The 144,179-nt window shown below is 44.8% G+C and overlaps 1 protein-coding gene across 2 annotated transcripts; it reads right to left on the reverse strand.

Annotated features, from left to right (window-relative positions):
• Positions 1 to 26,789: 26,789 nt before the first annotated feature.
• Positions 26,790 to 111,720, reverse strand: slco5a1 (solute carrier organic anion transporter family member 5A1). Of its 2 annotated transcripts, none has more exons than XM_079489194.1 (10): positions 111,625 to 111,720; positions 109,594 to 111,083; positions 71,118 to 71,250; positions 70,013 to 70,236; positions 62,318 to 62,482; positions 50,600 to 50,798; positions 39,732 to 39,891; positions 38,268 to 38,509; positions 35,957 to 36,021; positions 26,790 to 31,709 (listed from the first exon to the last, which is right to left on the reverse strand). In XM_079489194.1, the coding sequence occupies exons 2-10, from the start codon at positions 110,552 to 110,554 to the stop codon at positions 31,243 to 31,245; spliced, it is 2,616 nt and encodes an 871-aa protein (XP_079345320.1). In that variant the 5' UTR covers positions 110,555 to 111,083; positions 111,625 to 111,720; the 3' UTR covers positions 26,790 to 31,242. The 2 variants fall into 2 exon arrangements, with proteins under 2 accessions (XP_079345320.1, XP_079345321.1); XM_079489195.1 differs by lacking the exon at positions 111,625 to 111,720 and adding an exon at positions 111,543 to 111,613.
• Between the last annotated feature and the right edge of the window lie 32,459 nt (positions 111,721 to 144,179).

Consider the following 144,179-nt stretch of genomic DNA (forward strand, 5'->3'; position numbering starts at 1 on the left):
CATTTATGACCATGGGCTATAGCCCATATCGGACGGCATACTATAGCATGCCGTTTTGCATCATTTTTGAGGATTTGAAAAAAAAGACGAAAATGACTCCGAGACGATGGGCTATAGCCCATGGTCTCGTCTGAGTCCATGGGCTGAACTTGAACCCACGACCTGTGGCTCACATAGACATCAGCTTATCACAGAGTGCCACCATGCTCTCTGAGAATCTCCTCAGCTTTCCATCTCTCTTCTGGATGTTATTCTCCAAAACATGCTGCAGAGTGAAAGTAGGAGGAACTCAGCTGGATTTGAACTCACAACCTCTGGCTCACACGGACGTCATCTTAACAAGGGTGCCACTGAGCTCTCAGTGATTTTTAGGTTGTAAGTTGTTTTTCTTGGTGTCACTTTTCAAATGGGGCCTTGGGATCATGTACAGAGCATTTGAATGGTGCTGTGCATCAAAGGTGTCTTTAGTGCTTTTAAGTGTTATCGTGGATGTTCATCAGATAATACAGAGGAGAAACCATGACAGGACACAGACAGCCTCCCCATTGGTGGATGTGAACCTGGCAGCCAGCCCAGGTGTGTTCTGGTCCTGTTGATTGAGCTGAGAAGGACCTATAAAACTTCAAGGTTTATAGGTCCTTCTCAGCTCAATCAACAGGACCAGAACACACACTCGTTACTTTTCTTCCAGTTTATTATACTCGTCGTCACACTACTAGTCCTACATACTTACACCTAGAAACCCCATTCAAACCTACTCGAACAGCATACTATAGCATGCCGTTTTCCATCATTTTTGAGGATTTAAAAAAAAGACGAAAATCACTCCGAGACCATGGGCTATAGCCCATCGTCTCGGAGTCATTTTCGTCTTTTTTTCAAATCCTCGTTTTTCATCATTTATGACCATGGGCTATAGCCCATATCGGACGGCATACTATAGCATGCCGTTTTTCATCATTTTTGAGGATTTGAAAAAAAGACGAAAATCACTCCGAGACGATGGGCTATAGCCCATGGTCTCGAACGGCATTCTATAGCATGCCGTTTTCCATCATTTTTGAGGATTTGAAAAAAAGACGAAAATCCTCCGAGACCATGGGCTATAGCCCATGGTCTCGAACGGCATTCTATAGCATGCCGTTTTCCATCATTTTTGAGGATTTGAAAAAAAGACGAAAATCACTCCGAGACCATGGGCTATAGCCCATCGTCTCGGAGTCATTTTCGTCTTTTTTTCAAATCCTCGTTTTTCATCATTTATGACCATGGGCTATAGCCCATATCGGACGGCATACTATAGCATGCCGTTTTCCATCATTTTTGAAGATTTGAAAAGAAGACGAAAATCACTCCGAGACGATGGGCTATAGCCCATGGTCTCGAACGGCATTCTATAGCATGCCGTTTTCCATCATTTTTGAGGATTTGAAAAAAAGACGAAAATCACTCCGAGACCATGGGCTATAGCCCATCGTCTCGGAGTCATTTTCGTCTTTTTTTCAAATCCTCGTTTTTCATCATTTATGACCATGGGCTATAGCCCATATCAGACGGCATCCTATAGCATGCCATTTTTCATCATTTTTTTAAATTTGAAAAAAAGACGAAAATCACTCTGAGACGATGGGCTATAGCCCATGGTCTCGAACGGCATACTATAGCATGCCGTTTTCCATCATTTTTGAGGATTTGAAAAAAAGACGAAAATCACTCCGAGACCATGGGCTATAGCCCATGGTCTCGAACGGCATACTATAGCATGCCGTTTTGCATCATTTTTGAGGATTTGAAAAAAAGACGAAAATGACTCCGAGACGATGGGCTATAGCCCATGGTCTCGTCTGAGTCCATGGGCTGAACTTGAACCCACGACCTGTGGCTCACATAGACATCAGCTTATCACAGAGTGCCACCATGCTCTCTGAGAATCTCCTCAGCTTTCCATCTCTCTTCTGGATGTTATTCTCCAAAACATGCTGCAGAGTGAAAGTAGGAGGAACTCAGCTGGATTTGAACTCACAACCTCTGGCTCACATGGACGTCATCTTAACAAGGGTGCCACTGAGCTCTCAGTGATTTTTAGGTTGTAAGTTGTTCTTCTTGGTGTCACTTTTCAAATGGGGCCTTGGGATCATGTACAGAGCATTTGAATGGTGCTGTGCATCAAAGGTGTCTTTAGTGCTTTTAAGTGTTATCGTGGATGTTCATCAGATAATACAGAGGAGAAACCATGACAGGACACAGACAGCCTCCCCATTGGGGGATGTGAACCTGGCAGCCAGCCCAGGTGTGTTCTGGTCCTGTTGATTGAGCTGAGAAGGACCTATAAAACTTCAAGGTTTATAGGTCCTTCTCAGCTCAATCAACAGGACCAGAACACACACTCGTTACTTTTCTTCCAGTTTATTATACTCGTCGTCACGCTACTAGTCCTACATACTTACACCTAGAAACCCCATTCAAACCTACTCGAACAGCATACTATAGCATGCCGTTTTCCATCATTTTTGAGGATTTAAAAAAAAGACGAAAATCACTCCGAGACCATGGGCTATAGCCCATCGTCTCGGAGTCATTTTCGTCTTTTTTTCAAATCCTCGTTTTTCATCATTTATGACCATGGGCTATAGCCCATATCGGACGGCATACTATAGCATGCCGTTTTTCATCATTTTTGAGGATTTGAAAAAAAGACGAAAATCACTCCGAGACGATGGGCTATAGCCCATGGTCTCGAACGGCATTCTATAGCATGCCGTTTTCCATCATTTTTGAGGATTTGAAAAAAAGACGAAAATCACTCCGAGACCATGGGCTATAGCCCATGGTCTCGAACGGCATTCTATAGCATGCCGTTTTCCATCATTTTTGAGGATTTGAAAAAAAGACGAAAATCACTCCGAGACCATGGGCTATAGCCCATCGTCTCGGAGTCATTTTCGTCTTTTTTTCAAATCCTCGTTTTTCATCATTTATGACCATGGGCTATAGCCCATATCGGACGGCATACTATAGCATGCCGTTTTTCATCATTTTTGAGGATTTGAAAAAAAGACGAAAATCACTCCGAGACGATGGGCTATAGCCCATGGTCTCGAACGGCATTCTATAGCATGCCGTTTTCCATCATTTTTGAGGATTTGAAAAAAAGACGAAAATCACTCCGAGACCATGGGCTATAGCCCATGGTCTCGAACGGCATTCTATAGCATGCCGTTTTCCATCATTTTTGAGGATTTGAAAAAAAGACGAAAATCACTCCGAGACGATGGGCTATAGCCCATGGTCTCGAACGGCATTCTATAGCATGCCGTTTTCCATCATTTTTGAGGATTTGAAAAAAAGACGAAAATCACTCCGAGACCATGGGCTATAGCCCATCGTCTCGGAGTCATTTTCGTCTTTTTTTCAAATCCTCGTTTTTCATCATTTATGACCATGGGCTATAGCCCATATCAGACGGCATTCTATAGCATGCCGTTTTCCATCATTTTTGAGGATTTGAAAAAAAGACGAAAATCACTCCGAGACCATGGGCTATAGCCCATCGTCTCGGAGTCATTTTCGTCTTTTTTTCAAATCCTCGTTTTTCATCATTTATGACCATGGGCTATAGCCCATATCGGACGGCATACTATAGCATGCCGTTTTCCATCATTTTTGAAGATTTGAAAAAAAGACGAAAATCACTCCGAGACGATGGGCTATAGCCCATGGTCTCGAACGGCATTCTATAGCATGCCGTTTTCCATCATTTTTGAGGATTTGAAAAAAAGACGAAAATCACTCCGAGACCATGGGCTATAGCCCATCGTCTCGGAGTCATTTTCGTCTTTTTTTCAAATCCTCGTTTTTCATCATTTATGACCATGGGCTATAGCCCATATCGGACGGCATACTATAGCATGCCGTTTTGCATCATTTTTGAGGATTTGAAAAAAAAGACGAAAATGACTCCGAGACGATGGGCTATAGCCCATGGTCTCGTCTGAGTCCATGGGCTGAACTTGAACCCACGACCTGTGGCTCACATAGACATCAGCTTATCACAGAGTGCCACCATGCTCTCTGAGAATCTCCTCAGCTTTCCATCTCTCTTCTGGATGTTATTCTCCAAAACATGCTGCAGAGTGAAAGTAGGAGAAACTCAGCTGGATTTGAACTCACAACCTCTGGCTCACACGGACGTCATCTTAACAAGGGTGCCACTGAGCTCTCAGTGATTTTTAGGTTGTAAGTTGTTTTTCTTGGTGTCACTTTGTAACGATTAAATAATTAAATTAACTGTTACTCTTTTTTAAAGCACGGGATAGTGACTGATCTCCTTCGACACAATTGATTTATGCTGAATGACAGGAATGGCAATAGACATTAGACAGCAAACACACTCAGTAAGAACACAGCGAAGTTGTGATGAAGTTATGATAGTATTTATCTACTCAAAGAGAAATAATAATACAGCCAGGTATAAACAACAACCAACTCAGATGAATGAAAACAAGTTGAAACCCTTTGAACCGAATGTCCTCGATTCGCGCCCGCACGCACGCACGCACGCACGCACGTACGTCCGCTAAATAGTTTATTAGATAGGTCTGTAAGAAAAGAGTAATTAAAGTCCGCGTCTCGCGCACGCGCCCGCACGCTCCTATTGTTCCTTATCGCTCCGTGAATCCAAACGGCTCCAAACCGCGTCCCAGAACAAACGAAAAGTGTCAATCAATCAATGTCAATCCAAAAACGTTACTCCAAAAGTTATCCAAAAAGTAAAGGGATCCCCAGCAACGACGTAATCCACAAAGTAATGACTCCCAAGGGAAAAAACAACAATGGATCCTCGCGGGGTATAAAATAAAATATAAACGGTCTCACCAAGTCTTTTCTCTTGTGAAGTACAGCGCTGCAGTGTGGCCTTAGCTATTTTCCACCTATAGCGTTCCGAGTAGAGTTAATTATTAAATAAATAATGATCAAACTGGTCTAGGTCTCCTGTGGACTTCCTGGACGGTTTGCCTCTCTCGTTCGTTTCCTCCCGCGGGCCGGCCACCAACGCCTACTTTACGTGCGTCAGACAGTCTCGGACCCGTCAATCAAAACAATCCCCTCAAATCATAACATAGGCTTTCAAAACACCCCTTAAACAAAAACAAAATAAAACCTATTAGGACATTACCCTTAAAGGATGGCGTTAATTAAGGACCATTATACAATATCTCTGACATACACTTTTAAATGCCATACATAAAATAAATCCTTCTTTTAACATGTGGCAGCGCTACATAGACCCCCCCTCCAGCCATCGGCTACTAGGGTGAGGTACCATAGAACCTTTTTATATTCACCACATTGATAGTGTCCTGTTTATCAGGTGGGTTATTCCATCCGATTCGGTAATTCACCGGCCCTAATTTTCTCAGTATTTTAGCTGGCCCCTCCCACTTGGGCGCTAGCTTGGCGGAGAACTTGTCGCTGGCCTTCGAGAGAGGATGAGTCCTGACCCAGACTAGGTCACCCGCTAGAAAGTGCGCTTCTTTCCTGCGGGCATTATAATACCTAGCTTGTCTAGCCTGGTGCACACCCACTCTCCTCCTGACCTCCTCCGCCATCTTCTGTTGTCTCTCCACCAGGTTGTATGCGGCTTGGTCTGCCGGAGACGGTGGTTTATTGATCAGCCTCTCCAGTGGGCCTTGGAGCTTCCGACCCAAAGCCAGCTCAGCAGGGACTTTCCCGGTGGTTTCCTGTTGGGCTGTGTTGAGGGCGAAGCGGAACTCTGGTAGCCACTGGTCCCAGGTGTTATGGTGCTGGCCGACGAATGATGCAATCATGGTTTTCAATGTCCGGTTGATGCGTTCTGTAAGGTTGGTTTGTGGGTGGTAACTGGTGGTGAGTTTCTGGACAACACCCCAAGCCTTGCAGAGGTCCATCAACAAGTTGGCAGTGAATTGAGGTCCTCTGTCCGAAACGAGGTACGAGGGCACCCCCCAGCGGGTGAAGATTTCCTCCCTGAGGATCTTGATGAGACGAGGTGTTTTGCTGTCTCTCAAGGGGAACATCTCTACCCATTTGGAGTAATAGTCCACCACCACCAAGAGGTAAACGTTGCCGGCTTTGCTCCTGGGGAATGGACCCATCAGGTCGACGCCTAACATCACTCCGGGAGCGGTGACTTGAGTGCTCTGTAGTAGCCCTGCCGGCTTGGTGTTGTCTGCCTTGTATTGCTGGCAGGTCACACAAGTCTTGGTGTGATCCCATACGTCCTTCCGGACCGTTGGCCACCAGGCAACCTCCAGCACTCTTAAGAGGGTCTTCAGGCGACCCAGATGACCACCCAACGGATTGTCGTGGAAATACCGCAGGAATTCTGCCACCAGAGTCTGCGGAACGACCAACTGCCACTTTTCTCCCTGGTTCTTCAGCGGTACTCTTCTGTACAATAGCCCTTGGTGGTTACAGAAGCCGATGCGATCGGGTGGAGATGTTGTCCGACCGCTGTCTCTCCTCAGGTCCATCACAACCTGGTCTGTTCCTTGTGCAGTCGCCAATTCCGCCAATGTGGTCGGCAAGTCCGAGGGGCTTTTCGAGGCCATGACAAGACAGGGTGAGGAGTGAATGGAGAGTGGCTCATAAGCACGGGACAGTGCATCCGGGGCGACGTTAAGACAGCCCTTCCGATAATGAACCTTGAAGGTGAATTGTTGCAGTCGGAGTATCCAACGAGTCAGTCGAGAGGTGGTCTTCGGGCAGTTGAAAGCCCAGGACAGTGCAGCATGGTCCGTGAAGACTGTGAACTCTGGTCCCTCCAGATAGTGCCTCCACTTTTCCACAGCCCAGACCACGGCCAGGCACTCCTTCTCAGAAGTGGAATAATTCCGCTCTGGGCCTCGGAGTCCCCTCGACGCGTAAGCAATTACGTGCTCACCGTCGTCGGTGGTTTGGGAGAGGATGGCTCCGAGACCCACTTCGCTGGCATCCGTGTGTACCTGGAATGGTAGTGAGGTATTGGGTTGCGCCAACACTGGTGAGCTCTTCAACGCCTGCTTCAGGGCTTCCATGCTGTCTTGGCACTGGCTGGTCCAGTTCCATTCTACTCCCTTCCTCTTCAGGTTGTTAAGAGGGGCTGCCATGTCGGCAAAACGGGGAATGAATTTGTGGTACCATCCCGCAAGCCCCAAGAAACGCTGTACAGCCTTCAGATCCCGAGGGACAGGATAGTCAGACACAGCCTGGGTCTTAGATGGATCAACCTCCACGCCTCTGTTGGAGACAATATGCCCCAAGAACTTCAGCTCTCGTTTGAAAAAGTGGCACTTCTTCATGTTGAGGCTGAGATTGGCGGCATGCAACTTCTGGAAGACGGATTCCAAGTCTCGAAGATGTTGTTCTCTGGAGTGAGAGTATACTATGATGTCGTCGATGTAGACAAAGCATAGCTTTCCCCTCAACTCCGACAAGACCGTCTCCATCAGCCGCTGAAAGGAGGCTGCCGCATTCCGCAGACCGAATGGCATGGCCTTAAACTGGAAAAGTCCAAGAGATGTAATGAAAGCAGTCTTCGCCTTGCTCTCCGCTGCCATCGCCACCTGCCAGTATCCAGACTGCAAGTCCAAGGAACTGAACCATGAGGCCCCTTCCAAGGATTCAAGGATGTCGTGAATGATGGGCATCGGATAAGCGTCTGGCAGCGTTTTGGCATTCACCCTTCGGTAGTCCACACAGAATCTGTAGGACCCGTCTGGTTTGTTCACCAGAACTACAGGTGATGACCAAGCTGACTGTGACGGCTCAATGATCCCATCCACCAGCATCTTCTCCACATGTTCCTCTATGACTTTCTTCTTCTGTGGAGACACACGATACGCCTTGCATCGTACAGGCACTTCATCCTGCACGAAGATGGTGTGCTTCTCCACAGATGTCTTCCCCAGTTTACTGGAGGTGACTGCAGGCCAGTCACCCATGAGCTGTTGGAGCTCCTCCGGACAGTCCGTGTCATAAGGAACCCGTAACTCTGGGTTGACCGTAGAGGCCCAGCAACTTCTCCTCTCCCCTGGAGGCAAGGCATAATAGAGGAGGATGCCTGGTTGGTAGATGATGGTGGGAGACTTGTCCCACAAGCTGGAGTCGGCCTTCTGGCTTAAGAAAGGATAATAGGTGTAACCTTGTCCAGTCTTCAACCCATACCTATTCTTAGCCAGATCAAGAATGGCACCGGTCTCGGCAAGGAAATCTAGCCCAAGGATCAGTGGGAACACAAGATGGCGATCTTGCATCACATGGGTGTCGATGGTTCTTTTCACCCCATGCCAGTTGAACCCGAGGTCTTTCTTGCCCAGGGCCTGATGAGCTGAGCCATCAGCTAGGACAAAACCCTGTCTGACAACCGGTAAGGTTTCGTCTGGTAGCATGACTCGCTTCCACAGACTTTCCTTAATCAGGGTGAAAGAACTCCCAGTGTCCACCACTGCCTCTACTGGGATTCCCTTGATGGTAACTGGGACCAACAGGAGCTTATGTTCTTTCTTTTTGTAGCTCTTGTGTTGCACTAGAGAAAGCTCTGCTATGGTCTTCGCCGACTGTTTCTTCTTCTCCTTACCCTGTTTGTCAGTACTCGCCTTCACCCTCTGCCAGTAGTCCTGGGTTCCTGAGAAGTCCTTCTCCACCATGGACCCCACCTTTACTAGCTCGGTCACTGTCGTCACAGTGCCCCGCAGGCAGCCAGCCACTTTAGGGTTGATGTTACTCAAGATGCGTCTCACTATATCTTCCTCTGGCATGTCTCGCTTCCACTTGAGGCATAGTGCACGATAATCGTATGCAAAGTCCCTGAGACATTGCTCTGGTTTCTGCACCATGGACCTCAGTCTCTCCTCCACTTCTGTCATGTAGTCAGAGGAGAGGAAAGCGGACATGAAGGCATTTTTAAATGAGACCCAATTGTGGACTTGGCTTTTTGCAGCCTGCCACCAGCTGAGTGCCGGCCCCTTGAAGACGGAAGACAGGGCTCCCAAAAGTTCACGGTTGGAGAGGGGTCTTAAGGCAAGGAAGGTCTCACACTGCTCAATGAAGGCAAGGACATCGGAAGTTTCAGTCGTGGCACCAAACGTAGGAAACTCCAGCCGCACCGGAGGTTTGGAGTAAGACGGAGAGGAGAGTGAATGCGCACCAGGCTGACTATATGGTATAGGGGGCGCTATGGGGCTGACATCTGTGGAAAGTTCTAGGGGTCTGCTTGCTACAGGTGTACTAGTAGGTCTTGCCCTAGCAAGGTCTTTCTTCCACTTGTCGTCCCTGCGTAACAAACAGTTTACTGTATCCCTTTCCAGTTTCTGCATGTCTGCCCTCATATCTTCTCCTAGTCTGGTGAGAGTAGATTCAATGGACTGCCTTAGGTGGGCCTCCCTGTTCACTGAACTGGCTATGGAAGCTCTAAAATCATTTTCGAGCTTAACCATTTTTTTTCCCAGAGACTTCACCTCACCTTTAAGTTCCCCATTAACACTCTTCAGAGAAGTCACCTCACCTTTAAGTTCATCATGATCAGCCTTTAGAGAATTCACCTCCCCTTTAAGCTCATTGTAATGAGTCACATCATTCTCATCCCTCCCCTCATCATCATCATCATCATCATCTTCTTCATCATCGTCATCATTTTCATTGTCATTATTTTCATTGTCATTATTTTCATTATCAGTTTCATGTTCAACCTGGGCATCAACCTGCCCTCTTTGATTCTCATCCCCAACATACAAATCACTTAACGAGGTTTCATGAGGGGGACTTCTCCTTGTGGTGAAAGATCCCGAAGTGAAATCTGGGTCACCCTGAATTACAGGTAGGCTATCAACCATTGGAGTATAGGGAGAATCATGGACAGGAGTAGACACGACGTCACTTGTTTCTACTCCTTCTGGTGTTGCCATATTGCAAAGCTAAACCAAACCAGCTTATCACAATCAATTAATCAATCGATCAATCAATCAATCAATCAATCAATCAATCAATCAATCAATTTAAATCAGTTCCCCGTATGGGCCACCATTATGTAACGATTAAATAATTAAATTAACTGTTACTCTTTTTTAAAGCACGGGATAGTGACTGATCTCCTTCGACACAATTGATTTATGCTGAATGACAGGAATGGCAATAGACATTAGACAGCAAACACACTCAGTAAGAACACAGCGAAGTTGTGATGAAGTTATGATAGTATTTATCTACTCAAAGAGAAATAATAATACAGCCAGGTATAAACAACAACCAACTCAGATGAATGAAAACAAGTTGAAACCCTTTGAACCGAATGTCCTCGATTCGCGCCCGCACGCACGCACGCACGCACGCACGTACGTCCGCTAAATAGTTTATTAGATAGGTCTGTAAGAAAAGAGTAATTAAAGTCCGCGTCTCGCGCACGCGCCCGCACGCTCCTATTGTTCCTTATCGCTCCGTGAATCCAAACGGCTCCAAACCGCGTCCCAGAACAAACGAAAAGTGTCAATCAATCAATGTCAATCCAAAAACGTTACTCCAAAAGTTATCCAAAAAGTAAAGGGATCCCCAGCAACGACGTAATCCACAAAGTAATGACTCCCAAGGGAAAAAACAACAATGGATCCTCGCGGGGTATAAAATAAAATATAAACGGTCTCACCAAGTCTTTTCTCTTGTGAAGTACAGCGCTGCAGTGTGGCCTTAGCTATTTTCCACCTATAGCGTTCCGAGTAGAGTTAATTATTAAATAAATAATGATCAAACTGGTCTAGGTCTCCTGTGGACTTCCTGGACGGTTTGCCTCTCTCGTTCGTTTCCTCCCGCGGGCCGGCCACCAACGCCTACTTTACGTGCGTCAGACAGTCTCGGACCCGTCAATCAAAACAATCCCTTCAAATCATAACATAGGCTTTCAAAACACCCCTTAAACAAAAACAAAATAAAACCTATTAGGACATTACCCTTAAAGGATGGCGTTAATTAAGGACCATTATACAATATCTCTGACATACACTTTTAAATGCCATATACATAAAATAAATCCTTCTTTTAACATGTGGCAGCGCTACAACTTTTCAAATGGGGCCTTGGGATCATGTACAGAGCATTTGAATGGTGCTGTGCATCAAAGGTGTCTTTAGTGCTTTTAAGTGTTATCGTGGATGTTCATCAGATAATACAGAGGAGAAACCATGACAGGACACAGACAGCCTCCCCATTGGTGGATGTGAACCTGGCAGCCAGCCCAGGTGTGTTCTGGTCCTGTTGATTGAGCTGAGAAGGACCTATAAAACTTCAAGGTTTATAGGTCCTTCTCAGCTCAATCAACAGGACCAGAACACACACTCGTTACTTTTCTTCCAGTTTATTATACTCGTCGTCACACTACTAGTCCTACATACTTACACCTAGAAACCCCATTCAAACCTACTCGAACAGCATACTATAGCATGCCGTTTTCCATCATTTTTGAGGATTTAAAAAAAAGACGAAAATCACTCCGAGACCATGGGCTATAGCCCATCGTCTCGGAGTCATTTTCGTATTTTTTTCAAATCCTCGTTTTTCATCATTTATGACCATGGGCTATAGCCCATATCGGACGGCATACTATAGCATGCCGTTTTTCATAATTTTTGAGGATTTGAAAAAAGACGAAAATCACTCCGAGACGATGGGCTATAGCCCATGGTCTCGAACGGCATTCTATAGCATGCCGTTTTCCATCATTTTTGAGGATTTGAAAAAAAGACGAAAATCACTCCGAGACCATGGGCTATAGCCCATGGTCTCGAACGGCATTCTATAGCATGCCGTTTTCCATCATTTTTGAGGATTTGAAAAAAAGACGAAAATCACTCCGAGACCATGGGCTATAGCCCATCGTCTCGGAGTCATTTTCGTCTTTTTTTCAAATCCTCGTTTTTCATCATTTATGACCATGGGCTATAGCCCATATCGGACGGCATACTATAGCATGCCGTTTTCCATCATTTTTGAAGATTTGAAAAAAAGACGAAAATCACTCCGAGACGATGGGCTATAGCCCATGGTCTCGAACGGCATTCTATAGCATGCCGTTTTCCATCATTTTTGAGGATTTAAAAAAAAGACGAAAATCACTCCGAGACCATGGGCTATAGCCCATCGTCTCGGAGTCATTTTCGTATTTTTTTCAAATCCTCGTTTTTCATCATTTATGACCATGGGCTATAGCCCATATCGGACGGCATACTATAGCATGCCGTTTTTCATCATTTTTGAGGATTTGAAAAAAGACGAAAATCACTCCGAGACGATGGGCTATAGCCCATGGTCTCGAACGGCATTCTATAGCATGCCGTTTTCCATCATTTTTGAGGATTTGAAAAAAAGACGAAAATCACTCCGAGACCATGGGCTATAGCCCATGGTCTCGAACGGCATTCTATAGCATGCCGTTTTCCATCATTTTTGAGGATTTGAAAAAAAGACGAAAATCACTCCGAGACCATGGGCTATAGCCCATCGTCTCGGAGTCATTTTCGTCTTTTTTTCAAATCCTCGTTTTTCATCATTTATGACCATGGGCTATAGCCCATATCGGACGGCATACTATAGCATGCCGTTTTCCATCATTTTTGAAGATTTGAAAAAAAGACGAAAATCACTCCGAGACGATGGGCTATAGCCCATGGTCTCGAACGGCATTCTATAGCATGCCGTTTTCCATCATTTTTGAGGATTTGAAAAAAAGACGAAAATCACTCCGAGACCATGGGCTATAGCCCATCGTCTCGGAGTCATTTTCGTCTTTTTTTCAAATCCTCGTTTTTCATCATTTATGACCATGGGCTATAGCCCATATCGGACGGCATACTATAGCATGCCGTTTTCCATCATTTTTGAAGATTTGAAAAAAAGACGAAAATCACTCCGAGACGATGGGCTATAGCCCATGGTCTCGAACGGCATTCTATAGCATGCCGTTTTCCATCATTTTTGAGGATTTGAAAAAAAGACGAAAATCACTCCGAGACCATGGGCTATAGCCCATCGTCTCGGAGTCATTTTCGTCTTTTTTTCAAATCCTCGTTTTTCATCATTTATGACCATGGGCTATAGCCCATATCAGACGGCATCCTATAGCATGCCGTTTTTCATCATTTTTTAAAATTTGAAAAAAAGACGAAAATCACTCTGAGACCATGGGCTATAGCCCATGGTCTCGAACGGCATACTATAGCATGCCGTTTTCCATCATTTTTGAGGATTTGAAAAAAAGACGAAAATCACTCCGAGACCATGGGCTATAGCCCATGGTCTCGAACGGCATACTATAGCATGCCGTTTTGCATCATTTTTGAGGATTTGAAAAAAAGACGAAAATGACTCCGAGACGATGGGCTATAGCCCATGGTCTCGTCTGAGTCCATGGGCTGAACTTGAACCCACGACCTGTGGCTCACATAGACATCAGCTTATCACAGAGTGCCACCATGCTCTCTGAGAATCTCCTCAGCTTTCCATCTCTCTTCTGGATGTTATTCTCCAAAACATGCTGCAGAGTGAAAGTAGGAGGAACTCAGCTGGATTTGAACTCACAACCTCTGGCTCACATGGACGTCATCTTAACAAGGGTGCCACTGAGCTCTCAGTGATTTTTATATCGGACGGCATCCTATAGCATGCCGTTTTTCATCATTTTTGAAGATTTGAAAAAAAGACGAAAATCACTCCGTGCCGATGGGCTATAGCCCATGGTCTCGAACGGCATACTATAGCATGCCGTTTTCCATCATTTTTGAGGATTTGAAAAAAAGACGAAAATCACTCCGAGACCAGAGCTTATCACAGAGTGCCACCATGCTCTCTGAGAATCTCCTCAGCTTTCCATCTCTCTTCTGGATGTTATTCTCCAAAACATGCTGCAGAGTGAAAGTAGGAGGAACTCAGCTGGATTTGAACTCACAACCTCTGGCTCACATGGACGTCATCTTAACAAGGGTGCCACTGAGCTCTCAGTGATTTTTAGGTTGTAAGTTGTTTTTCTTGGTGTCACTTTTCAAATGGGGCCTTGGGATCATGTACAGAGCATTTGAATGGTGCTGTGCATCAAAGGTGTCTTTAGTGCTTTTAAGTGTTATCGTGGATGTTCATCAGATAATACAGAGGAGAAACCATGACAGGACACAGACAGCCTCCCCATTGGTGGATGTGAACCTGGCAGCCAGCCCAGGTGTGTTCTGGTCCTGTTGATTGAGCTGAGAAGGACCTATAAAACTTCAAGGTTTATAGGTCCTTCTCAGCTCAATCAACAGGACCAGAACACACACTCGTTACTTTTCTTCCAGTTTATTATACTCGTCATCACGCTACTAGTCCTACATACTTACACCTAGAAACCCCATTCAAACCTACTCGAACAGCATACTATAGCATGCCGTTTTCCATCATTTTTGAGGATTTAAAAAAAAGACGAAAATCACTCCGAGACCATGGGCTATAGCCCATCGTCTCGGAGTCATTTTTGTCTTTTTTTCAAATCCTCGTTTTTCATCATTTATGATCATGGGCTATAGCCCATATCGGACGGCATACTATAGCATGCCGTTTTCCATCATTTTTGAAGATTTGAAAAAAAGACGAAAATCACTCCGAGACGATGGGCTATAGCCCATGGTCTCGAACGGCATTCTATAGCATGCCGTTTTGCATCATTTTTGAGGATTTGAAAAAAAGACGAAAATCACTCCGAGACCATGGGCTATAGCCCATCGTCTCGGAGTCATTTTCGTCTTTTTTTCAAATCCTCGTTTTTCATCATTTATGACCATGGGCTATAGCCCATATCGGACGGCATCCTATAGCATGCCGTTTTTCATCATTTTTGAAGATTTGAAAAAAAGACGAAAATCACTCCGAGACGATGGGCTATAGCCCATGGTCTCGAACGGCATACTATAGCATGCCGTTTTGCATCATTTTTGAGGATTTGAAAAAAAGACGAAAATCACTCCGAGACGATGGGCTATAGCCCATGGTCTCGGAGTGATTTTCGTCTTTTTTTCAAATCCTCGTTTTTCATCATTTATGACCATGGGCTATAGCCCATATCGGATGGCATACTATAGCATGCCGTTTTTCATCATTTTTGAGGATTTGAAAAAAAGACGAAAATCACTCCAAGAAGATGGGCTATAGCCCATGGTCTCGAACGGCATACTATAGCATGCCGTTTTGCATCATTTTTGAGGATTTGAAAAAAAGACGAAAATCACTCCGAGACCATGGGCTATAGCCCATCATCTCAGAGTCATTTTCGTCTTTTTTTCAAATCCTCGTTTTTCATCATTTATGACCATGGGCTATAGCCCATATCGGACGGCATACTATAGCATGCCGTTTTCCATCATTTTTTAGGATTTGAAAAAAAGACGAAAATCACTCCGAGACCATGGGCTATAGCCCATCGTCTCGGAGTCATTTTCGTCTTTTTTTCAAATCCTCGTTTTTCATCATTTATGACCATGGGCTATAGCCCATATCGGACGGCATCCTATAGCATGCCGTTTTTCATCATTTTTGAAGATTTGAAAAAAAGACGAAAATCACTCCGTGCCGATGGGCTATAGCCCATGGTCTCGAACGGCATACTATAGCATGCCGTTTTCCATCATTTTTGAGGATTTGAAAAAAAGACGAAAATCACTCCGAGACCATGGGCTATAGCCCATGGTCTCGTCTGAGTCCATGGGCTGAACTTGAACCCACGACCTGTGGCTCACATAGACATCAGCTTATCACAGAGTGCCACCATGCTCTCTGAGAATCTCCTCAGCTTTCCATCTCTCTTCTGGATGTTATTCTCCAAAACATGCTGCAGAGTGAAAGTAGGAGGAACTCAGCTGGATTTGAACTCACAACCTCTGGCTCACATGGACGTCATCTTAACAAGGGTGCCACTGAGCTCTCAGTGATTTGTAGGTTGTAAGTTGTTCTTCTTGGTGTCACTTTTCAAATGGGGCCTTGGGATCCTGTACAGAGCATTTGAATGGTGCTGTGCATCAAAGGTGTCTTTAGTGCTTTTAAGTGTTATCGTGGATGTTCATCAGATAATACAGAGGAGAAACCATGACAGGACACAGACAGCCTCCCCATTGGGGGATGTGAACCTGGCAGCCAGCCCAGGTGTGTTCTGGTCCTGTTGATTGAGCTGAGAAGGACCTATAAAACGTCAAGGTTTATAGGTCCTTCTCAGCTCAATCAACAGGACCAGAACACACACTCGTTACTTTTCTTCCAGTTTATTATACTCGTCGTCACGCTACTAGTCCTACATACTTACACCTAGAAACCCCATTCAAACCTACTCGAACAGCATACTATAGCATGCCGTTTTCCATCATTTTTGAGGATTTAAAAAAAAGACGAAAATCACTCCGAGACCATGGGCTATAGCCCATCGTCTCGGAGTCATTTTCGTCTTTTTTTCAAATCCTCGTTTTTCATCATTTATGACCATGGGCTATAGCCCATATCGGACGGCATACTATAGCATGCCGTTTTTCATCATTTTTGAGGATTTGAAAAAAAGACGAAAATCACTCCGAGACGGTGGGCTATAGCCCATGGTCTCGAACGGCATTCTATAGCATGCCGTTTTCCATCATTTTTGAGGATTTGAAAAAAAGACGAAAATCACTCCGAGACCATGGGCTATAGCCCATGGTCTCGAACGGCATTCTATAGCATGCCGTTTTCCATCATTTTTGAGGATTTGAAAAAAAGACGAAAATCACTCCGAGACCATGGGCTATAGCCCATCGTCTCGGAGTCATTTTCGTCTTTTTTTCAAATCCTCGTTTTTCATCATTTATGACCATGGGCTATAGCCCATATCGGACGGCATACTATAGCATGCCGTTTTCCATCATTTTTGAAGATTTGAAAAAAAGACGAAAATCACTCCGAGACGATGGGCTATAGCCCATGGTCTCGAACGGCATTCTATAGCATGTCGTTTTCCATCATTTTTGAGGATTTGAAAAAAAGACGAAAATCACTCCGAGACCATGGGCTATAGCCCATCGTCTCGGAGTCATTTTCGTCTTTTTTTCAAATCCTCGTTTTTCATCATTTATGACCATGGGCTATAGCCCATATCAGACGGCATCCTATAGCATGCCGTTTTTCATCATTTTTTTAAATTTGAAAAAAAGACGAAAATCACTCTGAGACGATGGGCTATAGCCCATGGTCTCGAACGGCATACTATAGCATGCCGTTTTCCATCATTTTTGAGGATTTGAAAAAAAGACGAAAATCACTCCGAGACCATGGGCTATAGCCCATCGTCTCGGAGTCATTTTCGTCTTTTTTTCAAATCCTCGTTTTTCATCATTTATGACCATGGGCTATAGCCCATATCGGACGGCATACTATAGCATGCCGTTTTGCATCATTTTTGAGGATTTGAAAAAAAAGACGAAAATGACTCCGAGACGATGGGCTATAGCCCATGGTCTCGTCTGAGTCCATGGGCTGAACTTGAACCCACGACCTGTGGCTCACATAGACATCAGCTTATCACAGAGTGCCACCATGCTCTCTGAGAATCTCCTCAGCTTTCCATCTCTCTTCTGGATGTTATTCTCCAAAACATGCTGCAGAGTGAAAGTAGGAGGAACTCAGCTGGATTTGAACTCACAACCTCTGGCTCACACGGACGTCATCTTAACAAGGGTGCCACTGAGCTCTCAGTGATTTTTAGGTTGTAAGTTGTTTTTCTTGGTGTCACTTTTCAAATGGGGCCTTGGGATCATGTACAGAGCATTTGAATGGTGCTGTGCATCAAAGGTGTCTTTAGTGCTTTTAAGTGTTATCGTGGATGTTCATCAGATAATACAGAGGAGAAACCATGACAGGACACAGACAGCCTCCCCATTGGTGGATGTGAACCTGGCAGCCAGCCCATGTGTGTTCTGGTCCTGTTGATTGAGCTGAGAAGGACCTATAAAACTTCAAGGTTTATAGGTCCTTCTCAGCTCAATCAACAGGACCAGAACACACACTCGTTACTTTTCTTCCAGTTTATTATACTCGTCGTCACACTACTAGTCCTACATACTTACACCTAGAAACCCCATTCAAACCTACTCGAACAGCATACTATAGCATGCCGTTTTCCATCATTTTTGAGGATTTAAAAAAAAGACGAAAATCACTCCGAGACCATGGGCTATAGCCCATCGTCTCGGAGTCATTTTCGTCTTTTTTTCAAATCCTCGTTTTTCATCATTTATGACCATGGGCTATAGCCCATATCGGACGGCATACTATAGCATGCCGTTTTTCATCATTTTTGAGGATTTGAAAAAAAGACGAAAATCACTCCGAGACGATGGGCTATAGCCCATGGTCTCGAACGGCATTCTATAGCATGCCGTTTTCCATCATTTTTGAGGATTTGAAAAAAAGACGAAAATCACTCCGAGACCATGGGCTATAGCCCATGGTCTCGAACGGCATTCTATAGCATGCCGTTTTCCATCATTTTTGAGGATTTGAAAAAAAGACGAAAATCACTCCGAGACCATGGGCTATAGCCCATCGTCTCGGAGTCATTTTCGTCTTTTTTTCAAATCCTCGTTTTTCATCATTTATAACCATGGGCTATAGCCCATATCGGACGGCATACTATAGCATGCCGTTTTCCATCATTTTTGAAGATTTGAAAAGAAGACGAAAATCACTCCGAGACGATGGGCTATAGCCCATGGTCTCGAACGGCATTCTATAGCATGCCGTTTTCCATCATTTTTGAGGATTTGAAAAAAAGACGAAAATCACTCCGAGACCATGGGCTATAGCCCATCGTCTCGGAGTCATTTTCGTCTTTTTTTCAAATCCTCGTTTTTCATCATTTATGACCATGGGCTATAGCCCATATCGGACGGCATACTATAGCATGCCGTTTTCCATCATTTTTGAAGATTTGAAAAAAAGACGAAAATCACTCCGAGACGATGGGCTATAGCCCATGGTCTCGAACGGCATTCTATAGCATGTCGTTTTCCATCATTTTTGAGGATTTGAAAAAAAGACGAAAATCACTCCGAGACCATGGGCTATAGCCCATCGTCTCGGAGTCATTTTCGTCTTTTTTTCAAATCCTCGTTTTTCATCATTTATGACCATGGGCTATAGCCCATATCAGACGGCATCCTATAGCATGCCGTTTTTCATCATTTTTTTAAATTTGAAAAAAAGACGAAAATCACTCTGAGACGATGGGCTATAGCCCATGGTCTCGAACGGCATACTATAGCATGCCGTTTTCCATCATTTTTGAGGATTTGAAAAAAAGACGAAAATCACTCCGAGACCATGGGCTATAGCCCATCGTCTCGGAGTCATTTTCGTCTTTTTTTCAAATCCTCGTTTTTCATCATTTATGACCATGGGCTATAGCCCATATCGGACGGCATACTATAGCATGCCGTTTTGCATCATTTTTGAGGATTTGAAAAAAAAGACGAAAATTACTCCGAGACGATGGGCTATAGCCCATGGTCTCGTCTGAGTCCATGGGCTGAACTTGAACCCACGACCTGTGGCTCACATAGACATCAGCTTATCACAGAGTGCCACCATGCTCTCTGAGAATCTCCTCAGCTTTCCATCTCTCTTCTGGATGTTATTCTCCAAAACATGCTGCAGAGTGAAAGTAGGAGGAACTCAGCTGGATTTGAACTCACAACCTCTGGCTCACACGGACGTCATCTTAACAAGGGTGCCACTGAGCTCTCAGTGATTTTTAGGTTGTAAGTTGTTTTTCTTGGTGTCACTTTTCAAATGGGGCCTTGGGATCATGTACAGAGCATTTGAATGGTGCTGTGCATCAAAGGTGTCTTTAGTGCTTTTAAGTGTTATCGTGGATGTTCATCAGATAATACAGAGGAGAAACCATGACAGGACACAGACAGCCTCCCCATTGGTGGATGTGAACCTGGCAGCCAGCCCATGTGTGTTCTGGTCCTGTTGATTGAGCTGAGAAGGACCTATAAAACTTCAAGGTTTATAGGTCCTTCTCAGCTCAATCAACAGGACCAGAACACACACTCGTTACTTTTCTTCCAGTTTATTATACTCGTCGTCACACTACTAGTCCTACATACTTACACCTAGAAACCCCATTCAAACCTACTCGAACAGCATACTATAGCATGCCGTTTTCCATCATTTTTGAGGATTTAAAAAAAAGACGAAAATCACTCCGAGACCATGGGCTATAGCCCATCGTCTCGGAGTCATTTTCGTCTTTTTTTCAAATCCTCGTTTTTCATCATTTATGACCATGGGCTATAGCCCATATCGGACGGCATACTATAGCATGCCGTTTTTCATCATTTTTGAGGATTTGAAAAAAAGACGAAAATCACTCCGAGACGATGGGCTATAGCCCATGGTCTCGAACGGCATTCTATAGCATGCCGTTTTCCATCATTTTTGAGGATTTGAAAAAAAGACGAAAATCACTCCGAGACCATGGGCTATAGCCCATGGTCTCGAACGGCATTCTATAGCATGCCGTTTTCCATCATTTTTGAGGATTTGAAAAAAAGACGAAAATCACTCCGAGACCATGGGCTATAGCCCATCGTCTCGGAGTCATTTTCGTCTTTTTTTCAAATCCTCGTTTTTCATCATTTATAACCATGGGCTATAGCCCATATCGGACGGCATACTATAGCATGCCGTTTTCCATCATTTTTGAAGATTTGAAAAGAAGACGAAAATCACTCCGAGACGATGGGCTATAGCCCATGGTCTCGAACGGCATTCTATAGCATGCCGTTTTCCATCATTTTTGAGGATTTGAAAAAAAGACGAAAATCACTCCGAGACCATGGGCTATAGCCCATCGTCTCGTCATTTTCGTCTTTTTTTCAAATCCTCGTTTTTCATCATTTATGACCATGGGCTATAGCCCATATCAGACGGCATCCTATAGCATGCCGTTTTTCATCATTTTTTAAAATTTGAAAAAAAGACGAAAATCACTCTGAGACGATGGGCTATAGCCCATGGTCTCGAACGGCCTACTATAGCATGCCGTTTTCCATCATTTTTGAGGATTTGAAAAAAAGACGAAAATCACTCCGAGACGATGGGCTATAGCCCATGGTCTCGAACGGCATACTATAGCATGCCGTTTTGCATCATTTTTGAGGATTTGAAAAAAAGACGAAAATGACTCCGAGACGATGGGCTATAGCCCATGGTCTCGTCTGAGTCCATGGGCTGAACTTGAACCCACGACCTGTGGCTCACATAGACATCAGCTTATCACAGAGTGCCACCATGCTCTCTGAGAATCTCCTCAGCTTTCCATCTCTCTTCTGGATGTTATTCTCCAAAACATGCTGCAGAGTGAAAGTAGGAGGAACTCAGCTGGATTTGAACTCACAACCTCTGGCTCACATGGACGTCATCTTAACAAGGGTGCCACTGAGCTCTCAGTGATTTTTAGGTTGTAAGTTGTTTTTCTTGGTGTCACTTTTCAAATGGGGCCTTGGGATCATGTACAGAGCATTTGAATGGTGCTGTGCATCAAAGGTGTCTTTAGTGCTTTTAAGTGTTATCGTGGATGTTCATCAGATAATACAGAGGAGAAACCATGACAGGACACAGACAGCCTCCCCATTGGTGGATGTGAACCTGGCAGCCAGCCCAGGTGTGTTCTGGTCCTGTTGATTGAGCTGAGAAGGACCTATAAAACTTCAAGGTTTATAGGTCCTTCTCAGCTCAATCAACAGGACCAGAACACACACTCGTTACTTTTCTTCCAGTTTATTATACTCGTCGTCACGCTACTAGTCCTACATACTTACACCTAGAAACCCCATTCAAACCTACTCGAACAGCATACTACAGCATGCCGTTTTCCATCATTTTTGAGGATTTAAAAAAAAGACGAAAATCAGTCCGAGACGATGGGCTATAGTCCATGGTCTTGACCGGCATTCTATAGCATGCCGTTTTCCATAATGTTTGAGGATTTAAAAAAAGACGAAAATCACTCCGAGACCATGGGCTATAGCCCATCGTCTCGGAGTCATTTTCGTCTTTTTTTCAAATCCTCGTTTTTCATCATTTATGACCATGGGCTATAGCCCATATCGGACGGCATACTATAGCATGCCGTTTTCCATCATTTTTGAAGATTTGAAAAAAAGACGAAAATCACTCCGAGACGATGGGCTATAGCCCATGGTCTCGAACGGCATTCTATAGCATGCCGTTTTCCATCATTTTTGAGGATTTGAAAAAAAGACGAAAATCACTCCGAGACCATGGCTATAGCCCATCGTCTCGGAGTCATTTTCGTCTTTTTTTCAAATCCTCGTTTTTCATCATTTATGACCATGGGCTATAGCCCATATCGGACGGCATACTATAGCATGCCGTTTTCCATCATTTTTGAAGATTTGAAAAAAAGACGAAAATCACTCCGAGACGATGGGCTATAGCCCATGGTCTCGAACGGCATTCTATAGCATGCCGTTTTCCATCATTTTTGAGGATTTGAAAAAAAGACGAAAATCACTCCGAGACCATGGGCTATAGCCCATCGTCTCGGAGTCATTTTCGTCTTTTTTTCAAATCCTCGTTTTTCATCATTTATGACCATGGGCTATAGCCCATATCGGACGGCATACTATAGCATGCCGTTTTCCATCATTTTTGAAGATTTGAAAAAAAGACGAAAATCACTCCGAGACGATGGGCTATAGCCCATGGTCTCGAACGGCATTCTATAGCATGCCGTTTTCCATCATCTTTGAGGATTTGAAAAAAAGACGAAAATCACTCCGAGACCATGGGCTATAGCCCATGGTCTCGTCTGAGTCCATGGGCTGAACTTGAACCCACGACCTGTGGCTCACATAGACATCAGCTTATCACAGAGTGCCACCATGCTCTCTGAGAATCTCCTCAGCTTTCCATCTCTCTTCTGGATGTTATTCTCCAAAACATGCTGCAGAGTGAAAGTAGGAGGAACTCAGCTGGATTTGAACTCACAACCTCTGGCTCACATGGACGTCATCTTAACAAGGGTGCCACTGAGCTCTCAGTGATTTTTGAGTGGTGTAAACCACTCCTACAACTGGCTTTTGTGTGCAGAAAAAAATGAGCATGGTTGCTATGTTCAAAATAATTTCTGACGTAATTAAATCACACCCGGGTGAACTGGATGACCGTAGCAACCATGCCCTTTTTTTCTGCACAAAAAAAGCCAGTTGTGAAATCACATCCGGGTGTGATTTCATTACGTCAGACATGATTTCATTACGTCAGACAGACCTTACACCACTCAGTTCACACGGGTGTGATTTTTAGGTTGTAAGTTGTTCTTCTTGGTGTCACTTTTCAAATGGGGCCTTGGGATCATGTACAGAGCATTTGAATGGTGCTGTGCATCAAAGGTGTCTTTAGTGCTTTTAAGTGTTATCGTGGATGTTAATCAGATAATACAGAGGAGAAACCATGACAGGACACACACAGCCTCCCCATTGGTGGATGTGAACCTGGCAGCCAGACCAGGTGTGTTCTGGTCCTGTTGATTGAGCTGAGAAGGACCTATAGGTCCTTCTCAGCTCAATCAACAGGACCAGAACACACACTCGTTACTTTTCTTCCAGTTTATTATACTCGTCGTCACGCTACTAGTCCTACATACTTACACCTAGAAACCCCATTCAAACCTACTCGAACAGCATACTATAGCATGCCGTTTTTCCATCATTTTTGAGGATTTAAAAAAAAGACGAAAATCACTCCGAGACCATGGGCTATAGCCCATCGTCTCGGAGTCATTTTCGTCTTTTTTTCAAATCCTCGTTTTTCATCATTTATGACCATGGGCTATAGCCCATATCGGACGGCATACTATAGCATGCCGTTTTCCATCATTTTTGAAGATTTGAAAAAAAGACGAAAATCACCCCGAGACGATGGGCTATAGCCCATGGTCTCGAACGGCATTCTATAGCATGCCGTTTTCCATAATTTTTGAGGATTTAAAAAAAGACGAAAATCACTCCGAGACCATGGGCTATAGCCCATCGTCTCGGAGTCATTTTCGTCTTTTTTTCAAATCCTAGTTTTTCATCATTTATGACCATGGGCTATAGCCCATATCGGACGGCATACTATAGCATGCCGTTTTCCATCATTTTTTAAGATTTGAAAAAAAGACGAAAATCACTCCGAGACGATGGGCTATAGCCCATGGTCTCGAACGGCATTCTATAGCATGCCGTTTTGCATCATTTTTGAGGATTTGAAAAAAAGACGAAAATCACTCCGAGACGATGGGCTATAGCCCATGGTCTCGTCTGAGTCCATGGGCTGAACGTGAACCCACGACCTGTGGCTCACATAGACATCAGCTTATCACAGAGTGCCACCATGCTCTCTGAGAATCTCCTCAGCTTTCCATCTCTCTTCTGGATGTTATTCTCCAAAACATGCTGCAGAGTGAAAGTAGGAGGAACTCAGCTGGATTTGAACTCACAACCTCTGGCTCACATGGACGTCATCTTAACAAGGGTGCCACTGAGCTCTCAGTGATTTTTAGGTTGTAAGTTGTTTTTCTTGGTGTCACTTTTCAAATGGGGCCTTGGGATCATGTACAGAGCATTTGAATGGTGCTGTGCATCAAAGTTGTCTTTAGTGCTTTTAAGTGTTATCGTGGATGTTCATCAGATAATACAGAGGAGAAACCATGACAGGACACAGACAGCCTCCCCATTGGTGGATGTGAACCTGGCAGCCAGCCCAGGTGTGTTCTGGTCCTGTTGATTGAGCTGAGAAGGACCTATAAAACTTCAAGGTTTATAGGTCCTTCTCAGCTCAATCAACAGGACCAGAACACACACTCGTTACTTTTCTTCCAGTTTATTATACTCGTCGTCACGCTACTAGTCCTACATACTTACACCTAGAAACCCCATTCAAACCTACTTAGGTTCATCTTACGGTGGACATGTTTGCCTGAAAAGGAATCTTTGAAATGTTTCATAGTTTTAGAAATATAGTGCTTTCAAATTTGAGAAATGTACTGTATAATGGGGGTCAATGGCAGATTTTGGCACATCAAAAAATAACTTTCACCTAGAAACTCCCTTCTGGCCCCAAAACTGTGGAATGCACTTCCCGTTGCAATCAGAACTGCAGCATCACTCCCGATCTTCCGCCGTAGTCTGAAAACCCACCTTTTCAGACTCCATCATGGCCCATAGCACTTACCCTACCCCCCTTAGACAGCACTTCTTAGACTTATATAGCATTTGAAACAGACTTATAGCATGTCATGTAGACAGCACAATAAGTGCATTGTATGTAGTCATAGCACTTCATAGTATATATGTACAGCATAGTATAGCATATATGTGTAGTTTATATGTATAGTGTCATTATATAGATATGTTCTAGTTATAGTTTATATGTATAGTGTCATTATATAGATATGTTCTAGTCACGTTCTTAGCTTACGCATGTTTCGCGATAAATGCATTTTTACATATGTGATGTATTCCCATGCTTTTTGTTCTTGCCTATTGTAAGTCGCTCTGGATTAAGAGCGTCTGCTAAATGCCTAAATTGTAAAATTGTAATTGTAAATTGTAAACTCCATTCACACTTATAATTCAGCTTACTGTGGAGACACATGCTGGAACTTTTTACTTAGAAAAGTTTTGTAGTTTTCGAAATATTTAACTTTAAGCGCCAATGCATTGTCAATGGCAATAGCACAAACTTTGGCACGTTACTTATTTTGGGCGGAAACCCCTTTTGGTGTTAGCATTATGGTATGCTTTAGCTATTGAAAAATAGCAGATCTACAAGCTCATAGCGCGCCACCGAGTGGCGCGCTATGAGCTTGTAGGTCTGCTATTTTAGAAAAATCGAAGAACGACTGACATAGAAACATAGCTTTTTCAGAAAACTGTCAGGATGTAGAAGACATTTTTAGAATCTGATCTCAGGTCAAAATGGGTTAAGTCCTACATACGTACACCGTATAAGGTATGGAACCCCATTCAAACTTTTAAATGTTCATCATACTATGGAAATGTTTGCCTGAAAATGCAAGTGCAGGTTGATGCCTTGCATGGTTTCCTCCGGCATTAGTTTATGAGTGTGTTGTTATGGGTGAATGTAATGAAATCTTTGGATAAAACTGCTATATAAATGCACCATTTACCATTTATAATACCCTTTGCTGACAGTTGTTAGTGTGGTTAAAACAGTCCTTGTGTCTCGTTCCTTCTCTGCTCTTTTCATGAGTTTCTATTTCTATTTCTATTAATCATCTAATAGCCTACCATGAAAAACGACATACTATAGAATGTCATGAGAACCATGAAAAACGACTTACTATAGTATGTCGTTTTTCATAGTTTATCATTTCTCTCAATTGTTTTTTTTTGTCGAAAACCATGAAAAAGATATAGGGCTATATCTTGTGCCACCCCTTACCCCTTATCCCAAAACGTTTTTGCCATTTTTTACTATCTTATATAGTAGCTGATCTACAAGCTCACAACGTGTGGCTAGTTGACCTATTTTTAAATGTTTTTCAAAATAGTAAGAAATGGCAAATACATTTAGGGTTAAGGGGTGGCACAAGATTTCTTTTTTCATGATTTATTTTTTCCACCCCGTCAAAAACCATGATGATTTTCATCTTTTTGAATCATCGAAAATCATGAAAAAAAAGACGTAGGAGAAAAGAGACTGAATCGTTTTTCTCATTTTTAATGACAAATATCAAGTATTCAAGGCATTTGTAAACCAAGTGTTCACAAACATTGTTTTAGACTTCCGCTCCTGAGGAACACAAAGCAAAGTAGAGCTCGACCTTCAGAATACAGCTTCAGTCCATCATGAAATGAATACACTTTCAGTTCAAAAAGTTACAAGAAGAAGACGTTAAAGCAAATCTACGGTCTACCTGCAAGTTGTCTGTATCAGAGCAATAGTAGTCCAGGCATTTTGGATAGTGGGGCATTTAAGTCCCGGTTTGTATACAGTACAGGGGTAGGAAAGGAACCCTTAAACCCTAGTAGGAACACATCAACCCCCTGCCCCTCGTGTATCTGACCCGGGCACAGACACGCCAAGTCAATCACCCTCAAGCCGGATTTATACTCAAGTTATCCACCGGTATCACGCACAGAGAATATTTAAGATAGAAATTTCCGGTGTATGACACCATGCGCAACAAAGTATATCAAGCCCTTCAACTGTCACATAATGCGTGTGCTGTTAAAATGTCCATGGTTCTCTACCCTTCGCTACCGATTGTGCACTTTTTTGTCCAGTTCATTTTGAATCCCTGTTTAGCTGCTCTGTGGCGCTGCAGCAGAGGTCCCTGTCTAGCTGCTCTGTGGCGCTGCAGCAGAGGTCCCTGTCTAGCTGCTCTGTGGCGCTGCAGCAGAGGTCCCTGTCTAGCTGCTCTGTGGCGCTGCAGCAGAGGTCCCTGTCTAGCTGCTCTGTGGCGCTGCAGCAGAGGTCCCTGTCTAGCTGCTCTGTGGCGCTGCAGCAGAGGTCCCTGTCTAGCTGCTCTGTGGCGCTGCAGCAGAGGTCCCTGTCTAGCTGCTCTGTGGCGCTGCAGCAGAGGTCCCTGTCTAGCTGCTCTGTGGCGCTGCAGCAGAGGTCCCTGTTTAGCTGCTCTGTGTGGCGCTGCAGCAGAGGTCCCCGGCTAGCTGCTCTGTGGCGCAGCAGAGCAGAGGTCCCTGTCTAGCTGCTCTGTGGCGCTGCAGCAGAGGTCCCTGTCTAGCTGCTCTGTGGCGCTGCAGCAGAGGTCCCTTTCTAGCTGCTCTGTGGCGCTGCAGCAGAGGTCCCCGTCTAGCTGCTCTGTGGCGCTGCAGAAGAGGTCCCTGTCTAGCTGCTCTGTGGCGCTGCAGCAGAGGTCCCTGTCTAGCTGCTCTGTGGCGCTGCAGCAGAGGTCCCTGTCTAGCTGCTCTGTGGCGCTGCAGCAGAGGTCCCTGTCTAGCTGCTCTGTGGCGCTGCAGCAGAGGTCCCTGTTTAGCTGCTCTGTGGCGCTGCAGCAGAGGTCCCTGTCTAGCTGCTCTGTGGCGCTGCAGCAGAGGTCCCTGTCTAGCTGCTCTGTGGCGCTGAGGCAGAGGTCCGTTCCCTATAGCTGTAGTACACGAGTTTCCATGAGGTTGCAGTGAATGCTCTTTTTTTGAGTACTTTGCCTGATTTATGCTTTGTCGACAAAAATAAAGTGTCGAGTCAACTAGCCATCCTGCAGTTGAAAATACCTGACACTGTCGCTTGAAGCATAAATCAGGCATTATATTAGGCTTTCCAGTCAGGATTTTTAAGCAGTCCCTGATCAGTACTAACTTGTTTTAAATATAGGGGCAGTGAAAAGGGTAGAGAATCACGACAAATTGAGATTAAGGGCATTCTGTGTAGCATTACTAGATCAATCAACTCAAATGTAGTCCTTAGAAAAAAAACATTTCAATAAAAACAACTCTCCCGTTTCACAAGTTGAGCACAACCCTTCCAAATGCAAATACTGTTCAGGCACAGAGAAAAGAAAGATACAGTTTCCTTGATTTTTTGTAAATTTTAAATCTCGATTTCTATTTTATTTTCTTGTTGACTACATTGTTACTGGTTAAATTCATAAATAGGCTTCTAACTAAGTGTGAGCTCTAGAATATGCTTCATTTTATTTGCCATTATTTACATGATAATTTAGGCATATATAATTTGAGGTACTCATTAAAGATAATACTAAGATTGAATCCCATAATTTGGCATTATTCACCCAAAACGCCATTATGGTAATCTTTATCTGGCATGATACTGTGAAAGCTATTGCCAAAGAATTAACCGTTGAAACTTAATCACTGCATGCAAAATGTCCATTTCTTGGAACAATGGCTGTCGGAATGTCATGTGCATCATTTTCATAGCCCAGTTCTTTCCATATTCCAAGTCTGTGAATCATTACATGATCCTCGTCTCACGTCATCACAGATAATTACCATTCCACAAATTAAAGTAGTCAAGGTTAATGAAGCTATATAGGCCAGTGGGAGATGTTAATAACTGTGCTATAAGGCTTGTCATAATGTGGTACATAACATATTTCAGCTCCACTATTTTGTGTACCTAAATAGGTAAAACACATTTTAAATGAAGCTAGACCTCAAGGCATTATTCAAACAAGCTTTAATTCTGCTTAATGTCCTCCACTTTTTTTTTTACAAAACTTGCTCTCTTTGGCAACTAACTGAGAACAATTAACAAGTAAGCGATGTTTCATCACGTATTGGCCACGTCAGCAGTTGTAACATACTTCTATATGGGAAATCACAACTTTTCATTTGCCCGTTGGTCTATAATGTAATGATAACTTGTGCTTTGTTTTAATGATTTTGTAAATATGATTCCCTCGAGCAGTAGATTTAAATTCATAGCAGTGATTAAGTTTAATAATTAACCTTTAATCAACAGCTCCATAGTACTGTGGGTCTGCTTACCACAACATTCACTGGCCTTCTAACAATTACAGTTTGTGTCCACTAGAGGCCCTCAAACACCCACAAAATGAATAATCTAAATGGATTACTCTAAATGGGTTTCATCATTTACATGCTCGCTGCACTAATTCTTAAAAGCCTAAAAGCCTAATATTATAAGTACTATGTACATCTGATGACCAATAGAATGTAGTAGCCGTTACAATACGAAGCCAAAATGACGCGTGCTTTAGTTTGACCTGTTGATTATTTTAATGGATCAGATCAAATCACTTTACTTTCAAGAAATCTAAAGAAACAACAAATGTTGCCACATTTGTTAGAATACAGCAGTGTTCAAACATTACAGTAATTCTTGTGTCCAAGAGTTAAAATTGGGTTTTCTTGCGTCTCCTTGGTCGTTCCCGTTTCAGGTGTGTGCCGACAACTTTTTTTTAGGACTAAAGCCAATCTTGCAGACTCAGACAAGGCGCCTCGCTGCCAATTCTGTAGCACAGCATTACTGAGAAACAGATTTCTTATCCAATGACTAAACTGATCGAGTTTTGTACAATACATCACCAATAGGAGGCTTCAAGATCGGTGGGAGCTGTTCCCCAAAAAGAGAAGAAGAGCAGGGCAAGTAAGAAGAATTGCCCCCCTCAACTGAGCAGACAGCGATCGACTATTGGGTTTAGCTAGCTATATATACTGGACTGGCCAAGACGGCCTCAGAGGCACTGTTACGAAAAAAGGAGTAAGAGGAGGTTCTGCAGGACTGAAACAAATGTACTTTTGTCATTTTTTGAAGATATTACAAACACCACAAGATCTTAGCCAGAGACCTACACCGACAAGAACGACACAAAGAACTGGTGGAACGGCTCGTAATGTACAACTTAGAGGGCCTCCAGCACCATGTTCACACCTCTTCAACCGTATGGGAGAGTAGGCTTTGCAGCTATTATTAACATTCAATGAGGTTGGCGTGCCCAACCATGACCGTTGGTGTAACGATGAGGTTGGCGTGCCCAACCATGACCGTGGTGTAACGATGAGGTTGGCGTGCCCAACCATGACCGTGGTGTAATGAACATGGGTACAGTAAGGGTACATATATGGAATACATACAGTGAGCTGTACAGTATGGAGGAGGACAGAGGAACTGTACACTAGGATCTTGCATAGTACAGGTTGGTCAGTTGTGCTTTAGACGCAGTGTTTGATGAGGAGTCATTTTGTCTTTTTCTTTCCTCCACTGGTCAGTTCTAGATTATAATGCCCTGACCCGTTTACAGTAGCACCATGTAACGTTCACACACGTTGAACTGCAGAGCTGACCTTCTGTGATGTTGTGAGGCTGCAGCGCATGATATGCAGATCAAAACCAAACTTTAAAAAAAAAACAAGTCTGCCGGAGAATCTGATAGTCAGTCCCCCTCCTCATTGACCATGATGGCCAGCCCTTTTTTTTTAATTTTTTTTCTTCTTTTTTTTTTAAGTATGGCAGACGTGCTTGTGAGTGTGTCGGCCTAGCTCAGGTCAGAGCTTCAGACTGCAGCTCTGAAAACGTGTCGTTTTTTTGTCGTGTGATAACAAAGCACACACGGTGTGGCGGCGTGGTGCTGAAACAGGGTGCAGGAAGGCACGTGTCACTGTGGAGACCCCCGGGGGGGGGGGGATTTCGCTGGGGGGGGGGGGGGCCTTTCGCTTAGACATGGGCGGAGCCACTGTGTTGCTGCGGCAAAAGGAGGGGCGGGGTAACTGCTTTGAGGCCGTTCCCGGGGCAGCTGAGACTGCTGTGCCCGCGGTTGAGCAGCAGCGTGGCGGGGGGCGGTTCGGCGGCACGCGGCGGGATGAACACGGGGCAAGAGCGCGTGCGGGCGTGGCTCTTCTGACCGCCCACGTGACATATGAGCTCGCTGACGGTGCCCAGCGCCGGCGGCAGCCGCTGGCGATTAAAGTCGGCGCGGTCCTCCTTGTGCTTGATGGAGTACCAGGTGAGGAAGATGAAGATGAAGCCCACGAACTTGAGGCTGGCGGCCAGGCCGAAGTAGACGAAGCGGAAGGAGGTGACGTCGTACTCCCAGCAGGAGCCGTGGACGCCGCAGTCCTGCTGCCACAGCATGCACGTGGTGTCGATCACGGCGCCGAAGTAGATGGGCGTGGGGATGTAGGCTGGAGGAGGGAGAGACGTCAGGACAGATAGGACTGTTAGATCTGGGATTCTACACAAAGTGACACCCCAGTTTGACATGCATTAGGCCCAGTGCCAGTTCCCAAATCTTTTAGCCCATTTCGGCCTGACGTCGAAATTTAAAAAATGTCTTTTTTTTTTTTAAAGATATTTTTTTTGCGGCTTACGCCTTTTATTGGTTTTTGAAGGGACAGACAGTAGGCTGACAGGAAACGGGAGAGAGATGGGGGAAGACATGCAGTAAAGGCCGTGTCGGGCTCGGGAGTCGAACCCGCGGCACACTGCGACTGGATTACCAGTCGGGTGCCCAGACGGTTAAGCCACCGCCTGGGCAAATGTCTTTTTAAATGTCATTTTTTCTGAAAAACCTCATGTTTCTGTATCAGTGGTGCTCAATATTTCGTGTCAAGGACCCCCAAAAAATATCTGTAATTGGCCGCCGACCCCCATCTGAAAATATGTTGTTCCAGGGACCCCTCCAGAAGCAAAGATTTTAGTTAAAAACTAAAACTCTGAAAGAATATATTCAAAGATTGATGAGCTTGTAGATCTGCTATTTTTCAATAGAGCACCGAAGTCCTGACGTCACTTTCAGTAGAGGGCACCAACACACAGGTTTATAGGTTTTTTTATTTGTATTGAAATCTCCATAGGGCGATTTTATGTCGCTTCATATAAGAACTGTGTTTGAAAAATAAACCGATCACCCCGGCCTTTTCACTCATATGGATATGAAGCATCGACTGAAGGTGGAAATGTACAAATATACCCAAAGAGTAACAAAATAAGCGTTAGAAACGAGCCAAACAACCCAGAGACTACATTTCCGGGTAGGCTGCTTCTGCCCGCAGCCGGTCGCACAACAGAAACTGAACGTTAATTACGTTTATTTTTATTTTATTGATATATAATGTATCGTGGTTAGTACGAGTCGAGTCACCACCAGCTGAGCTTACGTCAATGAGGAATCTCAGGAACGCAATATGTTGACAGCTGGGCGTGACGTATATGCTCAGCAACATTGCATTCATATGTAGTTTCAAGGCTTTTGCGGTCACATTAATTCCATTTTCTCAAGAAACTGGCTGTATCAAATATGAATGACATCATTAACGACGCACAGCCACTCCCCTGACAGAAAGGCCGGGGTGGTCGGTTTATTTTTCAAACACAGTTCTTATATGAAGCGACATAAAATCGCCCTATGGAGATTTCAATGCAAATAAAAAAACCTATAAACCTGTGTGTTGGTGCCCTCTACTGAAAGTGACGTCAGACTTCGGTGCTCTATAGCTAAAGTATAACATAAAGGTGATGTCTCTTGCAGGACTTTAAACTTGTGAAAATAGCTGATCTACAAGCTCACAACGGTGACAACGCACCACAATTCAGCCTGTTGGGATGGTGTACAGTACATCTGCTTTTTCACTACTTCTACTTTTTTCTATTTTATGAAAGTTCTTCAACTTCCCGACTTATACCATCAGGAACATTTCAACCTTTTAGTTAAGATCTTATTTATGATAGCAGAATGAATCTCAACTATAGCACCACTGGGTGGCGCCAGACATCTAGAAATAGAAAAGGAGCCAGTACTGCCGAGGAGGCTGAGAACAAAGCTTGACATTAAGGCAGCGGTACAGCTGACTTTAACACCTGGTTACACATGTTCACAAAGAATGATTTAAAACGACCTGGAGCTAACATGCACTCCTAAGCACGCACAGACACAAGCAGAGGCATGGAGCTAACATGCACTCCTAAGCACGCACAGTCGCACAGACACAAGCAGAGGCATGCAGATCCTGAGCTTTTATGGGAAAGGCGACACCGTGGCTGACGGGCAGAAACCGTGTATCTCATCATTTCATTTGACATTAATACCCTACTTTGCTGCAAGCAAAAGTAGAGAAAATAATGACCCGCAAGCTCAGAACATGTTTCATAGCAGCGCGTTGTGTGCTTGCAGATCGTCCCGTTTTTGCCATTTTTGAAATGAAATTGGGTAAAGGAGCATTCAGTGATTTGGGTAATTTGGAAAACCACCCAGTCCGCCCCGGTAACAAAATGTGCACATGCACGCTCTACAGTGGGGGGAAGTGCAACAGGCCAACAGCATGTGCACCAAGGCCCACCCCCACTCGATCATGATTGGAGGAAGGCCCCACTCATCCTGATTGGATGAAGGTTTTGCCACCCGCCACCAAAACTGAAACTAGGGTTTTTTGACCCCAGGGGCTCACTGGGGACAGGGAGGAACTCCTTATATGGCCAGCACACTCTATAGTAGGGAGGATTATCCAGAAAAAAAGAAAAAATAAGTGATATTTGAATTAAGTCAAATCACTGAATATACCTTTAAGCGTGTCTGTGGGTTTCCAAAAACAAATGAAAAGTTCTAATAATGAAGAGCTTGTGGCAAAACAATAACTACACTGGATCCATTGAAACAGGGGTTCTATTTTCCACGCTTTTGGTTTGGGACATACAAGGTTTCCACCCGTCAGTGACGATATGATGGTTGGACTGTGTACTCCCATAAGCACACCAAGAAGGTCAGAGGCATGTCGGGGCAGAGCTGGATGGAACTACACCCATCTACACCCAGTTTAAAGCTTCATCTGATTGGAACAACTTGTCTGTTTCTTTGAGATCAATTACATCATTTAACATTTTCAAGGCCTCTTTGCTTGTAGACCTGAAACCCATTTGTACTTGTTTTTGATTTTTGGAGAGAGGTGTGTACTTTAATGCTTGATTATTCTTTTTATCTTTATCTTTATTTTTATTATTTTCATTATTAGTATCACTATTATTAGTATTTTGTTAGGTGTTTCAGTGCAGTTGCTTCTGGTCTTGATGTAGTGTTTGAGTGGTTTGAGAGCATCTATGTTTTGTTGATGTTGTAAGTGTATTGTTCTGTGTCGACATGTTTAATGTATTGTTTTGTCTATGTGTCTATATTGAGATGATACATCTCAAGGGGCTATCCTCTAAAGGAAATAAAATGTCAATATATATCTGACATAAATCCAGTAGAAATGCACTTCTCTGTAGGGTACTACAACTGGATCCATTGGAACAGAGGTTCTATTTTCCACGCTTTTGGTTTGGGACATACAAGGTTTCCAGCCGTCAGCGACGGTATGATGGTTGGACTGTGTACTCCCATAAGCAACCCAAGAAGGTCAGAGGCATGTCGGGGCAGAGCTGGATGGAACTACACCCATCTGACATAAATCCACTTAGAAATGCACTTCTCTGCTATAATGGGGTATATGACATTTACTTTTGCATAATCATCATAATGATGGGGCGGCGGTGGCTCAGGGGTAGAGTGCCTGGATGGGAACCGTAAGGTTGCCAGTTCGATCCCTGTGGGCTCCCCCAGAGTTACTGTCGAAGTGTCCTTGAGCAAGACACTGAACCCCTAATTGCTCCCGATGTGCTGGTTGGTGCCTTGCATGGTTTCCGCTGCCATCGGTGTATGAATGTGTGTGTGAATGGGTGAATGTAATGCACAATCTCTGTAAAGTGCCTTGGATAAAGGCGCTATATAAATGCACCATTTACCATTTACCATAATGATTTCCATGTTGAGAAAATTGACAGAATAGTGAAAATAGCCAATTTACAAGCTCACAAGTGTTGTGAGCTTCTAGATCTGCTATTCTCACTATTAAATAATGCTTAAAGGACCACTTCACCACTTTTCAACCTATCTTCATATAATAGGTCCTCACTAATAATCATGAAAAAATGGTGCAATTTTTTTCTACTCTGTGTCTCATAGGAGGGCTGTGGGCAGTTCAGAAACCGTCTTCCAGTGACATCATCGATGGGGAATCCAAGCTAATAGAAACTGCAGGCGTTCTAGTCCTGAAAAGTTGCAATGCGAAAATGGAAGCCATCGTTCTCACGATAATGAAAATCTAAACATTTTTGTAAAAGAATCTTGTTTAAAAAAAAGTCTGCCTAATGATGATGTCACTGGAAGAACTGCCCACAGCCCTCCTATGAGACATAGACCGAGTAGAAAAACATTGCGCCATTTTTTCATGATTATTAGTGAGGACCTATTATATGAAGATAGGTTGAAAAGTGGTGAAGTGGTCCTTTAAGTGGTGCAATTCCTAATGCATATCTGTAAGTTTGGGTCCCGGGGAGACACCAAACCCATCCTTTGGGGCTGGTGTAACCGACGGTGTAGCTCATATGGAATACTAACCTAATGTTCGGAGCAGGACAAACTGCATCCCCAGAGCGAAAGGCCTCTCCTGCTCATCGACAGACCTGTGGAAGGAAGAACACGGGAATGCGTTAGGAGACAGCGCTGCACCGCGCCCGGCGCCCATCCTGCTCTGCAATCAAATGATTTGTTTACACTCGCTGGGACGTAACAACAAGACACGCCAACAGAGAGGAAGTGCCGGCGGGTGGCACGGAGAGATAAGGCAGAGAAGACGGCAGACAGCTCTAGTGTAGTGTAGTGTAGTGTAGTGTAGTGTAGTGTAGTGTAGTGTAGTGTAGTGTAGTGTAGTGTAGTGTAGTGTAGTGTAGTGTAGTGTAAACTTCAACAATTTTAACTAGTTTCTTCTAGTGTAGTGTAGTGTAGTGTAAACTTCAACAATTTTTAACTAGTTTCTTCTAGTGTAGTGTAGTGTAAACTTCAACAATTTTAACTAGTTTCTTCTAGTGTAGTGTAGTGTAAACTTCAACAATTTTAACTAGTTTCTTCTAGTGTAGTGTAGTGTAGTGTAGTGTAAACTTCAACAATTTTAACTAGTTTCTTCTAGTGTAGTGTAGTGTAAACTTCAACATTTTTTAACTAGTTTCTTCTAGTGTAGTGTAAACTTCAACAATTTTTAACTAGTTTCTTTTCTATCATAAAGTTGTTGAAAAGCACTAATATAAATGGTATGCATTATTATCAACGGTGTGTCAGGGGACCCCCTTCTCAAAGTTACTACAGAGTGGGCCGCAAAATCTTGATATGATCATTTGTATTTTTAGATTAACCACTTGAATCCTAGCATTACCCTATTCTGGGGGCAATTATATGTGCCGAAAATATCTGACCTACAAGCTCAAAATGCTTTGCATCGGGACACGTTATGAGCTTGTAGAGCGGGTATTTGTGCTCTTTTCTAAAGAAGACCTACAGGTAGGAGGGATATGATGATTTATTGATTTACGTGTCCTGCACACAAAGTGCCCAACCCTCATGGGTTTATAAGACAACATTTTACATTTACATTTACACCATGTTTAACCCATTTTGACCTGAGATCAGATTCTAAAAATGTCTTCTACATCCTGACAGTTTTCTGAAAAAGCTATGTTTCTATGTCAGTGGTTCTTCGATTTAAAAAAAAATAGCAGACCTACAAGCTCATAGCGTGCCACTCGGTGGCGCGCTACGAGCTTGTAGATCTTCTATTTTTCAATAGCTAAAGCATAACATAATGCTAACACCAAAAGGGGTTCCCGCCCAGTATTCTGTCTTCTCTCCCAAGCTTGACAAATGAAAAGATATCTCAAATGTTTCATAATCATCTAACTCAAGGGAATCCCCACAGATAGACGATAAGACATCTTGTTAACAAATACTTACTCTTATGTCATCATACGTATTTAGGGCAATAAAACAGAAAGTGAACCTAGTTTTTAATTTCACTCTCTTCCTCTGGAGTGGAATTAAACCTGCCAGTCTCCAGTGCTAATGATACTGTTCCTGGGGGTTAGCCTGGCTAATAAGCCAGACTCAAATCACACTGTCGTGTGGTATTTGAGTCTGGAGATGCTGTGTATGGATCTTGTTTCCCGGGGGGCGGGTTCAAACCTTTTCTCTTTGACGCAATTGGTCAGAGCTACTGTCAGTCAAAGGTCTCAAGCATTGAACGTCACTGTACCAAAGCCCGCCCATATTGCATACCGTGTCCCGATTGGCCACACCAGTTCTCTGGTGTAGGAAATGGGCGTACAATTGAGCCTCTCCAGACCGTAATCCGCCGGCAGGCAATTTTATTTTGCCAACGGCGGATTCGGTCTGGCTTATTAGCCAGGTTACCTGGGGGTGGCTTACTTAGTTTAGACTATAGTCATTGGTTAGACATGGGTTAAGGTTTAGGTTTAGGTGTGCTGCCCCGTGGGAGGTTAGGGTTAGGGTGAGGGTTTGAGATAGGTTGTAGTTGTAGGACTAATGACTGGTCTAACCAATGACTAGTCTAAACAGAAAACTGTCTAAACTAAGTACTCTGACCGTATTTGTGTCTCTTGTTTAAGTTATACTTCACAATCACATATGGTTCTACAATGAATCTGTCCTTTATGAGACAGTATGTTTGCAAATTGGGGTTTATACCATAAATCACTACACCCTTTTTCTTTATACCTGGAGAACATTATGCTTGGAGGTTCCCATCCAATATCGCCGTTAATTTCCAACAGTGGAGTCAATTTATGTACTCCCAAAAAGGATCTAATAGCTCTATGATGCACATTGTTACAACTAGTGTATTCCCGGGATAAACTCTTACCTGAGCGTCACAATGATGGCGGAGGGCTGGGCGCAGGCGGTGATGAGCGTGACGATGAAGAGGAAGATGAGGAAGGGGATGAGGGTGTTGCAGGTGCGGTCGCACTTCCCCGACAAGGCGTAGCCGTTCTCGTTCAGGTAGGTCTTGACGATGACCAGCTGCAGCTGGTTGACCTGGCCGCCCGTGTTGGGAGTGATGACCTGTCTGCTCTGCACACAGCCGCAGTCTGTGTAGTTCCTGATCTGTGGGCGGGTACACAACCTTTTATAAGGGGTACGTACGGGTATGTGTGGAGTTCTAAAACGGTTAGTCCCAATACTTGATTCTGATTGGCTGGTTACCGTCACGTGACCGTTGTAAATTTCACCGATAACCCACAACTTCAATCACTTTATATCATTCCCAGCTGATTGCGCAGCTCTGTAGCTGTACTGGGGAAGGGGAGCGCTTGATTGCCTTACGAACCCATGCCGTGCCCCAAACCCATGCTCGAGGCCCCAGCTTATCGGGTATTTTACAATGGCTGGGAGGGTAGAAGACCCTCCGCTGCGCGTCAGGTCTGCCTACGCCTCCCAGCCGTTGTAAAATACCCGGTAACCTGAGACCTCTCGTGGTTTATTGCTTTATTTAATTACTAGGCCTAGTAGTTAGCCAATAATCGTGTTTGTGGGTTTCTTGTGCGGCAGTTCACTGGGAGAGAGCGCGCACACACACACACGCACACACACACACACACACACACACACACACACACACACACACACACACACACACGCACGCACACGCACACACACACGCGGTGGTTCCTTGGATGTAGTGCAATCAGTCAAGTGATCCGACCAAAGTAATCTAAACATTTACTTTTTGTCATTTTGTTTTGATTTCCTGTACAGCATTGTTTCGGATCTAAACATTTCCTGTGCAAAAAGGCCCTTGCAGGGATATGGGCGGGGCGGGGGCCGGGGGCGGGGCCATGTTGTATATTATTGTAAAGACTGTCTGTCGCCTGGAGGCCAGACAGCCAGTTCACATCCCATAATAGTTGGAGACACTCAGGCTTCAGGGCAGACCATGCAGCACAATATTAGCTCAGTTCTTTAACCCATTCTGGGCGGGAACCCCTTTTGGTGTCAGCATCATGTTATGCTTTAGCTATTGAAAAATAGCAGATCTATAAGCTCATAGCGCGCCACCGAGTGGCGCGCTACAAGCTTGTAGGTCTGCTATTTTTTTCAAACAGACATTTTTAGAATCTGATCTCAGGTCAAAATGGGTTAATGTACTGAGCTTTGAGGGTTCAAAGAAAAATAACATGTAAATGTATAAACCCAGTGAAGCCTGCGTCTGAATTATACATGGTCCTGAGTTCATGTGCGAGAGTATGTGTTTTTTTTTTTTACATACACACGGCGCAATGCAAGTGTGTGTCTGTGTGTGCAAGCATGCACGCGTGGGCACACTCACCCCTGTGCTGTCATTGCCCACGGTGCTGCAACCCGCCAGGCAAGGGTTGAAATAGGTGATGCCGTCAGAGCCACACACCGGCGCGTACTCGTGGATCTTACAGCCACAGTTGACGTTGCAACTGCCTGTCAGGTTCCTGTGAGTCATCGTCAAAGTAGGGCTGCGGACAGAGAGAGAGAGAGAGAGAGAGAGAGAGAGAGAGAGAGAGAGAGAGAGAGAGAGAGAGGATATTTCACATTACATGCTAAACAAAATACATTATGAATGTGAGATGGTATAATGCAGGCCAGAGGCGTATCTACAATAAGGCGAGGGCAGGCGTCCGCCTGTCCAAATCTATTTCTGGCCTGGCCAAAATCCATACAATGAGAAAAAAAGAGGACAAAAACAAGACCTGAGAACTATTAGTGGACAGCTGATTGGCCGTTGCGGTAGAGCGCGACCCTCAATCACCCATTGGAATGTAAATGCATGCCTTTCAGTCTTTGTATCCTACTCGTCTGACAGGTATATCTCTTTGAAAACCTTTAGTGCTACGATTGTGCGCGGGGAGACGACAATTAACACATCTTGCCTGCCCAAAACGTAATTCCTGGATACGCCACTGATGTAGGGCTACTAGACCATCAGGATGCACAACACCGTATGGCTTTGGAACTGGCAGTATCACACCACTGATGCATTGTGTTGCCAGTTGCCACGGAAACGGTCGGTGGCGTGACGTCAGGCCATGACGTCACGTCACCCTATAAAGTATGGCTCAGAAGACCGAAGAAGTGCCAAGCCAGTCAATCAGTAGAAAGAAGATCAATAATATAATATAATAATATACTTTCAAGCAATATAAAAAGAGGTACCCGAACTAAGATACCGGGCTCAAGCCATTCGACTCCCTCCCCTAAAGTATAAGGCCCCCTCAAGGAGCCTCTTTGCACCAGCCCTTTGACAGCTACCTGCTGATACAGGAAATCGTCATTACACATTGTGAGAACAGCCAGAGCCGAGCTTGTTTAAACAAAAAAAAAGGCATTTGGTTAGAGATGATTATGTTTAGTAGTTTTTTCCACATTACAACGTGTTGATATTTGACAAAGTTTAGAAAAATATATCGAAATCGTCCAGTGCCATGTTTGCTTTTAAATAACAATATTTATTCACTCATCTCCTACTGAGATCAAATTATTCTTCTCTCATGAATAAATGATTCAAACCGAAGCACATCGACAACGTCAACAATTAATGTGTGCGTCGATGCAGCCTTCCTCCAAGCTAGGGCAGAGAGAGAGAGAGAGCGAGAGAGCGAGAGAGCGAGAGAGCGAGAGAGAGAGAGAGATAGATTGAGAGAGAGAGAGAGAGAGAGAGAGAGCGCAGAGATGAGGCAGGGAGTGAAAGCGAGAGGTGCTCTGGGTCAACAGGCGGTGTGGGAACCAGCTCTCTAAGCCAACAGGTCTGCTGTTCTGTCCACATGGGGGGCAGTGAGGCACGGCCTCGTTGTCTCTGTGAGGCCCTGCAGTGAGGCCCAGCAGTACCCCCAGGGACACGCGCACGCACACACACGCTCACGCACACGCACACGCACACACACAGAAGAAGAACACTATACTGTCAACCTCTACAAGGTGGGGAAGGTAGGTTTGTAAGCGAGAAGAGACCATGCACCATGCAAAATAATTATCCCGAAAAGCAGAGATAATAAAGCAAATTTTTTACTGACTACTTTAGCCGGTGGGCCATGGTGTACCCATTTTGGGCGGGAACCCCTTTTGGTGTTAGCATTATGTTATGCTTTAGCTATTGAAAAATAGCAGATCTACAAGCTCAAGCATATTTTTGAAAAATCAAAGAACCACTGACATAGAAACAGCTTTTTCAGAAAACTGTCAAAATGGGTTAAAAGCCTGTATGGTGGTAGCGGTCGTAAATGTCATCACAGCGGTCAGCGGTCACAGGAGGAACGAGTTCAGTTATCGGGTCAATTCAGGTTAAGAGCAGCATTACTCTGCAAACAATAGCTGGGCTCCTGCTGACACAACACAGCCACATTCCGGGACAGAGAGTGTGTGTGTGTGTGTGTGTGTGTGTGTGTGTGTGTGTGTGTGTGTGTGTGTGTGTGTGTGTGTGTGTGTGTGTGTGTGTGTGTGTGTGTGCGCACACACGTGTATGTGAAATGGCATCCATCTCAACACAGACCCAGACGTGCTGCACTTTTGCAGTGCACGTGACCTTAATTTTACCCCCACCCTCCCTCACAGAGCCCTCAAGATGCTGTGGTGTGTCATGATGAAGACCGCATCGCTTCAGAATCCCAAAAGATGGGACCAAGAGAAACGGAAAGAGCTTAACCCATTCTGACCTGAGATCAGATTTTAAAAAAGACAGTTTTCTGAAAAAGCTATGTTTTTCAGTCGTTCTTCGATTTTTCAAAAATAGCAGACCTACAAGCTTGTAGCGCGCCACTCGGTGGCGCGCTATGAGCTTGTAGATCTGCTATTTTTCAATAGCTAAAGCATAACATAATGCTAACACCAAAAGTGGTTCCCCGCCCCAAAATGGGTTAATCTGCTTTAACCAATGTAGGACGGGAACCCCTCTTGGTGTTTTAACTAAGCATTATGTTATACTTTAGCTATTGAAAAACAGCAGATCTACAAGCTCATAGCGCGCCACAGAGTGCCGTGCTATGAGCTTGTTTTTAACTCAAAATATTTGCTTCTGGCAGGTCCCTGGAACAACATATTTTAAGATGGGTGCGGCTGCCAATTACATATAGTTTTGGGGGTTCTCGACATGAAAATGTTTGAGAACGACTGACATAGAAATGTAAACCAACATTTGAAGTGAACGGAGCTCCTGGCCCCTGTCTAGTTGAGTAAGTAGCATTCTTTTGTATTTTAGCAAACTGCTGTTAGTGTTACTCTAAGTACTTTTGTATTAGTATTATATTATTAGCTTGTGTGATAGTCAGTAGTTTATAGTTGTATTGTTTGTGTTGAAGCAGTAGGCTTTGGACACTTTGGACTAGTGTAACTAGTTTCACCCTGTGATAGGCCACTTGATAAGTAGTATAGGCCACTTGATTTGCTTGTGAAGTGTGAAGTGAGTGCTTTAGCCAGCACAGCTCTAGGGTTAAGTAGCCAGGTTGGGAGTATTCAATTCAGTGTGTAAACCAACATTTGAAGTGAACGGAGCTCCTGGCCCCTGTCTAGTTGAGTAAGTAGCATTCTTTTGTATTTTAGCAAACTGCTGTTAGTGTTACTCTAAGTACTTTTGTATTAGTATTATATTATTAGCTTGTGTGATAGTCAGTAGTTTATAGTTGTATTGTTTGTGTTGAAGCAGTAGGCTTTGGACACTTTGGACTAGTGTAACTAGTTTCACCCTGTGATAGGCCACTTGATAAGTAGTATAGGCCACTTGATTTGCTTGTGAAGTGTGAAGTGAGTGCTTTAGCCAGCACTCCTGGCAGACGATTAGCAATCAGTTGGAGTGGCCTTATACCACCAGGTGAAAGCGTCAGCTGTTAAGCGGCGGCCAGCAAACGAAGGCCAGGCGAACAAAGGCGACAGGCGACTTTGTCAAAGTCCGAACAAAGGCGACAGGCGACTTTGTCAAAGTCCGACTTCGTCACTGAACGATAAGCTGTAGCATTGATTAGTGACATATATAGTAGTGTGATAGATATAGTAGTGTATTGTGGTATATGTTTAGTGATCTACAATGTGTTTTCTTCCTATTCCTGTCCTCTCTTCTTCCTGGCGGTCGCACAAACACTGGGTTCCACCCAGATGTCGCGACACAACTAATCTCATCTATCCTACTCTTTCAACTCACGTCGAGCAAGTGGTAACGGGAGGGCTTTGGAATTGCCACTCAGCTGTGGTGGAAGGCAAATCTGCTTTCATCTCAGCCTACGCGTCCTTGCTCTCCCTTGACTTCCTTGCTCTGACTGAGACCTGGATCAGACCAGAAAACACAGCTACGCCCGCGGCTCTGTCAGATGTGTACTCTTTCTCTCACACTCCCAGAGCCGTGCGGACAGGTGGTGGGGTTGGTCTGCTCATTTCCAGAAAATGGAAATACTCTCCTGTTTCACTGTCACTATTCTCTCCTACCTCATTTGAATTTCATGTGGTCACTGTTTCTCATCCAGTCAAGCTCACCATTGCAGCTGTTTATCGCCCACCGGGCCCTGCTGGTGGCTTCCTGGAGGAGCTGGACCATCTAGTCTCCCACTTCCCTGTCGATGGCTCTGGATTCATCCTTCTGGGTGACTTCAACCTCCCGACTGAGAAGCAGCTAGACCCACTACTTTCGTTTCTCGCCGCCTTTGACCTAGTTCTTTCCCCATCTCCTCCTACCCATGAGGCGGGCAACCAACTGGACCTGATCTTCACCAGAGGCTGCTCTATTGCTAACCTGTCTGTCACTCCTCTTTCCAGTGAAAAGGGTAAGAAACTCTCTGATCACTACTTCATGTCCTACTCTCTCTCTCTCTCCTCTCCCCCCTCACAGCCCCTCCCTACCCACATGATTTCCTCACGTCACAATCTTCGCTCACTTTCCTCCACTGATCTTTCCTCTTCTGTTCTCTCTGCTCTCCCTGCCCCTGAATCCTTTGCTCTTCTATCCCCTGATACCGCCACAGATCTTCTTTTCTCTACTCTATCCTCTTCTCTCGACCATCTCTGTCCCCTCACCACCAGGCCTGCACGCCAAACTCCACCTGCCCCCTGGTTGTCGGACTCAGTGCGGACTGAGAGACGGAGCCTGAGAGCGGCTGAGCGCAAATGGAGAAAGGGCAACCTCCCGGAGGACCTTCTCACCTTCCAATCTCTCATTTCTACTTTTTCCTCCTCTCTATCAGCTGCTAAAGCTGCTTTTTTCTGCACTAAAATTCAGGCTTCTGCTTCCAACCCTAAAAAACTCTTTGAAACTTTCTCCTCTCTCCTACAACCACCACCCCCTCCTCCCTCCTCGTCCCTCCTCCCTGACGATTTCGCCAACTTCTTTGACAAGAAGGTGAACGATATCCGATCCTCCTTCCCTCCTCCCCCGGCTGGTGCCCTGCGCACTGCCCACACCCGTCTGCCTGCCACCCCCCCCTCTCTACCTTCATCTACTCCTCTTCCCCCCCCCATCCCCTCTCTATCCCACTTCTCCCCCCTCTCCCCTAACGAGGTCCTTCTCCTTGTTACCTCTAGTCGCCCCACCTCATGCTCTCTGGACCCGGTCCCATCCACTCTGTTGCAGTCTATTGCACCTGAACTTCTTCCCTTCTTAACCCACCTTATTAACACCTCTCTGACATCTGGCTACTTTCCCTCTACTTTCAAGACTGCCAGAGTCACCCCCCTCCTGAAGAAACCGACACTTGACCCCTCTGAGATCAAGAACTACAGACCGGTTTCCCTTCTATCCTTCCTATCTAAAACTCTCGAACGTGCTGTCTTTAAACAACTGTCCTCCTATCTCCACCAGAACAACCTCCTGGACTCCAACCAGTCTGGTTTCAAAGTGGGTCACTCGACAGAGACTGCCCTGCTGGCAGTGACGGAGTCGCTCCATGCCGCTAGAGCGAACTCTCTCTCCTCCGTCCTGATACTCCTGGACCTGTCTGCAGCGTTCGACACGGTGAACCATCAGATCCTCCTCTCCACCCTCGAGGGGATGGGTGTCTCAGGCTCTGCACTCTCCCTGTTTGCATCCTACCTGACGGGTCGCTCCTACCAGGTGATGCTGAGAGGGTCTGTGTCAGAACCACACAGGCTCACAACTGGGGTTCCCCAAGGCTCGGTTCTGGGTCCTCTTCTTTTCTCTCTCTACACTACATCTCTGGGTGCTGTCATCCACTCCCATGGCTTTTCCTACCACTGCTATGCCGATGACACCCAGCTGATCCTCTCATTCCCCCCCTCTGATACCCAAGTGGAGGCACGCATTGCTGCTTGTCTGGCTGACATCTCGGCGTGGATGTCGACAAACCACCTGAAGCTCAACCTGGACAAGACCGAGCTGATGTTCCTCCCGGGGAAGGGCTGTCCGCACCGAGACATGGCCATCACCATTGATAATGCTGTGGTGACCTCAACTCGGACTGCGAAAAATCTGGGTGTGACCCTGGACGATCAACTGACGTTCTCGGCAAACATCGCATCAGTGACAAGGTCCTGCAGATTCCTCCTCTACAACATCAGGAGGATTCGCCCCTTCCTCTCGGAGAAGGCAGCCCAGGTGCTCATCCAGGCTCTCGTCATCTCCCGCCTGGACTACTGCAACTCCCTCCTTGCTGGTGCTCCGGCATCTGCCATCAGACCTCTGGAGCTTGTTCAGAAAGCTGCGGCTCGTCTGGTGTTCAACCGCCCCAAGTTCTCCCACACAACCATCCTTCTCCGTTCTCTACACTGGCTCCCCGTAGCGGCCCGCATCCAGTTCAAAACCCTGGTGTTAGCCTATAGGGCAGTGAAAGGAACAGCTCCTTCCTATCTCCGGGCTATGGTCGATGCCTACACCCCTGCCCGACCACTTCGGTCTGCCACCTCGGGGCGACTGATTGCCTCGTCACTCAAGGGTCCTTCTGGCCGATCCACACGGTCACGACTCTTTTCTGTTCTGGCCCCACAGTGGTGGAATGAACTCCCCACTGATGTTAGGACAGCAGAGTCACTGCCCATATTTCGCCGCAGGTTGAAAACCCACCTCTTCAGGAAACACTACCCTTCCTCTCTGCCTGACCTACTTGTTGTTAACTAGTTGTACGAACGCTTGTTTTCTATTGTTGTATTGTTTATTGGATCTTGTTTAGTCGATACACTTAATTGTTTTAGCTCATGCTCATTTGATTTAGCTATTTTGTCTCATCTGGTTAAGGAAATAGGTAGCTGATATATTGCACTTTTACCTTAGCGCTAGGTATACTCTTGGTTGCTTGTTTTTGCAGAAAATGCACTAAAAACTTCTGGTGATTAGTAGTTTTTGTTCCCTACCTATGTTGAATACACTTATTGTAAGTCGCTTTGGATAAAAGCGTCTGCTAAATGACTGTAATGTAATAGAAACATGGGTTTTTCAGAAAACTCGTGATTTTAGAAGACATTTTGTAGAATCGTCCTCAGGTCTATATGGGTTAACACTGCAGGGCAGAGCAAGGTGTTCTGCACAGGACGTGATGAGAGGATCAGGCTCTGTCGGTCTGAGGCACGGGTCGCAGCAAACTAAAAATGTACATGGTTATTATCCTGAAATATCAAATCGCATGTATGTATTGTCGTTACACGTGCTGGCTTTTGGGATCATAGACTGTGTCAAGTAATTATTTTATTTTATTTATTTATATATTTAAAAAACACAAATATTCTCTTCTGGGGGCCCCCGGCATAAAATCTTTTCTGATGGGGTCCACGACCAAATATATATACATTTGGGGCTCCCTGACATGAAAGCGTTTGAGAACCACTAGGTCTCAGTGTATGAGGACAGATAAGTAGAACAAAGAGAGGACGATACAAATTCCTCATGTGGGCGACAGCAGTGACGGGTCCTGGTCATAATGACGGTTCCTTCCAGTTCACAGGATGCTGCCGAATGCTCCGACAAATACTATGGTCATTAATAAGTCACGGGGGCACAATTTGAGAGACGGACCTTAACCCATTCAGGCCCGACGTCGGAAAAATAAATAAAATCATGACAATTTTCTGAAAGATTTGAGGCACATTTTAACGATTTTTCAAAAATAGCAGACCTACAAGTTCATAGCGCGGCACTCGGTGCCGCGCTATGAGCTTGTAGATCTGCTATTTTTTCAATAGTTAAATTATAACAATGTATGTAACCACCAAAAGGGGTTTACGCTCAAAATGGCTTAACCCATTTTGACCTGGGGACGATTCTACAAATGCCTGAAAAACCCATGTTTCTACGTTAGTGGTTCTCAAATATTTTCATGTCAAGGACCCCCAAAAATATATGTAATTGGCCGCTGACCCCCATCTGAAAATATGTTGTTCCACGGACCACACAGAAGCAAGGCTTTGAGTTAAAAACGTTCGCTTTGAGAGAATATATATCCAAAGATTTGTGCCGCATTTTCATGATTTTTCAAAAATAGCAGACCTACAAGTTATTTTTCTATAGAGGGTATGCGCGTGACATCATCATCATACCAGGAAGTTATGCTGGAATGCCTACTGAGTGTCAAAAAACTACTTTCTGGCCTCGACAGCCACACAGAAAAGTCCTATTTCATTGCATGAACTGACTTTAAACAACATTAAATTCACTTTGTCACTCACTTTGCCACTCGATTTGCCACTCGATCTGCCATTCACTATATGCATGCGCATACCCTCTATAGTTAAAGTATAACATAACGCTTTAAAACACCAAAAGGGGTTCCCGCCCAAAATGGGTTAAACAAACTCTTCCTTCAGGCAGCATGGGGACAAGCTGCATGCTGGGAGAACTCTATCAGTCGCCTAGAGAAATAAACTGTAGCATAAAGTCTTGTAGAATAGACGTGCAACCTTAAAAATGGGGTTGTTTTATGTCCACTTCCAGAGAGAACAGAAGCCGTCGTATAGATCAGGCTGAAAGTCACCCTAAATCACTAGCAAACTAGAAGGATTTCTCTCCACTGAGCGGATTTAAAATTGATATACCAATGTGCAGTGCACTTTTGTATAAGTCTGGGCAAAACAGCATCTCCGTGGGTTAGTAGGCTAGTAAAATCCTATTCCCCGGTGGACCATTGAGCTGTCGGTACATCTACCCTGTAAAATAAATTAATTTGGTTCACCACATTTAAAAAGGGAGAAACATACCCAGCGCAGCTAATTACTTGTGAATATGCCTTTAACCCATTTTGGGCGGGAACCCCTTTTGGTGTTTATAGCATTATGTTATGCTTTAGCTGTTGGAAAATAGCAGATCTACAAGCTCATAGCGCGGCACCGAGTGCCGCGCTATGAACTTGTAGGTCTGACATTTTTGAAAAATCGTGAAAATGTGGCGCAAATCTTTGAATATATATTCTTTCAGAGTGAACTTTTTTTAAATCAAATCTTTGCTTCTGGGAGGGTCCCTGGTGGAACAACATATTTTCAGATGGGGTTCGGCAGCCAATTTCATAAGATTTCTGGGGTCCTTGACATGAAAATGTTTGAAAACCACTGACAGAAACATAGGTTTCAGAAAACTTTTTAGGATTTTGAAGACATTTTTGTAGAATCGTCCTCAGGTCTAAACGGGTTAAGATGAGCCAATTAAATGTTTTACTGACAAAATGGGAGTATAAAAAAAGACCATATGGAATCTAATGTGTGTAACTACAGAACGTAAATTAGTCATTTGTATGTACGGCCTCAACCACTTGTCACACCTCAGGTGTCATCAAGCATCACACATAACATTCCTCCTTAACCCATTTTGGGCGGGAACCCCTTTTGGTGTTAGCATTATGTTATGCTTTAGCTATTGAAAAATAGCAGATCTACAAGCTCATAGCGCGCCACCGAGTGGCGCGCTATGAGCTTGTAGGTCTGCTATTTTTGAAAAGTCGAAGAACGACTGACATAGAAACATAGCTTTTTTAGAAAACTGTGGGTTTACGTGTCTTGTATATTCACATGAAACGTGACTTCCGGCGCCATGTCTCAGTGCACGGCGGTGATACGGTGGATGATGGACTGGTGCCTATGTGCATGTGGCACACCTCCTCGCCATTATGATGGACTGGTGCCTATGTGCATGTGGCACGCCTCCTCTACATTATGATGCGTGGTGTTGATGGCGGGCTTCAGGAATAGAAGGTGGCAGCAGCATGATTCATGGCGTCCCACTAGAACAGATGCTACTGTGGATAATTAATGACTCACGCTCCACACGGAGACGCCACAGCGGATGATGTTTGTGTGAACGGTGACAGCATGCCTGGACTCAAACCAATACACTACAGTGAGTGAGTTTACATGTGCGTTTTTCGTTGTCCTCACAAGCGCTATCTATGCTTCTGGGGAGGTCCCTGGCACAACATATTTTCAGATGGGGGGGAGTCGGTGGCCAATTACATATAGTTTCTGGGGTCCTTGACATGAAATATTGAGCACCACCAATATAGAAACATAGGTATTTCAGAAAATTGACAGGATTTAGAAGACATTTTTTTTATTTCGAAGTCAGGTCTAAATGGGCACGGTTAAAGAAAAAAATCACACCCGTGTGAAGTGGTAAATGGTAAATGGTGCATTTATATAGCGCCTTTATCCAAGGCGCTTTACATAGATTGTGCATTACATTCACCCATTCACACATACATTCATACACCGATGGCAGCGGAAACCATGCAAGGTACCAACCAGCACATCGGGAGCAATTTGGGGTTCAGTGTCTTGCCCAAGGACACTTCGACATGTAGACAGGAGGAGCCGGGATTCGAACCGCCGACCCACGGATCATTGGACGACCTGCTCTACCCCCTGAGCCACAGTGGTGCAACTCCGTGCAACTCCGTGTGGGGGTGGGTGGTGGGGGACGGAAGCTCCAGACCCACAGGAACACACCCAGGGTGCCGGCCCGATTCCGGCGAGCCGCCCCGCATCCGAAACGGTTGAGAAATTAACGTGTGGGGGTCCCTCTACTGTACCCTCTACTGTACTGTACTGTCACTGTACTGTACTGTACTGGCACACCCGAAATCACCATATATACAGTTAATATGTGTGTGTGTTAGGTTGCGCACAGGTGGTGAAAAACAACCATGCTGTTTTCATGCTCAGACGCACCCAGCCTCCCACCCACACACCCACCCACCCAGCCACCCACACAAATAGCTCCATAAGGGAGTGGTTGCACCACTCAAAAAGGGTCCTCACCCGGTGGTGTAGGGTATGTTGATGCCTCCCAGGTTGATGCTCTCACAGCCCACGATGAAGAGCGTGGAGAAGCAGAGCAGCGACACGCCGCTGCAGATCATGGCCAGCTTGGCAGACTCCCTGGCGCCCAGCTTCAGCTTCTTGATGATGTAACCGCCCAGCACGATGCCCACGCCAGCACTGGGCACGATGATCACACCTGGAAGAGGGGAAAGGAGTTACTGTAGTTAACTCAATCTAACCAAATGAAGATTTTAATTAGCCCATTTAGGCCTGACGTGAAATAAATAAAAAGTCTTCTGAAAGAATATATATTCAAAGATTTGTGCCACATTTTCACGATTTTTCAAAAATGAGCTTGTAGATTTTTCAATAGCTAAATAATGCTTAGTTAAAACACCAAAACTCCCGTCCAGAATGGGTTAGTTAACTCACATAAAAAATACAAACGAGGCTAAATAACTGAAACTGTATTGTGCATTTACTAAAACTAAACTAGAACCATGTAAATGACCTTCGTTTTAGTCAATATTTCATTCATACTACTGTACAGTATAAGCCTAATATTTTCACCTTAAAAAAAAATTGTGAATCAATCTCAATATAACTTAATTTAACCAACTCAGTTAAACAAAGACAATTCAAAAAACACTTCACAAGGCCATGTTGTGTTATATGAATAGTATGACAGTACAGCTCAGTAGGCTAGGCCATGGGCTAGCTGCAGTGAGCTGTGCTAGAGTTAGAGCTTAATTTACGACATTGAAGTCAAAGCTGAGCGGTTGGCTGGATGGACAGTGTGGACATGGTCAGTTTACACACACACGCGAGCCTGTCCCTCTAACTCCCAGTCACTGGCTCTCACGGCTGGATAACGACACAGAGAGATCCAGGCAGCCAGGATGGAGATGTCCCCGAGATATGTCGCAGGGTATACTGTAATAAGTGTCCATCCACTTGTGCACGCACGCACGCACGCACGCACGCACGCACGCACGCACGCACGCAGACACACACGGACACACTCACACTCCATTCACTTCATCTCCTGGAGCACTCTCAGCAGGGACCAGTTATCACACAGCTTGTAGTTTGTGATTATCCTATAAGTGCAGTACATGTGTGGTACAGTACATGCTCATGCTTTAGCCCAGGATTAAAACAGACATGCATGCACCAGAGGCGTATCTACAATAAGGCGAGGGCAGGCGTCCGCCTGTCCAAATCCATTTCTGGCCTGGCCAAAATCCATACAATGAGAAAAAAAGAAGACAAAAACAAGACCTGAGAACTATTAGTGGACAGCTGATTGGCCGTTGCGGTAGAGCGCAACCCTCAATCACCCATTGGAATGTAAATGCATGCCTTTCAGCCTTTGTATCCTACTCGTCTGGCAGGTATATCTCTACGATTGTGCGCGGGGAGACGACAATTAACACATGATCTTGCCTGCCCAAAACATAATTCCTGGATACGCCACTGGCATGCACACACAGCCTATATGCACATTCATATCATGGTGATTCATGGTGATTCCAGGATTAAAACAGACATGCATGCACACACAGCCTGTATGCACATTCATATCATGGTGATTCATGGTGATTCCAGGATTAAAACAGACATGCATGCACACACAGCCTGTATGCACATTCATATCACGGTGATTCGTACAGACTGCTTCGCCGCGTTGCTGAACGCTTGGTAGCTGCGATATGCGGTCGTACGCCACTTCACATGATTTACAGTACAACACGCTGACGCTTCCCAAAGAGCTCCGTCGACCAGGGAAAGAGATTCTGCCGTGAAAGAAGTGAAAATCCATATGGAGACCTCATTATGTCCAAAACTGTTACTTTTCAAAATTCAGATTTCAGGTGAAGTTTATGGGGGGAAATCGAGAGAGAGAGAGAGAGAGAGAGAGAGGAGCAGGTGCATAGCGTGGATTAACCCATTTTGGGTGGGAACCCCTTTTGGTGTTAGCATTATGTTATGCTTTAGTTATTGAAAAATAGCAGATCTACAAGCTCGTAGCGCGCCACCGAGTGGCGCGCTACGAGCTTGTAGGTCTGCTATTTTTGAAAACGAAACATAGCTTTTTCAGAAAACTGTCAGGATGTAGAAGACATTAATAGAATCTGATCTCAGGTCAAAATGGGTAAATGATTGACTGGCAAATTATCATCGCGGGGGGGGGGGGGATTTAGCGCTTCTCCGGCCGACGATAGGTGTTAACTTTTGCCGACAGGCTAAATGTGGGACCGTTGAAATTAAACAGAGACGGCTTTCATGCTGTGTTTTGCTACTAACAGAAATGTGCAGCACAAAGGCTTCGAAGTTAGACTGGGCAAGTGTGTGTGTGTGTGTGTGTGTGTGTGTGTGTGTGTGTGTGTGTGTGTGTGTGTGTGTGTGTGTGTGTGTGTGTGTGTGTGTGTGTGTGTGTGTGTTGCTCTCAGACAGGCTTTTATTTGTTTATCGTCAGTAGTAGTCAGAGAAGTAGCCTACAACACTAGGCTATTGCCCTGGCTAAATAAGAGTAGAAAAAAAGGAAAACATAGCTCACTATATTATGCACAAATGGCTCAACAGTTGAATAAAGGAGAGGATTGTTACTCTATTCATTACATGTCTTAAATTGACTCATTTTGTTAAATAAACATTTGACCTCTTATTTACAGGTTATTTTATAGCATTTTGGAACCGAGATTCGATAACCGAATCGATAAGAAGAACCGGAATCGATACCCATCCCTAGTTGTTACCAACCTCAAAGACCTTCATAAGATCCAAAACACTGGCAGGAAAGGAATCATTGCAGAAAGTGCAGGTTAGGATAGAATTGAAGTGTGTGCGTGGGCATAATGTGTGCATGTGTGTCCGGTCATATTCTTTGAGCTTCTACAGCAGAAAAGACTCGACTATTGTGAACTTTCTGAACTGTAGCTTGTGACCCAGTGCTGGATGCAGCACAGAATAAAACATGTATATAAAAAGTATTTCTAAAAGGTTAGAGAAAAAGCAAAAGATGACTGTGGAGAACAGAGGTGTGAAGGTGGAGAACAGAGGTGTGAAGGTGGAGAACAGAGGTGTGAAGGTGGAGAACAGAGGTGTGAAGGTGTGGAGAACAGAGGTGTGAAGGTGGAGAACAGAGGTGTGAAGGTGGAGAACAGAGGTGTGAAGGTGGAGAACAGGTGTGAAGGTGTGGAGAACAGAGGTGTGAAGGTGTGGAGAACAGAGGTGTGAAGGTGGAGAACAGAGGTGTGAAGGTGGAGAACAGAGGTGTGAAGGTGTGGAGAACAGAGGTGTGAAGGTGGAGAACAGAGGTGTGAAGGTGGAGAACAGAGGTGTGAAGGTGGAGAACAGAGGTGTGAAGGTGGAGAACAGAGGTGTGAAGGTGGAGAACAGAGGTGTGAAGGTGGAGAACAGAGGTGTGAAGGTGGAGAACAGAGGTGTGAAGGTGGAGAACAGAGGTGTGAAGGTGTGGAGAACAGAGGTGTGAAGGTGAGGAGAACAGAGGTGTGAAGGTGTGGAGAACAGAGGTGTGAAGGTGGAGAACAGAGGTGTGAAGGTGAGGAGAACAGAGGTGTGAAGGTGGAGAACAGAGGTGTGAAGGTGAGGAGAACAGAGGTGTGAAGGTGGAGAACAGAGGTGTGAAGGTGGAGAACAGAGGTGTGAAGGTGGAGAACAGAGGTGTGAAGGTGGAGAACAGAGGTGTGACGGTGGAGAACAGAGGTGTGAAGGTGAGGAGAACAGAGGTGTGAAGGTGAGGAGAACAGAGGTGTGAAGGTGTGGAGAACAGAGGTGTGAAGGTGGAGAACAGAGGTGTGAAGGTGGAGAACAGAGGTGTGAAGGTGTGGAGAACAGAGGTGTGAAGGTGAGGAGAACAGAGGTGTGAAGGTGAGGAGAACAGAGGTGTGAAGGTGGAGAACAGAGGTGTGAAGGTGAGGAGAACAGAGGTGTGAAGGTGAGGAGAACAGAGGTGTGAAGGTGGAGAACAGAGGTGTGAAGGTGGAGAACAGAGGTGTGAAGGTGGAGAACAGAGGTGTGAAGGTGGAGAACAGAGGTGTGAAGGTGGAGAACAGAGGTGTGAAGGTGGAGAACAGAGGTGTGAAGGTGGAGAACAGAGGTGTGAAGGTGTGGAGAACAGAGGTGTGAAGGTGGAGAACAGAGGTGTGAAGGTGTGGAGAACAGAGGTGTGAAGGTGGAGAACAGAGGTGTGAAGGTGGAGAACAGAGGTGTGAAGGTGGAGAACAGAGGTGTGAAGGTGGAGAACAGAGGTGTGAAGGTGTGGAGAACAGAGGTGTGAAGGTGGAGAACAGAGGTGTGAAGGTGAGGAGAACAGAGGTGTGAAGGTGGAGAACAGAGGTGTGAAGGTGGAGAACAGAGGTGTGAAGGTGTGGAGAACAGAGGTGTGAAGGTGGAGAACAGAGGTGTGAAGGTGGAGAACAGAGGTGTGAAGGTGGAGAACAGAGGTGTGAAGGTGGAGAACAGAGGTGTGACGGTGGAGAACAGAGGTGTGAAGGTGTGGAGAACAGAGGTGTGAAGGTGGAGAACAGAGGTGTGAAGGTGCAACAAGAGTGAGGAAGAGAAGAGGAGGCATTGCCCTGGAAGAGAAAGACAAAGCCAGAGATACATGGGGAACTCTCAGCTGAGAGATGCACGTGCACGTGTGATCTATTTCTGTTGCAACCGCTAATGAGCATGGTGTGGTGACATCTCTTGCAAGATAAAGTCTAAACTTAACACTCACTAACACACCACACACCACACACACACACACACACACACACGCCTATGAACAGATTATGCTTAAACACACCTGAATAGTTATACTGGCGTACAAGCAGCAAGCAGTCTTGTGTGACCGCACACCCGCACGCACACAAACTGCCCTCTTCAAAAATGAGTCGTCTCTGCCTTGGCTCCTGCCTGGTCAGGGAGGATGTAACAGTTGTCCCATAGACCCACCCACCGATGTGACATCCACAGGAGTTGCCCCTCTCCTCCCGTTAATTACTTCCACACAGCCTGGCATCGTTTGGGTAGCCATGGCAACTGTAACACCCATTTGCCTTTCCCCCCTTGTATCCTGGCAACAGGCAGATGAGATTGAGGCAATGACTGTGTGTGTGTGTGTGTGTGTGTGTGTGTGTGTGTGTGTGCGTGCCACCACAGCTATTTCACAGCCATTCAAGTCAATTGAGCTTTCAAATCAATCCGCAACTCGCTTCTCTAACCCTGATGCCAGATTAGCTCCACATTAGCCTTACAGATTATCATCGCTCGACTGATTGATGAAATAGAGCGGTCCCTTGTGCAGTGTACTGGGTGGACTGAACACATATTACAACAAGAAACTGCCAGGAATGTGTCCTGTGTGTGTGTGTGTGTGTGTGTGTGTGTGTGTGTGTGTGTGTGTGTGTGTGTGTGTGTGCGCGTGCAAGTTGGCGGATGCTTACCGACAACCAACTTGACAACTGTCACAGTCATTACATAATCGCCTGATCACAATTATTCGAAAATGTTTTGCATAATCGGCATAATAACTGTCCAAATCGTTTCCACGTTGAAAAAATTTCAGACATTTTCAAACATACGTAGATCAGCTATTTCCACTATTTAAATATAAAAATGTATTAACCCCTAAAAGCCATTTTGTTTATGTTTACATTTTCAAAGCCAAAAGCACAATTCAATCGTTAATCACAATCTCTTTTGTATGACAATTAACCCATTTTGGGCGGGAACCCCTTTTGGTGTTAGCATTATGTTATACTGTAGCTATTGAAAAATAGCAGATCTACAAGCTCATAGCGTGCCACTCGGTGGCGCGCTATGAGCTTGTAGATCTGCTATTTTTGAAAAATCGAAGAACGACTGACATAGAAACATAGCTTTTTCAGAAAACTGTCAGGATGTAGAAGACATTTTTAGAATCTGATCTCAGGTCAAAATGGGTTAATCGTCAAGTGCAATTTCATGATCCCTAAACTGAATACACAGACCAGTGCGTTGCAGTAGCTCTCTGAATGCAAGCCAGCGGGTCACAATGAGTCAGAGCGCTGCGCTCTGTCTGCGTGCGTCTGTGCTTACGCTGCTCTCTGTCTGCGTGCGTCTGTGCTTACGTGTGCTTACGTCTGTGCGTACGTGTCTGTGCTTACGTGGTGATGAACAAGGAGAGGGGAAAGCAGAGACAGGATCAGTGGGGCAGTGAGTGAACCAAATGCAATACATTCACTTGGTAAATACTAAGTAAGTGAATATTGACTTGGTATTCACTGACTAACGGCGGGGCTCCACTGAGTGTGTTGCGTCCGGACGGCGTCGTGACGCCCTGCTCCACAGAGACCCCTTTTCCACCGGTTGGTTGGTTCCCAATGGGAACCGGTTCAGTTCTTTTTGGTTTTTAGTCCATGAGCCAGAGCTCCAAAATTGGTGGGCAAACTATACCCTATATTAAATTGTTTATAGGATCAATACAAGTAAATTAATACATGATAACCCTTCCACAGTAGTAGCTTTTTCATATTTTCCTACATAATGCCTCATTTGCATATTTAAAAATTTAAAATTTGTAATACAATAAATCATCGTCTTCGTGTAAGTACTCAATTGGGGACGTTTAATGGTGATAACAATCTAATATAGGTATGATTTTGCCCACTCAATTCATAATTAACGTTTCAATTTTGGAGCTCTGGCTCATGGACTAAAAACCAAAAAGAACTGAACCGGTTCCCATTGGGAACTGAACCGGTGGAAAAGGGGCCTGAGTGCGTTGCGTCCGGATGGCGTCGCGACACCCTGCTCCACCGAGTGCGTTGCATCCGGACGCCCTGCTCCACCGAGTGCGTTGCATCCGGACGCCCTGCTCCACCGAGTGCGTTGCATCCGGACGCCCTGCTCCACAGAGTGCGTTGCATCCGGACGCCCTGATCCACAGAGTGCGTTGCATCCGGACGCCCTGATCCACAGAGTGCGTTGCATCCGGACGCCCTGCTCCACAGAGTGCGTTGCATCCGGACGCCCTGCTCCACAGAGTGCGTTGCATCCGGACGCCCTGCTCCACCGAGTGCGTTGCATCCGGACGCCCTGCTCCACAGAGTGCGTTGCATCCGGACGCCCTGCTCCACAGAGTGCATTGCATCCGGACGCCCTGCTCCACAGAGTGCGTTGCATCCGGACGCCCTGCTCCACAGAGTGCGTTGCATCCGGACGCCCTGCTCCACAGAGTGCGTTGCATCCGGACGCCCTGCTCCACAGAGTGCATTGCATCCGGACGCCCTGCTCCACAGAGTGCGTTGCATCCGGACGCCCTGCTCCACAGAGTGCATTGCATCCGGACGCCCTGCTCCACAGAGTGCGTTGCATCCGGACGCCCTGCTCCACAGAGTGCGTTGCATCCGGACGCCCTGCTCCACAGAGTGCGTTGCATCCGGACGCCCTGCTCCACTGAGTGTGTTGCGTCACCCATTTAGGCCTGACGTCGAAATAAAAAAACCGTTCGCTCTAAAAGAATATATACCTATTCAAAGATTTGTGCCGCATTTTTACGATTTTTCAAAAATAGCAGACCTACAAGCTCATAGCGCGCCACTCGGTGGCGCGCTATGAGCTTGTAGATCTGCTATTTTTCAATAGCTAAAGTATAACAGAATGCTTGAAACACCAAAAGGGGTTCCCGCCCAAAATGGGTTTAAGGGTAAAAGTGGACCTTTCTACATTGTATTGTATGTGCTTTAAATAAAAGTACATTACGTTTCAATTTGTATTGACACTACAGTTGTCTTTACAATTGCTGCTATGGGGGAAAAGGCATCGCTAGGTATAAATTCAATCAATACAGGTTACTGCTTCTTACATAAAACCGATACGCTAGGACGCTAGGATTGTTGGGACATCTAGTCACTCTTGAGTTGTGAATGACGTGAATCGAGAACTAAAACCCAGACAGCTAGGAATTTTATTTCTCGATAGGCCTAATGACCGCCGACTCTTTTATTATCCCGCTTATTACATGGCTACTAAATAAATGAATTAAAGGTATATTCAGTGATTTGACTTAATTCAAATATCACTTATTTTTTCTTTTTTTCTGGATAATCCTCCCTACTATAGAGTGTGCTGACCATATAAGGAGTTCCTCCCTGTCCCCAGTGAGCCCCTGGGGTCAAAAAACCCTAGTTTCAGTTTTGGTGGCGGGTGGCAAAGCCTTCATCCAATCAGGATGAGAGGGGCCTTCCTCCAATCATGATCAACTGGGGGCGGGCCTTGGTGCACATGCTGTTGGCCTGTTGCACTTCCCCCCCACTGTAGAGCGTGTGCATGTGCACATTTTGTTACCGGGGCGGACTGGGTGGTTTTCCAAATCACCCAAATCACTGAATGCTCCTTTAATGCATTGACCAAAAAGTAACAATAAAACGAGGTATTGCCTCATGGCAATGAAAGTATTGCATCAGTGTTGCACTGGTCGTCAATACGGTCGCCTCGAAAAACAAGGAAGTAGAATACATTTTTGATTACTGCGTCTATTTCTCGCTTCAAATGTTTTCTAAATCATTCTTGAGAGCAACGTTTAGTTGTAAATCACATTATGTGCGAGATTCCAATCAGAATCAAGCATTCAACCAAGCCATAAATAAATTGAATTATACAATGCAATTACATTTAATCATATTTCATATATTTTATACATGACTGGACCACGTCAAAAATGGTAGACTCTGTGGGGGGGGGGGGGGGGGGGGGCAGGGCTCCAGCCCCCATGAGGAATTATACCTGAATATACGTATATATTCGCCTCGGTTCTTCCCGTTTGTACCATCATTGATTTTGAGCAACGTTATTCTCGTATGCGAAAGTACAAAAGTACAAAACTCCCTGACGCAGTGTTGGCTTTCAAACTATTGGATACTGCATGCTTGGACATGAAAGACCGTCAGTTAGCCCTCACAGCATGTACAGATCTGACTTTTGCGTCCATGAAGTCAGCATTGAAGAGGATATTCGGAGGAAATACGTCAGCTCCCTCCCAGCATGGGAATCAACCAAGAAACGTTTGTAACGACGGAGCAGAGACAACAGAAGGGCATGTGGCCTCAACAGGATCAACAGAAGACGCCAGTGCTTGGCACAGGTACGGTCGAAGATCAAAGTGTGCGGTCTGTCAATCAACATTTCATTGGGCCAAAGACATTTCATTGGGTCTGACTGTCATAAATGTGAGCAAGTCAAGCTTAATGAGGAAAGTTCAGGAGTGCAACATTACTCTGTACACTAAAGAGACCGCCAATGGAGTACAAATGTCAAATGGAATAGTTATGACAGAGTGTTTTGGTTCAGCAATAATAGACACTGCATGTACACGGACTGTGTACTGTGGACAGGGGTGGCTAGATGGCTACATAACTGAACTGAGCCAGAAAGAGTTGAGTGAGTTGAGAAAAACGGAAAAGCGCAGCCATAAACCATTCAAGTTTGGTGTTGGAAAAGTGGTGTAAATTCCACTAAAAGTTTGAAAATTCCTGCAACCATTGGACAGACCAGGTGTCACATTGAAGGTAGTTTCAGCTGAGGTTTAAACAAAGCCTCCATGAAAAGCGCAGGGACACTACTGGACATGGAAAATGACGGGGCGGCGAAGTTCAACAAACCTGTAAAACTTGACTTTACAAGCTCTGGTCATTACACTGCTTTGCACAACACTGCTTTGCATGCAGCAAGAATGGATTTTACAGAAGCAGAATGTTCAGAAAAAGCACACCCGTGTGAAGTGAGTGGTGCAACTCCGGGTCCCCAGGGGGGGGGGGGGGTCCCCAGATGTTCCAGACCCACAGGAACGCACCCAGGGTGCCGGCCCGGTTCCGGCGAGCCGCCCCCCTGTCCGAAACGGTTGAGAAATGACAGAGTTACCGTGTGGGGGTCCCTCTACTGTACTGGCACACCCAAAATTATCATATATACAGTTAATAATATGTGCGTGCCCAGGCGGTGGCGTAACCGTCTGGGCACCCGACTGGTAATCCAGTCGCAGTGTGCCGCGGGTTCGACTCCCGAGCCCGACACGGCCTTTACTGCATGTCTTCCCCCATCTCTCTCCCGTTTCCTGTCAGCCTACTGTCTGTCCCTTCAAAAACCAATAAAAGGCGTAAGCCGCAAAAAAATATCTTTAAAAAAATAATAATAATATGTGCGTGTGTGTTTGTATGTGTGTTAGGTTGCACACAGGTGGTGAAAAACAACCATGCTGTTTTCGTGCTCAGACCCACCCAGCCACCCACACACATAGCTCCGTAAGGGAGTGGTTGCACCACTCAAAAATACAGAGAGCCATGCAGAAACAAATATGCCACACTGATGAACAATATGAAAGTGGAGATCGTGTATATTACAAGAGTGGATTGTCCAGAGTGGAAAGGTCCAGGAGTTGTCATCGGTCAGGACGGCGCTATGATTTTTTGAGTGGTGCAACCACTCCAAGGAACAGCAATGTCCGTCCGTCCCTTAGAGTATGTCCTCACCTATGTGACTATGAGTACCAGTAGGGGCAAAAGTGGCGCTGTTGTGCCAGAAACAGAGAGAGCGAGATAGTGTTGCACTGTTGCCTGCTAATTACACGGAGAGAGAGAGAGAGAGAGAGAGAGAGAGAGAGAGAGAGAGAGAGAGAGAGAGAGAGAGAGAGAGAGAGAGAGAGAGAGAGAGAGAGAGAGAGAGAGAGAGAGAGAGAGAGAGAGAGAGAGAGAGAGAGAGAGAGAGAGAGAGAGAGAGAGAGAGAGAGAGAGAGAGAGAGAGAGAGAGAGAGAGAGAGAGAGAGAGAGAGAGAGAGAGAGAGAGAGAGAGAGAGAGAGAGAGAGAGAGAGAGAGACAGGGGGAGAGAGGGAGTTGCACCACTCAGTTCACACGGGTGTGATTTTTGTCAGACACGGAGGAATATGCATTAGAGTGCATCGGCTAAGGTTGAGGAAAGTGAACACAAAAAATACGGATAAATGTGTCACAAAAGCCGATTCAGAAAATGACACAAACATTGAGCAAGGACAGGACATTCCTGACAATAACACATTCCTGACAAATGGAGCAAACACAAGGGGCTTATGGGGTGAAAAATGAAATGGATAAACAACACACAACTGATGACACACATTGTGGTACAGAGAAGAGAACACGTGTCAGCATGAAAACAGACAAATTGTGAAATGCATAAATATGTGTTTTACACTAGAGCTCTTCACCGGGTCCCCAGACTCCGAAAATACCAGAGTTGACCCGAGACACGCTCGGGTCGGAGTCGTGTTTTATTGTAATCACTCAGGCAACGACTTAGTATTTACATAGTATTCAATGACTTAGTAGTATTTATTGACGTATTATTCGCTGACTATTATTCACTGACTGACTTGGTATTGACTGACTTGGTATTAATATTAGGCTCCATATCAGTGGGATGCGCAACACCCATGATCGGGCATGCTCACTTTTACCATAGAGTCTGGGTTGGGAATGAATGTCCACAATAAAAGGAGAAATTACAATTCAGAAGCACAGCCGTATAGAAGAAAAGGGCAAGCATTCAGGGAGTCCTCCTGCTAAAATTCAAGAGTGTTGGCAGGCATGAAAACAAAGGGGAGGTGGTCCCGTTGTGACTCGCCGTATCGTTATTACCTGTGTATATGCTGGCGTTGGAGGCAGGGATGTGACTCGCCGTATCATTATTACCTGTGTATATGCTGGCGTTGGAGGCAGGGATTCCGAACTGGGACTCGATGAACTTTGGGATGAAGGTGATGAAGGCGGTGACGATGGCGCACTCCGCCGTATAGGACAGGCTGACGAAGAGGAAGGTCATGTTGCCGAGGATCCTCATGGCGGCCTTGGGCAGGTCTGGGGACACAGAGAGCAGGGGGAGGGGAGGGGGGCGCCGTTAGTGGGCTGCTGCAGTGGTGGAGAGTGACTAAGTACATTTACTCAAGTAAAGTTAGCATTAAAAGCCATTGTTCTCACATAAAAAAAAATTCTTGTTTGAAATGACCAACCCTGTCTGCAGATGATGTTTGATTGATTGAAATATATATTAACCCATTTTGGGCGGCAACCCCTTTGTGTTTTAAACATTATGTTGTAATCAGCAGATCTACAAGCTCGTAGCGCGCCACCGAGTGGCGCGCTACGAGCTTGTAGGTCTATTTTTGAAAAATCGTGAAAATATTTATTTCAGAAAACTGGAGGATTTAGAAGATTTTTTTTTTATTTCGAGGTCAGGCCTAAATGGGTGAACAGTTTGCAGAATAGTACATTTCAAGCACAAACTCAATACAAAGAATGTCACTGGACTGTCCACAGCCCTCCTCTGAGAACACAGTGAGTATACAGAAATGGTGCCATCTTATAGTTAGAGAACCAATTATGTGAAGATAGGTTGAAAATGGGTGAAGTGGGCCTTTAAGTACAGTATGCAATGCTATAATTAAACAGACAGAAAATGGTGCATGTGTAAATCGTCTTGCAACTGCATACCACAATCTTGCACAAAATCCAACTCATGGTGTGTGTGAAATCATTAGCCCATTTAGGTCTGACCTCAAAATTAAAAAAAAATCTTCTAAATCCTCCAGTTTTCTGAAATAAATATTTTCACGATTTTTCAAAAATAGCAGACCTACAAGCTCATAGCGCGCCACTCGGTGGCGCGCTATGAGCTTGTAGATCTGCTATTTTTCAATAGCTAAATTATAACAATGTTTAAAACACCAAAAAGGGTTCCCGCACAAAATGGGTTAGTGTGTTGTTAGCCGCACCGCGACCCAGGTGGCCTGTAAATGTATCGAATTTGTGGGCTATAGAAGCCACAAAATAGACTTTATGCATTGTTGCACAACAATGTTGCTTACCGAAACTAACTGCTAGATAATCTGTTGGCGTCATGTGTAATATGAATAAGGCTTAGTATAATTATATATCAGGCTTTTAGAGTCAACTCAACATCCTAGGCAATATCCTCTAAGTGCGGTCATAAATATCAACTTTCAAAATATGCTGGCTTTCTTGAAAACAGAACCTAGCCAAATTAATCAGTTATTGCGTTGCGAGAAAAAAGTATTAAACAATTCAAATTCGATTGAATTAACCCATTTTGACCTGAGACCAGATTCTAAAAATGTCTTCTACATCCTGACAGTTTTCTGAAAAAGCTATGTTTCTATGTCAGTCGTTCTTCGATTTTTCAAAAATAGCAGACCTACAAGCTTGTAGCGCACCACTCGGTGGCGCGCTATGAGCTTTTAGATCTGCTATTTTTCAATAGCTAAAGCATAACATAATGCTAACACCAAAAGGGGTTCCCGCCCAAAATGGGTTAATCTGTTGGTCGTAATCACAATTTTAGGCACACTTGAACAGTGCTGGTAATGAGTTTCGACCCAAAGTCACAGACCTGCAAATAAATAGACAACATTGAGAATTTGAGAGCTGAGCTTGAATGGGTCCTAATAAGGTGCTAGCTCGCAGAGTTTGAAGTTGGATGTTTCTCTGAATGGTTTGTGTGTGTTTTATCACTCTCCAGTAATAAGCCTGACCTTCATGATCTAAGGCCTCACTCACACTGTTGCAACATGCATACAACATTTGTCTTGTGTCTTGTCCGTGTTTAATGGCCGCCCCAATGCATTTCCACTGGAAGTCACATGGTTTGACAAAACATTTTTGTTTGATGGCTGTGTTGTGCCCCCCTCCCCCCGTGCGCGTGTGTGTGTGTGTGTGTGTGTGTGTGTGTGTGTGTGTGTGTGTGATGGCCAGTGTGTCCTGGCCATCATGCCAGGACAGAGCCATGAGCTGGATGATGGTTCCAGCAGCTTCAAGGACTTCCACGGCTACAGAAACAACCGCTTCACGTCTCCAGAGCAAGGACTTCCACGGCTACAGAAACAACCGCTTCACGTCTCCAGAGCAAGGACTTCCACGGCTACAGAAACAACCGCTTCACGTCTCCAGAGCAAGGACTTCCACGGCTACAGAAACAACCGCTTCACGTCTCCAGAGCAAGGACTTCCACGGCTACAGAAACAACCGCTTCACGTCTCCAGAGCAAGGACTTCCACGGCTACAGAAACAACCGCTTCACGTCTCCAGAGCAAGGACTTCCACGGCTACAGAAACAACCGCTTCACGTCTCCAGAGCAAGGACTTCCACGGCTACAGAAACAACCGCTTCACGTCTCCAGAGCAAGGACTTCCACGGCTACAGAAACAACCGCTTCACGTCTCCAGAGCAAGCGGCCAAGAACTGCGATCTGCACTTCTTTAACGCCCAGCCCGACTCAATTATCCCATTTAGGCCTGACGTAAAAATAAATAAAAAAAAGTCTTCTGAAAGAATATATGTTCAAAGATTTGTGGTGCATTTTCACGATTTTTCAAAAATAGCAGACCTACAAGCTCGTAGCGCGCCACTCGGTGGCGAGCTATGAGCTTGTAGATCTGCTATTTTTCAATAGTTAAAACACCAAAAGGGGTTCCCGTACAGAATGGGTTATACATGACTTAAGGTTTTTTTTTCTTCAGACTCATGTCCTCCTCACTCAGATGTCTCACAGAAAAAGAAGGAACTAACACAATTAGGCCAGAATTAGGCTGGTAGTTATTTATTTAAAAGCACTGTTCAGTGTTCAAAGTGTTGGTTAATATGCGGATAACTGTTCCCTCGCTGGGTGGCATAGAGGTTTGTTCTGGGGATGGCTCTCCTCAGTGCTAATTCAGCTAATCTTGTTCTGGGCGGAGAAAGTGCTAGCATCTGTCAGTGTTAGCTGGGATCAGAGGTAGGAATAGCAGCACGGTGATGCTAATTATTTCAGTCATGGTGGGGCTGGACCATACAGGAATCTAGTATGGAGTGGGACAGATGGTGAGGTTCTGTTGATGTCTAAAGCTCTTTTCCACTGCACCAAAGAACGGTTCTGAGAACAGTTAACCCATTTTGGGCGGGAACCCTTTTTGGTGTTTCATTATGTTACTTTCATTATGTTATACTATGTTATACAGATCTACAAGCTCATAGTGCGCCACCAAGTGCCGCGCTACGAGCTTGTAGATCTGCTATTTTTGAAAAATCGCGAAAATGTGGCGCAAATCTTTGAATATATATTCTTTCAGAGCGTTTTTTTTTACTCAAATCTTTGCTTCTGGGGAGGGTCCCTGCATGGAACAACATATTTTCAGATGGGGGTCGGCGACCAAATACATATAATTTTTGTGGTCCTTGACATGAAATATTGAGAACCACTGATATAGAATCCTCAGGGATTTCAGAAAATTGTAAAGACATTCTTTAAATTGCGACGTCGGATCTAAATGGGTTAACAACCCGTTCCAATTGCATGTCTATTTATTTGCACACAGTTTGGCACCGTCTGGCATGGCATGGAATGCTTTAAACGGCGCCCAGTTGGCAGTCGGTGTGGTCGTTGCGTAACCAGAGCTCAGCGCAGCCAAATCAATCTCGTAGGAGGGCTTAACGACGTAGGTTTTCAATTATTGGAGTGCGGTTGGGAAAGCACTCTGGGAGTTAAACACAAAATGCATGTCTGAATATTTACTGCTGTCAGACAGCAGAGGAAAGACAGCGATACATAACACATAATGTCGACGGTGGTTCAGAGGTAAGAGTGGCCGGATGGGAACCGCAAGGTTGCCGGTCCGAACCCAGGCTCCCCCAGAGTTAGTGTCGAAGTGTCCTTGAGCAAGACCCCTGGTCTCCCAACTTTGTTGGAATTGCCTAATGTACAAATTATTCTGATGAGTCAAAGATTTCAATCAATAGTTGTTACGCCATTCACACGTTGGCCTTTCTGCAGACATTGTTTGATGATTCGATCAAAACATTTCAAATCAATACTACCAAGCCTTTTCCTAGGAAACCAAGTATTGAAGCAGCTTCAAAATGATGATGTATACAGCACAGCATAAGTCAATAGCTGCAATAGTTACAATAGCACTGGATTTGAATACACTGTGTATCTTAAGTAGCTTAATTTTCAAAATGTTAATAAATAACATTGCTAATTTGAAATCACAAGTCTTGATGAAATGACTATAGAGATCATGAGTACTGACTGAATTTTGATATGGTTTGGAGTAATATCAAAAAAGTGTTTTGCATAAATCGGCCTACTGGTGGCGCTATAAAAGGCACATTTTACTGTGCATACAAAGTTTTATACAGATCATGAATCAGCCTGCTATAGCGTCACCATGAGGCTGATTTGAACATTTGAACAGCTGAAGTAGCATTTGTTCCTCTGCCCAATAGGAATGTGCATGCAAAAGTTCACGGAAATCGCATGCTGTGTTCATGATTTGGTAAACGTAGCACTCCTGCAAACTTTGGAAGCCATGTGACGTTCTGTAGGAGTGCTGTAAAAATCGGCCTCCTGGTGGCGCTATAACAGCCCCCCCATGTGAAAAACGTGGGGCAGTGGTTCAGCTCTGATATCCAGGGAGTGTGTGTGCACAGTTTCGCTCAAGCCAAACAGTGCCGGAGATTAGCTGATCACAGACGAAAGGACAAACAGACGGACGGACGGACGGCAAAACATAGTCGCTGCCATGACTTTCGGTCTGGCGGAGATAACAAATAGGTGTCTTAGCACTGTGGTGATATCTAAACGGAAACTGCCTGCAACTACAGTATCATAAGAGAATCATTTAATACTAGATACGCTTTCCTCCTGTGGCGGTCGAATGTTTCTGGTGCTATAGCCCATTTCGACCTGAGATCAGATTCTAAAAAGACAGTTTTCTGAAAAAGCTATGTTTCTATGTCAGTCGTTCTTCGATTTTTCAAAAATAGCAGACCTACAAGCTCGTAGCGCGCCACTCGGTGGCGCGCTACGAGCTTGTAGATCTGCTATTTTTCAATAGCTAAAGCATAACATGATGCTAACACCAAAAGGGGTTCCCGCCCAGAATGGGATAGAGAAAAAAACCCATCTATCAAGAAAAATGTAACTATTGTGGTTGTAGCCAGGTCGTGATCCAAGGTCACATATTCATATTCAAGGTGGTTCTCATTTTCAACCAGTCAGTAGAAAGAACGCAATCAGTTAAAATTGTATAGCCGTTCCAATTCCAATTCCGCCTGATCATCTCTTTTGCTTAATCGCTTTCACTTCTAAAATAAATGATATACAGTACAACAATGGCCCAAACCAAATTTGCATTAAACCTCATGGCAGCAGACTACAGAATCATACTCACACTGTGTCGGCTCAGCTTATAGAATCTGGTTTGCAAATGGGTGTGGTGGATGAATAATGGACCCGAGTCTGTGTCGTGTGTGTTCACGAGTTTGTGCCCATGCAATGTGTTTGCATTCATGTTACCAACGATTATGTGCAATAAAGACATGTATGCGTGTGTGTGTGTGTGTGTGTGTGTGTGCGCGTGCGCGCGTGTGTGTGTGTGTGACTGTGACTGTGTGCTGCTATGGTTGTCAGCAGCTACTGTGTGAGTGGAAACGTGACTGCATCCCCCTGACAGCTCATTTAACCCAATTTGGTCGGGAACCCCTTTTGGTGTTAGCATCATGTTATGCTTTAGCTATTGAAAAATAGCAGATCTACAAGCTCATAGCGCGCCACCGAGTGGCACGCTACAAGCTTGTAGGTCTGCTATTTTTGAAAAATCGAAGAACGACTGACATAGAAACATAGCTTTTTCAGAAAACTGTCAGGATGTAGAAGACATTTTTAGAATCTGATCTCAGGTCAAAATGGCTTAAGGAGAAGGGAGCTGACTGACTGAGAAATAAAATACTTTGTAAAGGCAGAAGAGAGAGAGATGGGGAAACCACTGCAGCAGCACGGAGCCACAGGGAGGGAACTCTCTCTCCCAAGGAAAATAAGGACATGTACAGTATGACTTATCTAGAGCAGCACATGATCAATGATCTACTGTAGCTTAAGCCATTTAGGCCTGACGTCGAAATATAAAAAATGTATTTTCTGAAAAAAACATGTTTCTATGTCAGTTGTTCTCAAACATATTCATGTCAAGGAACCCCAAATATATATGACATTGGCCGCCGACCCCCATCTGAAAATATGTAGTTCCAGGGACCCTCTCGGTAGCAAAGATTTGAGTTAAAAACTCGCTCTGAAAGAACATATATTCAAAGATTTCAGGCACATTTTCACGATTTTTCAAAAATAGCAGACCTACAAGCTCGTAGCGCGCCACTCGGTGGCGCGCTATGAGCTTGTAGATCTGCTATTTTTCAATAGCTAAAGCATAACAATGTTTAAAACACCAAAAGGAGTTCCCGCCCAAAATGGGTTAAAGCATTCCATAGTTGTACAAGACTTTATGGTGTAGACAAGAATAAAACAAATACAAATAAAACTATGATTATTATATTGGTTGCCAACTTGCTACCAATTACCGTTTATTATTGCGTTTATCGTCACATAATACGAGTATTGTTTAACTCGATGTCCTAGTCAGCCATTTCGAAAAAAGCACTCGCATCATTAAGCAACTGCTTCGGACAACGTCCTCCATCACAAATCAATAAGAGTCCTTCTTACATGAGGTCTCAATAGAGCGTCCACTAAAAAGATAAGAGGACTAATCCTGGAACATTTATTGAATTATGGCCCATTTACACGTCGATACCACATGGTTCCCGCATGAACGGCATTTACCACGTATAGGATTCCAGCAGTTGAAGGAGGAGAGAGATTAGTGAATGAAGTTATGAACGCATCGAGTCTAGTGACTCACACTCACATGGTGAGAAATTAGAAATATTGTAGATCCGCATTTCCATTTTTCTCGCAGTTCGAGTACAACCTTGACCTACAACCACAGTCCAAATTAGCAGGGTTTTTTTTTAAATATAATTTTTATCCCACGATTTTGTAACCCATTTTTCACCCCTGTGTCAATTATCTAATGTGATCCTGGGCTCTACACACCCTCCGCCAACCTAGTCCCCATATATGGGGGACATGGGGAGAGCGACGGACTTGAACTCATGCTTCCTTCATGCCTGAGTGTCCAAGTCGCTCCTTTACACCTGACAGGGGGGGAGTTTCCCTGGTTGGACGTAGCGCGTGGAAGGAACACGTTATTCCGACCAGTTCCTTTCCCCTCCATCAGGCTCCCCGGCTGGCCAGGGGGAGGCAGTTTAGAGACCAGGATTACTGCATGTTTTTTGTGAGGGTACCTACCCTAGGGGACACGGGGAGAACATGCAAACTCCACACAGAAAGGCCCTTTCGCCAACCCCGCCTCGGGTATGGGCACTGATGACGCGGAGGAGGAAACACGCCACCAGCACCCACAGCGGGAATCGAACCCAGGACCTTCTAGCTGTGAATTTGCGGGTTTTTACATAAGTATCATTATGGTCGTCCTCACCTTTGATGTCCTTTCCAAAGCCCATGGAAGAGGAGACGTTCTTCTTCGGGCCCTTGCTGTTGGACTTCTCCTTCATCATCTCGTCGTCGCTCGACACGTCGCTGGACGAGCCAATCTTTTTCCTCTTCCTCTTCTTGTGGCGCGGGGGCAGCTTCTTGGGGAAGGCGAACATGGGGAAGATGACGAGAAGCATGGCGATGGAACACAGGAGGAAGCCACTCCACCTATGAGAGGAACAGAACCACAGCGGTTCAGGCTTAACCCACTTAGGCCTGGCATCGAAATTTAAAAAATGTCTTCTAAATCCTGATAGTTTTCTGAAATTCCTATGTTTCTATATCAGTGGTGCTCAATATTTCATGTCAAGGACCCCCAAAAATATATGTAATTGGCCACCGACGCACACCTGAAAATATGTTGTTCCAGGGAACCCCCCAGAAGCAAAGATTTGAGTTAAAAATGTTCACTCTGAAAGAATATATATTCAAAGATTTGCGACACATTTTCACGATTTTTCAAAAATAGCAGACCTACAAGCTCATAGCGCGCCACTCGGAAGTGGACGGACAGACAGCGACCGAGCAAAATAGACAGCGGGCGAGCGATCGCTAAATTATTAGATAGATTAACAATCAATCGACTATAACAATTTAATCGATTTAATTTAATATTAAACAATCAACAGTCCAATTTCTGTCATTTTTTATTACCATAGTATTGTACTTACTTTTACCATATATTTTATTATACTTTGTTTTTACTATACTGTATGTTGGAGTATGTTGTAACTTAACCCATTTTGAGCGGGAACCCCTTTTGGTGGTTACATACATTATGTTATACTTAGCTATTGAAAAATAGCAGATCTACAAGCTCTTGTAGGTCTGCTATTTTTGAAAAATCATTAAAATGTGCCTCAAATCTTTCAGAAAATTGTCATGATTTAGAAAACATTTTCTTTTAATTTCGACGTCAGGCCTAAATGGGTTAAGCACAGTCAGGCGGTCTTCACCACACCAATATTTCACTGCAGGCGGGGACAAACAATATTTTTGATGGGTGCTACAGTAGCCCCTCAAATATTTCTTCACACACACACACTTACCAGTTGCCAACAAAGCGAGGGTCGCTCTGGTCTATGTTGACCACGGTTTTGGGGTCGACGTAGAAGCCGATGAGAACTCCTCCCAGGAGGTAGCCAGCTGCTGGTCCCAGTGCTCCCATGACATACATGACAGCTGGAAGAGACACAGACGGGAATAACCAGTCAGTCACAACTATGAATGATACGTCTGGATTTACGTAAACCAGATCGGCTATTTTCGCTGTGAGACATTTGGACTAATTACACATAACTATATACTGTATGTCTGTAGCATTTCCTGTACGTACCACACACACACACACACACACACACACACACACACACACACACACACACACACACACACACACACACACACACACACACACACACACACACACACACACACACACACACACACACACACACACACACACACACACACACACACACACACACACACACTTTTGTTACATTGATGAAAAAAAACTTTGGAAAAGGTTAATTGCAATCCAAATGACCTGATCTTTAACCGGTCTCTGGAAAAAGCGTAAAGCTGTTCTTTATTTTGCACGCACACACACACACTCTACGTATTCCTCCAGGGACCAGCGGAAGGGAACGGTTCATTAGCCCTGAAGTGTGTGCCTCTACATTCATAACAAGTGCACTCAGGCCAGCGGGGGCCCCTGGCCGGCCCTGGGGTCAGAGGGTTACGGGCTTATGAGGTGTCTAAAAAGAACTGACCCCTAGCACTGCAGGGGTTTGACATCTGCTTGAGGGCATGACCACAGCATGGCAATAACAACTTACTTTACGTCCTAGCTGGAGCTAAGCATTAACAGGGGTGTAGTGGGGGGGGGGGGGGGGGGGGGCACACGAACCTTTACGGATGTTGAGGCAAATATGCACCGTCACTTCGCCACGGGAGGGAAAAACGAATTAAAGTTAGAAAACCTCCCGCGGGCACATCTCCAGTGGAGAGGAAAGTCAAACGCATTTACCAGTCGAAGTCAGGGGGCAAACATTCTTTAATTACACCTGGAACATGGCGTGCGTGCGTGCGTGCGTGCGTGCGTGCGTGCGTGCGTGCGTGCGTGCGTGCGTGCGTGCGTGCGTGCGTGCTCACGCATTTACACATCTGTGAGAATGGCAGAATTCTCACCTACAAGAAAAGTTAATCCCCCATCCCCCCCCCCATCGGCACAACATTCCTCTCATAATTTCAACTCTCTCAAATGACATTTTTTCCGCAGACACGACTAGCCAAAATGTGTCCGTCTGTTTGCATGCGTGTCTCTTTGTGATTTAATTTGGTAGCAGTGTTATAGTGTGCCCAGACCAATCCTTGATCTCTGCACACACCCCAAAAATGTGTTTTTGTCAGAAAGTAAAAGCTCAAAATCCTGAACATTTCTACTCCTCAGGATTACAAGGCATTCTTAGTATATCCGCTGTTCCAACTGTAGCATGGTAATGATGAAGCCGTCACTTTAAAAGAAAGCGCTCTTGCAGCTCAGTCCAGGTGGTGCAGTGGTACCTGGCCAGGTGGTGCAGAGGTACCTGCCCAGTGCCCGCCACCGCAGAGGTACCTGCCCAGTGCCCGCCACCGCAGAGGTACCTGCCCAGTGCCCGCCACCGCAGAGGCTGTGGGTTCAGATCCACCGCAGTGGATCTGAACAGGTGGATCTGTCAGGTGTCTATATCAACACAATTGGCCCGTGTTCGGGGAGGGTGATGATATTATTCGCCACTGACTGCACATACTTCCATGGGCTGGGGCAGCACCTGTCAGCAGGGAGTGCTGAGCGGGAGGAGTATAGGATGAAGGCTCTATGTCCTCCCGGTGGGGGCTCCTCACTGGCAGGTGAGCCACTAGGATACAACAGCAGAACTCCAATATATAACTAAAAATACATCGCATGGATGCACCTGGGACGTATCCTCAGTGATGTATCCTGAGGTCAACAGGGTTTCGGGTCTACCAACATCATACCCCTCACTCAGGCGACCCAGTTGGGGTTGATCAAATCCCGACTTACATGTACGTCCCAGTAGCTACCCTCGATCAGTCCATCAGGGAATGAGCAAGGTCACACAATCCGTTGCTCCGGAACTACTCTGCCGGGACTGGGAGAACCAGATTCTGGCACGTGGAAGGACTAGGCTCTGTGAGTTGACTCCTGTCCGGGCCCCTCCTACGTCTCACCAGGTCCACTCCTGCTCTCACCAGGCAGTGCAGGCACTTCATTCAGGAGTGGTGGATTATAATGGCCCTCCTAAAGGCCTCACCGAGGTTTGTTAGGCTTCCTCCTCCTCACGGAGGACACAGGCTGGGGCGCTAACCCATACTGCTCACCTCCTCACCGAGGACACAGGCTGGGGCGCTAACCCATACTGCTCACCCGGGTGACCGTCTACATTCCGGCTGTCATCCATCTCTCCGGGGGTCACCAGACTATAACCCGGTTGTCACATAGTCTATTCCTATGAGTCACTATAAATAGAATAACTATAACTATAAATACATGGCATGGAGTCTACTTGCCAGCCCATAGAGCCCCATTGTGAATCCGGAGATGTTGAGTACCCTAAAGTTTTATGTTAGAAACGTTGAGTATGTAATGCATGCCCCCCTAGTGAGACCCGTCACCGTCAGGTGGAAAGAAGATGGTGGCTTGCACAAAAAACTCATTCAGTGGCTATGGCCAAATGTAGCCCAAGGAGTGATTTTTGTGCAAAACTAATGCTTGCAATGGATTCAGAATCATGAAAAACGCCTAGTTCGACCCGTCACATGCTACTTAAAGCATAATGACATTTCTAAAATGTTGCCTTATGAAAATATGAATGTTAGCATCCAGCAATTTCTAAATGTTGGGGACCCATACTCAACATTTCTAACATAACCTTACCCCCTTTTTGAAACCAGCTCCTCGCCACTCCCCCTACACACTTCCACTCGGTTTGAGCATAGATATATGAATAATAGAGACAGCACCGGATGGGAGGGGAATTCCTGTGCCGTCTCTATTGTTTATATATCTATGCTCAAACCGAGTGGAAGTGTGTAGGGGGAGTGGCGAGGAGCTAGTTTCAAAAAGGGCCCTAGGGTACTCAAAATGTCCGGGTTCACATTCTGGCAAGTAGACTATATATAGCGAACAAATTGGTGCGAAAAAGGGGTTTCGAAAAAAAGCTAATAAAAGGACCAGGGAAAGCCCCCTTTCCTCCAAGTGGGTCAATAGATTAGGAACATGCCTGTGTGTGTGATCGAGGAGGGAGGTTCCAGCCACGGCCTGCCGCCCAAATCCTTATCTCAGACTAATTACACCAAAGCCTCCTTCAACAGGACCACAGGGGAGGATGAGGAAGAGAGGAAATCATTCTTTAAACACAAAAGGGCCCTTTGACAAATCCTCTTATCAGCCTCTGGCAGGCGCACCAACACGTATGGATCATGCACACAGACACACTAAAATGTGCACGTGTTCAAACAGATGATTCAGGGTTAGGGCATCACGCAGATGCAAACGCACACATTCTGTGTACATACAGTATATATATACCCTGTGATAGATATTCATGTTGTCCAGAAGTTTTGTGTCCACTCCCCTTGATTTACTCTGGCATCCCTATTTGGCACAAATATTCCTCAAATTATTTGATTTTTCTCCGATATTAAAACTCGATTAAGGGAGGACCGGCGGCGGGCCAGTGGAGCGAATCTCTAGTTTGCCAAAAATAGCAAAAATAACTGATCTACAAGCTTATATATTGCTATTTTCTTTATTTGGTGTACAATACACTTTCTTTCACGCTCCTAGAGCATATCCATGGTCACAATGAGATCTAGAGTAATTAATAAGAGATGCCAAAAACTATTTAAGAAATCCATTTGTATTTTTACGTCAAAAATCCAATCCCAATGACTTCTTTATGTGTAGAAGGGAGTTCCAGCCGCGCCTCTAGCCTATAGCAGGCCAGTCTGGTGCATCTCAGGAGCCTCTAGCCTATAGCAGGCCAGTCTGGTGCATCTCAGGAGCCTCTAGCCTATAGCAGGCCAGTCTGGTGCATCTCAGGAGCCTTTAGCCTATAGCAGGCCAGTCTGGTGCATCTCAGGAGCCTCTAGCCTATAGCAGGCCAGTCTGGTGCATCTCAGGAGCCTCTAGCCTATAGCAGGCCAGTCTGGTGCATCTCAGGAGCCTCTAGCCTATAGCAGGCCAGTCTGGTGCATCTCAGGAGCCTTTAGCCTATAGCAGGCCAGTCTGGTGCATCTCAGGAGCCTCTAGCCTATAGCAGGCCAGTCTGGTGCATCTCAGGAGCCTCTAGCCTATAGCAGGCCAGTCTGGTGCATCTCAGGAGCCTCTAGCCTATAGCAGGCCAGTCTGGTGCATCTCAGGAGCAGGACATATATATGCGAACAAGAAGGCACTGGAGCAGCTCAGACGATTTAGGCCCTTATTTTATTATATCAGGGTGCAGGTAAAAAGCGACAACGTTTCGATGTGTAAGTTACATCTTCGTCAGGTCATGCTATCTATGACCTGAAAATAAAAATAAAGGCCTAAAAATAAGGGCCTAAATTGTCTGAGCTGCTCCAGTGACTTCTTTATGTGTGTTTGTGTGTGGTGGACATCTGGAGGAATGTGTGTTTGTGTGTGGTGGACGCCTGGAGCAATGGATAGTTATGTGCATTCTGCACAAACATACCTTCAAGAAAACCTGCACACACATGTTCAGTGGGGGTTCTTGAGGGTGTATGACAGTTATGACTAAAAATGTACATAGAGACCCATACCGTAAATGTGACAAAAACTCATGGTCTCCCTGGTAAATGGCTTCCTCTGCACCATTCTCTATATTGCAGTTTCAACCATTTAGGCCTGATGTCGAAATAAAAAAAAACGATCGCTCTGAAAGAATATATATTCAAAGATTTGTGCCGCATTTTTACGGTTTTTCAAAAATAGCAGAACTACAAGTATGTGTAATCGTTAAAACTGCCTGGAAAGCCTACATTATTGACATTACAGGATGTTACCAACCCAGAAACAATGAATAGACATGAGACAATCAATCAGACATGGCAAGGACAGTGAGGACTAATTTTATGATCTGGATCTTCATTAAAAGGCTATATCTCTGAAAGGCGAGCTGGAGGGATCATGTTCCTGAGGCTGCGCTGCAAATTCATTTCTCTGGGTGAGGAAATGTGACCAATAAAAGCTGCTCGTTAATGTTAAGTGGGATTATGAGATACTCAGTCGCAACCAGTCAGGCTGTGATTATCTCACTGAAAAGGTTATGCGTGTGAATGAATGAAAGGAAATTCATGAAAAACTGTATTCCGAACATGATAAAATTAGACCAAAAAAATGTCAAAGAATTAAAATAAGTGCAATATAGAAAAATAAAATATTCCCAAAACAAAAAACAAAAAAACAAGCCTGCTGTGCTGTGTGTGGTGCTGAGAGAAAGGGACCGATTGAACAAGCTTCTCTAGCTTAAAGGGATAGTTCAGATTCTTTTTAACTTAAGTGACTCCTTCAAAACTGCTCTCAAAGGGCACCTACGGACGGCTGCAATTCGAAACTGGCCCCCGTAAAATCTGAATCCACCCCTGTTTCCCCTCACTGTATATGTTTCTTTTCCCTTTTTACCTCCTATGATGATTTATTTTTGACTATATAGTTGTGTATATTCGTACGTCTCTAAATGTTTTGATGAATTGAAAATGGTGGGCCCTATTGTAAACAAGTGTAATGCTTTATGGTGTCGTCCACTCACTGTTAACAGTTTTTGTATTGAGTTGTACTTGAAATGTACTGTAATTCGGCAAACTGTTAATAAATCAATCAATCAATCAAGTATGAAAAACTTGCCATTAATATAGTGGTTGCAACTGTATTAATTGATTGCCCGAGTCCTGTGGTGGGAGTTCTGCTCTGGTTTTGGTCAATATTAAGTAGTTTCCGGTCATTTTGTGGGGGGCACTGGGGCCACGCAGTAAAAGTAAATTAATTCACAAAACTAACGTAATTTGTATTGTTGACCTATTTCTAAAATATTAGCGCAACTTTCGTTCAACTTTGACCCCTCTATCACATGGACCTATTTTTTGGGCGTAGTGATATGTTCACAGAAAACGTGTGATAGAGGGGTAAAAAATTAACGGAAGTTGCACTAATATTTTAGAAATAGGTCAACACAATACAAATTACGTTAGTTTTGTGGATTAATTTACTTTTAATGCGTGGCCCCCAGTGCCCCCCACACAATGACCGGAACTACTTAATATTTCACCAAAACCAGAGCAGAACTCCCACCACGGGACTCGGGCAATCAATGAATACAGTTGTAACCGCTATATTAATGGCAAGTATTTCATACAGCTTAAGTTAAAAAAAATCTGAACTATCCCTTTAAAGTGCCCTTTGGTCAAAGGAAAGGACACTATGTTGCCCTTTTCTTAGCTTCAGAAGGAGGCGGTCGCACTTTTTGATGTTGCAAGAAAGATGTATTTGGCGCTGCACTGTGGCGACATGGGCATAAGGGCTACGCTTGCATTGCATTGTCTAAGACAAATTACTTCCTCTGGAGACAAATAATAAAGAACCTTGAACCTATGAGGTCACATGTAGTTCATCCTACAGGGAGCACATGTAGTTCATCCTACAGGGAGCACATGTAGTTCATCCTACAGGGAGCAAGCTTGCCATCCAAAAAGACCAAGAATGTTAAAGTGTTTTCATGTGTGCATGTGTACTTCGATCTATGATAATGGAAACTGTGGAAAGTGAGTCAGAGCTGAGGTTTAGGGCCGGGGTATGTGTACGGGTTATATTCACGCATGTGGTGCTGGTGGTGTGCACTTAGGTTAAGTTAGTAGTCAAGGAATTGAATGCAGTCAAGCAACGCGCTCTGGCAGAAGATTGGAGTCAAGAGTCTTGGCCCCGCCCATACATTATAAAAAAAGAATCGCCATCATCACGTCCCCTTGTGCACCGGTGACCCTGCCTCGCACCATCAATTCACCTGTTCCATCTGGCTTCAGCCAGGTGAGCTGGACCCAGCTATAGCCGAGGTCTCTCTCTCTCTCGGTCACCGAGGGCAAGCCATATCTCACGCTCCGCCACTGTTGTTAAAGCACCCGTCATGATGCCATACCATCCATCACATTAACAACAGTGTTCTGCCTGATCAGAGGGTGAAGAGGGTCGTAAACCGCGCCCCTCCCACGCCCCCTGTTTGGCACCACGCCACAGTGACTTACGTGCCCCCGGCGGGCTGGGATGGAAGGGAATATGGAGGGTTGTCCCTACACTGAAGGGCATTGTCGTCTAGTTGAGAATAATGCTGGCTCGGCAACGGCTCTCCATCACACATACACACACATAGCGCTGCTAGGGTGTAGACACCAATGGAGACCGGCCGGGTGGGTGCGTTGCAATGAGGACAGCATGGCGCACCACAGGCTCACTTTACTCAATTACGCAATAGACCTTCACCGGCGGCACGTGAAGGGCGATACATTATAGCTTTCATAAAAGCCACACGCACACGTGAGTAGGTAATGGATTAGCCCATTCTGGGCGGGAACCCCTTTTGGTGTACTGTTAGCATCGTGTTATGCTTTAGCTATTGGAAAAATAGCAGATCTACAAGCTCGTAGCGCGCCACTCGGTCTGCTATTTTTGAAAAATCGAAGAACGACTGACATAGAAGCATAGCTTTTTCGGAAAACTGTCAGGGTGTAGAAGACGTTTTTAGAATCTGATCTCAGGTCAGAATGGGTTAGGAGCCTTCCTTCCATTGCAGTTATTGGCTTCCCCCCCCCCCCCTCCTCCTCTTCCATTATACAGAGTCAGCATCCAAATACGCAGTGAAATCCGGAGCGTTTATTTAACCCATTTAGGCCTGACGTCTAAATTAAAAAAATCTTCGCTCTGAAAGAATATATATTCAAAGATTTGTGCCGTATTTTTTACGATTTTTCAAAAATAGCAGACCTACAAGCTCTTAGCGCGCCACTCGGTGGCGCGCTATGAGCTTGTAGGTCTGCTATTTTTCAATAGCTAAAGTATGAGAAGAAAAAGGTCCCGCACACCGTCTTTCACTTATAGAGCAGTAGTTTTATTAGATGACAACGTTTCGGTCTAAACGACCTTCATCAGGTATCTCCTGTTTAGACCGAAACGTTCTAATAAAACCGAATCTAATAAAACTACTGCTCTATAAGTGAAAGACATTGTGCGGGACCCTTTTCTTCTCATGATTCGCATTTGGTTGCCGGCTCCGACGCACCTGTCCTTGTAGGAGTGCACAAGGCCTCTTCGTTACAAAATAGCTAAAGTATAACATAATGCTTAGTTAAAACACCAAAAGGGGTTCCCGTCCAGAATGGGTTAACTCTGTTCAGTATAGACAGACCCCCCAATAGTAGATATATAACAAAGAGTTACATTTACACTGAGGATTTTAGTGCCAATCGGCCCCCCTGACTTTCAATATGTTGTGCTGGCATTGTGCCGACTCTTTTCTGGAGCACTACGACACGCATGAAAGGAAAGGAATTGAGGTTGAAGTCAGGGAGCGTGTAAGTTAACATATTACAAACAGAAATGAATATAGGCAGCGAGAGATTAATGCGGTTTGAGGCGGAAAGCACATTTTATTTGCACGAGCTCCTGTACCGGTCCACACTCAGACACATAAAACAACTGCATCTACCTGGATCAAGCACCCTTGAATATTCTTTTACTCACATCAGTGTCCTCAAAGTCAACACACTTTGAGGACACTGATGGGGGGGTGGGGGGGTTCACTAGGGTCATGGGTGTCCAGTGGCGAATGGAATGGAAGATCGGAGAAGGTTTGGATAAAATTTACGGTGTGTCGTTGACCCCCGTTTAGCTCCTCAAACGCGATGTCAATGATGGATGGACAGTCGGGGTGTCAGACGGCACGCCTTGGTGATACAAGGGCACAGAGAGAGAGCAGATTTACTGGACGGAGATGGCAACGCGGCGACGGAAGGGGAGATTAACCCATTTTGACCTGGGAACGATTCCACAAATGCCTTCTAAATCCTGACAGTTTTCTGAAAAACCCTGCATGTTTCTATGTCAGTGGTTCTCAAACTATTTCATGTCAAGGACCCCTAGAATTATATGCATTTGGCCGTCGACCCCCATCTGAAAATATGTTGTTCCAGGGACCCCCCCAGAAGCAAAGATTTGAGCTAAAAACAAACGCTCTGAAAGAATATATTGAAACAGTTGGGACACATTTTCACGATGTTTCAAAAATAGCAGACCTACAAGCTCGTAGTGCGGCACTTGGTGCCGCGCTATGAGCTTGTAGGTCTGCTATTTTTCAATAGCTAAATTATAACATAATAATGCTTAGAACACCAAAAGGGGTTCCCGCCCAAAATGGGTTAAAACAAAGTAGAAGGGGGGATGGGCAGCAGGATGAGAGAAAAATGATACATTGACTAAAATAAAGTATAGGGGGGAAATACATGCAGGCAGATTATGATATTAAGAGGGAGAGAATAGCAGTGGAGGACGCGGGCAGAGCTGCAGTGTGCTGTGCTGTGTAATGGAGGAGGGATATACGGCTGGCTCAGCAACATCCCGCTCATTATGCGACCTTCCAGGACCATCTCCTCTCCTCCCCGAGCCCCGACTCCTCCAGCCTGCTCATTATGCGACCTTCCAGGACCATCTCCTCTCCTCCCCGAGCCCCGACTCCTCCAGCCTGCTCATTATGCGACCTTCCAGGACCATCTCCTCTCCTCCCCGAGCCCCGACTCCTCCAGCCTGCTCCTTCTGTTGTCCCTCTGTCACAACGCACTGATTCAGGCCGCGAGCCAGCCCAACATCCCGCTCATTATGCGACCTTCCAGGACCATCTCCTCTCCTCCCCGAGCCCCGACTCCTCCAGCCTGCTCATTATGCGACCTTCCAGGACCATCTCCTCTCCTCCCCGAGCCCCGACTCCTCCAGCCTGCTCATTATGCGACCTTCCAGGACCATCTCCTCTCCTCCCCGAGCCCCGACTCCTCCAGCCTGCTCCTTCTGTTGTCCCTCTGTCACAACGCACTGATTCAGGCCGCGAGCCAGCCCGACGGAAAGAAAGAGTTGCTGAGAAGAAGGGATGTGTGTAAACGGTGCTTTTTACGAGCAATGAACAGGTTTGTATACTGTACATACCGTACGTACACACCAGAGGCGTATCTACAATAAGGCGAGGGCAGGCGTCCGCCTGTCCAAATCCATTTCTGGCCTGGCCAAAATCCATACAATGAGAAAAAAAAGGGGACAAAAACAAGACCTGAGAACTATTAGTGGACAGCTGATTGGCCGGTAGTGCGCGACCCTCTTTCAGCCTTTGTGTCCTACTCGTCTGGCAGGTATATCTCTTTGAAAACCTTTAGTGCTACGATTGTGCGCGGGGAGACGACAATTAACATATCTTGCCTGTCCAAAACGTAATTCCTGGATACGCCACTGCATACAGTACGTACACACACGTCAAGGTACTCGTATTTGAGTCACAAAGGAAATAGCAATAACTGTGTGCAATTATGCATAATAGTTATAGCCTGATTCTCACATCCCCTGCCATTTCATATTGATTTGATGTCACATTTCTTTATACGTTAAAAGAACGCCTTCAGCACAAGACGCAATATCACTTATCAACAGCTCGATACATAATATATAATAAGCCAAGGACAAACGGACGCCTTCTTCCAAACCTGACCTTGAGTGTGAATGTAGTTTTTGCAACATAATGAGAAAAAGGTTTTTGCCTTGCTCAACCCCTTCTTCTCAACCCCCTCCTCCCCAAGCAACCAGCCACTCTCCAGCTGAGCGGAGACCGAGAGCAGCAGCGATGGAGAGGTGAGAACAAGCCAAGAGCCTTGGGATCACCTTGAACCTAATGAAGCAAACCCTCCAGTGGCCGAAATAATTACAACAGATTAATTGATCGGTTTAACCCATTTTGGTCGGGAACCCCTTTTGGTGTTTTAAACATCATGTTATAATTTAGCTATTGAAAAATAGCAGATCTACAAGCTACGAGCTACGAGCTTGTAGGTCTGCTATTTTTAGAAAAATCATGAAAATGTGGTGCAAATCTTTGAATATATATTCTTTCAGAGTGAACGTTTTTAACTCAAATGTTTGCTTCTGGGGGGGGGGGGGGGGGGGGTGGTCCCTGGAACAACATATTTTAAGATGGGGGTCGGCGGCCAAATACATAATATTTTTGGGGGTCCTTGACATGAAACTGTTTGAGAACCACTGACATAGAAACATGGGTTTTTCAGAAAACTGACAGATTTTAGAAGGCATTTGTAGAATCTTTTTTCAGGTCAAAATGGGTTAATTATGCATGCAAAAGCAAAGGATGGGACGTTCACGCCTTGTCAGCCCACCACGGGATTAGGGGGTCTAAAACTCACAACATTATAGTATTAGCAGTCTAACCCATTTAGGCCAGACATCGAAATAAAAAAAAAGTCTTCTGAAAGAATATATATTCAAAGATTTGTGCCGCATTTTCACGATTTTTCAAAAATAGCAGATCTACAAGCTCATAGCGCGCCACTCGGTGGCGCGCTATGAGCTTGTAGATCTGCTATTTTTCAATAGCTAAAGTATAACATAATGCTTAGTTAAAACACCAAAAGGGGTTCCCGTCCAGAATGGGTTAAAGCCACTATTACATCCTATCTGCTAATGAACCCTATAGATCAGTGCTTCCCAAAGTGGAGTCCGTGGACCCCCAGGGGTCCTTGAGGGAGTTCCAGGGGGTCCCCAGCTAAATGATAGTTTGGAACATTACAATATAAATTGGGGTCCCATAGATCCCAATGTCGTAAATGGTAAATGGTGCATTTATATAGCGCCTTTATCCAAGGCGCTTTACATAGATTGTGCTTTACATTCACCCATTCACACACACATTCATACACCGATGGCGGAAGAAACCATGCAAGGCACCAACCAGCACATCAGGAGCAATTAGGGGTTCAGTGTCTTGCTCAAGGACACTTCGACACCAACTCCGGGGGAGCCCATGTTCGAACTGGCAACCTTGCGGTTGCGATCCAGCCACTCTAGCCCTGAGCCACCGCCGCCCATGTCATGAAATGGGGGTCCGTAGACTTAATGCATGTCAAACTGGGGGGGGGTCCTTGAAATTAAACGGGTTGAGAATCACTGCTAGAGCCGTAAAAATCTTCTCTTATGGGGGTCCTCGGCGTATATATTTTGAAATGGGGGTCCGTAGGCTAATTAGTGTCGATTTGGGGGTCCTTGACATGAAAAGTTTGGAAACCACTGCCCTAGATGAAACGTGGTGCGTGTGTATGTGCGTGCATACATATACGCAGCATCTGTGTTTAGCAAGTCTCATTAACCCATTTAGGCCCGACGTCGAAATTTAAAAAAATGTCTTTTTAAAATGTTTCTAGTATATATATTCAAAGATTTGAGGCACATTTTCACGATTTAAGTATAACAATAATGCTTAAAACACCAAAAAGAGTTTCCGCCCAAAAGGGGTTAACCACCCTATTTCAGAAATGGTAAAAATAGCCAATCTACAACTCACAACATATAGCATCGTAATGCGTTGTGTGAGTGTGTAGATCTGCTATTTTTGAAGATTCTTTTTTTTTTTATCAATTAACTTTTTGTTTTTATTGTATTTTCTTCTTGTCTATAATGACAGCACAAGCCCTAAATAATATGAAAGTTCAAGAAAATGAGGTTCTCTCTCTCGCCTGTCATTGTCTCACCTTATCTCTTCTCCACACTCTCTCTGGGAAACTCACCTTCAATGAATTATGTAATGCTCTACTAAACTTGGCCAATAACCCCCACAAGGCCGAGTCAGTCCAGGGAATGGAATGGAATGTATGCCAAGCACGCAGGAAATACTGGAGGGTTTAAATTAACACGCTGGATTTTTTACTGTGCATTAAGACACAGAGTCATTGACCTTGCATTGTGTAGGCATGTATGTAGGTAACATGTCAGACATGGAAGCTCACAGAGCTCTCCTCGACTACATCTTCTTTGTCGTCTTCCCGTATTCGCCGTGTCGAACAGATTCGCGCAAAACATGCACGCAGCACGTTCAATACTGTATGCCTCTTCACTCTGACTGGGCATAATTGTTTCAGATTCCTACAAGAGCAGCGTCGACACGACAGAATGAGCTACTGTATCTGGTTTTGAGGGTATGAAAAAAAAAAACGGCCTGCTCCTGCTCTATGTAATTAGACCTGTCAGCCTCAGCCAGCCGCAACCGTTGCAATGCAGCATGAAAACCTACATTCATACAGTGCTGCATTTTTCAGCCCCGGCTGCTGCTCGACCGGTCTGTACAGCACTGTATTGTATACCGCAGTGGTTCTCAAACGCAGACCCCACCCCCCTCTGAAAAGGGTTTCTGCCCGGGACCCCCAGAAGAGGAAAAAAAAAAAGGCAAGCTCGCAGCACAGCACTCAGTGACATGCTGTGAGTGAGCTAGTAAATCTCCTATTTTTTAATAACCAACATATGCATGGATAAAGTGGTTAGCCCATTCTGGACAGGAACCCCTTTTGGTGTTTTAAGCATTATGTTATATACTTTAGCTATTGAAAAATAGCAGATCTACTACTACTATCTACTACTAAAAATTGGCGCAAATCTTTGAATATATATTCTTTCAGAACAAACGTTTTTAACTCAAATCTTTGCTTCTGGGAGGTCCCTGGAACAACATATTTTCAGATGGGGGTCGGCGGCCAATAATTGTGGGGGTCCTTGACATGACATTTTTTGAAAACATATAAAAACAGGGTTTTCAGAAAACTGTCAGGATTTAGAAGGCATTTGTAGAATCATCCTCAGGTCGAAATGGGTTAAAGTGATTGTGACGCTATATAAACTAATTTAGCTGGGGACCCCCCCGGTACAATCCAACCCCCCACCCTCGTACAACCCCTCGGCAAACCCTGGGGGTCACAGGGGTTCCCACTTTGAGAACCAACGCTGTACTGTACTAGTGTCCAACACCTAGAGCTATTTAGGAACCGACTGCCGCAGGTGACGTCGGCTGTATGATAGATGATCTATGCGGCTGCCGGTTTCACAAAGAGAAAGAAAGAGAGAGCGAGCCTCTATACATCCCCCTGTACACCGGGAATCAATTCGAACCATGTGACCTTCCCCCCTGGGACAAGAGGAGGCAAAAAGACAATGAAATAGGGGGGAATGACGGCATTGTCATGGCAACGTGCTGATACAGCAGTGTCTTCTTACAAGAACTAAGCTTACAGTTTTTTACCCAGAGGGCACACGCGGGGAATGTCGACTGGCATTACACAGCATATTAAACGCCCACCCACACACATCGCACGGAAAGGCACAAACATTCATTATGACAAAGAAAAAACCGACAAAACCGGGTACATGGCGTGAGGCGTCGTGTGATGTCGTCTTATATACGACGACTTGTCAAGACAAGGACCTGCAGCGCGTGCAGCAGATCAGAGTGTCTTTCATGTCGGGTCATGCTGCTCGGTGCTCGACATACAGGTTCGCTTCGGGAACAGTGCAGTCGAAGCGTGTCATCGTCAGAAATAAGTGAGACTTCTTGCTTGTGGTTCCGGTGACTTGGGAGTCATTGGATAATGATGGGGACATGTTTTTTCCCCCCCACATAATGCACCTGGTGGATAACAGCGTAAGGGAATATTAAGAGACTGGGGTCTGTAAGAGGTCATCATACTAGGTGTGAGGGGTATGGTGCATTTATATAGCGCCTTTATCCAAGGCGCTTTACAGAGATTGTGCATTACATTCACCCATTCACACACACATTCATACACCAATGGCGGCGGAAACCATGTAAGGTACCAACCAGCACATCGGGAGCAATTTGGGGTTCAGTGTCTTGCTCAAGGACACTTCGACAGCAACTCTGGGGGAGCCCGGGTTCGAACTGGCAACCTTGCGGTTACCATCCAGCCACTCTACCCCTGAGCCACTGCCGCCCCTACCGGAGGGGTACTATGGTAGTGTACACAGTGGTCGACAACGTACAGCAGTACTTGAGTCAAAGTGTAGAATCAAATAACAGGAGGAAGGAATTACCAAAACATGGGCCCTCATTTATCAACCGTGCGTACGCCAAAATATGGGTGTACGCCGAAATTACCGCAATTTTCGGCATTTACCATTTGCGCCAACGTTTGATTTTGAACTTGAGCCAGGACAAAACTCACGTCTGGTCGGGAGCTGTCGTACGCTTTGTCCTCACCTGTTTTTCTGTCGTAGAACAGCGGAGCAGCATTGTCTGAACTGCTGACACGCTGTCACAGGCATCTAAACATATGTTTTCACTCCTAAAATGTTAATATAAAACTGTATGTATATACATGTAAAAAGAAAAAGAAAAAGAGAGATTTCCAACTTTACAAGTAATTAAAATCGCGCAATTAAAAACAATATAACATGTTTACAATGTATTAGTTTGTGCTTAATCAAACAGTGCTTTACTGGCCTTGTTATGCGAGCGCACTTGTGAGATGATTTGGGAGCGCATCGCATGCGGCATGAGCGTGACATCAGATGCCTATAGAATCACTGTGATATTATTTTAAAAAAAGGCACATGGACTGCACGCCTTTATTTCCAAGTGACAATGACAATCATACAGCTTGCCTATTTGCAATTGTAGCAGGCTATAGGCGTAAGGGGCTTAATCATTCACCATTTAAATAAGCGCTTTGACAGTTCAGATAAAAGCGAGATCATTTTCGGGGGTCGGGAGGCGTGCGTCGCCAGCCCAGGCCAGCACATACCGGCACACATGCAAACCTTCATCCATATGTTTATGATTCGTTCATCAATGATCAAATCACTCCATAAACGTTGATTATGACTGCCTTGACGACATGGTAGCCTATCTCTCATGCAGGCATCACTGACTCACCCACAGGACTTATCACAGCAGTGCGCAGTCTCACTGATCGCCTTCGCCGTGCACTGCGCACGAATGGGTAAAATTATTATAGGCCTACAAACGTATTCCATTCATGGCGATGCGATGTGTCATGTAGCCTTGAGGTGCGTGCGTGCGTGCGTGGACATGACAGAAAGGCAAGCGAGGTGAGAGGGAAACAGGTGAGAGGGAATTATTTAATTCATGCAGGTGTTCGTTCTTTATTTATTTAAGATACAACACACCAGTTAGTTGGGCTTGCAAGTTGTGTGTGTGTGTGTGTGTGTGTGTGTGTGTGTGTGTGTGTGTGTGTGTGTGTGTGTGTATGAGAGAGGGGGGTGAGGCCGGCAGTACGTTTTTCCTGTATCCATGGTTTCCAGGTCGTATTGCAGTTGTTCATGTCGCAAAAACGAGGGCGAGGCTTGATTTCATAGGGCGTGCCAGATAGATTTCAGCCGTCACATTTATAAACGTCCGAACGAAATTAAGGAAGAAACAGCTGTCTGCGATCACTTTGTAAATGCCGACCCGACGTGGGTGTACTACGAATCCTACACTCGAATTTGGGGCAGATTTTACACTCGATTGATAAATGAGGGCCATAAAGTGGTGAACGCTTCCCTCCAGGTTTTGAAGTCTGGGACCAGATCAAGCTGAGCTTCACAGAAACCCTGAACCAAAATGGCCAGAATTTACACTAACCACAGCAATTATGGGGGGGGGGGGGGGGGGGATTGGTGTGATGAGATTGGGATTGATGGTGTGGAATGGATCAGGGTCTTGCATCTGGAATGGGCTGCTCATTGACCCCCCTTAACCCATTTTGACCTGGGAACGATTCTAAAAATGTCTTCTAAATCCTGAAAAAGCTGTTTCTATGTCAGTCGTTCTTCGATTTTTCAAAAATAGCAGACCTACAAGCTCATAGCGCGCCACTCGGTGGCGCGCTATGAGCTTGTAGATCTATTTTTCAATAGCTAAAGCATAACATAATGCTAACACCAAACACCAAAATGGGTTAACAGGCAGTGGAGCACATGCAGATTGCACACATACTAATTCACACACAGAGACGTACAAATGTACACATACCATGACCCAAAGTAATCCACTCAAAAAACCTGTTTTGTAGACCCCAGAAAGCTCGTTCAGCATCACCTGGTTTGGCTCTGGAATCCCAAAAATGCAGCACTGATGATTTGTGTGCGTGTGCGTGCGTGTGCGTGTGTGTGTGCGATTGTTTGGGGATGTCACCAGCACCTCTGATCCACAGATTCACAGATGTGAGACAGGAAAAACAGGCCTGCCCATGTGACAGCAATGACTCCAGTCACTCCACTGAATATAATTAGAAGAATGTACTACCGTCACCGCTAAACCCCTTATCCCTAAACTTCTTTGCCTTTTTTTACTATTTTGCAAAACATTTTCGAATAGTTAAAATGGCCAGTCTACAAGCTCACAACGTGTCAATGTAGATTGGCTAGTTGAACTATTCAAAAATGTTTTTCAAAATAGTAAAAAAAAAAAAGGCAAAGAAGTTTAGGGATAAGGGGTTTAGCGGTGACGAAAATGGAGCCCCTAGAGTTAACCACCCACTAAAACTGACCCTACTGTATATACCAAGGTGACAGGGGTCCCCCAGGGCTCTATACTTGGGTCTGCTCCTTCCCCCCCCCCCCCCCCTCTAAAACCAAATAATGTCTTTGCCGAATATCTTGCCCCAGAATAGGGTTCATACGGTTACTCGAACATTGGGAGGATTTTACTGTGCAGGACAAGTACCGTCTTTAAAAGCCAAAGAAACCTGCCTGAACAAGTCTTAATCGTCTCCTTAGAAGCACCGGCAACAACAAAGCGCTTTGTGTCTTGGAAGTCAACAGTCTGGCTCCACATCGGCCTTTCCACCCCGTTTACCTTCCAAAGCCCCTTAAGCAAAGTCCACCACAAGGCACCCAGAGAACTGATCCGCATGTGAAGTCTACCATTCACCCCTCTCTCTCTCTCTCACACTCACCCACACACCTCCACGACCCCCCAATCCTCCTCCTCCTCCTCCTCCTCCTCAGCTATCCACCACCCCGTGACCCGGCGAGCCACTCCTGCTATACCCCAGATACCAGTCATGTGATGGTGATCAAGTGGATGATTGATGGTGCCTTCAAACAGGCCGAAGAGACCCAGATCCAATTCAGAGAACATAAGAAATAAATATAGGAATAAGATTGTACATGCTCCACAAGAGTGATCGTAAATTACTGTTGAAGAAATCTTTGAAGAAAACGGGGGGAGGGGGGGGGGGGGGGAATAGAAAAAAAAGACCATTACATTCCATCTCAAAGCGAATAGAACATCATGAACAGTATGCCGTTTATCCTGATATGTCATTTTACATTCTACAAATTGTCATGAAGTTAAAATGGCATATATATTTTTTGTTGTAAAGTTGTTCATTTCAACTATGCCCAATGCATGACAACGAAAAGCCCAAATCCCTATCGGCCATTTAAACACCTGCTATTCATTATTCCCAAATCCCTATCGCCCATTTAATACCGGCCAAGCCCGAGGGGAAAAAAAACAAACTGTGTTGTGATGACTGTTTCAGCATTCCATTCCATTCCACGCAGGGGGTCCCCAAGTTGACTTCACCAAATCAAATATTTAGAAAAACCCACTGAACGGAGAGAGTTTCTACTATATTTAGCAGTTCCACAGATGGCTGGAGCCGACCGAGGCCCTCCCGGTACAGTAGTCTGACAGTGTCTACTGCCAGCCGCGAAACAAGTTTTATTCGGTTTGAGGAGAAACAAAGTCTGCTCTCACAGAACACTGCATTCACTGAAACAAAGTGTGACAGCAACAAGACAATTTAACTCATTCTGAACGGGAACCCCTTTTGGTGTTAGCATTATGTTATGCTTTAGCTATTGAAAAATAGCAGATCTACAAGCTCATAGCGCGCCACCGAGTGGCGCGCTACGAGCTTGTAGGTCTGCTATTTTTGAAAAATCGAAGAACGACTGTCAGAAACATAGCTTCTTCAGAAAACTGTCAGGATGTAGAAGACATTTTTAGAATCTGATCTCAGGTCAAAATGGGTTAAAGGGAGTGCGCCAAGGCCTCCCCCAAGTCTCAGGCAGTCATACAGTACAGGTAGACTTCCAAAAGAAAATAAATTGCCTAGCAAAGCTGTTTTGTTTTTGCAGCAAACCTTTTACGAGCTAAATCCATTGTGGTGTTTCGCATACAAATAGAGTTATTGGACGAAAGCAATCCTCCCATGGGACTCCAGCGGGCCAAATCTTGCGCAGTGATGCCTTTGTGTGCGTCAGTGGGGTCAAAGGGGTCCCATAACGGGTTTTTTCCCTGCCGATTCCAATGCTAGGTTAGGGCTTCTGAAGCCGCGCAAATGGCTCAAAAGCGCTACTGCTGATGTCTAAATGGGATCCACTGAGAATGCAAACACAGGGAAATATAGCTGAATATTCACATACACACGCGCACACACACACACACACACACCCACCCCCACCCACCCCCGATGGTAATTCCGACGGAGCATTAGTTCGACATGCGGGAACAACGGTCGGACTAGCGCTCAAACTGATGTCATTCAAGGAGAAAATGTTCAAAGCATGTTTACAGCTGTACATGTATAGGCCAATATTAAACCAAACAAGTACAGCCAGTATAGTAAGTATGTACAACTGGAAACGTTCTCCATGTGTGATGTCATCGCTGAGCAATGCCAATTCCATGCTGCTACTGTACAGTCACTGTACAGTCTAGATATAGAATGCAAACATCAGAAGATGTCCCTTTATCTGTTAGACTATCTTTAATGTTGGCATTGAATAAACTAAAGCCACTACTCCTTGGCTCAATAGTCTTCCGTTTTTTTGAGTGGTGCAACCACTCCAAGGAAAAGCAATGTCCGTGTTAACCTATGTGACTATGTGTGTGACTGTGACTATGAGTACCAGTAGGGGCAAAAGTGGCGCTGTTGTGCCAGAAACAGAGAGAGAGAGATAGTGCTGCACTGTTGCCTGCTAATGAGAGAGAGAGAGGGGGGAGGGGAGAGGGGAGTTGCACCACTCAGTTCACACATGTGTGATTTTTTTAATAGATGCAGCACTTTTTCACAAAATATCAGTCAAAACTTATGTTACTACTTTCTCTCTCCAATTTTCTTCCGGCTCTCTCTCTCTCTGTCTCTCTTCCGATCTTTCCACATGACAAGCTGATCAAAGCAACACAACGCTCCTTAACTGGCTTAGCGATGGAATGCCATTAAAAAAGGCACAGCCAAAGAGAATTGTGCTAATCCCTCTGTACCACTCTCGCTTTCTTTATCGTCTCTCTACTGGCTCCTTCCGTCTCGTCTCGTCGTGAGGTTCCTGCCCCATCAGCACGCAATCCAGTAAGCAGAAAGACCTTCAGCCTCTCCGTAGAACACCATAATCCATCTATATCCTGGTGGATTATAGATCTACCCCCCCAAAACATACCCCTTTATTATTTAAATATCCCAACTTTATTCTCAAAACAGCCTAGACTTTGATCACAAAAATATATTTAAAGAAATAATTCATGATTTGTTTTGTAAATATTGTTAAGACAAATTATAAAAGTTTGTAATAGAATTTGTGGACTTTAACCATGACATTTTGACTTAAGGCAGAACAACAGATAATAGGAATTATTAATTAACAGTAATTATAATTTGACATTGTCATAAACAAACAAACAAACAAAATAAAATGTTATGGAAATCTGCGTCTGAGCAGGTAAATCTGCACTGTCCGCAACATTCAATAATCACGCAGTTGGTGCAGTTTTGTGATGTCGGGAGTGGAAGAAGATCCACCCTGGTAAACTCAAACTCTTCATACACAAATACAACAATACCTATATCCTGAATTTCACAGTTAACCCATTTTGGGTGGGGACCCCTTTTGGTGTTAGCATTATGTTATGCTTTAGCTATTGAAAAATAGCAGATCTACAAGCTCATAGCGCGCCACCGAGTGGCGCGCTACGAGCTTGTAGGTCTGATATTTTTGAAAAATCGACGAACGACTGACATAGAAACATAGCTTTTTCAGAAAACTGTCAGGATGTAGAAGACGTTTTTAGAATCTGATCTCAGGTCAGAATGGGATAAAGCTGTACATGTATAGGCCAATATTATACCAAACAAGTACAGCCAGTATAGTAAGTATGTACAACTGGAAACGTTCTCCATGTGTGATGTCATCGCTGAGCAATGCCAATTCCATGCTGCTACTGTACAGTCACTGTACAGTCTAGATATAGAATGCAAACATCAGAAGATGTCCCTTTATCTGTTAGACTATCTTAAATGTTGGCATTGAATAAACTAAAGCCATTACTCCTTGGCTCAATAGTCTTCCGTCTGGGTCATAGAGTTCTAATAACACTATCATGAATTATGTTATCACAAGCAATGCTAATGCTGTATAAATTATTAGATGCTATGAAGGCTCATTAAAGTACAACTAAACTGCTGGCAAAATGATTCTTTAATGATTCTTAACCCATTTTGGGCGGAAACCCTTTGTGTTTTAAAGCATTATGTTATACTTTAGCTATTGAAAAATAGCAGATCTACAAGCTCATAGCGCGCCACCGAGCGCCGCGCTATGAACTTGTAGGTCTGCTATTTTTGAAAAATCGTGAAAATGTGCCTCAAATCTTTGAATATATATTATTACAGAAGGCACATTTTAACTCAAATCTTTGCTTCTTTCGACGTCAGGCCTAAATGGGTTAAAGAAACAGTTACAGTATAACGATCTAGTCGACTGGGCGGTGGTACAATTGTCAAGTCAGCAAATTGAAGTGTTTTCCGAGCTGTGAAGGATGCCTTTCAGACAGTGAGGTTCACGGGGAGAGTGAAACCCTGGTCAGCGTGTTCTTGCCCTCGTACAGGACACGCTGCACAAAACCTCCATAGAGAGCCTCTCTGTTCCGCCTCCCCACTTTCTGGCCAAATTGAAAAGAGAGATGTGAAAATCTATGAACGAAAAACATGTTTTTCTGCCTCAAGGTCCCAAATGACTCATCCACAGTATTTATTTTCAGGTGGACAAGCTTTTCAGCTTGGCTGAGTAATAAGTAATAATTATAATCAACACACACGGATGGAAGCAGACATTTAACCCATTGATGCCTGAGGCCGAATCTGGGAACGCCTTCTAGGGCCTGACCTAAGGTTTCTAAAAACCTTCAAATTCGGATTAATTATTTTTAAAATAGTTATGTTGCTACATGTATAGCAATAGCTGATGAGACGCAGAGAGCGCGCCGGCATCAAGGGTAGAACAACGTATACGTTGCATCAGGCATCAATGGGTTAAATGGGTAGTTACAGCCGACTTGCACATCATGCAGTCAATATCTCAGCCAGCGGCAGAGGAGATAATGTTTTCGCCACCCGACTGTCCCTGTGTGTCTGTCAGCCGGTCTTTGTAATCTCGGACACACATGACTGGACCGATACAAAATGGTAAATGGTGCATTTATATAGAACCATTATAGAATTTATATAGAACCCATTCACACACACATTCATACACCGATTGTGGCGGAAGACATGCAAGGTACCAACCAGCACATCAGGAGCAATTTGGGGTTCAGTGTCTTGCCCAAGGACACTTCGACATGTAGACAGGAGGAGCCGGGATTTGAACCACCGACCCATGGATCATTGGACGACCTGCTCTACCTCTTGAGCCACAGATACCCCCATAAGTCTTTCGATGGCTGCACCCCATGGGTGACACAGTCCTGGGTATGTAAACCAGGCTGGCAGAGATCTTTGCCCTGAGAAGCGCACTTTTGTATTTATTGTTATTATTATTGTTGTATTTGGATGATTACCAGTCATGATCAAAGCTGTCTTCTATCTAATGAGCCTGAGTGTTAACACAACTACACACATCCTTGTAGGTAAGCACCCAAATGTACAGCAAAAAGGAGTCTGAAACCAGTGGGTCTGTCTCTTGCTGTGTGTGTGTGTGTGTGTGTGTGTGTGTGTGTGTGTGTGTGTGTGTGCGCTGCGCGCGCTCGAGGGGAATAATACTCCAGTATTTCATTGGGTGTTAGATAATCTGGTGAGTGGACAAGGGGGCCATGGTGTTGGCTGCTCTCACAGGGGTTGTGGGCCAGGGGCATCTGGATGGTGGGCAGACCCACACATTATGCTGCAGAATGACTTGTGCGTGCGTGTGAGAGAGAGAGACAGAGACGGAGAGAGACAGGGGACTGGGTAGAGCTGGTTTCGTACTCAATTTAAGCAATCACAAGCTTGCACCTGCAGCTTTTCAGGCTGTGCCATTGACAGACATGGCACACACCGATCCCCCCCCCCCCCCCCCCCCCCGCCCCTCTTTCACCCAGTGCCAAGCATTAGTTCCATTCAAAAGCACATCCTCCACTACCCAACCCCTGGGCACCTTCACTGCAGGACTTGAAAACCAGAAAACAAAGCCTGAAAAGGTCTGCGGAGCCCTTTGCAAGCGTGAAGGAATTCTCAGAAAAGTGTGCATTTTTAACACGTGAATTAAGGCCCGCCATACACTACAAGAGTTTTGACAAGATTTTGGAAAGATTTTTAAAAAGACTAAGTTAGACTAAAATGTCATCTTTTAAAAATCTTTCGCAAATGTGTTTTTTAATGTTTTATTCATATCAATGCATGGTGGCGAGGGTATCCATATGCATACGAAACCACTAATGCTATCCTGATGTGATGTTAAAGGTATATTCAGTGATTTGACTTAATTCAAATATCACTTATTTTTCCTTTTTTTCTGGATAATCCTCCCTACTATAGAGTGTGCTGACCATATAAGGAGTTCCTCCCTGTCCCCAGTGAGCTCCTGGGGTCAAAAAACCCTAGTTTCAGTTTTGGTGGCGGGTGGCAAAACCTTCATCCAATCAGGATGAGTGGGGCCTTCCTCCAATCATGATCGAGTGGGGGCGGGCCTTGGTGCACATGCTGTTGGCCTGTTGCACTTCCCCCCACTGTAGAGCGTGCATGTGCACATTTTGTTACCGGGGCGGACTGGGTGGTTTTCCAAATCACCCGAATCACTGAATGCTCCTTTAACTATGTATGAACCAATATCAACCTGTGGGCCCACTGGTGGACCACGAGGGTACTGCAAATGGGGCTCCAAATAATTGGCAAAACATTACGTTTTTGCCAAATAACATTAATTTGAAAATGGTAAATGGTGCATTTATATAGCACCTTTACCCAAGGCGCTTTACAGAGATTGTGCATTACGTACATTCACCCATTCACACACCAATGCCGGAGGAAACCATGCAAGGCACCAACCTGCACATCGGGAGCAATTAGGGGTTCAGAGTCTTGCTCAAGGACACTTCGACACCAACTCTGGGGGAGCCCGGGTTCTGGGACCCTTGCGGTTCTCGTCCGGTCACTCTACCCCTGAGCCACTGCCGCCCCGAAACATTTATTTTCATTATTATATGAAAAGATAAACTTATATATAGCACATATACTGTATGATGTTAGTTCCATTGATGAAAGACAAAACGCAATCAAAACACCATCCTGTTTTCGTTAACCCATTCTGGGCGGGAACCCCTTTTGGTGTTAGCATTATGTTATGCTTTAGCTATTGAAAAATAGCAGATCTACAAGCTCATAGCGCGCCACCAAGTGGCGCGCTATGAGCTTGTAGGTCTGCTATTTTTGAAAAATCGAAGAACGACTGACATAGAAACAGCTTGTTCAGAAAACTGTCAGGATGTAGAAGACATTTTTAGAATCTGATCTCAGGTCAAAATGGGTTCAAAGTCATGCGATTTGTCACACACGTTACCGCAGTGAAATTTGTTAAGCAAATGCAGAAGCGAGCTCAGAATCAGATGCACTCAGATACTGCAGCACAGAGGACTTCATCTTGTGTGTGTGTGTGTGTGTGTGTGTGTACACATGTATGCATGCACACATGTTTGTGTGTGTGTGTGTGTGTGTGTGTGTGTGTGTGTGTGTGTGTGTGTGTGTGTGTGTGCGTCCTCAAAGTCGATGTCCATCCATAGCTGGGCTTCTCTGCAGTCTCTACATACACATGAGGCACTGATGCTCAAATGCCACTGTTGGCTTGTAGGCAAACCAAGGCTATGGTCTGCAACACAGAATCTCTGCTCTTGCAGTCTTTCTCTCACGCACAAACAGTAGTGCTTTCTCCCAAAGGTACTACTCACACATGCACAGCCCCAGGCACAGGGGGTGTGCGCATGCACACGGACACTCTCACACACACACACACACACACACACACACACACACACACACACACACAGTGCAAGCACACCGTCATCTTTCCTTAACAGCTGTGCTTTCTGCATTAAAAACCATCCACCAGCAATACGGGCCCCCAAGACACTGGAGAGAGCAGACGATTAAGGGAGAGAAAACAGGGACGAAGGTTTGGACTGAACATTTTAAATAATACAAAAAACATCACACCCGTGTGAAGTGAGTGGTGCAACTCCGTGTGGGGGTGGGGCGGAAGTTCCAGACCCACAGGAATGCACCCAGGGTGCCGGCCCGATTCCGGCGAGCCGCCCCGCGTCCGAAACAGTTGAGAAATGACAAAGTTACCGTGTGGAGGTCCCTGTACTGTACGGTACTGTACTGTACTGGCACACCCGAAATCACCATATATACAGTTAAGTTATGTGCGTGTGTGTGTGTTTGTGTGTGTGTTAGGTTGCGCACAGGTGGTGAAAAACAACCATGCTGTTTTTGTGCTCAGACCCACCCACACACACACACACATGGCTCCGTAAGGGAGTGGTTGCACCACTCAAAAAGCTTATTAAAAAGGGTATATCCTTTGTTTCTTGCAACTACTCATACTTTAGCTTTAGCCAATTTCAAGGAGCAGAGGTTGTGACTTCTTCATTTCCCTGTGCTGAGCAAACTCTCGGTTAGCCCACATCTGCTGACGGCGCTCGTCAATACCCTGGTTGTATGTTAGCCTAATAGACTAAAGCCTATATATGTTACATAACACGCCACACCACCAGCTTTACCCCCTGAGTTAAACGCAGCGTTGCACAGCCAATCTACAAGCTCACAACCGTGTCCCGCTGAGCTTATAGATCTGCTCATTAGAGTGCAAGCTAGTCTACACTGGTATAAATCTGGGCTTTACAGTACAGTACATTTGCAGGCATAACCGACCGTGCCTGGCAGGGCCATTATGACACAAACAGAGACATTTGCACAGCAGAATCGGCCCCCAGTCTGCATGCCGTTGGGGGTTTATCTCTGGTCTCGCTGCATAATTTCCTGTGGGGCGGTTGTGTCTGTGTGCGTGTGTGCATCCGTGTGTGCGTGTGTGCGTCCGTGCGTGTGTGTGTGTGCGCGCACACTCACACTTGCATTTAAATGTGTGTGTGTGCAAACTGTGCATGGTGACTAACCCACAGGCTGAGGTGAGAAAGCATCTCTGGAGTCATCCATCTCTTTCAGAGTGGGCTGCGCTCCCCCTCCAGGGAGCTCTACCCACATGAGGCTAGTCAGATTGTGGCCAGCACACACTGCCGTGTACCGTGTACAGCCACCACAGCAACTACTGAAGGTCACTACTGAATATGAACATTTCCACGTCAGCATAATTTTTGGCCCAAGTAATTGCAATTAATTCAAGAAAAAAGGGCTTAAAACTCTTAAAATGTGGGTGTACTTTGTGAACCTCCCCGTTTGCTGTAAAACAAGACTATCGCCAACAACCAGCAGGTATAATCACTATGAGTGATTACCTGCTGGTACAACATAAGAATGTACTACATAAGAAAGGCTATAGAATGGACATTTTAATACAGCAGCCTATAAAATGATCACAACCGTGCAACCTGCGTCAACCTGAGTGCCTGCGTCACGAGTGGGGGGGGGGAAATGAGAATTCCCGGCTCCTCTTAAGATTCCTGTCAGCTCCTTGCACTTCTGTAAATACCATAAACACATACACCTTCCTGTTGCCTCCCTCCCACAGCAGGCACAGTGTCAAGACGAATAGGCAATAGACAGCTCAGAGGGCACAACTGCTCTTGTATATTTTAGTTTCGATCATGTTCCTTCTTCAGGACGCCTGAAGTGAAGACGGTCAATAAATAACCGAAATGTTGCTTTTATAATACGTAGGTTGGTTGGTTGTCTTGATGGTGTGCTGGACATTCTTGTTTTATTCTACATTTCTGCTACTTCACCTACGCAACTGTCCCTACGCCGACAAGGTGTGCAAAAGACTTGGCTTCTCCAGTGCTTTGTGATGAGAAAAATCACACCCGTGTGAACTGAGCGGTGCAACTCCACTCCCTCCCCCCCCCGCCCCTCTCTCTCTCTCTCATTAGCAGGCAACAGCGCAGCACTATCTCTCTCTCTCTGTGTCTGGCATAACAGCGCCACTTTTGCCCCTACTGGTACTCATAGTGACACACATAGGTTAACACACAGTCACATAGGTTAACACACAGTCACATAGGTTAACACGGACATAACACGGACATTGCTGCACCACTCAATAAAGAAAGATAAAGAAAACATAAGTGCTGACACAGGCCAGAGCAGGTGACTCGGGCGACTGTTTCAATCAAGAGAGATGCACGATTGCCTTTCTCTAAACCCAGCATTCAATGGCTTTGACGGTAGACACGCTGACGCTAATGGCATCACAGGACACTGTACTCACTGTTACAAGATAGTCCTGGAAAATAACCCATTCTGACCTGAGATCAGATTCTAAAAATGTCTTCTACATCCTGACAGTTTTCTGAAAAAGCTATGTTTCTATGTCAGTCGTTCTTCGACTTTTCAAAAATAGCAGACCTACAAGCTCGTAGCGCGCCACTCGGTGGCGCGCTATGAGCTTGTAGATCTGCTATTTTTCAATAGCTAAAGCATAGCATACTGCTAACACCAAAAGGGGTTCCCGCCCAAAATGGGATAACTAATTTCCTGCCTCCACACACAATCACACATCAAGCATAAGCCACGTCTCATGACTTTGTGACACTCAACCACTGAGTGAGTTTTTGTCCGGATTACTGTCGTTTGAGATGGAGATGGAGGGCATAGTCACTGAGGAAGACTGTCGATGATGGAAAGCAAACAAATTAATTGAAGTGGCTTCTCATTTGTGTCTATTCGGAGGCATGAATCACTTTTAAAAGCAGAGCAGGATGTGGAAGTTCATTGAGATTTCAATGCTGTTAAAGCTATTGAACACACTCAGTAGATTTCAGTGCTGCTACAGCGATGTTGACGTTCTGTAACTCCTTGGGTTGTATAGCTACCTGGGCACAAAATATACGTCCAAACATTGTCAATAATCTTTATCTGTTGCGCCTGTGGGTGCTCTGTGATCGAGGATCTACCAATGTTCAACATCATTGCAAAATTATAGGCTAAAGGTGGTTGCACACCGGCCGCGTTTTTTGGAAAACCGATGGAGAAACTCCATCGGAAATAAGCCACATAGCAGTAAACTGGACTATCTGACTTGTAAACAAACGCACTCCATACGTCCTGCGTCACCGTGCAGGTAGCAATGCTACCGTCCCTAGCTACCGTCCCATCGCCTGAATGGATGCGACGCTCCGATTGGTTCAGAAACTTCAGAGCCAGCGTTTCAAGCTGAAACTTCAAAATAAAATGCCCACCGTTTCCGTTTCACTACACCTTTAAAACCACATGAACCCTAGCATCCATGTTCTGGGAAGTGAACATTAGACGGAAATAGACGATTTACAAGAACACAATACGTGAACTTGAAGATTGGCCATTTTTGACGAAGATTATTTGACGTACAGGGGAAAAAAGGAGAGCCTAGTATGGAACTGCTGCAATGGCCTCAAGTGTAGGTTCCTTTATGCTGAATTCACAACAGCAGCATTGACCCATGTTCCGAGGTGTCTGTGACCAGCATTGACCCATGTTCCGAGGTGTCTGCGACCACGGTGAAGAAGCACATTTTGATTAAGTTTTAAACTAGCAACTGTAGATGTGAAATGAATAGAGATTGAGCAACCAGATGACCTGACCCGTGTATTGCCAAAAATCAATAATTTGTTTACAAACAGGCTGTCAGAGACTAGCAACGATTGTCTCTCTCTACTTCTCCTCCGTGCTGACAGCTGGCTGGGCAGAGCAGAGCCGACATGAGCTACACAGAACACCAGCAGCACCAGAGCTGTCCCTGCTCTCTACTTCCAACACAGAGGATAGATTGCTTATGTATGGTTGTCTATCCATCTACAACTGCTAGTTTAAAACTTTAATATGCACTACTTCCGTACAACAGCAGTCCGTTTCTGCCCATCTCAAGTGGTGAAGAGTGTGTGCGACTGTGCGTAGTCTATGCCCAGGGAGAGCCCCGGTAGTTTGGAGCGGATCAAAGCCAGTAGATGCGCATCATGCGCCCAGATGGGGACCTCATGTCAGTCAGTCCATCACACCTCGTGACACGCTTCATATATGGCCGTCTCCATATATGAAGATCACGACACTGACTTCATCAAACCCTGGATAGCCGTACATGGAGAAGACGGGATCAACACCTAGATCTGCATATATGGAACCGGCCAGCAACTCTACATCTGACCTCACGGACACCAGATTAATAGTTTAACTCCTGCTTCAGTGCTTCTTAACTTTGCCATATTAAGGAGCTCTGTTGTTTCAACGCCCTCAGGGCGTCTTACTGGTGTATAAGTGTATATGCCTGCACGACTACTACAGAGCACAACACTCTCTGATGGGTTCGCGGGCTCTGTGCAAAAGCGTCAAATTGTTCTTTTTTGCTGTCGAGCCCCCCCCCTCCCGGCACTGTGGGAAAAGTGTCTCAGAATGTGCCAGTGTGTGAATTTAGTGATACAGTGACAAGTTCAACTAACATACCAGAGTTAAGCTACTGTACCACCAGTGTCACATATTTAATTTTAACGTGAGCAACAGGAGCCAAAGCATCAAAGAGGCTTTGAGAGGCGGATGACGAACAGAGGCAGGCAGTAGAGAACAAAGAAAGAATGTGACCTCTTTTTTTTCCCCTCAGCGCTGAAAACAAAAGGCTTCTCTGGACCGACCGACTTTCACACATGTAAAGGTCTCTTGCTATTTCCTTCAGAGCGCCACCCCCCCTCCCCCCTCCCTCCATCATCAACTCGACCCAGTCATGAGGCTCATGATGGCCTGGACGTTAGCTAATGGCGGTTGTTAAAGGTGTCTGGTGGTCATTGGTCAGTGAGGTTAAAGGTGCTTGGTGGTCATTGGTCAGTGAGGTTAATTAACTCATTTTGACCTGAGATCAGATTCTAAAAATGTCTTCTACATCCTGACAGTTTTCTGAAAAAGCTATGTTTCTATGTCAGTCGTTCTTCGATTTTTTTCAAAAATAGCAGACCTACAAGCTCGTAGCGCGCCACTCGGTGGCGCGCTACGAGCTTGTAGATCTGCTATTTTTCAATAGCTAAAGCATAACATAATGCGAACACCAAAAGGGGTTCCCGCCGAGCACATACCATAGGCATGTCACATGTGGTATTAACCACATGTGACATGCCTATGGTATGTGCTCTGCTAAGACCTGTCGGGGGGGGGGGGGGACCACATGTTCCCACCACTGGCTGGACAATGCAAATCCCAGCTTGGAATGTTGTCTCTGAATCATCTGCACACTGCACAGCAGCCGTAGTAGAGGAGCACATTATGGCAAAACGCCCTTGTACAAAAATAATCATTACTTCACAGGGAGGGGATGGCGGCGGTGGTATGTCTGGACAAGTAGTGGACATCATCAGCTGAAGCATCAGCTGTGATTTAGATCGCTGGCAGCCACGCAGTCTGCTGTGCCTAGAGAAAGGTCGGCTACTGCCGAGTAACCCTAACGAAGCACTGGAGCCAGCAGGCCTCGCCACGGAACGGATGGAGAGGGCAGGGGTATTTAACTCATTTTGGGCGGGAACCCCTTTTGGTGTTTTAAGCATTACTTTAGCTATTGAAAAATAGCAGATCTACAAGCTCATAGCGCGCCACCGAGTGGCGCGCTATGAGCTTTGTAGGTCTTCTATTTTTGAAAAATCGTGAAAATCTTTGCTACTGGGAGGGTCCCTGGAACAACATATTTTCAGATGGGGGTCGGTGGCCAATTACATATTATTTTTGGGGTCCTTGACATGAAATACTGAGCACCACTGACATAGAAACATAGGTATTTCAGAAAACTGTCAGAATTTTTTAAGACATTTTTTTAATTTCGACGTCAGGCCTAAACGGGTTAAAGCCTACACAAGGGATATGGATGAGCTGGAGGTGTTTTTTTTGTATTGGGGCCCGGGGGGGAGGGGGGGGGGGTTGCGGTAGTGCTGTCAGTGACGAAGCAGGACCAGTTCTATCTGTGCCAGTCTCTGAGAAGGGCAAACATGCACCCCGTCTCATCCTGAAACATGATCCGTCAACCTAGAGGGGGTAGAGTGCAGTGGATTGCAAAGGGACGTGTGCTTGCACGTGTGTGTGTGCGCGTGTGTTACTGTGTGTGCGCCCGTGCGTGTGTGTGTGTGTGCACGTACGCATGCAAACGTGTGCACTAGTACAGTCGCGTTAACACAATTGCTTTGACTGTTGCTAGGCTGAACAGGGCACACTCGCAGCCACACAATGTAATGGAATTGCTTGCGTGAGCAGAGCCGGCAATACACAAGGTCACCGACCAATACTCATACTGTCAGAAATGTTAAAGAATTATAGGGAAACCATGTAACTTTTCAAACCAAATCTTTATCATTCTGAACAGCCAATCTGCAGGGTAGATAGGTGAACGCATACTGTATAAGACAGTACTTCTGGAAGCAGGAGAGCAGCTGTTCTCTTTCTAAATTTATCAGAGCAGAGCACACATGGTGAAAGTAAGCGCGTGCGCGTTATGTGTATGCGTGTGCAAACAAGACGAGGTGTTCAAGCAGTCTCTGGGGGTGTGGTTGAACGGCCCCCTTTTTTCCCCTCAGCTGAGCATTCCCAGTAAATAAACAGCCTCCTACTACGGCCCCGCTGCGTAAAGCAGAGGCCCGTGGCGTGGTCGTTTTCCCAACTCCAAGGAGGAAAGTGGTTCTATTAAAACATTAATAATGCAGAAGCACTAGTAGCACACAGAGGGACACTAAGCCTCAGAACCGTCTCCACAACAAACCAAGTAAAGAGAAAACCCAAAGACAAGTTAAAACAGCAGGTGTTAACAAACCTTATTCTGCATTGTATGGTCTTGGGATTGATTTAATGCCTGTCGCCACATAAATGTCGGCTACTCGGCACTAGCCAGCTGAGAGTGGAGGCATTAGCTATGGAAAAGCATAATAAGGGTGACAAAGGGTCTATATTATTATTATTATTATCTAAATTTCTATGCTAGGTTCAAGTGAAATGTGGCACTGTACGCCTGCACGAAGGAATGCCTCGCTCACGATGATCCCGTGAGCGAGTGAGTGGTGGTCCTCATGGTGTCCTCATGCACACAGCAATCTAATCAACCCGCCTGCACACACACACACACATCCGCAGCCCCCCAGTCAATAACAGCTTCTCAGCATCATTAGCTTGCAAATCACAGAGGGCACCACCGGTGGACAACCCTGCGCCCTTCCATGACCTCACCGTTGATGGCTGCCGCGCTCTCTAAAGCCTCACTCTAATGGCAAGAAACAGGATTATTGATCGTCTCTTAGACTCTAGAGCTATGGGTCATTGTGTCGCCCCAAACGGGGACGATGACGTTAGAAAGAAAGCCGAGACGTCTTTGTTGCACTCTGTCTGCACCTTTTGATTGTGTCGGGTATAAAGGAGAAACACTGTGCTAGAGACATCACTTGCCCTTTCATGAACTCCCTTCAGAAGTCAGAATTTGCGCTGTCGAGAGATAAGACTAAAACGAAATGAGAGATTAAAGTAATTCAATGTAAGGTATTAAGTTCAGTTTGTCTTAAGGAACATTGCTCAACCGACAAACGAATGATCTAATAAGCCTAGGCGGCCTCTCACACACACACACACACACACACACACACGGAGTGTCTTGAGAGAGAAGGACACAGACAAAACGCTCACCATAGTAACGTCAGGAATGGTATGTATAGTAAATCTGTCCAAAGGAGCGAGGGAGAGGTGCAGATTTGCATATACTGGCAGTTTCGAGACTAACACTTCCAGCTGCTGCCAAAAATTGCCTTTCAGCTCCCCGGAGGGCTCGTAGTACTGCTGCGAAACCACACAAATACTGAGAACACTGGAGGAAGGTCAGAAGTGTGTGTGTACGTATGTGCGTGTGAGAGAAAGAAAGAGACAGAGAGAGAGAGAGAACATGATTTAGAGAGGGGGAGAAGGATGGAGACAGACTGAAATAAAAGGAAGACAGAGTGCCCACAAGGAACTATTTAATCAATGCCTGAATTTGCTAAGAAAAGGAGGTATAAACTCCAGCTCCAGCTCTATCTTTACCAGAATGATGGGAGGCCTTCCCTGGAAATGGGGAGTACCACAGAGGGAATGCCCCTGCTGTGTACGCATGCATACACACAGACAAGTAGTTAGTCTCTCACACGCACGCACGCACGCGCAATAGTGCATAACTCCAGGACTCCATCTTAGCCCATAGAACTTGCCGTAGTACTTGCCCTCGCCTTGACCACCTACAAGCGTATGCATAGGCTCAACTTATGTAACTAAATAGCACCTCTATATTGTATACACAATATAGTTTCATTATATAGATATTCCAGTTCTTAAACTTACGTATGATTCATGATGACTATTTTTATGTATTACCATGTTTTTTGTTCTTGCTTACTTTAAATCGCTCTGGATTAAGAGCGTCTGCTAAATGCCTAAATTGTAAACTAATGCAAAAGTGATTAGCCTATACACATATACTGTAGCTGGCTGTAAAGCCACCACATGCGTACAGATCTGACTTGTGGAGACCAGACAGTAATATTCTGCAGCAACTCAGACCACATTTCCTCACTGTGGCAAAATTGTTCGTGGCATTATTCTTGAGTCGTCCACTGATGGAGATCCGATGCACAGCATCATAGGCTCCGCAGACATAGCAGTGTCCGACGTTTTTGGCTACACTGTGATTGGTCAAGTCAAGCAACATGAGACCATTATGACAGCTAGTCAAGGGGCCAATGAGTCTATCCAACGTTGAAGCACTGGGCCCTAGTGGTAAGAGGAGGGACTGCAGGCGGACCCGTGGAAGTATGATTGGGAAACCCCGTGCAGCTGGGAAACCCCGTGCAGCTGGGCTTTAACATTGAGCGCGTTTGCACTTCCGCATTTTGGGCACCAAATTTTGGTGCCCAAAGGGGGGGGCGGAGCTTCGCACCAGTTCAGTCTCTATCCTTTATATACTCTATGCAGCTAGTACTAACATATTATACGTTGTAAATAAAGCTCTCAACAGTAATGGCTACCATAGCTGGAAATGATGCAATTCAAAAAGGGAACCAAAGCCAAGGCTATCTGCTAGTCTGTGGGCACATAGTTTTGTCCCTTCGGAGAATTGGCAACGCATGTTGTCCTCTCCTGCCAAGCATAAGCTGGGCCCAAATCTTCCTGACCTCTTTTTCTTTTTAATAGCATGGCTGAAGGCCAAGCAGTCTAGAGAACAGGATTTATCTGTATGGCTGTATGCATGCGTCTGTCTGTCTGTCCCCTCAAAAGGAAACCAGTCACAGCTCACGCCGTTATGTGCATGATTTTACAAAATAGAAACTAAAAGGAATCAATATTGATAATCTATGCATTTTAAAAGTGTTATCTTTTTCCTGCCATGAATCTCTCACTGTTCTTGTAAACTAAGTACTATTGAATTTGGGTGAAGTATTTATAAAGACAGACTGGTAAGTGATGACATTAAATGAGCTGGAACTGGTCTGGAACACAAGAAATAAGCCGATAAATAGCTACTTTCTCCTGATTAGCCCCCCCCCCCCCCCCCCCCCTTTTTCCCTCACTGTATAGGTTTCTTTTCCCTTTTTACCTCCATTATGATTAATTCCTGTTCTGTTCTTTGTCTATATAGAAGTGTCTATTTGTACGTCTCTAAATGTTTTGATGAATTGAACATGGTGGACCCTGGACATGGGGCGACTGTGGCTCAAGAGGTAGAGCAGGTCGTCCAATGATCCATGGGTTGGCGGTTCGAATCCCGGCTCCTCCTGGCTACATGTCGAAGTGTCCTTGGGCAAGACACTGAACCCCAAATTGCTCCCGATGTGCTGGTTGGTACCTTGCATGGCTTCCGCCGCAATCGGTGTATGAATGTGTGTATGAATGGGTGAATGTAATGCACAATCTATGTAAAGCACCTTGGATAAAGGCGCTATATAAATACACCATTTACCATTTACCCTCTTGTAAACAAGTGTAATGCTTAATTGGGTCGTCCACTCACAGTTAACAGCCTTTGTATTGAGTTTGTGCTTGAAATGTACTGTAATTCTGCAAACTGTTAATAAATATTTCAATCAATCAAAAAAAAAAAGCTGAGATTTTGTCACCTACCTGAAAATGTATTTTCTGTTATCAAAGGGCTGGAGTCTATATAGCAATGATTGCTATCAGAATATAGTGAAAAACCTTTTGTTTTAACCAATAAATATCCCTTAACCTACCTTTAAGTTAACTTGCACACATTGACAAGGTGGGTAATCAAGACTTTTCTTTGCGCAGTATGAACATATAATAAGACTATAATTTAGGCCACCTTCAGGCCAAGGCTGTTTGAAACACCATATATCACCGTAATTATCACGACATCGCTGGGAGAAAGTGAAAGATAGAATAGAACCTGTAGTCACAACAACAATTTATATCATCAATCTCAAGGACCTACATGTACTGGATTACTTCTTTAATGCCACTCAATGCAAGGACAAGACACAGTTTCCAGTTTCTACACACAAAACTTTGTTAAAATGATTATCCCTCCGTGAGCCATCTGGAAATAATCTCCATGGTCAAAAGAGCGAATGGCTTATGCCATGCTCACTACTACTGCTTTAGACACCTAGAGAAGCTGATGCTTTGTCTGTCACAACACGGTGACCCTTTACAGGGGTGATGTCAGTTTGTCATCGAGTACGTTACCTGGGCGAGGGCAAAGTGGCAAGGCGATATTGGCGATTGTTTTTCCCAGTCTGGCTCAATGGCTATGCTGCATTGGCTCTTTGCGACGCAGGCTGCTTGTGATCAATACTTGGTCTTGGGGGCAGCGGAGCAGCCAGGCAGTTTAAGTGGGCTCAATGGCCAATATATAGCCTCCTCCATAGGGTTGTGTAATGTAATGTGATGAACAACTAGTGTCACCACAGTGCCTCCCTCATACCAAGCATTCTCAAAGAACACATATGCTGGAGACAGAGTGCTCACCCTGTACACACAAGCCAGCACAAATCCTGTGCAGCCCCACTGAGCGTGATAATGGTAGTGTTCCATTTTGTAAGCTATTGAATTCTGTGATTCAGTGTTCAGTCAGGACGTGACAAACTGACAACCAACCAACCAACGTGACAACTGAGAATACCAGTAATACTTCTGAAAAGCTTTTGCATGTTGTATGTGTGGAAGCATGGTCAGAGGAACGTGCTACAACATGTTAACAGCATCTCTTTCATCGAGACATCTACTACTTTTCATGACAACCATCCACCTAGTGTCCATGAGTGAGTGAGTGAGTGACCACAATTTGCAACAGTTTGCCAACGGTAGCAGTCTGCTGCACTGTGGGGAATAAGTCCTAGCCTACAATTACAAATCCAGACAGCCAAGCAACCCACAAACACAATCAGCAGCACAGTGTGTGAGTGCATATACATTGAGCTGCTATGAGATGATCAGATTGAGGTGCAACTAGTCCTGCATTAACCAACTAGGAGTTACAGACAGGCCTTTTAAATGATGACCTTATCCATGAGGTATTCACTGACTGTATGTTGCTAGTATGAATTGCCAACTGCGCTGAGCAAAAACCATTAGAAAGATTATCCCACTGATAGGCCTTGCATACCAGGAAAATGACACGCTGCCACTGTGAAAACATCCTACATCATACATGGATGTCTGGTGGCTCAGCCACTTAAGAGTGTGCTGCGCCTGCTGCTGACCACATGCTCCTTTTGAGTTGCTAGGACCCCAGTTCCAATCAGTCTCCTGTCTTTTGTCTCGCATGTCTTCTCTCTTTCTGCCCTCTAATACGCTACCGTTTCTAATACGCTCGTGCATCTATTAGAGAACGAATAAAATGCAATGAGAGCTTAAATTAAAAAAAATCACCACTTGTGTGAACTGAGGGGTGCTCTTATCATCTTACAACATCAAGGACAAAACAAACATGGACAAAACAAACATTAAACTCTGTTCATTGTTAATGGCGTTATTAATGTTTGTCTAAAGGAAAAACAAACATTAAAACCTGTATATACAGTAGGAGGGGCTAGCGCCCCTCAAAAACATCCATAGGATTTAAGGAGGAATACGGCTCTGCTAATGAGATGTACAGTACGTAGACACTGAGCTTTCCTGCAGGACTGTGTTGTTGCTTTAATGCTTTTGAGTGGTGTAAACCACTCCTACAACTGGCTTTGTTAGTTTACGTGTCTGTCTGTCTGTCTGTGTGTCTGTCTGTTCGTACCAAAAAATTAGCATGGTTGCTATGGTCACCCAGTTCACACGGGTGTGATTTCATTACGTCAGACATTACGTCAGACCACAGCTGATCAGTCTATATAAGACCTTACACCACTCAGTTCACACGGGTGTGATTTTTTTATTGCGAACAGTCTAAAGAGAAAACGCTCATATTCACGTACTCACACAGTACTGCCCTAGTACTGAGACACGCACACTCACACTCACTCACACTTTACAGGAATCTGGATCGACATTAATCACAAGCAACTCAGCTCCCCGTCTCCCCGTCAACTCCTCTTACATGAGCTTCAGAGCCAAGGTTGACTTTGTAGGCTCTGTATACTACTTAGCCAACATGCTGCAGGGGTTGCATAGAATGCATACCTAGGGAGATTAAATCTAAAGGACTGGGGAGGGAGATGAGGGACAAGATCCTCCCTGGTCTGTGCACTGTGTGTGTATGTACATAATACGCATTCTCTCCTGGAACGCAGGAATTTCCGTGCTCAGACACAGCCAGCCAGTCACCCACCCAGCCAGCCATCCATCCAGGCACACACAAAGCTACTTAAGGAAGTGGTTGCACCACTTAAAAAAGGACAAGTATAGTTCCAGGCTAGTATAAACACATGTTTTTAACTTAAAATACCTCACTGAGATGACCTACAATTGCGCTAAATGTTATTGTACCGACAGTGGCTGATCCTGAAAGCTGCAGAGAGGGCTTACCCAGGTAGAGTGAAGCGTTCTCCTTCTTCACGTTGTCATCGAGGTAGGTGGGCCCCAGGGTGTAGATTGGCGTTGACCCCATGCCCACGAGGATTTGGGCACAGATGAACAGTGTAACATACAGGTTGTGTTCGTTGCCCTCCTGGTCCCGGGGGCACGACGCCACGTCCAGCGGCTCACGCCCGCTGCCATTGCTGCTTTGCAATTGGCAGAGGCCCTCGCGGCCCGTCGAGGAGTTCAGCTCCTGGATCTGGTACGGTGGGGAGATGAAGTGAGGCAGGGAGAACAACCCCGCCCCCAAGGCGATGAAGACGCCGCCGACGGCCAGCCAGCGCGGCCTTTGACCTCTGCCCCCAAAGTAGGAGATGAAGACCACCACCAGCAGGCTGCCGATGTCGAAGCAGCTCACCAGCAGGCCGGACTCGGAGCTGCGGAGGCTGTAGCGCTTCTCGATGGTGGTGATGACGCTGCTCAGGTAGCCCGACACCATCAGCGACTGGATGAAGGTCAGGTAGCACATGCAGAACAGGAAGCAGCGCGAGTCCCTCAATACCGCGCGCACGTACTTCCTGACGGGGATGCTGATGAAGCGGGTGAGAGAGAATCCAAGCTTTTTACCCCTGTTGCCTGCCGACCGGTGGCCCATGGAGCTGCTCAGGCCCACCATGCTGGAGGCAGAGGGAGAAAAGTCAGTCCTGGAACACGGGGACTCCGCCAGGCTGGAGTCTGGAGTCCGGGGCTGGAGCTCGCTGCTCTCGTCCACGGCCGCGGAGGCGTGGGCGGTTTTGACCAGCCGAGTGTCGAGATCCTCACACTCGTGCCGGCAGGGCCCGTTCAGGATAGGCAAGCTTTTGGACTTATAGCAGTTCCCTGGGTCAACGTACTTGCGGTCCTGGAGGTCCTGGACATCCAGAGACTCGGACAGGTCGCTCCCCGTCTCATCGTTGTCTGACGACGCCATGGCTTAATTGGCTCCAGGCTATAGGTTGACAGGTCAGTCACTCAGTAGCTGCTACCACATGAGGACAAAGTGGAGTCACTGCAAGGCTGGGTGCCGGAGCAACGCTTCTGCCCCGACAGTAGAAATGGGGAGGACTGATCCCCTCTTGCTATGGGCATGTTTTCTCCATACTGCCACTCGCAGCAGGGTTGCTTTAGCACAGAAAGCCTCCCTCCAAGCACAACATCTGGGCTAAAGACTTCTGGCAACCTAACAAATACTGATAGTCGTATCCTGACTTAACAGACAAAAACATTACTCACGTCCATTAGGCATTTAAGAATGATATCTAGGATGTGATCTGTAAGACGTCAGACTGAAGGGGGAAACTATTAACAAATACAGGCCAAAAACTAGTTATCAAAAATGCCTTATTTGTATGTTGTACTGTCCCTCCTGTTCAGTGTTGTCATGATTTTATGACTCTTTGTCAGAAGTCTTCATAGCATTTTTTGTTCCTGTTTGTCCCGATGGCTATGCAGCAAGCAACCTATAACGGAACAAGAAAATGACACAATGTGACAATTATTATCAACATTACTGCTACACTGATAGGATAGTTTCTATACTAAATATATATAGGCTAAACCATCTCACACCCATTGACAGTCCGGGGCAGAACAAAGATCTTTTTTAGAATAACACACACATGACATTACTAAATAACTATACGGTGCAGCGAGATATCCGACACAAAGCACCATCTACACAAACAAAACAACCGCATCACTGTCAAACTGAACATTAGAGCAAAAATAACGATTACAGCCCCGCTTTGTCACGAGAAATGATAGAGAAACAGAACAATGAAAAAGACCACGCTCTCCACAAACGTTTCAGGCGTGACTTTGAAAAGAATTGGAAACATGTATAAAGAAAGACGGGACATGTCTGACAAAAAACACACTTGCCCAACAGGGCTCTGTTAAAATCCCCAGCATTATTTCACCTAACTTCGAAGCGTATAGCGAGACAAAAACCCGCCCGGAGGAACCGAACGCTATGTTTGTTCTGAAGGCTGTAATACTCACACAGGGCAGAGGGAGGTAGCCTGTTGTTGTCAGTGGAGCGGCCACTCAGTGAATGAGCTGGTGGTGGGATGCGGAATGATGGTTGGTGGTGGTGGGGCTGGCCGCTGGGGGGCGAATCTTTTTTTTATTTTTTTCCTCACACGAATTTCTGGGATTTGTAGTCCTTCCCTGAAATGCTCCCGCGTCCGAATCGCGTTCTAACTTCTAACCGCGTGTCCAATGCATTGCAAACGAATGGGTACATATTAACCGATACAAGAACTTATAGTGATACTAAGCGGTGAAGCTTGTTTATACGGATTTTCTTTCGTTTCGCAAGATCATGGCGCTGGCTCCGGGACTACAAGTGCCATAATGCTCCTTGTCCTCTCCAGTCTAGATATGGCAGCTTGTTGCGTGATATGAGCTTTGCATACTCGACAGCTGGGACCTTTGCTGACCCCACTATAGTGTGATTGACTAACTGTCCATACATGGCTTTTTATTTATTTATTTATTTATTAGACAATGGACTCGTTCTCTCTCCATCAAAGTCTCTCTTGGCTCTAAAGCGTACACATCTGAACTGTAACATCTCTCATGAATCAAGTTATACTTTCTGAAAGCATTACTTTTTCATGTCATGGAACCCTAGTAGGCCTAGTATGAAATGAAAGTGAACCAATTCTGAAAAATAATTATATTGAAGCAGTAGGCGTAGCCATTCAACACAGAACTTTGAAATGTATGAATAGACTAGCTACTGATGATTATGAATGCTACCAACAGTCATTAAAGGACCACTTCACCACTTTTCAACATAAGTGACATCAGTGACACCAGTGACATCATCATTAGGCAGATTTTGTTTTAAACAAGATTTGTTTTAAAATATATTTAGATTTGTATTATCGTGAGAATGATGGCTTCAACGTTTGCATTGCAACTTTTCAGGAAAAGAAAGCCTGCAGTTTCTATTAGCTTGGATTCACCATTGATGATGGGTTTCTGAACTGCCCACAGCCTTCCTATGAGACACAGACCGAGTAGGAAAAAATGGTGGTATTTTATCATGAACATTAGTTAGGACCAATTATAGGAAGAGAAGTTGAAAAGTGGTGAAGTGGTCCTTTAAGGCATGCGAATCCCTTGACTCCTTCAAAACCGCTCTCAAAGGGCACCTACGGACGGCTGCAATTCGAAACTGGCCCCCGTAAAATCTGAATCCCCCCCCCCACTGCCCCCCCCCTTTTCCCCTCACTATATGTTTCTTTTCCCTTTTTACCTCCTTTATGATGAATTCCTGTTCTGTTCTTAATGTATATAGAAGTGTCTATTTGTACGTCTCTAAATGTTTTGATGAATTGAACATGGTGGACCCTCTTGTAAACCAGTGTAATGCTTAATTGGGTCGTCCACTCACAGTTAACAGTTAACTGTTAATACATATTTCAATCAATCAATCAATAAATGCGTTGACTTTGTTGAGTCAGTTATGCATCAGTTATGCAGCAATAACATTACATTAGGCCTACTATCTTTAAAAATCGTTGTATTACATTAATAATTGGCTACAGGCAGTATGCAACATTACAATTTACAATTTACAATTTAGGCATTTAGCAGACGCTCTTAATCCAGAGCGATTTACATTAGGCAAGAACAAAAGCATGGGAATACGTCACATATATAAAATGCATTTATCATGAAACATGCGTAAGCTAAGAACGTAACTATAGAACATATCTATATAATGACACTATACATATAAACTATACATATATACTATGCTATACTATGATGTGCTATGACTACATACAATGCAATTATTGTGCTGTCTACATGACATGCTATAAGTCTGTTTCAAATGCTATCTAAGTCTAAAAGTGCTATCTAAGGGGGTAGGATAAGTGCTATGGGCCATGATGGAGTCTGAAAAGGTGGGTCTTCAGACTACGGCGGAAGATTGGGAGTGATGCTGCAGTTCTGATTGCAACGGGGAGTGCATTCCACAGTTTTGGGGCCAGAAGGGAGAAGAGTTTGGGACGTGTGGAGCGTTGTCCCGGCGTTTTTAGACATTAGACATTACCCCACTCCCCACACAAATTGCTGTTCTATAAGTCTTGCCAAATATGCCATTTATTACATTACAAATCAATGGAGCAGTGCCCTGTTGGCCAGGTGTCAGTGCCGAGTACACCCCTCTGTGGATTCCTTTAGTTTTTCTATCGACATTCATTGTTAGATTTAAGTCAACTTTTCTGTTCATTTGATTTCTGCAGAGGGTCTGTTGAAATTTCAACAGACAAAATGATGCAATTAAACATGAGTGATTGAAGAAATGGGTCAATTGCAATGATTTCAACGTTCAAGTGTGCTTGTGTAATATAAGCACCACAAAATCTGTAACCGAAAAGGGTTCTTCAGAGTAATTCCATAGAACAATCATGATTTATTAAGAACCATTATTTGTGTGTGTGTGTGTGTGTGTGTGTGTGTGTGTGTGTGTGTGTGTGTGTGTGTGTGTGTGTGTGTGTGTGTGTGTGTGTGTGTGTGTGTGTGTGTGTGTGTGTGTGTGTGTGTGTGTGTGTGTGTGTGTGTGTGTGTGTGTGTGTGTGTGTGTGTTTCCCAAACAACACTTCTTACACCATGGTGTAAGAAGTGCTGTTTGGGAAACCCAGCCTTTGACTCCAGAGCCCTCAGGAGGATTGAAGGCATCACGTGGAGCCAGCATGTCACAAACCAAGCTTTAAGAGCGCAAACACAACAGCTCCCATAGCATCTCGTCTTGCAGCAATGCGGCGAGTGTGCTGGTATGGCCACGTCATCCGCCTGCCCGAGGAACATCCAACATGCACCATCCTGTCCTTCAATGCCCAGCAAGCCGGTGACTACCCGCTGACTTTGATACAAGCTCAACCAACACCTTGCCCACAACAGACCCAAATTAGTCCAGGGGCCGAGCCAGATTTGGTACCACCTAAGGTGACCGTAATGTTTTTGTATTTTTGTTTTCCTACATGTCTCTAGTTTATATTTTGGTATGATAACTCTTCCAATTCAGTAGCTTAATGCCAGTTATCGCCACTTATATGTGACCACACCATAGACAACCTATATATATAAGGCAAAATGTAACATTTCATTATGCTTTAAGTCGCATGTGACGTGTCAAACTAGGAGGTTTTCATGATTCTGAATCCATTCCAAGCATTATTTTTGCACGAAAAACACTCCTTGGCCAAAATTTGGCCATAGCCACTTGCCAAAATGTGATGACCTCATCACATTTGTGATGACCTCATCACATTTGTGATGACCTCATCACATTTGTGATGACGGCTATGGCCGTTTGGAATAAACTCTTTGAAATAAAGCTGTGGAATAAAGTCCCAAATTGCCTACCTAAATTGTAAATTGTTATACCCCTGCAATCTCACTATCCTGGAAATAAACTAATTAGTTTACTTTCTATATAGCTCATGTCTATAATGCTGCATAATTTATAAGCATACTTCTAATACATTATAATCTAGGTACTTGTATAGTACATGAGATGGAGTCGAAGGAGAACATCTACAACGGCGGCATTGGACCATGATGAATCGCCTCCATACTGGGGTTGGACGCTTCAAATCCATGAAGGAGTGCAGGGGCCTGGCGGACAGCGCGGTATGCGAGTGTGGCGAGCCTGAGCAGACTGCCGACCACATAATGACCACCTGTCAGAGGCTGGCCTCGTCCAAGTGGGACCAGAGACAAGAGTGTGGCTTTGCGACACTCAGCTGGACATATGACGACGATACACGAAAGAAGAAGAATAAGTCATAATGCTAATCATAACACATAAATCATACTTCTTCATGATTGCTGGACATTCATGGATTTTGTATTGCAAGTTTCATAGTGTATTATAGTAATTCTAATAGTATCCTATTTTATAATGCATTATATACTGTGATAAGCTTCTGTTAAGTGGTCATTGGGTGTTTTAAGTAATGGCATTCCTGAAGGTGTAGGCAGAAACCTATGATATTGTATACAACCTATATTGTATATTCATATTCATCCTGCAGTTTGCCTGTCAGATTATGAGGCGTCTTGTGTGGAAAGTTGATAAGGAAGGGATGTCCGCACACTGTTTCACTGCTCCCAGGAAAGTTCTTTATTTATAGAACAACGTTTCGACTAGGCATGTAACGATATATCGTATATCGCGATATATCGATATTATATCCCGAGTCCCGGCGATATGTATCGATTTTAAAAATATATATATATTTTAGGGTGGGGGGCTAGTGTGTGATATGAAATGTGAGCTGTAATCATATCCCATCATATTCACATGCTTTTGGAGAGAAATGAGTAGTAGAGGCCTGCAGAGGGGAGCTGTATGTGTCTGTGACTGTGCCCAGGTGATGGTCGATATTGATGCTCATTAATACATCAAGGAAGGCAATTATGTTTGCAATGTAGTTAAATGAAAAATGTGAAAAAAGCTTGGGGGGAAGATAAATCATTAAAAAAAAGATGTTTTGGTCATTTGTCTGGAAAATAATTGTGTTGAAAATATCGTGAAAAATCGTATCGTGATCCTCATATCGTGATACGTATCGTATCGTGAGTTGAGTGTATCGTTACATGCCTAGTTTCGACCCTTGTGGGTCTTCGTCAGGTATGAGTACAAAACATCAAGAGGCGTATTATATACAACAGCATATGGGCAGGTCAACAAGGAACAAAGTCATGTTGCAATGCTCATTGCAACAGAGCTTGTTCCTTGTTGACCTGCCCATATGCTGAAACGTTCTTCTATAAATAAAGAATTTTCCTGGGAGCAGTGAAACAGTGTGCGGACATTCCTTCCTTTTCATCCTATTATACCATACTACAGTAAACCATAACAAATATTATACCCATATTAGTCCCCTAAATGGTAACCCTTGTGTAGTGATCTGCCAACAATGTACATCGGGATGCTCTTTGCCGCCTTGGCCTAATCGATCATTATTGGTAAACCATAACACAATGACAATGAAAGGTATTGACTCTACACAGCAGGAATTATTGTATTGATGTGATGTATATTGTTGTGTATGTAAGTAGCTGTGTATATGTATGTTTATGTATGTTTATATGCTTATTTATATGTATGCTTTATATATATGAATATGTGTAGGGGAATGTATACTGTATATCTTAGGACAACATGAATGTATGCACTCACTGTGCAGGTGGCTAGATATCCATCAGTCTACAACACGTGCACTTAAATATGCAAATGAGGGACTCCAGGGGTAGGGCACGACAAGCCTATGGCTTCTCCCTAGCCCCTTTTTCGGATATCGGACAGGACATAAGCAACGGACACTAAAGTTTTTTTTTTAAAGGAGAAAATGGAAATAATAATGTGCTTTATGTATGAACTGAACTGAACTGAAAAAATTGTACGTATATTTTAGACCAGCACCTGTAGAATTTCTGGAGATGTGCGTGCTTCCTGAATCCTGTTGGATCCTATCTCTTGTGTGGAAAGTTAACATTCTGGCCTGAAGGTGACACTGGTGTCAATGTTATGTGGTATAGGTTGGTTCATTCAACGTGCAGAAGTGTGCATTTGTGGTGCCAAAGGGGTCACCTAAAATAAATCATTAGGGTTCGTGCTCTGGCTTTCATTACGTTTTTTTTAAGGGGGGAGTTTCCCTGGTTGGACGTAGCGCGTGGAAGGAACACGTTATTCCAACCAGTTCCTTTCCCTTCTATCAGGCGCCCCGGCTGGCCAGGGGGAGGCAGTTTAGAGACCAGGATTACTGCATGTTTTTTGTGAGGGTACCTACCCTAGGGGACACGGGGAGAACAAACTCCACACAGAAAGGCCCTTTCGCCAACCCCGCCTCGGGTATGGGCACTGATGACACGGAGGAGGAAGCACGCCGCCAGCAACCAGAGCGTCCCGAGCGGGAATTGAACCCAGGACCTTCTAGCTGTGAGGCGACAGCACTACCAACTGTGCCACTGTGCCCCCGGCTTTCATTAAGTTTCATTAATAAATTCCATGGCAATCCAGTAGGCAAAGAAAGAACCGCCACCCCCTTGAATTTAGCCTCAAGGTGACACTATAACAGCCAGGCCGCATGCCTGCTTGCTTCATGTTTTGGCCTATAACTCTTGGACCGCAAGTCTTAGACTGAAAGAAACGTGTCCTTGGATTCCTTGGATGCATGATGCAACTCCTCATAGGCCATACCCATTTCCGCCTGACTAGATTTTCCACCATACTTTGCATGTCCAAAACTCACACAAATCAGTGTACATTCTCTCTGGAGTCATGTGATAAACATGTATCATTCAGATGTGTCAGAGTCCATACTACATACCACAATTGCCTGTAATTGCCTTCACAGAATTATAGACAGGGCCTATTTCTAACAAAAATGCCATATATCATGAACGCAATATCCAATCCTCCCGAAACTGGAGTTGAATGTTGAGGGTTTATATAGACGAATCCACGGAGGGGTGCCCTGTGCGCAGCTATAACTGAGGTGTACCATTAAACGCAGCTTGACACCTCAGTATTGATTGCCTACACCTGGCCTACAGGGCAAGGCTCTGTGGATTTGTCAATACAGCGTACCTCCAAAAGGGTAACCTCGCCTCACCAGGCTTTCCACCACCTCGGAGGAAAGCCTGGTCTCTGTTTCAAAAGTCTGTATGATCCGGTCGGGAGCGGATGATATCGTTGCGTCATGTAAAGTCAGGAACAATCAAACGGAACTTCCTTTTCCCTCAAACCGGAAGAATAACAATAAAATCTCTCGTAGCCTGTAGCTTTTATTGAGAAAAATCGGTTTGAGGGAAAAGGAAGTTGCCGCCCCGTTGTTCCTGCCTGTCGACTACAAAACAATACTTCAACATGACGTAACGATATCATCCGCTCCCGACAGGATCATATACCTTAAATGAAATGGTGCCCAGGCTACCAAAAGGGCTTTTACTTCTGCCCGTACTTCTGCCCGACGGTTGCACCGTCTGTCATATGAACTCTATTTGCCCCACAGCTTCCTCATGTCCTGGCGAGCACCCCACGACTGACACAGCCCGACTTACACAGCCCTACGTAGAGGGCCTGGCAGAGATCTGCACTCTGAGGAGCGCTCTTTTCTAGTTTATTACATTCCCTGCGAGCTTGGCCAGGACACCTAGCTCCTTGCTGTCTAGAGTGATGGAATGTGTCTCATCAATCAGTAAAAGGGATCAATGAGCACCATCATGGTTCATCATAGAGCTCTGTGTTATCACCGTGTCCAAGGGTTCTTCATCTGTGTCTAAGGCTCTCAGCACACAGCAAGCTGATCAATACCAACTGCTGTGAACACACAAAAGCGTGTTTTAAACAGAAAGCCGGGAGGATGTTATATCTAGCAGAGTTCAAAAGTTCAGAGTTCATAGTCACACATGACTATGGCTGGAAAATCGTAAAGAGACATAAATCGGCCATGGCCGACTGATTTATTCAGTGCAAATATCAGACCATATCACGTGGAAGACATTTTGCTCTTATATCACACTCCACCCCCAGTATATTATGTAAGAACAAAATGAGCATATGACTATAATCAAAGCATTCGTATGGTAAATTATGAAAACCTGTCTCATCTTGTAGTCATGTCTCTGGGATCTAAAGCATGAACGGCTTTGTTCTTTTTTGTGTATGTTTGCAGCACCTGCTAATTAGTCACGTTACACACTGGCAGTGAGTACCCCCTAGACTCCTAGACCTAGAGTATAGGCAGTGTTGTCAAGTCTGCTTATTATTGGGCCTGTTTTTCTGTAAAGTTGATTGTAAATATTTGTAGTTGCGGGTTGCGTTTTTTAATTTTTTGTTTTTAAAGTGGTTTAAACCAGTGGTTCTCAAGAATGTTCAAACCAAGGACCACCAAATGAGTATTTGATTTGTCCATGGACCCCTCCCATCTGAAAATAATTTGTGCCAGGGACCCCCGTAGCAGATCAATTTTTGAGTGGTGTAAACCACTCCTACAACTGGCTTTGTTAGTCTGTCTGTGCTCAAAAAATGAGCATGGTTGCTATGTTCACCCAGTTCACCCGGGTGTGATTTCATTACGTCAGACATGATTTTTTAGTGGTGTAAACCACTCCTACAACTGGCTTTGTTAGTCTGTGCAGAAAAAATGAGCATGGTTGCTATGTTCACCCTGTTCACCCGGGTGTGATTTCATTACGTCAGACATGATTTAATTACGTCAGACAGGCTATATAAGACCTTACACCACTCAGTTCACACGGGTGTGATTTTTATTTTAGAAGTAGATCAGCTTTTTGAGTGGTGCAAACCACTCCAACAACCAGCTTTGTCTGTACCCGTGTACCTGTACGTGTACCCGTGTACCTGTACGTGGTACCTGTACACGGTGAGCATGGTTGCTATGGTTAGTGTGTGACGTCACTGCATCACTCAGTTCACACGGGTGTGATTTTTTATATTCCAAATAGCCAATGTATGCAAGTGTAAAGACAAGTTTTATAATAGTCGCTTCTTTTGGTCTTGTTTTCATAGATCTGGTTGCTTATTTCTCTCGCAAATTCTGGCAACACTACAGTATAGGCTTACCTCTCTGACATTGCAGGCGTGAAGGTCGGTTGTGACTCACCGTTGTGGTCAACTTGGCTCTTTGGAATGGCAGCTGTTCTCACAGGGAAGGCAAGGACAGAGAGCACAACGATGTAATGCTGAATTGTTGATGTTGGGGGGGCAGCAAAGGGTGCCCAAAAGGTAGATCATGGTAGACCACATGACATGGCCCTAAAACATATAAGAAAAAGAAAAAAGCATCTGCTGCACTTAAAGGTATATTCAGTGATTTGACTTAATCTAAATATCACTTATTTTTTATTTTTTTCTGGATAATCCTCCCTACTATAGAGTGTGCTGACCATATAAGGAGTTCCTCCCTGTCCCCAGTGAGCCCCTGGGGTCAAAAAACCCTAGTTTCAGTTTTGGTGGCGGGTGGCAAAGCCTTCCATCCAATCAGGATGAGAGGGGCCTTCCTCCAATCATGATCGAGTGGGGGCGGGCCTTGGTGCACATGCTGTTGGCCTGTTGCACTTCCCCCCACTGTAGAGCGTGCATGTGCACACTTTGTTACCGGGGCGGACTGGGTGGTTTTCCAAATCACTCAAATCACTGAATTAAGGTGACTTCGTTGAATGACATCAAATAGGGCCTGTCAGCTCAAACCCACAATGCAATACTTTGTTTTCAAGAGTGTTGCGCACAAACATCAGTAGTCAGTTATACAAAACAAAACAAGCAGTACCAATTCCATTCCCCCCTCTATTTTCAGCAATGGGATAATATTTTTTTGGGTGGGTTTTTTGATTGATTGATTGAAATATTTATTAACAGTTTGCAGAATTACAGTACATTTCAAGCACAAACTCAATACAAAGGCTGTTAACTGTGAGTGGACGACCCAATTAAGCATTACACTTGTTTACAAGAGGGTCAACCATGTTCAATTCATCAAAACATTTAGAGACGTACAAATAGACACTTCTATATAGACAAAGAACAGAACAGGAATTCATCATAATGGAGGTAAAAAGGGAAAAGAAACATGCGTGCGTGCGATGCACGTGCGTGCGATGCACGTGCGTGCGATGCACGTGCATGCGATGCGATGCGTGTGTGCGTGCATGTGTGTGTGTTTTTGTGTGTGATACAGCTGCGCCCTCTGGTGGCGGGCGGGTGGTGTTACAGCATGACACACAGACAGACAGACACACAGACAGACATGATCTGCTGGTCTCAGTAAATGCTCACTGCGTTCGCAACTATACTATACTATACTATACTATACATATATACTATAAAGTGCTATGACTACATAAAATGCAATTCAGTGCTGTCTGAATTGCTATAAGTCTGTATAAAATGCTATAAAGTGAACATAAAGTGCTATCTAAGGGGCTAGTGCTACGGGCCATGATGGAGTCTGAAAAGGTGGATTTTCAGACTACGGCGGAAGATTGGGAGTGAGGCTGCAGTTCTGATTGTAATGGGAATAAGATGATGATGTACTTATCATCGTACACAGGGCCGGATCTACCATATGGGCACTTTTGGCACGTGCCCAGGGGCCCTTGGGCAACAGGGCTAATCCGAATGAAATAAATGGTGTCTAGATTAGTGTTTTATTGTTGGTGAGAAGGCAGCTGAAAAGTGCAATTGTGTGTAAAGCAGCAACAATGCACTAGATTGGCTGTTGTTCAAGGTGGGTGGGCTCACTGGGCTGTGTGAGGTCAGGTGGAGAGGTGATTCTGGTGTAATAAAAGACGTACGTCCGTCGTCCGCTATCCAGCATTGCTTTGTTTTCATTCTGCATGCATAGCGAGTCAGGTGGCTCGACAAAAAAAGGTAAAAACACTGAAATACACTGGCGAATTCTCTTACCCATTTGCTTACTATGTGGGTCAAATAAAAATGATGTGTTTGTTACTGCCTGGCTGTCACTCTGGGGTGGTGTAGGCGACCGACCGGTAATAGGCCAATAAAACGGCATAAAACCGCCCCACAACGGCCCAAAACAGCCACAAATTTCAAACAAAGATTTTACGCATGCATGTGAAGGGGGGGCCCTTCGAGCTTCAGTGACCAGACTACACATGACGTAAATTCTCCATTCATTGTCAATGGGAATTTAACTTTGTGTAGGACGAAAATAGCCGATTTGCTCGTCTACATATGACGTAGATTCTCCATTCATTGTCAATGGAATTTAATGTTTGTGTTAGGACAAAAATCGAGTTGAATATAGGATGGGCTAGCGCCCCTAAAAGATATAGCTGCAAGCAGCGATAAGACGGGACCAAGCCATAAAGTTGGAGACTGGAGATGACGTCACTTTTTTGGTTACGCTGATTGGCTGAAGGGGTTGTCGGTGAATGCTGTACTCCTGCAGGCAACCATGCATTAGCAGGGTCCAGAGAACTCCAGACTCTGCAGTGCACAAATGAATTTCAAGGGAGAGTGGTTAACCAGGCTAGGAAAATTCTAGGAGTGGATAGAGTGGATCATATACTGTAATTCACACAATCATATATGTGGGAGATCTACAGTAAAGGTCAGAGGTCCTTTGACGAATGACTGTGATCTTCAGTTCTTGACCGTTTCCCATGACCCTCTACCATATTGCCGCATTTCGTGGAAGGCGACAGCACAGAACTGCAAAAAGTGGCGGAAGAAGAAACAATTGTAGAAAAACAATAGTCTACTTGCCAGCCCATAGAGCCCCATTGTGAAGCCGTAAAATGTTTGGGTCCCCAGTATGGGTACCCAGCATGTAGAAACTGCCAGATGCTAACTTCGCATGTTGAGCAATTTTCATAATTGGAATAATATATATTATTATATTATTTTATATATAACTAGAAAAAGTGCCCTTCTGGGCACAGGTCTCCACCAGGAGGATAGGACTGTGTGAGATGTTTGGCAAAATGTTTAGGAGTAATATAAACATGTTTTTTTGTTTGTTCGTTTTTTGCAACAATTTTCTTCATTTTGTTGAGGAAATGCAGAGTGCCTGGTGGCACTATAATAGGCCAATGTGAAAAGGGTGCCATTTCTTCATACGCCTTTAATGGCAATTGGATGATTTGAGGCATTTTGTTCCAAAAATGCAAAAATCAACCTGTTGGTGGCGCTATAACAGGCCAATGTGAAAAGGGTTCCTCAGCCTAGTAAGAAAATGTGTGAAAGATTTCACGTAAATTGCATGCTGCGTTCATGATTTGAGGCTTTTGTTCAAAACGGGGCAATCTTGCAAACTGTGAAAGCCAATTATAGCCAATTAGGATGGAATATGAAATATCGGACAGATCCGACTTGAGCACATGACCATAGAGATACTGTGTAACGATTTGTGAGATTTTTGGACAGAATCTGGAGGAGTAATATAAAAAATCACACCCGTGTGAACTGAGTGGTGTAAGGTTTTATATAGCATGATCAGCTGTGGTCTGACGTAATGTCTGACGTAATGAAATAAGGTAAGGTATTATGTAGCCTGATCAGCTCTGATCTGACGTAATGAAATCACACCCGGATGTGATTTCACAACTGGCTTTTTCTGTGCAGAGAAAATGACCACGGTTGCTACGGTCATCCAGTTCACCCGGGTGTGATTTAATTACGTCAGAAATTATTTTGAACATAGCAACCATGGTCATTTTTTTATGCACACAAAAGCCAGTTGTAGGAGTGGTTTACACCACTCAAAAAATGTGTTTTACAAAAGTCGGCCTCCTGGTGGCGCTATAAAAGGCAGATGCGGAAAATGCAGGTCAAAGATTTGTCATTGGCCTCTAGGGAGTGTGCATGCAACGTTTCACGCAGATCGGTGCAGTTTTAGGTAAAACATGTGAAAAGCTGCCTCATGGTGGCGCTATAACAGGCCGTTCTGGAAAATGTGGGGCAGAGGTTCATCGTTGGCATCCAGGGAGTGTGTGTGCAAAGTTTGGCATCGACCGGGTTAACGGTGCCGGAGATTAGCTGGTAACAGACGGACGGACACACACACACAAGGACGGACACACGGACGGAGTGCAAAACATACTCTCTCCCCATGCCTTCGGCCAATATTTAAAATGTCATCATGCGTGACGTGTCAAACTAGGGGGTTTTCATGATCATCATCACAAATGTGAGCACAATTGGGCAAGTGGGCATGGCCGTTTTTAGCCTAATGAGTGTTTTTTTTAGTGGTGTAAACCACTCCTACAACTGGCTTTTGTGTGCAGAAAAAATGAGCATGGTTGCTATGTTCAAAATAACTTCTGACGTAATTAAATCACACCCGGGTGAACTGGATGACCGTAGCAACCATGCTCATTTTGTCTGCACAAAAAAAGCCAGTTGTGAAATCACATCCGGGTGTGATTTCATTACGTCAGACATGATTTCATTACGTCAGACAGACCTTACACCACTCAGTTCACATGGGTGTGATTTTTTAATAAATCAGCCACCTGACCATGTGCGTTACCCAACACTGTCTGCGATTGGTTAGATCATTGTTAGGTCAACTGAAGACTAGTCGCTCAAGACTGTTGACTCACGTTAGATCGTTTTATACTCACGGATAAAAAGTCTATTTAACATTCCCCCCAGAGGCAAAGTTTGAGGACAAAACAGTGCCCGCTGTTTTTCCGTTATTTGCCAGTGGGATTCTCAGATTGACTGAAGACAGACTACATGTAGCCTTATAGCCTGCAAGGACGGCCAAGGTCACGCTGCAGGAAACAGACTCACAATGTGTGTGATTGGCTGGTCAGTTATAGGCCAACTGGCCAATCGGTGATGTCAGTCAGTCAGTCGGTCGGTCGGACGGACGGACGGACGGACGGACGGACGGACGGACGGACGGACGGACAGACAGACAGACAGACAGACAGACAGACAGACAGACATTGGGGTATATAATATAGGGCAGGCCTGGGTCAAGAAGAGAGCATGACATCCTAGAGATGGTGTCATGAATTACATTATCCAAAGGTTAATATATTCATTCCTTCCCTATTCTTTATGGAGTACACGGATGTTTCAGTGGATTTTGTACAGAATTCCATGCACCGACAGAGAAACAAAACAAGTGTGTTATTGCTACAGAAAAACAAGCAGAGACTTCCCATGTGAATGAGTGAACCAGTACAATAGGCACTGAACAAGCATGCCGCCTCTACATTCTCCAAATTATAGCTACAAAGCCTTCCTTCATATTTCCCACAATCATTGCCAACAATGACTGCAATATTGCATTACACATAAACGGTTTATGTGTAATGCAATATTGCAGTCATTTGGTTTATGATAAACCAAACAATAAAATCCAGAGGTTCTAATGAGGGCAGTAGTAAAAAGTATTAGCAGCCAGAAATTAAGCCTGCTTAATAAAATCAAACGTAGCCATGAAGATTTTGACCAGTCCCTCTTATGCACATGATCTGATCATTGTTATTTTTGGTAAAAGTATGAATTGTTTGAGACCATATAACTCAGTCATTTGGCCTGCAGTTAATAGGCTATAAATTACATTTGAAAGATGATTAGATGTGCTGTCCACTGTAGCTGTTCAGTGAAGGAAGTCTCAGTGGGGAGATGGTGCTTTGCAATGTACTTACAACATGACTTTGTTAAAGGGAACCAGTATCTTTGGGATGAGGGGTTTTAAAAAAAAAACCTAAACAAAACAACACCGCCCTCTAGTGCACAAGCACACACAGTATAATGATTAACTATTGCTTGGCTGCAGTTCTAATGGCACCCGATAGATGATGCTATATGCTCACAATTGATGGCATGAGCTTGTTTTGCTTGTACGTGGATCAGCTATGGCTTTGGAAAATGGCAATTTTTCACTGATAATATTAGTCTGAAGATGAAAATGTGCAAGTATTGTGTGTATGATTAATTCAGTTCAGCCAGGTATTAAAACACAAATATTTATAGGTATAGAAAAGGTTACATGTTACAAAATATTTATACATTGTATTTCTACCCCTGACCAGGGGTAGAGTGGCCGGTAGAGCCTTAGTAGAGCGACCAGACGGAACCACGAGGTTCCCAGGACCCAGTTTGATCCCGGACTCCCCCCTCAAGTGTCCTTGAGCAAGACTCTGAACCGCTCGGAACCCCCAATGGCCAGGGCTCTATTCACACACCCCATTTTGGAAAAAACTTGTGCCCCTTCCCTGCTTCCTGGCTTCACAGGTGGTGTTACTTGATGATACTAATGAAGGCTTTGGATGTCGCGTCAGGGTGCTAGTGCTACTGTACTGTAGCCTGGTTAATAAACCAGACCGAATCAGCCGTTGGCAAAAAAAAGTTGCCTACCAGCGGATATACCGCGACAGTGTTGTGTGATATTAGTCTGGCTTATTAGCCAGGCTAACTGTACTGCACTGTACACTAAATGGAACAGAGGCTTAATTAGTCTGTAAATCGGTAACACCTGTGAAGGTAGTAGGGAAGACACCTAGGACTTTGGAAGACACCCGGAAGTAGGAGCCCCCCATGCCCATATTGCCATTGCTCCCGAAGTGCAGGTTGGTGCCTTGAATGGTTTCTGCCATCGCTGAATGAATGTGTGTGGGAATGGTCAATGGTGAATGTAAAATCTATGTAAAGTGCTTTGGATAATTAGCGCTATATAAATGCACAATTTTATTATTTACCATTTATTTCTATAAAAATCACACCCGTGTGAAGTGAGTGGCGCTCTCATCATCGTAGGCCTACATCATATCATCTCATTCCGGCCAATCAGAATTTGCGTCCTAACCTTCGTCTTCAATGTTTGTGTAGGACAAAGTTTGTCACTAAAAGCTGGACATAGGCTGTATAAACTATGCAAATGATTAATTATAGTCCAGTGAAGTCCACAGCACAGACAAGCTTTCATTGGCTGAAGCTAGAGTGGTGCCCGTTGGGCACTGGCCTACTTGGAACGATGTAAGTTGGAAATGCACGCGCCACCCAGTTATTATGTCTGTGTCCCTTTTATGCCCATATGGAGTTCTTTGTCAGGCAGGCATGCCTAAATATAACCTGACTCCACCAGATGGGGCAGCAGAGAGTACACACCCTCCTGCTCCCATCTGGGAACTCTCAGGCAGACTTGATGCTCCGGCCACCAAACGGCCTGGCCAATCAGCGGCAGCTAGAGGCGGGATCAAGGCAGCACTGTGTATGCCTTGATCCCGCCTCTAGCTGCCGCTGATTGGCCATCTGGCGGAGTCAGGTTAGCCTAAATATGGAGTCTATGCAGATGTCAGAACAACATGTGATGTCAGAACAGGCCAGCTATAGGCTACTGTATGGAGATATAGGGGTGATGCAGGGCCAGAGCCCGGGCAGAGGCTTTTGTGCTGGTTCTGGACAACGGTGTATCCGACGGACTCGACACCGGGCACTGCACTCCCTGTGGTGGTGTTGAATGTGTGTGTCGAATTTGAAGTCGGTGGGGCGAACGTTCTCGAGTTACGTGGATTACAGACGTACACATGTGTACACTTTGTGCATTTACTATGAAGCCATGACCTGAATCTCCCGTCCGTCCGTTAGTCACCACACGCCTCCATATATGGTCACGCCTTGTGACATCACGCCTCCATATATGGTCACGCCTTGTGACATCACGCCTCCATATATGGTCACGCCTTGTGACATCATGCCTCCATATATGGTCACGCCTTGTGACATCATGCCTCCATATATGGTCATGCCACCCGTGATTCCTGTTCTGACATTCCATATGTTCCATATGTACTCAAACCCTGTACACTCTAGACATGCTCCATATATGGCCAGTACAGAATTCATTCCACATGTTGATCTGACCCCCCATGCCAAAGCGCCAGCGCTCGCCCAGCAGTCTGCCGTCATCCAGGCGGATGCGTGCCACGCGACCTTGTCACTTCTCGCCCTCAGGGCGTCTTACTGGTAGATAGAAAGTCAAATTGTTATGTTATGTTGTCACGGTATGACAACATAACATACTCCTCTTCTTTCTTCTTTTCAAAATATATATAAAGTACACAATACCCAGCCTTTGACGTGCCTGGTCAAAGTACCTGTGTGTGTGCGTGTGCGTGTGCGTGTGCGTGTGCGTGTGCGTGTGTGCGTGCGCGTGTGCGTGTGCGTCCGCGTCCGCGTGCGTGTGTGTTAAAGGAGGAGGGGTGGATAACTTGTCAGTAAGGTTACGTTATAGGGATAAGTGATGATGGCATCATCATCATCATCATCTTCATCCCCAGCCTGGTCCACCACTCCCCGTGGCCTTGGGTCCGCCACCAGCTGCAGACTCCCCCTGCCTCGTCCCACGCTCTTCCTGTTAACCATACCAACTTTATTGACATTACAGGAATCGCTAATGAAACACTGTCTGGGACGACCCAGCTCACCGTGTTTTCCTGTAGAGCTATTAAGGGAAATTGTGCACACGTGTGTGTTTGTGTATAAAAGGCTGCATATAGACACGCGCTGCACGCGCACACACACACACACACACACACACACACACACACACACACACACACACACACACACACACACACACACACACACACACACACACACACACACACACACACACACACACACACACACACACACACACAGCCTTGGGAGGCATGCATGTCCATAACTGACCTCTGTGTCACATACGGGAAAATATTGGTGTGTGTGTGTGTGTGTGCGTGCGTGTGTGCGTGCGTGCGTGCGTGCGTGCGTGCGTGCGTGCGAGCGTGTGTGCGTGCGTGTGCGCGTGCATGCGTGTGCATGGGTGTTGCTCAGAACCCCCTGACAAAATGATGTCATATGGACCTTTTAAGAGAGTAAATATACAACTAAATGTCTGCACACCCAGAAAGCTCTTCAGGCATACAAGACGGTACAATACGAAACATTTTGACGTGTCATTCCGTTAGGATCCCTGGTTTTCCACTAAACACACCTGAAAAGGACCTGGAGGAAACCGTACCATCCTGTGGTGCTGCTGACTCATCAGCTAATGGCTTTACAACCGCACTCAAATGTATATGAGGACCCTATGCTTGAACTATAACCCTCAGTGGAACTGTGCAGGAAAGGAAAGGAATCCTCTTCAATTAGCTCTGCTCTATGTACTCCTTTTGGAGGGTGAACTTGCATTCTTCTGAACAATGCTTTTGCTTTGTCAGTTCTGTGCCCACTAGGACTACTCTCCAAAATTAGTTTGAGGCGCAGGTGGTCTGTACTTTTACCACGCCGAGAATACCTAGCAAAATCTGCAGGGCTAATTGAACCCTGAGTGTAAAAATGGACCCGAGTCATGACTCACCCTCAGAATAAGGCAAGCACTGAGCAGTTATAAGTGTCACTTAAGGTAAGTGTTAAAAAGTGCAAGTGCCCCAAAAATAAAGACCTTCCACCCCCTACACTACACCCCACAGCCTGTGGATACCCTTGCTGTGCGAAGAAATCCAAGCAGATTGGCCTCATGCTTATGCTAACTTAGCGAATCCCCCCCCCAACCGGCTGATGGATAAAGCTAGGTCACCCCCATCGGTGGCCTTAACATAGCCTACTCCATGACAAAGGCTCACTGAATGCTCCTTTCCTAATGAATCATGAGGACATTAACAAATAATGCCTGTGCTAAGAAAAGAGCACAAGAGACCCCATTCTGAGCGGCGATCTTTAACATTGATAAAACACTGCATTGATTGGCAAAGAACAACTACTACAACTAGGGCCTAGAATTCCCTCCTACCGAGAATGTCACCGGGGAACTTTGGGTTTAGTTAAAATTAACATTCCAAGCAACATAGTAGGCTACCTTGCCAATGTTTCATTGTTTCCCTAAAATATACTGTATAATATTAACTTTAGTCAATGACAATTTACAATTACTATGTAATGAGTGAGTGGCATGACCCCCCCCCCCCCCCCCTTTTTTCCCCTCACTGTATATGTCTCTTTTCCCTTTTTACCTCTATGATGAATTCCTGTTCTGTTCTTTGACTATATAGAAGTGTCTATTTGTACGTCTCTAAATGTTTTGATGAATTGAACATGGTGGACCCTCTTGTAAACAAGTGTAATGCTTAATTGGGTCGTCCACTCACAGTTAACAGTCTTTGTATTGAGTTTGTGCTTGAAATGTACTGTAATTCTGCAAACTGTTAATAAATATTTCAATCAATCAATCAAAACCATAGTCAACAAATGACAAATGGTCACATACTGTAAATTGAGTGGCAGGGAAACAATGTAGTGCTACAAAGCAACTAGGACACCAGGTAAATATCAAAGTAAACAATACAGTCTGTATTAAACGCATGTCTGCATTAAAACATTATTAAACACATTAGTCATGATATAAACTAACCCTAACCCAAATCATTGCAGATACAGTGACATACAACTCCACAATAAGACATGCATAGGTGTAAGTTAATTACACCTTTTATCCATCACTATGATTGTACTAAATCTTAATTAAAAAAACAGCATGTCCCATCCATCTTAGTCAGAAGGCACAGAAAAGATCAAGAGAGCAATGATATGCTCGGAGAAATATAGACAATGATTAACTTTTATTTGTATTTCTTGAAGCGTATTCATCATGTCAATGTCAACAACATTTAGGGACACTTCAGATTTATGTGGTGATAAGAACTATTCCTAAATCGATATATAGATAAAATATAAAGATAATATCTGTGATTGACTATCTGACTATTAAGGACAGGTAGATATGCTAGAAGGTGGAAAGAGCCATTTAGCCTTTTCAGAGATAAAATATAAAGATAAAATCTGTGAAGCTATCTGACTATTAAGGACAGGTAGATATGCTAGAAGGTGGAAAGAGCCATTTAGCCTTTTCAGAGGCTCAGCAGAGAGCCCCAGTTTACTGTAAACACAGAGCCATTTCAAGCTCTCCTCCATACCTCTAAAGTCTAAATCATATGGAAATGGTCAATATACCTTCGGGGCTTTGACCCTCTTCAAGAGTACAACACTTCCCCTCACAATGTTAGAGGGGGGGCTGCCAAACATTTCATATTCATGGGAAACAATTACCTCCATATGAATAATCCTTACTCCAGTAAGGATTAAGTCACCAAGTGAAGTACGGCTGGGAGTTTCTGCAGGGCCCTTGGGCTAAGCTAAACTATTAGGTGATCACCATCAGTTGCTGTAGCTGTTTATAGGGAAGCCTGGGAAGGAACTGTCCGTGTGTGTGTGTGTGTGTGTGTGTGTGTGTGGGGGGCTTGTCTGATTGCTTGTCTGATTGCAGGTGTGCTGAATGGATATGTTAAATGTGAATAATTGACTTCCTTTGTGCCTTTTTTTAAAAAGGAAGCATTATAAATCCATAGGGATTAAAAGTTTGTTTTATTCATTGGCTCCTAACAGCCCACAAAAAAATAATAATAACATTAGCTTATTCTGAAACGAACCGTTTACCTTGTTTAATTAAACCACACCGACAAGATTGTTTAGTGAAACACAGGCTATACCAGCTTTCTTAATTTCAATGTGGTTTAGACCATTGATTGATTGAAATATTTATTAACAGTTTGCAGAATTACAGTACATTTCGAGCACAAACTCAATACAAAGGCTGTTAACTGTGAGTGGACGACCCAATTAAGCATTACACTTGTTTACAACAGGGTCCACCATGTTCAATTCATCAAAACATTTAGAGACGTACAAATAGACACTTCTATATAGACAAAGAACAGAACAGGAATTCATCATAATGGAGGTAAAAAGGGAAAAGAAACATATACAGTGAGGGGAAAAAAGGGGGGGGGGGGGGCAGTGGGGGGGGATTGTCCTACAACTACTCTCAAATCTCAAACCCTCACCCTAACCCTAACCTCCCACGGGGCAGCACACCTAAACCTAACCCCTCTAACCAATGACTACTCTAAACTAAGTATGCACCCCATTCATTTAAGTAAAAGAGTTAAATGAACACAGAGTTTCAGGGATGCCTGAGTATGTGCATCCTCATCCCCTGAAGAGGCTCATCTGCTCATCCCACTAATTACCAACTGGCCATACTGTAAATGGGCCACTCCTGGTAATCAGCCTAAAGCTGGGAGGATGGATGGATGGATGGATGGATGGATGGATGGATGGATGGATGGATGGATGGATGGATGGGTGGAAACAAGACCGCAAGGACCTTTTTCGGTGATATCCTTTTAGACTACGGTAAGTGTTGGACTGTACTCTGTACTGTTTACATTTCTGCCTAATAAAGTAATCAATCGATGGATGGATGGATGGATGGATGGATGGATGGATGGATGAATAGATGGAAGGATAGGAAGATGAATAGATATAGATGACATGGACAGACAGACAGACAGACAGACATACAGACAGACAGATAGATAGATAGATAGATAGATAGATAGATAGATAGATAGATAGATAGATAGATAGATAGATAGATAGATACTGTAGATAGATAGATAGATAGATAGATAGATAGATAGATAGATAGATAGATAGATAGATAGATAGATAGATAGATAGATAGATAGATAGATAGATAGATAGATAGACCAAAAGGGGAGATAAATGCAATTTCCCATAGAAAGGTGTCATTCACTGCCGCCGTTTAGAGTTTTGTTTTTGTTGTTGATTATTGTGTTATTTTTGTGCTATGTTGATGAATTGAATACATAGGACCGGTGCGGGGATGGATGGGTGCATTTCAATAGGCAGCACCCCTGCAGAGAGAGACCCAGTGCTTTGTGCCTTAAAACCCCAAATCTAACACCCTGCCTAATTTCCCAGTCTTTAACTCCTGATGTCTTTATCCTCATTCATTCTGCAGCTCAGGATTATCCCAATGCCAGGATTAGGGGTTGGGGTTTTAAAGGATTTTATTCCTGAATGTATAGATGTGAATCTGCCTTAGTGAGGGAAAAATGATTTCTCTCTGCCAAAATCCACAGCACTGCACTGCCACTTGCTGATAATATTACTTCAGCTTTGTAGAAGATAAATTGATAATTTAAAAAGTAAAACATGTATAGCAGATTTTACAGTGCTGACAAAGTGTCCCGTTTCCTTCAACAATAGAATCGGTAGTAGTACAATCTCCTGGGTGTGAATGTTTAATTTCACTTGTTCTAATCGTAATCTCCAAGAGATATAGTTTAGATTAGAACAATGACTCCCAAATGTATTTGGCCTTTTTGGGCTTTCCATGATTTATGAATCCAAGTAGACAACTCAATATTTTGACAAGGAATTATATTTTTTACATCCACATTGCCATAGCTGCATGTGGTCAGTGCAAATAGTTTGAAGGTTTAGATGCGTCTCCATTTCATTCTAATGAATGATTAAAAAACACTGTTGTTCCTCCTTGCCTTGTCATCTGATGCAAGCGTGCGTGCACCGGTGCACACGGCACGTTCACACACGCACGCACGCACGCACGCACGCACGCACGCACGCACGCACGCACGCACACACACACACTTTACAGTTCTAAGATGCTTGAAACACAGCTGGCAATGGAGCAATGCCTTCTGCCCCCTGATCCACACTTCTGCACACACACCCACAATGCTGTTGCAGAGGTGTTTGCACTGTAATTACCACTACACTGTCTTTGTTTGGGCCATAATCCAGGGGATCCATTGTTGGCTGCACGTGCCTGCTCCTTCATTAGTACCAGTACATGCCCTCCTCCTCGGCCTGGGCCCACCCCCCAAAAGGCTGTCTCCCTTTCACCCCCCCCTCCCTCCCCTCACAGGAGAAGTGTGCTGCACCACAAAAGGGACTGAAGAAGAGCCGTAATTAGCCCTGCAACGGAGAGACCCTCAGCATGGGTCAGGAGGAATGCCGCACAAAGAACTCACTTTTATATGATGCTTTTAAAGCAAACTCACCGGAGCCTGCCGCCTCATGCCTGCCTCGCTGACCACCATGCAGCGGAAGCACTCTCATCACAGGCCTTTGTGACCAGCAAACAACATAGTCATTCCTGTTCATCTGCTGTGGGTTAGCCAGTGGCCAATCTGAGAACCCATCGTCAACAAATAAAGGAAAATAGCGCCCTCTTTTCCTTTGTATTTGTAGTGGCAGACAGTGAGGGAAGATGCTATGTGAGGCGAATAAAATAAACAAAATCAACAGTTAGGCTGTTCCTGTATTAGTCGAATCCCATGTCAGTCATTTGTACTGTTCTGTCAATGATTATAAGGGAATCAATACAATGAAGGCAATTGGAATCTGGGAGGAGATGAACAAAATGACCAGTTTTTGAGTGGTGTAAACCACTCCTACAACTGGCTTTGTTAGTTTACGTGTCGTGTTCGTGTTCGTACCAAAAAATGAGCATGGTTGCTATGGTCACCCAGTTCACCCGGGTGTGATTTCAGCTTTGTTAGTTTACGTGTCTGTTCGTACCAAAAAATGAGCATGGTTGCTATGGTCACCCAGTTCACACGGGTGTGATTTCATTACGTCAGACATTACGTCAGACCACAGTTGATCAGGCTATATAAGACCTTACACCACTCAGTTCACACGGGTGTGATTTTTTTTGTACACTGTGGTATATGTCTACATGTGTTGCTGATCATTTTAGGGTCAGATTTTGCACGCATGCGCACAGACGTGAGCACGCGCACCCCTTCTCTGGACTATACGTACCTATCCAGTCTTTGCTAACTAAGAGTCAGTACCAACAGGTTTCCAGTCTGAACCACATGTGTATCTGCCCTCCAGGATTCGCATCAATGATCGTCAGGCTTAAATAAACCCTCTGTGGTTGTTCTTTATCGATCAGGTGATCCAGTCATCAGATAAACTATCAGACCTACGGAGGACTTGTGCTGTAATTGAGCTGCTATTTGTGCATGTGTGTGCGCGTGCGTGCATGGACGTCTGTGTGTGCTCTGTATATTTGTGTACAATGTTTATATGTATGTCTGATGTATGCTGTTGGTGGATTATCAACAACCGTTGAGCTAACATTTGTCCATTTCAAACCAAATGGGAGGTGTGTGTGTGTGTGTGTGTGTGTGTTCCCCGTGCTAATTATGAGTTGTAAAGCGGATTGTGATTGTGGTTGTGCTGATTTGAGTCCCCAAGGGGGGCGAGTATTCATTCTGTCTACTGCACTGTGTGATTAAAAGGTGGGAGGGTGGGGGCAAAGTTTAGAATGAGAGGTTGAGCCAGTCAATAGAAACAGCAGAACATCATCAGGGGTCCTCCTTCACAACTATATGTTATCCGCTGTCCACCAATTAGTTCTGGTTCTGTGACATTATGTAACGTCAGTTAGTTTTATTTTTGAACATTATTAAACATGCATTTAATTTGGTTTAATTGAATTTCCCTATTTAGTAGTCAATGAATGGTTTAAATGAATTACATGATACACAGTAACACCTATTTATTTAACTATAAAAGTATAGAAACTGACCCAAAAGGGTAAATCTGATCTACAAGCTCATAGGGGCTACGAGCTACGAGCTTGTAGGTCTGCTATTTTTGAAAAATCGTAAAAATGTGGCACAAATCTTTGAATATATATTCTTTCAGAGCGAACGTTTTTTTTATTTTGACGCCAGGCCTAAATGGGTTAATGTCACCTGCCACGTCTCTTGCCCTGCCCCCCCCCCCCCCCCCCAACAGGAGACAGGTTTTAGGTCAACGGTCACAATTAAGGACAGAGCCTCACTCTGCCTGTGCCCTGAGGGCTGCCTGCCGTCATTAGGAGTCGTTGTTGTTTCTCTGAACAGACAGTCTGATGGCCAGGTTTATGGTTAATAGACCAAAGTGGGATATAGCAGTATACCTGGGTGAAAGTGTCCCTCACATCACTGTCTAATACACACGTGGACCATAGCATAACGTTTAACAATGGACAGCAAACCCTTTTTTGGGGGAATGGGACACCCATTTACTAATCAAAAATCACACCCGTGTGAAGTGAGGCACGCTAATATATTAAAGTCTAGCTCATGTTGATTAGGTGATGTTATGGTGATGTAAAACAAACGGTGCCAAAAAAACATTAAATTCTCTTTATTGTTAATGGAATTTAATGTTTGTGTTTCCAAATTTTCCCTTCATTGTCAATGGCGTTTTTAAAACAAACATTGAACTAAAAACAAACATTAAACCTGTATATAGGAGGGTCTAGCGCCCCTCAAAAATCATTGAGCACTGCAGTGATGTTCCAACATACATGTAGCCTATCTGTCTCACCAAGTTATAATAGCATAAGGGATGTTTTTTTTCTTCTTTTTTTTCCTAATTTTTATCCCACGATTTTCAGCGGACTGACCTCATGCTTCCTTCTATACATGAGGAGTCCAAGCTGCTTCTTTTCACCTGACAGGGGGGAATTTCCCCGGCCGGACATATCGCATGAAAGGAACACGTAATTCCGACCAGTTCCTTTCCCCTCCATCAGGCGCCCCGGCTGGCCTGCAGAGGGAGGTAGTTTAGAGACCAGGATTACTGCATGTTTTTTGTGAGGGTACCTACCCTAGGGGACACGGGGAGAAGATGCAAACTCCACACAGAAAGGCCCTTTCGCCAACCCCGCCTCGGGTATGGCCAGAGTGGAGCCACCGTGCTCCACTCTGCCATAGTTTTAACCATTTGAACCCCAGCATCCCTATAGCAGATCTACAAGCTTGTGAGCTTGTAGAGATGGGATGGGATGGGGGGGGGGGGGGGGGGTATAAGTGGTTAAAACACGCCTCCTGCTTGGTACTAGCTGCAATTCAACAATGTCCTCTGTGCGTACAGAGGTTCACCCTATAACTCAAACAGAGTTACCTGTGTGAACACGACGAGGACTATATCTCAGCCTCTAAATCAGGCCCCTGTAGCTCATTAGATTTCCCCCACCTTTCTCCTCCTCCTGTAGCTCATTAGATTTCCCCCACCTTTCTCCTCCTCTCCGGCGGACACTAGTGATGGGGTTGCGTGCGGAGAAGCACCATCATCACTCACGGCTCCGCTCGTAAATCCAGCCAGGCTCGGCCGACGGCCGGGGCCGCCATGCAAACCAAATGAGCTCATCTTTCTCCCCCCCTCGATCTCCCCCAGTGTTGCCATTGTCTGTGAAATATTGAGGATGATGATGCTGGTGATTATCGATGATTTCCATGGTTGTTTATGTCATTACAGGAGGGACTGTTGCATCCTATTTGAGACAGGATGAATCGGCTGTCTTCGGTGCACTGTTTGGATCACCTGGCTGATTGTATTTCAGCTGTTGATTAACTACGACTAGATTAACACCGGGATATACAACATATGCCAAACAGCAAGAGCAATAACTCCCAACTGTGTGATTCTTTTGCCACCAAACAAATAAATTCCTCTGAAGAGACAGCACACAGAGACTGATGTACCTTTCGACTAACTGCACCTTGAATATGTCTGGAATCTATGGAATATAAACTAATAGGTATCCACTGAGGCCATGAATCTATGGAATATAAACTAATAGGTATCCACTGAGGCGATGAATCACTGTGGCTGGAAAAAGTAGTAGATTAAAAAAACAACAGAACATTGCAGTCAGAGTAGTGGGGCAACAGGAGCGTGGAGCCGTGGCGCAGTCAGGAACCCGGGCGGGTTCTCCAGTATGCTGTGCTGAAAGGTACAGTATGGCTGCTGCGAGATCTACCGTTGGATTCTAGGGCCTCTTTTAATATTAATGAATGTGGGAGGCCGCCAGGGTAACTTATATTTTACATGTTCGGAGATAGGGTTAACTAACCATAGCTTAGGCTGATAACTATACAAACTATAGTATTGTTTAACCAACCCACAAGTCCTACCAAGTCAGACGGCCCCTTTAAAAAAAGCTAAGATGTTAAGAAATAAGAATGCTGAAAGAAAAACAAAAAGTATACAGCTCGCATAAAAAACCTGGAAGGACAGAGAGAGAGAGAGAGAGAGATGATGATGAGTTCTCTATCTCTGTCCGTGGCCTCCCCTATAGACCCCCGCTCTCCTCTCCTCTCTCTCTCTCTCTCTCTCTCTCTCTCTCTCTCTCTCGTCTTTCTCTCTCTCCCTTTCCACGCTCCCTCTTCCTTTAATTACTATGTTCATGCTTGGCAGGCGCTGATGACTTGATTAAGCCTGCTGTGTGCAGTTCCAGTCTCTACCCCGCTGATGAATGAGGCTAAAGCTTATTAACTTACTCATTGTGATCAATAAGGCACTGGGCCCGAACATTGCAAGGACAGAGAGGAGCTGCTGTGCGCTGCCCTCTACAACAGGAGGCAGGGAGGAAAAGAGAGAAGCTGCTGTGTGCTGCCCTCTACAACAGGAGGCAGGGAGGAAAAGAGAGAAGCTGCTGTGCACTGCCATCTACAACAGGGAGGAAAAGAGCCAACACACACACATGGTTAGCACATGTAAGCAATTCGCCACCCTTAGCAAAGGGAAGACCGCACTGGATTAAATTCCGACCAAAATAGACTTTAAAACCTTATTATTTATTGCTACTCTAGCAAAACCAAGATTTTACTGTAATAATAATAATAATAATAATAAAACAGTCAGACATCAATAACAGAATACATCACTGATGCAAAAGAAAAAACAGTAGAAAATGCAAAATAACAAACACAGATAAGAATCAGGGAGATGCAAAGGCTATTCTATAAAAATGGGTCTTCAGGAGGGTTTTAAAATGTGTTAGAGACTGGGTTAGCCTCAGTTCCTCTGGTAGGCTATTCCATGTGTTAGAGACTGGGTTAGCCTCAGTTCATCTGGTAGGCTATTCCAGAGCATTGGGGCCTTAACCACAAAGGCCCAATCCCCTCTAGTGACCAATGTACAGTATGTACAGTATGTAAAGTATCCTATGGTTTGACCATGCTTTTGAGACCCAGAGGCTGTTGTTATGCATGCAGCAGCAGTACAGTGTGACGTCATAACCTTTCACACAATGCCAACCCACTGTATGGAAAAAAACTAAATGCGTTGCATGTCAGGGAAACGCTTCCAAGCCAAGCCAACAAACCAGACATTTCAAACTTTTTTGTATTCCTGATGTTGTCAAAGATGTATCAAGCTACGAGCCCTTTCACAGCATGCGGTCAGTTTGTCTTTCCAGAGGCAGCGGATGGTGCAGGAATCGCATGTAAAACCTATTCCCCTCGAGAGGCCTTTCAGTCCCACCAGGCTCCTGAGAACTGAGTCGCTCATCATTGAAGCTAATGTGACCTCCAGCAGGAGCTGCCAGCATGCAGTATCCTATTCAGCTCGGATATTGTGTTAGGGGACATTCACTTCTGATGTAGTAAAGCCCAGAATATCCGATTATATGCTTTAAGTGAGAAAAGTGCCAGATCCCACTGTCTATTTGTGTGCTCCTGACACTCCAAAGCCTAGTACAATGCATCTATTTTTGCAAGCTTTTTGGTGGTACAGGGGGTGTCAGTATCGATGTATTGCGGTCACTGATACAGATACAGGGGCACACACACGTTAAGAGCTAAAAGGTGCTGTTTGATTCATTTTTCATGTAGAAGAAAAGAGATGCTTCCTGCTTTAGAGATGACACCTATCATATGATATCCCTCCATACGCCAGCCCTCTGTTGCCCCTGTGTCTGACTCTGGAACTATCTCTGATTGATTCAACAGGGGCTAACAGCACTTTGTAATGAGCACTATTAGACATCAGCGGGCTAGTCCAGGCTGGCTAACCTACAGTACGTTAGTCCAGTCTTCACCAGGCTAGGCTTAGGCACAGTGTTGCATCTATTAACCTCTGTTTGCCCTTTGCCTGTTGGTGTGTTTCTGTGTGCCTGAGTGTGAGCAGGCAAGGTCTTCTGGGAAGAGCCCTTTAAGGTGATGTTGTGGACCATTAACGCGTCTGCACTCGGCTCCATTTCAGAGGCATTGATCTGCTGCTCAACATTGCAGTCGGAGCAGTGGGGCGACAGGAGCGTGGTGGAGCCGAGGGGCACCGTCAGGAACCCGGGCGGGTTCTCCAGTATGATGTGCTGAAAGGTACAGTATGGCTACTGCTGCGAGATCTACTGTTGGATTCTAGGGCCTCTTTTAATATTAATGAATGTGGGAGGCCGCCAGGGTAACTTATATTTTACATGTTCGGAGATCTATAGGGTTAACTAACCATAGCTTAGGCTGATAACTATAAAAACTATAGTATTATTTAACCAACCCACAAGTCCTATACCAAGTCAGACGGCCCCTTTGGCAAACCGTTATCCCATGTGTTATTTGACTATTTCTTCTTTGAACCGTGCTTCCGTGCATTTTAGTTTGTTTAGTTTAGTCCATATTATACTTAATTATCTTCTTACATCATGTTTATGACATCATGATATCAGCTGGCAGACTGGCAGCATCATGCTCATGGTGTCTTTCCCCACACCTGCAGCTAATTGAAGACAACGCTCTTTGATTGGTTGATGAATTGTCCACATTACCCCCCCCCCCCCCCCCCCCTGATAGAATGTAAAGGCAGCAAAACTATAGGCTATACACCTGCTTCTTGTCCCAGCTTATTGTTCATGAGCAGCTATTGTGGACGTTGGCTACTTGGGTTTATTTTAAGTCCGTTTATAGGCCTATAGGCTGGAACCAATCAGCAGGGTTCCTGGAAAATGTAGGTTCATTTTTGATATTTGCTCCCTATGATTTGCTCTAATATAGCTACATACATCGTAGCTACATGGATTTATTTTAGAGAAAGTTTGCTGCTGTAGGCTATAACAACCTGCATGCAATATATACTGTCTTTAATGTGCCAACTTCAGAACCTCTCGATAGAAGGATTGGTTTGATGATTGTACAGAGGTATGGTTTACAAAGACTGTTAAAAGCATAACACAGAAATGTGTTTCCATTGTGGTTCTTTCCTGTAGGAAAGAAAGGACCTCCATTAATATATGAGTACACAATGCACAAGGGTTGAAACTCATTTAAATGTTCTAGATAGAAGCCAGGTTTTTTTATATATATTGAAAAATGATTTATTTATCTGTTTGTTTGTTTATTTTTCATTTGGAGTCTAGACACTCAACATTCCCCAATATTGACACAAAATATAGAATACATTGTGTAGGCTAAAAAATGGATGCCTAGCTCTGCAGTTTTCACTGATTCATGTCCATTATGAGGGAGTTGGACTGCCTCTTACTGGCATCCAGACTCAGGGCCATCTTTCTGTGACTTCTATTACCTCCATCAATAAGCATTACCAATAATGTAGTCTCCGATGTACAGTTTCTATTATGTCAGGATTCATGTGTTTTTCTTGTATTGAATATTTAATGTAGTCCATTGGAAAATGGTCTATTTAACCAAAATGCCCAAAAATATAAATCTACCAGCACTGCAAAAATAGTGATGGAAAATGGACACATGGCAACACGGTAATTGATAACACATGACGAGAGAAAAGCAATAACGATTGTTGCCATCCTTAATTAATAGATCTAGTGTTGCCAGATGAATCAATGGCTGTCAGAAGATTGTCTGTGCAGGCCAAGATGAATCTCATGTGTTGGAGATTGTTAAAAAGCATAAACAGATCAATGGGGCTCCACTTTATAGGCTTGGATATGCTTTCTTGCTGGTGTTTGAGCGTGTGGGGCCGACGGTTCCAATGGTAACTAGAGCTGTAACACAAGGCCGTTTAGCATATGGCATCTTTACCATGTAGAGGTAAACACAGTGGGGAGGCCACGTGAACAGTAAAACACACTGCTACGGTCCCATCTCCCCAAGGACTCACAGAAGATGGACACACAAGCGTGCGTGTGTGCACTGTGTGCGCACACACACACACACACACACACGCACGCACGCACACACGCACGCACGCACGCACGCACGCACGCACGCACGCACGCACGCACACACACACACACACACACACACACGCACACGCATGTAGGGGATGCAGTGTCCAGTCCCAATGACAAGGCGAGGTCATTCTGCTTGTTTATACACCAAACTATAGATGTTCTTTCCTTTTCGCTTTTTTAATCTGTTTTCTTTTTGGCATCTTTGTCGTGTTCTCTCTACCTCTCACAAATCTTTTTGATCCTTTATCAGTCTTCATATCTGTCTTCTTTCTATATGTTCTCTAGCATTTCTGCCGGTCCCTTTTCCTGCATGGCTGCAGGTCACTAGTGCATTTAAATCCGTCACGACACCAAAGGATGTTGATATCAGCTGTCAAACCTTAAACCCCTAATGGGACTTTTTAAAGTGAAAACCTTAACAGATCAATGCGCCCCCTTGGACTCGGGTTACAGAGGCCGTCAGTGACCACACGTGAAGGAGAGGAGAGTGGAGGACACAACACTAGCAGCACAACACAAGTTACTCACACCAAGCACCATCCTAGAGATTAACCCAATCAGAGAAAGAGCGACCCATGAGACTGCAATATCTGCATAACGAACCATCTATATGAACCAAGTTGTCATTTGATTGAGTGCATGTCAAGGCCAGGGGTCATACCATGCCGGCTTGTGATGGACGTACTGTATTCATCAAAAGTAAATTTGTCCTATTTTGTCTATATGCCAATGTTCTTCACATTATAAAACGATAGTATTTCTACGTTAATGAAATCAGTGTTGTACCTATTCTGAAGAAAACCTGAAGACTATAGCAAGTCAGCCATACACTGACTGTGGCGTCAAAATGCAGCATTGTCCAGATCCATGTGTTTAATTAATCCATGATTAATTGTAGTATGACTGTACAGTCAAAGCTTTCATTGCACGTTACATGAACAAACTAAGAAGATTATAAAAAAGGCTTTTCCATATAGCATTGTGCCACGATTTTTTTCCACCCTAAAACATGATCATCAGGTATTATTAATATAAGGAGGAAGAACTTTTTCCAAAAAGTGTACAGTATTTGTTAAAATCATGCTTTTATGTGGACACGCCCTGCACCAGTTCATTAAGTATGCCTGGTTTGCCTGGTGGGTGGTGATGGGTGGTGATCCACCTGAACTGAAGCCGCACCCACAGCTGTAGTTGTATGATAAAGGGGGGGAGGGGTTAGGGGAGGGGCTGATAGTGTGATGTCACTATATTACTGTTTATTTCATTGGCCCGTCTGACTGTCAAGGGTTCAGCCTCCAGGAAGAAACCCTAAATACAAAGTAAATACACCACTGCACATAAAAACGACTCCAGGGTGTCTAATGTATAGAGCGTTGCAGTCCCGCCCCCTACCATGGCCCAGGAAATTATTCTCCGTTCATTTCCCTCATAGACATTTCAGAAAGTATTTATTTAAAGACGTTTACACCGCGGACAAAGCCAACTCGAGTCGTGACAAATCATGACAACAAACACAATTTTTTGGGCCGAACAAATAATTAGAAAGAAGAAAAAGACGGCAGGTTACAACACTTTTGTTGTTGTTTTTCTTCTTTGTAATTATTTGTTTGGTCCAAAATATTGTTTGTGTTGTCATGAGTTGTCACGACTCGAGTTGGCTTTGTCCGCGGCGTAAACGTCTTTAAATAAATACTTTTTGAAATGTCTATGGGAAAAATGCAGTGGGATTCATTTCCTGGGCCATGGTAGGGGGCGGGACTGTGACGCTCTATACTGTCACCTCATAGACACATGAAAAACTGGAAAAATAAAATAAATTGTGGCACTCCATCTTTAAAGATTTGCCTCAAACATGGAGTCTACATCTGTCTGTGTATTTACGGACACATTGATGACCCCTAGCTGGACTCCAGGGCCAATCACTCTGAGTGCTGCATGCAGCCACCTTTTGTCCAGTCAGGAAACTTGCTTGGGGTAAAAACGAGAGGCTTCTCTGATCTCTCTCTCTCCAAACAAAGTGCTGAAAGGACGTAAAAGGGCCAGCGGTAGGCAGGGTGTTAAGAAGTTAGATGCCGGGAAGCGGAGGCGGAGGTGATGCTAGGCTAGAGACAGGCCATAAAGCCACTGTTAGGGTACATTAGGTGGAGGAGAGGG

This window comes from Electrona antarctica (genome assembly GCF_951216825.1).
Source record: "Electrona antarctica genome assembly, chromosome: 20".
Taxonomy (NCBI): domain Eukaryota; kingdom Metazoa; phylum Chordata; class Actinopteri; order Myctophiformes; family Myctophidae; genus Electrona; species Electrona antarctica.

Excerpts from the sequence above, each read along its gene's own strand:
- slco5a1 (XM_079489194.1), bottom strand. The coding sequence starts at position 110,554 with ATGGCGTCGTCAGACAACGATGAGACGGGGAGCGACCTGTCCGAGTCT. Across the intron at positions 39,892-50,599 it reads AACATACCCTACACCACCGG|CCCTACTTTGACGATGACTC; the intron begins GTGAGGACCCTT and ends CTCTGTCCGCAG. Across the intron at positions 36,022-38,267 it reads GCCATCATTGTGACGCTCAG|GTCTGTCGATGAGCAGGAGA; the intron begins GTAAGAGTTTAT and ends TTCCTTCCACAG.